The 105,155-nt window shown below is 39.0% G+C and overlaps 9 protein-coding genes and 1 pseudogene across 10 annotated transcripts; 6 read left to right on the forward strand and 4 right to left on the reverse strand.

The window, feature by feature from the left end:
* Positions 1–2,740: 2,740 nt before the first annotated feature.
* LOC148716721 (uncharacterized) lies at positions 2,741–7,859 on the reverse strand. The gene is made up of 9 exons (XM_088744624.1): positions 7,593–7,859; positions 7,246–7,257; positions 6,706–6,739; positions 5,812–5,853; positions 5,670–5,726; positions 4,987–5,024; positions 4,668–4,701; positions 4,305–4,346; positions 2,741–4,185 (listed from the first exon to the last, which is right to left on the reverse strand). The coding sequence occupies exons 1-9, from the start codon at positions 7,857–7,859 to the stop codon at positions 4,082–4,084; spliced, it is 630 nt and encodes a 209-aa protein (XP_088600750.1). The 3' UTR covers positions 2,741–4,081.
* Positions 7,860–15,645: 7,786 nt separating this feature from the next.
* On the reverse strand, positions 15,646–25,289 carry LOC148716722 (uncharacterized). The gene is made up of 5 exons (XM_088745244.1): positions 25,008–25,289; positions 24,511–24,577; positions 23,980–24,080; positions 22,849–22,918; positions 15,646–20,441 (listed from the first exon to the last, which is right to left on the reverse strand). Exons 3-5 carry the CDS (start codon positions 23,989–23,991, stop codon positions 15,703–15,705), a joined length of 4,821 nt encoding a protein of 1,606 aa, XP_088601370.1. The 5' UTR covers positions 23,992–24,080; positions 24,511–24,577; positions 25,008–25,289; the 3' UTR covers positions 15,646–15,702.
* A 2,212-nt stretch (positions 25,290–27,501) lies between these two features.
* LOC148716723 (uncharacterized) lies at positions 27,502–29,477 on the forward strand (annotated as a pseudogene).
* A 2,338-nt stretch (positions 29,478–31,815) lies between these two features.
* Positions 31,816–34,513, reverse strand: LOC148716724 (MICOS complex subunit Mic60-like). Its single transcript, XM_088746120.1, has 4 exons — positions 34,216–34,513; positions 33,642–33,846; positions 33,046–33,167; positions 31,816–32,835 (listed from the first exon to the last, which is right to left on the reverse strand). Exons 2-4 carry the CDS (start codon positions 33,675–33,677, stop codon positions 32,532–32,534), a joined length of 462 nt encoding a protein of 153 aa, XP_088602246.1. The 5' UTR covers positions 33,678–33,846; positions 34,216–34,513; the 3' UTR covers positions 31,816–32,531.
* Positions 34,514–41,402: 6,889 nt separating this feature from the next.
* Positions 41,403–42,895, forward strand: LOC148716725 (solute carrier family 35 member G1-like). The gene has a single exon (XM_088746034.1). The coding sequence runs from the start codon at positions 41,532–41,534 to the stop codon at positions 42,780–42,782; it is 1,251 nt and encodes a 416-aa protein (XP_088602160.1). The 5' UTR covers positions 41,403–41,531; the 3' UTR covers positions 42,783–42,895.
* A 2,893-nt stretch (positions 42,896–45,788) lies between these two features.
* On the forward strand, positions 45,789–47,309 carry LOC111334200 (solute carrier family 35 member G1-like). The gene has a single exon (XM_022939894.2). It carries the CDS (start codon positions 45,934–45,936, stop codon positions 47,164–47,166), a length of 1,233 nt encoding a protein of 410 aa, XP_022795629.2. The 5' UTR covers positions 45,789–45,933; the 3' UTR covers positions 47,167–47,309.
* A 2,716-nt stretch (positions 47,310–50,025) lies between these two features.
* Positions 50,026–51,966, forward strand: LOC111334192 (protein phosphatase 2C-like domain-containing protein 1). Its single transcript, XM_022939884.2, has one exon. It carries the CDS (start codon positions 50,086–50,088, stop codon positions 51,814–51,816), a length of 1,731 nt encoding a protein of 576 aa, XP_022795619.2. The 5' UTR covers positions 50,026–50,085; the 3' UTR covers positions 51,817–51,966.
* A 698-nt stretch (positions 51,967–52,664) lies between these two features.
* Positions 52,665–58,595, reverse strand: LOC111334194 (nucleolar and spindle-associated protein 1-B). The gene is made up of 10 exons (XM_022939887.2): positions 58,360–58,595; positions 57,717–57,778; positions 57,390–57,556; positions 56,567–56,647; positions 56,364–56,403; positions 55,578–55,656; positions 55,422–55,478; positions 54,620–54,954; positions 53,439–53,651; positions 52,665–52,894 (listed from the first exon to the last, which is right to left on the reverse strand). Exons 1-10 carry the CDS (start codon positions 58,453–58,455, stop codon positions 52,810–52,812), a joined length of 1,215 nt encoding a protein of 404 aa, XP_022795622.2. The 5' UTR covers positions 58,456–58,595; the 3' UTR covers positions 52,665–52,809.
* A 129-nt stretch (positions 58,596–58,724) lies between these two features.
* On the forward strand, positions 58,725–61,172 carry LOC111334193 (ribitol 5-phosphate transferase FKRP). Its single transcript, XM_022939885.2, has one exon. The coding sequence runs from the start codon at positions 58,879–58,881 to the stop codon at positions 60,520–60,522; it is 1,644 nt and encodes a 547-aa protein (XP_022795620.2). The 5' UTR covers positions 58,725–58,878; the 3' UTR covers positions 60,523–61,172.
* A 3,265-nt stretch (positions 61,173–64,437) lies between these two features.
* On the forward strand, positions 64,438–102,795 carry LOC111334201 (spectrin beta chain, non-erythrocytic 1). 2 transcript variants are annotated; one of them, XM_022939895.2, is made up of 54 exons: positions 64,438–64,687; positions 70,995–71,124; positions 72,940–73,091; positions 73,377–73,457; positions 73,567–73,659; positions 74,197–74,285; positions 74,388–74,468; positions 74,862–74,977; positions 75,696–75,808; positions 76,658–76,845; positions 77,530–77,647; positions 78,021–78,085; positions 78,240–78,282; positions 78,968–79,093; positions 79,436–79,524; positions 79,654–79,792; positions 80,337–80,499; positions 80,800–81,041; positions 81,432–81,749; positions 82,243–82,358; positions 82,718–82,844; positions 83,704–83,796; positions 83,887–84,005; positions 84,399–84,495; positions 85,145–85,279; positions 85,410–85,460; positions 85,626–85,697; positions 86,047–86,126; positions 86,285–86,378; positions 86,933–87,124; positions 87,332–87,409; positions 87,649–87,821; positions 88,094–88,184; positions 88,416–88,562; positions 88,649–88,912; positions 89,260–89,390; positions 89,903–89,999; positions 90,256–90,345; positions 93,439–93,639; positions 93,974–94,182; positions 94,659–94,863; positions 95,373–95,567; positions 95,923–96,102; positions 96,409–96,653; positions 97,031–97,169; positions 97,629–97,713; positions 98,195–98,286; positions 98,404–98,508; positions 99,418–99,654; positions 100,149–100,264; positions 100,534–100,609; positions 100,748–100,839; positions 101,032–101,074; positions 101,763–102,795. In XM_022939895.2, the coding sequence occupies exons 1-54, from the start codon at positions 64,568–64,570 to the stop codon at positions 101,922–101,924; spliced, it is 7,095 nt and encodes a 2,364-aa protein (XP_022795630.2). In that variant the 5' UTR covers positions 64,438–64,567; the 3' UTR covers positions 101,925–102,795. The 2 variants fall into 2 exon arrangements, with proteins under 2 accessions (XP_022795630.2, XP_022795631.2); XM_022939896.2 differs by lacking the exon at positions 64,438–64,687 and adding an exon at positions 70,632–70,650.
* Positions 102,796–105,155: the final 2,360 nt, after the last annotated feature.

A 105,155-nucleotide genomic window follows, 5' to 3' on the forward strand; every position in this document is an offset into this window, starting at 1 on the left:
TGTTTAGCCATGTTCTACCACGTTCAACCTCATCTACCCTAGGTAACCCATGTTTTACCACTTTTACCCCCATCTACCCTTGTTTAGCCATATTCTACTACGTTCACCCACGTCTACCCTAGTTAACCCATGTTCTACCACGTTTACACCCATCTGCCCTTGATTACCCATGTTCTCCCACGTTCACCCTCGTCTCCCCAAAGTAACCCATGTTCTACCCTGTTTACCCCCATCTACCCTTAATTGTTTAACCATTTTCTACCACGTTCACCCTCGTCTACCCTAGATAACCCATGTTCTACCCCGTTTACCCCCATCTACTCTTGTTTAGCCACATTTTACAACGTTCACCCTTATCTACCCTAAGTAACCCATGTTCTACCACGTTTACCCCCATCTACCCTTGTTTAGCCATGTTCTAACAAGTTGACCCTCATCTACCCTAGGTAACCCATGTTCTACCACGTTTACCCCCATCTACCCTTGTTTAGCCATATTCTACCACGTTCACCCTCATCTCCCCTAGGTAACCCATGTTTTACCCAGTTTACCCCCATCTACCCTTGTTTAGCCATGTTTTTCCACGTTCACCCTCATCTACTTTAGGTAACCCATGTTCTACTCCGTTTATCCCCATCTACCCTTGTTTAGCCATGTTCTACCACGTTCACCCTCGACCGCCATTGTTAACCCATGTTCTACCCCGTTTACCCCTATTTACCCTTGTTCAGCCAAGTTCAACCAAGTTTACCCTCATCTACCCTATGTAACCCATGTTCTACTCCGTTTACCCTCATCTATCCTAGGTTAGCCATGTTCTACCACGTTCACCCTCACCTACCCCAGGTAACCCATGTTCTACCCCGTTTACTCCCATCTACCCTTGGTTAGCCATGTTCTACCACGTTCACCCTCATCTACCCTAGGTAACCCATGTTCTACCATGTTAAACTCCAGGTAACCCATGTTTTTCCTCGTTCACGCTATTTTCCTTAGTTTCAAGCCGTGTTACACCTCGTAGGAATAATAGCTTATTACTTATCGAAGCCCAAAAATTCATGGATTAAGAGGCGTATTGAAGAAGAAGTCTACGGCCTATAAAGGTCACTTGGAATCTAGAACAGGCTGAGGGGATCAGAATTCCTATCGTCGAGAGGAACTCTGCAAATACGTGGAATATGGACACATTTTTATTCGTTGTTTTTTACAAGTGTAATAAAAGTTACAAATCTAACTGATGTTGAGCTATCTGCGGAAAACATATATCTTATTAACCAAGCGTGAGGGCCGCACTTGGAGAATATCGGCCCGATTTCTTGACAGTACGGACCTCGCTGCGCTCGGTCCGCACAAAAAAGACCGAGGGCCGATATTCTTCCAGTGCGGTCCCGAGCAAGCTTGGTTAATAAGATATATTATCATACGACTGAAGTTCGAAGGGACGCAAGTGCGGTATCATTCAGGACTATTCGGGACAATGCCCAGTCCAATACTGAGAGAATATTGACCGGCAATAGAGCATTTTGATTGGTTGATTTTAGTTATTGGCCCTCTGACTGCCCGAGTCTTGTAATAAATTACCTTACTATACACTTTTGTAATTAGTTCAAAAGCGTCATGACAAAAGCCCTTTAATCTTTCATCTGGATAGGCTGCACAGATAGCTGCCAAGTTGGCGTACAAACAAAAAAAAAATTCAGTGGACGCTCGTCTCAATTCGGGCTAACATAATAAGTGCACTGCTCGATTGGTTTTTCCGCTACGATGCCTATATCGCCTGCGTTCGGCTCATTTACAATCTTAAGAATGACCCCCGTCGCACCACTTAAAGAAAATTGGGAAAAGAAGCGTTAACTAGCGCTTCCAAAGTAGATTGAAAATCCCTTTACATTTTCTTTTATTTTCCTCTGAATGGAAGAGAAGATAAAAGCCACGAGCAGCAACCCCTCTAAAGCTGTACTTTATTCATGCTGTTTCCATAGACTTAATGCTATCTTTTTCAACCTGTACATCTTCGTTGCTTCTTTCTCTTCAGCGTAACATCACTCGTTTATCGTTTTATCTTGCAAAAAGTTCTTGAAGTAAAAATTTGCCTTGAGTGTAATAAGTTTCAGGTTTTAAAGGACATTATAAGGGACTAGAAATTCGATTGATTACGCACTTACAAAAGCATTGATTAATTTCTTTTCAGGGGAAAAGATGCCTATCTAAAGTGCATTTCGCAAAAGTTTAGATAAGAAACCTCGGGAATGGTGACGGGGTTCTTAACGATAACAAAACTCCCACTTCGAGCATTTATGCAATTTGTTTACCCAAGAGAGAAACGCCCCTGGTATCACGACTAAGTAAAGTTACAACGTAAAGTAATGCAAGTGTTTATTATTTAAGTTGCTGTTTCTAACTGAAGTCAATGGAAGAAGTCTTGGAGTGATATCTGTTAGGAAAAATCTAATCGCTAAAAGTATGACCTAACACAACAAAACTATTTAACTACGGGTCACTATTAATTGTAAGCCGGCCAGATCTTTTTTTCTTTTTTACAGAGGACATTTCGCCACCAATCAGAACTTTAAACCAGATCGATCATCTCTCAGGCGGTACTGTATGTTCTGGTAAAAGTGTTGTAATTGTTCAAAAAAACCCCATGTATTTACAGGCTTATTGAACAACAAATCGACGGCTTACTAGTACAATATTTTGCGAAACAAAACCAAACGAAACCAGGCGAGATGTAACGAAATTAAAAGAATAATGCAGATATATTTTCTAATAAGTTAAAGGTGACTTTCACGAGGATTTGGAGTAATCTACAATCAATGATAAGGATTTTTATTCATTTTGCAAAGCAGCAAGATAAGAAGAGTTACTATTTTTTGAAATCAACTATTTTCACCCTGCGGAGAAAACGTGACGCCTTTCATGTCACAAAAATACATTTAACCATTTTAAATCAGTATTTGACCGAGGACTTTTGCCTTGGTTGATTTCTTAAATCGTATTTAAGTAAATGCGAAATGGACCATTTTCACCCTTCAATAACAATGTCTTTCTATTCAGGTCGCACAAATACGTTCAAAAGTCACTATAAGAGGGCAAATATTTTAAAGAATATCAAAATTCCAAGGGGCAACTATCAGACCGATAAACACTCTAGTGTCTTTATTGTTCACCACTAAATTTTCTTCCTCGCGCTAGTTGAAAAACAGCGAAAACCCTTTAAATGCAGATCAATCAAATATGTATTCATGCGTACAGCCTGTCACAAATGTCATTAATTCGCAACTGTACATTGGCTAAATAATACGTTATACCTGTCAGAATTGAAAAGTCATTGTTTAACCGATCTGCCTAACTTCTCGGCCGTCAAGTCATTCAAATTTTTTTACTGATTTTCGGCGGACGGGCACTACGGGCCGATAGTGTCTCTCCACGGATTAACTCTATCGCGTCTCGTGATCAATTTAAACAAGTACGAATCGGATAAAATTTAGCTTAGTGGTGAACTTTAATTCCCCTCAGCGGGTAGTAACGATGTTGCTATTCTCGTTTCACACGATAGGTTTTAATTAAACGCAATATCGATTTAAGAAAGATCTCGGCCATCTCCACCTGGATTAACGTTCATTATCTTCATTCCATATCAACAACAACAACAACAACAATCATTACTTCTACTCTTGTATTTGTCAAGTTAAAAAACAATATTGAAAATAAAATAGTATTGGCTATCTGGAATAACCATAGGGACTAGCGGAGCCAGGTACTCAGTAGACAACAATATTGAATGAAAATGAATTACTGATCAGCAACAATATTATAGCATCAAATACATATTATACAAAATAATTTATATCAAGGCCTACAAAGGTCTACAGAATTTAAAAAACAAATAACTAAGAAGATAATTTGGGAAAAGACAGAATTGCAATCTAAGATGATCTAAATACATATCTCTGATAATAATTCAAAACGAGATCGTATTGCACTGATTCCTTAAATTTTGAAAGACTTTTCACTCATAGACTTCCATACTGTAGGACCTTTAAATCTTACATTGAACATGCCATGATTTGTTCTTGCTTCAGGTAAAGTTTTTGTACCTGATAGCAATCTTTTTGCGAACTCTTTTCGCGGGAAGGTCCTCAGCCGGAGTAAGCGCATCTTTTAACTTGTTCTTTCCCCTTCCTGAAGACAGGTTTGTGTCAGAAGGAAAAAAAAGGAAACGGCACATATGATATTTCACAACGTAGGTTTTGAAAGATTATACCGAAGTTCTAAAATCTTTGTTACACGTTTTTGCATACCTTTGTGCTCTTTCGTCTTCGATACTTGCCTTCTATCAGTTGCTGAAGAAAAGAAGAAATATATCATGTAACAAAAAATCTACTTCCTACTTCTCATACAACAGAATCATTAAACAATGATGAAAAAGCAAAACCGACTGGTAGTTGACATGTACGAGTGAAACTTCCAGCAAACGTTCCACGTTTGGACACCCTCTATGCGTGACTAGAGTATATACTCAATGAAAAATGAATCTAGTTATTTTTATCTTTTCGTATACTTTCTGCCTTTCAACCTCCACATTCTAATGGCAAACTATTCTTCAGCAATAAATTATAACATGAGGTTTCCATCCTCCATAGTTAAATATTATGGATTTTTACCTGAAACTTTTGAAGAGATCGGGTTCCCCACTTTCTATAAACAATGGACAAAAACATCATTTGGTCACATCGTTTGTGTAGATATAGACTTTGAGAACAGCGATGATTACGTCACTGTGATCTCACCTCACAGCAAAGTTGTAAAAGAAATGGTTTCTTCCCCTTTTTTCCATGGAATTCGTTTTCCGATTTACAGCAATTTTATAATAACAAAGATGCACTGACGTTTCTTGCAGGATATAAAAATGTATAAAAAAGAGATTAGATCTCCCGGAACAGGACACGTATTTTATGGGTGTACCATAACAAAAAAGAATACCTTTTGTTTCTTTTCAGTATCACTCACAATTATCGCGTCTGAAAAAGATTAAGAGATGTGTAACAGTCAAAAGTAAACATCATCTAGAGATCGTGGAACCAACGATAGGTCTTCGCCAGTTTAATGGAGAACACCTTGCTTTGTGACCGTGTAAACATTATTATTATTGCTTCTATATTTATGTTTAATATGGCTAATTTTAATTGAACAATCCTTCAAATACTAAGGGGAGAAGGAGATCAAGCTCATCAACATTCCTAGGAGTACTTTGCTCAGCATCTGTTGATACATCACCTGAAGGAAAAGGTGACATAGCTAATAAGTGGCATGAGAAAACTGCATCATCTTGAGGTTTATCGCATTACGTCAATCTCTCAGTACTCAATAGCTAGATTTTTCGCTAGCTTTTTTCTGAAGTTTCAACGTGAGGAAGAGCTGATAAAATTTTGTCATATTTAGACGATGCAGGCGAGCATGCTTTACAACGTTTACCATGGGGTTTTTAAGTGAGCTATTCCTAACCCAAAGAATGTATGATTCTAGGGCACCCCGCACTGAATACGAATATTGGAAAAAGCTTGCATAAAATAGGTTCAAAACTTCATCCTGTGATTAAAAAGATATCATACAAGTAACTTAACTGAAGCCAGGGAATACACGTGATGCTGAAAATTGTAACTTACGTTGAATATCACTCGATGAACTCGTCTCGCCTGTATCTGTTCCTGTTGGGGACTCAACTAGAAAAAGAAGCTTCTATAAGTATTCTTTCTTTCTTCAGTTTACTTTTCAAACCCGCATTTTATTTTCAGTTGTGTAACTTGCCTTGAAAATCGCTAGTTGAGCTTGTCTCGCCTTTATCTGTACCTGTTAAGGAATCAATTTTAGAAAAAGGAGCGTTAATGAATTATCTTTCTTCCTCTAGCGAATTTTTAATCCCAGGGTTACATTTCATCTGTTCGTTTAGTCAAAAGCTTCCTTTTGGATAGTTTTTTAAACCAAATAAAACACTGCCCAGGAGACAATAGAAAACTGAACTTTTTGTGAAATTTGTTTATCTGACTTTCACTGATAACAAGTCTGGTTTAGTTGTTTTTATGGTAAAGTACTTGTACTTAGGTCATTAAATTCAATTCATTGCACTTACTAGATGTGGTACTTGTAGTCAGTGATGAAAAAGCTGCAAACAAGAAAATAAAGCAATGATTTGCAAACCATAACTATCACAGAAGCCTTATGTACTTATGTACTTGTTGTGGTGTGTAGTCTTTAATAGTTCGGTCAAAGCAGTTTTATGAACAGATTTTAAAAACATCAAAAAGGCCTTCAAGGTAACAATATTCTCTTAAACCAGCAATAGTCTTCTCAAGAAAAAAAGGTGACAGCCGATATAAACTGGTAGAAAAGGAACAACAGTTGCCGACAAGGGTGTTTCACTTTCAGTTCTTCAGGGTATGGTTCTTTTGATTTGAAACATACCTGCATCGTCTGTCACCCTTTAGATGAAAACAGAAAAGGTATATCTATATATTTTCAAATTGCAACGTTTTTTAAACGTGTGTATCTATTTTTAATTCACAAGAATGTATGACATTTTGGACTCCAGATACTCCCACTTATGCACACCTATATGTACATTTCATTATATCAATTGGTTTAGGCGAGGTCATATTAAAATTCCTTCAAACGAGCAATATCTTTTAAATTGTGTATCTTTACCTTTATCAAGTTCACCCAAAATTTCAGCATCAAGCTAACGCCTACTTATGTGGGCAGATGTCCAGCTTGTTGTTCTGCTCCAAAACTTATTCGACTTCCCCACGCAACCAACAACTTTGGAGGTGATGAAATGCCTTATAGTGGCGTCGGTTATCACTGGGTCGATACCATTTACCCTCATGTGCCTAGCTAAGGAAGGCACATTAAAGGCTACAGCTTCCCCACAGCCACATCGAGAGGGCTTTATTCTATTATTGACAAAGGAAGCCACATGACAAGCAAGCCAAATGATAATTATGGCTGGTCAAATTTTATAATATCCAAAAAGTAATAATAAGAAGAATAATCAATATTTACGTTTTGATCGTTAGAAACAGTAATTGATCCGAAGAAGTTCTTCAACAATTTGTCGATGTCATTACAAACTTGCTTTGGCAACTGAACAGATGTGGCAGTGACATAGGATGCTTCCACGTAACATGGCAGCACAACTTTTTCAATTTTTTACTCTACGAGAATGAATAGCTCTGGTAAGCCTACCTTCTCAAGAATCTGCATTAAATTTAATAGACAACAGATCTTAAGTGAGACATGATTAAATAAAAGTCACGATTTAAACAGGATTAAGACAAGATTTTGTTTTGACCCGTAATTTTCGTTTATCTCTATTTACTAAGATTATGGCTTTAACTTCCTATTCATGCACTTATTAACTTCGACCTGTTTTAAATGGATTAACCTAATCAGTAAATATGAGAACTGAAGTGTCGGCATACAGAACTGCTGTATCCTATCCTAGTGCGGCTCTGGGGCATACTATGAATCTCCATGACGAACAAACATTTATCAACTTTCTTTGTTCCCTAGTTTTACATTAGTAAACTCACCGTTTTGCATAAAAATACCAGGAGAGAGTAGGACATTAAGGCCCTCTGATCTATCACTAACTCTTGATCGTCTGCCATCTCTACCAGAAGATCTTTAAAATGGTCAATGTCGCCATCAGTTGTTGTGGAAAACTTCTGCCTCATGAACGCTGTGACAACTGCCACACGTGCGCTTGCATCGGTCATGGCATTTTCTAAAAGTTGATACCTGCCTCTGTACGTTTTAGACTTGTACAGAGGGTCTAGTGTTTCGAATGGAATTCTCATCACCTAGATAATATCCTACGAGAAAGTACATGTATATATTAATAAAAATTTCTGAAATTTTCCCAGTTTGAAGTTTATATTGGTAGATAAGACATATTTCAGTGTTTCTGCTTGTAAAAGGCAATTGAAAGTGAGAATTCATAATATACTTTAATTACAAATTATAACAAAGTGCGCAGGTTGTTCCCTACTAATTACTGGTGAGCAGCAATGGTTTATATCCATATATAAGTGCTACCGTGCTGAAATAACATGAAACTGAAGTGAGTAACTGCTTTTAGTATAGACCGCAGTTGTTGAATTGAAAGCGAATCAAAAAACTTCTCTATTCTTGTAAAATGTAACCGGAATGTTCAATCTTGCGCTCGTTTCTTAGCAGGTGAATACTACTTGACTTAAAATCTTCGAGCGAGACAATCAGCTCAGAAAGAGAGCTCTATTCTATTGTGTGGCAATGAAGTGTTTATTATGAGCATGAATGTACAACATTCATGAGTGTTTTTCTGTCAACATTTGTTGTCATGATGGGGAATGTTCTAGGAATTTTTCTCCCGTGGTAACTCTTGGTGCCACCCTTGATAAATATTTAATATTATTATTAATAATCGAGCCATTTGATGATACTAACGAATCTACACTTGTCTCAACATTTAAAAAAGAACATATCAAATTTTAATATCCCAAATCAAATATAGAACAAGAAACCACCAAAAATAGGGAAACCCATTGAAATAGCTTGGATACAAATTGAAGACTTACTTGGTTAAAGAGGGCTATTGCAACTTGCTTCATTGTCGCACTTTTTTCACAATCATCCCAACCAAATAGAATAGATGTCTTGCAAACGGCATCCATTATCGCCTTGAAAGTCATTTCTTAAAAAAAAAAGTATTCAATACAGATTAATGGAAAGCACACATCTCCTAACACCTGGTAACGTAAACCTGGAAAACTATCAACTTTAATGTCGTCATTGTCTCAGATGGCACCTGCATATGGGAGACCATAGTACTTTAGATCAAAGATTTAGAATTAAATGTTTGTGATTTTGGTCTGTGGTTTGAATCGATTAAAAAAATTTTTTTCTATGAAACCATATACTACCTAGTAGCAATCAATTCATCTTCCATGCTGACTAGGGAACAGTCCTCTGAGACTCCTCCTTCGGCTATACATTGAAAAAACCTCCCCACTGGGACGAATGCAGTATAAAAGAAAAAAGAGAGCACGACATACCTTGTAAAATATCTGTATTGCCAACAACAGAAAGAGTAGCTTTTAGTGCAGTCGTTTTGGCAGACTGAGGGGCTCCAAATAAGACAGGTAGAGCACATCCACCGAACTTCATGACAACAAGGTCATGATTGGCCCCAATGGCGATACATGCGATGGTCATAAGACCTTCAGGGAAATTATTAGCCAGCAGATTTTTCTCAGCCAAAATAAGATTCTGCAGAGCTTACCCGTCATCAATGGCTACAACATCGCAAGAATTAGAACAAATGCAATTATTTCGTTGCGGTTACTATTTTAAGTGCATGTATATGTTATGTTAAGATTACTACTCATCCTCAGATTTTCTCCATTATCTAGATTTAAGATTTTTCTGGTGGCAATGCATGCATGGGTATAATATTGCGCAGATAGAACAACATATGCCTTTATTTGTGTAAAGAGGTACCTTTGCGTCGATTATGCCTGTAAGTCCGGAGTAACATACTTGTTATTCCGGTCAAAACAGGAAGGGATGTATCATCCAAAAGGATGTAATTCTGTGAATCCCTTGGAATGACACTTCCGGTATCATCAATGTGGATCGACTTGTTCACGACCCAAACATCTGTGGCTTGCTTCCAATCACCTGGAACAATAACATTCCAACATATCAATTGATATATCAAAATGAAAACAATCATAGATATTTCTCTAAATTTGTACCAAGTGTAGAAATTAAGACTGCAATCAAACTGGGTCGACTACCTGTAGAAAGTTGCAATTCATTCACTATAGTTTCTATGTTAATTTTCATATCTGGTTAATGAAAAAAAAAACCTTTGCACGTGGCGAGCATCAGCACCCCTAAGCTAGTCACTGAATAAGATAAATGGGTATCGCAATATACTGGCAATACAAATTACCGAAAACTCGTATCATTTTCCGCCGCTCTTCGCGTGGTTTTTTCATGTAGGCCTTACATAGTCCATACAAGTATTGCGAAAGGAAAGGGTCCTTTGTTTTCTGGATCCATACTGCATCGCTTTTGAATGCATTTATGCTTAACAAGGGTAGATAGGAGTAAACGTGGTAGAACATGGGCTACCTAGGGTAGACGAGGGTGACCGCGGTAGTGCATGGCTAAACAAGGGTAGATGGGGGTAAACGGAGTAGAACATGGGTTACCTTGGGTAGATGAGGGTAAACGTGGTAGAACATGGCTACACAAGGGTACAAATGGGTAAACGTAGTAGAATATAGGTTAACTAGAGTAGATGAGGGTGAACGTGCTAAAACATGGCTAAATAAGGGTAGATGGAGGTAAACGTGGTAGAACATGGGTTACCTAGGGTAGATGAGGATAAACATGCTAGAACATGGCTAAACAAGAGTAGATGGGGGAAATAGTATTAGAATAGAGGTTACGTAGGGCAGATGTGGATGACCGAGATAGAACATGGCTAAACAAGGGTAGATGGGGGTAAACGGAGTAGAATATGGCTTAACTAGCGTAGATAATGGTGAACGTGGTAAAACATGGCTAAATAAGGACAGATGGAGGTAAACGTGGTAGAATATGGGTTATCTAGGGTAGACAAGGATGAACGTGGTAGAACATGGCTAAACAAGGCTAGATCGGGGTAATGGTGGTAGAATAGAGGTTACCCTAAGGAAGATGAGGATGACCGTGATAGAACATGGCTAAACAAGGGTAGATGGGGGTAAGCGGGGTAGAACATGGCTTAGCTAAGGTAGATGAGGATAACCGTTGTCGTACATGGCTAAACAAGGGTAGATAGGGGTAAAAGGAGTAGAACAAATAAATAAATAAATAAATAAATAATGATTTAACAATGGACATCCACTGGGTGGCTATTCTTGTCCACTGTTCCAGATCGAATTGGAATTTGGAATGTTGGTTTTTGCGGAGGGAGGAAAACCCTCGGACCCGGGGAAAAACCCTCGGAGCAAGGACGAGAACCAACAACAAACTCAACCCACATGAGACGCCAGATCCGGGAATCGAACCCGGGCCACAGTGGTGGGAGGCGAGTGCTCTCACCACTGGGCCATCCCTGCTCCCCTATGGGTAGATGAGGATGACCGTGATAGAACATGGCTAAACAAGGGTAGATGGGGGTAAACGTGGTAGAACATGGATTACCTAGGGTAGATGGGGGTGAACGTGGTAGAACATGGTTAAATAAGGGTAGATGGGGGTAAACGGGGTAGAACATTGGTTACCTAGGGTAGGTGAGGGTGAACGTGGTAGAACATGGCTAAACAAGGGTAGATGGGTGTAAGCGTAGTAGAAGATGAGGTAGCTAGGTTAGATGAGGGTGAATATGGTGGAACATGGCTAAACAAGGGTAGATGGGGGTAAACGTGGTAGACCATGGGTTAACTAGGGTAGATGAGGGTGAACGTGGTAGAAGATGGCTAAACAAGGGTAGATGGGGGTAAACGGGGTAGAATATGGGTTACCTAGGGTAGATGTGGGTGAACGTTGTAGAACTTGGCTAATCAAGGGTAGATGGGGGTAAACGTGGTAGACCATGGGTTAGCTAGGATAGATGAGGGTCAACGTGGTAGAACATGGTTAACCAAGGGTAGATGCGGGTAAACGTGGTAAAACATGGGTTACCTAGGGTAGCTGAGGGAAAACGTGGTAGATTATGGGTTTACTAGGGTTGATGGGGATAAATGTGGTAGAACATGGGTTACCTAGGGTAGACGGGGGTAAACGTGGTACAACATGGGTTTCCTTGGGTAGATGATGGTAAACGTGGTAGAACAGGGGTTATCTAGGGTAGATGAGGGTGAATGTGGTAGAACATGGGTTACCTAGGGTAGATGGGGGTATACGTGGTAGAACATGGGTTACCTAGGGTAGATAGGGGTAAACGTGATAGAACATGGATTACCTAGGGTAGATGAGAGTGAACGTGGTAGAACATGGGTTACCTTGGGTAGATGATGGTAAACGTGGTAGAACATGGGTTACCTAGGGTAGATGAGGGTGAACGTTGTAGAGCATGGTTAAAAAAGGGTAGATGGGGGTAAACGCGGTAGAACATGTTTTACCTAGGGTAGAAGGGGGTAAACACGGTAGAACATGGGTTACCTATGGTAGATGGGAGTAAGCGTGGTAGAACATGGGTTAACTAGGGTAGATGAGGGTTAGCGCTGTAGAACATAGTTAATCAAGGGTATATGGGGGTGAACGTAGTAGAACATGGTTAAATTAGGGTAGATGTAGGTTAATGAGGGAAAACAAAGGTAACTGATAGAACAAGGTTACATAGGACATATCGTGTCACATACATGATCGTAATAACACTTAGTATTAATGTGTATTAGTTATTGGGACATGATATGGACCTAACATGAACGTTTTGCCCATTTTTCCACCGCAAAATTACCAGACGACAGCTAACTTGATCTGAGAGGTAAGTTATACTTGAGGTTCAGTTTTCACTCCCAGTTTAAGGTCAAAACGAGTATATTGGTTCATCGTTCCCTCTCATATCTAAAGTTCCGTCGCCTTCGTAAGTTACTTTGCGACGCAGGGATATCAAAGACGTTGTGAGGCCGCCATATTGGCATTACGTTCACTTATTCCCAGTATTTCAGGCAAAACTCGCAACGCAACGCGCAAACTCGCGCGTCAACACGCAAGTACTTCAACTGCGTAGTCTGGGAGTAAATTTTTGAGGTATTGGGTGGATGTTGTGAGGTCCTAATAACTATTAGGCCGAACTTCTTCGAAAAATTTATCCTTTTTATTCTAGAATAGGAGAGAATGAGCGAGTCTTTGCGCGAGTGGAAAGCAGTGGACTTCAAGTGACTGCATCATCATGGTTGGCGATATCAGTCGTCACTCACATCGTTGCCATCAAAGGCTGCTAATTACGTGTTTTAATTGCATGATAAACACGTTAAAATACACCTCTTCTTTTTTCTTTCTAGAATTATGTCAAAGCTGTTTCCTCTCTCCGTGTGCGCCGATAGGTTCGGTTTCAAAGAATTGATCAGTAGGTAACTTCAAGCAATAGCCTTTTTTCCATAATTACAGTTGCAAGTAAAAACGATCGACCTCGGTACATGTTTGGGGAATAAATCACGAAAAATGTCCTTTCAACTAATCAGAGCCTTAAGCAAGGTAACCCGTTTCCCATAGAGTTTTAAAATATCGTAAATGATATAAATTATAACATTCCCTAAACAATGGCCATGGCTGGCATGTACAGATGAAAACAACTTGATGCAAGGAACGGTCAAGGACAGTTTTAAAAAAAACTATTACATCTGTTACCACTGAATAACTTTAACGCTTAAAGACTTTCAGAAAAGGTTGCATATAAGAAGTACAGCGAGAGTGAGAGAAGAAATAAGGCTCGACAACATGACACTTCTCTTTGGAGTAAACTAGTATCTTGTCCAGTCCTAAAGCCACATAAATACTGAGAATTATTTTTTCCCTCTCTCTCTCTTATTAATCCATATATTTATTTTTTGTTTTCGTTTGTTTATGTCACGGTTTTCATTCAAAGGTGCCTTCATGTCAAACTTTTTAAAACAATCGATGACAAACTGCTTAAAACTGAGAATCGATATGCTGAATATGTGAAGCAGCCCCACAAACCCTCGGGAGGAAATAAGACGCACTAGTGTAACAGTAACTGCTTTTATTATTCAGCTACACTTCGTAAAGTACAAATAACGCCACAAACGAGTACAAATATCACACGGTAATTGTACTCTAGAGTACCGGTTAAACAGGTTTTCTCGCATCGCGCAAGCGAAGAATTAAATTGCAGTCACCAAAAAAAATGGCGGACAATTTGAATCATATTTCCGACGACGAGGAGTCAGAGTGGCTGGAAAATATACATCCAAGTTTATTAGATGAATCAAACGAAGAAAAACAGCTAGACGACCTGGAAATTTCTTCATTTAGTGAAGAAAAAAGAAGCAGCAACACGACAACAAGCCAATTCCGTTCCGCTTCGCATACTTCTGTCGCGCACTCCCCATCAATAAATATCCGCGAATTTCGCCCCCACTGAAATAACAGTTTGGCGTGTTAGATAATAAATAACTTATTAGACGTTTTTTTGTGTAGTATCGCTGAGTATTTTTACTCGTTATTTGTATTTTGACTCGCCCTACGGGCTCGTCAAAATACGGCACAACTCGTAAAAATACGCAGGGATACTACACAAAAAAACGTCTAATAAGATATATTTATTATCCAACTACACATCGTAGAGTACAAATAACGCCATAGACGAGTACAAATATCACGCGGTATTTGTACTCCAGAGTACCGGTTAAACAGGTTTTCTCGCATCGCGCAAGCGAAGAACTGAATTTTAGTTACGAAAAAAAAAAATGGCGGACAATTTGAAACATATTTCCGACGACGAAGAGTCAGAATGACTGGCAAATATACATCTAAGTTTATTAGATGAATCGAACAAAGAAAACAGCTGGACAACCTGAAAATTTCTTCATTTATTGAAGAAAAAAGAAGCAGCAACACGACAATGCGCCAATTCCGTTCCGCTTCGCATACTTATGTCACGCACTCCCCGTAAGTAACTATCCGCGAAATTCGCACGCACTGAAGTAACAGTTTGGCATGTTGGATAATAAGTAACTTATTAGACGTTTTGTTGTGTAGTACCGCTGAGTATTTTTACTCGTTAGTTGTATCTTGACTCGCCCTACGGGCTCGTCAAAATACGGCACAAGTCGTAAAAATACTCAGCGATACCACACAACAAAACGTCTAATAAGATATATTTATTAAGTGTCATAAAAGTGATGAGCAATTTCCTTGACTTACTAATGCATTTCTAGAGGAAACAACTTATGCACTAGAAAATTGCCAAATGTCGTCTTGGCTGGTAAAGTCCTTTTTTTTACAATCGCTATTTGAACTTTTGATAAGTAGTTTTTTAGAAAAGCTTTTCAAGATAAAAATTAGTGAGGTCAAAATGTCGTTCAAAATTATTATCATTAATTTTTATCTTGAAAAGCTATTTTAACTAAAACCCTTGTCACCCACGGATATAAAACAAAATTATCCGGAGAATAAATCTCAAGTCAAAAGAATGTTGCCTTATCGGAGCAGATCTAAAAAGGAAACATGAAGACGGCTTGGCACTTTCTAAAAGTTATTGTGATAAACACATTTCCGAATATATACATCACATAATGGAAAGCTTCTTTGAAACAAATTATTTGAAATTTCATTGTTTTGACTACAATTACTATCTTTGCGGAAAAATAACTTGAAATTCGATTTACTTAACCAACCAATCACGGCTTCTAAAAAAATATCATCAGAGCTCAATTCGCTTGACTACATAATTTAACACTTTCGAAAGAAAGGGCTTTTATAATTTGATAATTTCCAAGTTTCCATAAAGAGAACATTAATAAGGTTCCTGTTCCAGGTAGATACAAGGAGCTGTTAGATGAGCTTTTTTAAAAATGTTTAGCTGGATGTACCATTTTTGTCCCTTACAGATAATGTCCTCCCACCACAAGGAAACAATTGATATTTCTAAGCTTTCTAAGTCCATTTTATTCCAATCAAGTGCGTCCACTTTACTTGTGCCTACCAAGGTGTAGTTGACTTTGGCCAATTTTCAAAATCAAATGTCACGTTGTCGCCAATGAGCATAAATGAAGCCCACTGAGATACTTTGTCAAAGCCTTTACTTCTCATCCACTTCCTGGCATGGTGAAGAGATTCACTGGCGCTTTTACCGTGGAACAAATGATCGTAGAAGCAATTCATGAACTCTTCTGTTGCTTCATCCTCCAGTGCCCATCGTGCCGCTAACACCGAGCGAGCACCAGATCCTAAGAACGCTCGGGCGATCCCAATAACTCCCTCTGTTTTGACGTCTCCACGTGCACTGTGACAACAGCTGAGTACAACCAGTTTAGCTCTCACCTGAACTTCTGAAATGTCCTGCATCGTCAAAAGGTAGTCTTTCTCTCGTGGAGGACCGTCAATGGGGCCTTTAGGAGAGAGAACAATCTCTCCTCTATCAGGACTACCATGGGCAGCAAAATGTATCAGGCTTACTGAATTTATCGCTTGAAGTACAGCCTGTTTTGTTGCGCGGTCTCCAATCAAGGGCTTGACGCCAAGACGACTTCCAATCGTCTCTGCTTCCTTTCTTGCACGTGGCAATGGTGTTACTAACGTGAGTCTACCTTGGTACAATACCTCTCTAACCTCGGGGTCACCGACTATCAGCGCACCACTCTTACTGTGGTACTCAGGAGGACTGTCCTGAATAAGCTTCAGAGTAGTCAAGGAGGGAATGATGCGGATCCTGAATGTCTCCGAAAAATATTTGCCCTCTTTATCAGTTAAGGATGCAAATGGCACTTGGTACATGCAAGAATCAGGTACAATTATAATCTCAGGCTCTCTCAGTAAATCGGCCACAGAGGCAATGATTATATTGTGACACAGGTGGAGACTCGTTTTAGTGATGTCTTTTTCAGGTTTCCGGAAGCTTTCTTTTAAAAACTCATCTAAGTCAGGGACTAATCCAGTCTCTTCGTTTTTGTTCAAGCTCTCTTCCTTTTTTGTAAAACGAATAGCTTCTGTTGCTGTAAGAATCCAAAATCGCACATCTGCTTTACCAACCGAGATATAAAGGCATGTACAGTCAGTTTCCTTTGCGATAATGTTCTGAATGCCCCACCAAGATTGCGGATTGCCTGAAAACTGTTCTTTAATAGAGTATTGAGCTGCCATTAAATCGGCTAGGCCTCTTGCCCGTTTCAACTCTTCGACGTAAAGAGCGCCTTGTGGATTCCCGGTGGAGGAAAGCAACCAACTGAGCACCTGGTAGGTATGGGCACCGTGCTCCTCTAAAAGAGATACTTTAATCTGATCGCTGTCTTTAATAAAACCACGCAAAGTATCAAATTTGTCAGTGCAACGATAAAGATACGAAAAGGCCTCTTTAAAATCGAATTGTAATAGCCTTAACGTTGCTAGATGACAAAGGCACTTAAACTCAGTCAGGTTGTGTCCAATATCCTTGCTTGATAAGAGACCCTTCTGAAGGTAATTTTCAGCCACGACATGATTACCAAGGAATACAAAACATACTCCTAACTGTGCGTAATCGATTGCTTCATCTTCTCTGAGACCCAAGTCCAAGTGAATGGCAAGGGCTTTCTTGCAATAGTCTTGAGCCTTGGTATATTCACCACGCTTACAAGAAATAAAGCCAAGGTTACTGTAATCTGCCGCTTCTCCTTCTCTGTCACCGGTTTCCATTCTCATTGCACGTGCTTTCTCTAAATAATCGTCACCCTTTGCAAATTTACCACGCAATAAAAACAAACCTGCTAAGTTTCCATATATATCGGCCTCAATTCTTCTACAGCCAATTCTCTTTGTGATTGATAGCGCTGTGTACAGACATTCGTGAGCTTTGTCATGTTCACCAAGCATTCCAAGCGTTGTTCCGCGGTTTCCGTTCCTTATTGCTTCTCCTTCTCTGTCCCCGATTTCTATACTGATAGCGAGTGCTTTCTCTTGATACTCTAGGGCCTTGTCATATTTACCAAGCGATTCGAACAATGTTCCAAGGTTTCCATAGCTTGCTGCTTGTCCTTCTCTGTCACCGATTTTTATTGTGATAGCGAGTGCTTTCTCTTGATACTCTCGGGCCTTGTCATATTTACCAAGCGATTGGAACAATGTTCCTAGGTTTCTGTAGCTTGATGCTTGTCCTTTTCTGTCGCCAACTTCAATTCTCATAGCGAGTGCTTTCTCTTGATACTCTCGGGCCTTGTCATATTTACCAAGCATTTGGAACAATGTTCCTAGGTTTCCGTAGCTTGCTGGTTGTCCTTCTCTGTCGCCGATTTCTATTCTGATAGCGAGTGCTTTCTCTTGATACTCTTGGGCTTTGTCATATTTACCAAGCGATTGGAACAATGTTCCAAGGTTTCCGTAGCTTGCTGCTTGTCCTTTTCTGTCACCGATTTCTATTGTGATAGCGAGTGCTTTCTCTTGATACTCTAGGGCCTTATCATATTTACCAAGCGATCGGAACAATGTTCCTAGGTTTCCGTAGCTTGCTGCTTGTCCTTCTCTGTCACCGACTTCTATTGTCATAGTGAGTGCTTTCTCTTGATACTCTTGGGCCTTGTCATATTTACCAAGCGATTGGAACAATGTCCCTAGGTTTCTGTAGCTTGATGCTTGTCCTTTTCTGTCGCCAATTTCTATTCTCATAGCGAGTGCTTTCTCTTGATACTCTTGGGCTTTGTCATATTTACTAAGCGATCGGAACAATGTTCCTAGGTTTCCGTAGCTTGCTGCTTGTCCTTCTCTGTTACCGATTTCTATTGTGATAGCGAGTGCTTTCTCTTGATACTCTAGGGCCTTGTCATATTTACCAAGCATTTGGAACAATGTTCCTAGGTTTCCATAGCTTGCTGCTTGTCCTTCTCTGTCGCCGATTTCTATTGTGATAGCGAGTGCTTTCTCTTGATACTCTTGGGCCTTGTCATATTTACCAAGCGATTGGAACAATGTTCCAAGGTTTCCATAGCTTGCTGCTTCTCCTTCTCTGTCGAAGATTTCTATTCTGATAGCGAGTGCTTTCTCTTGATACTCTCGGGCCTTGTCAAGTTTACCAAGCGATTGGAACAATGTTCCTAGGTTTCCGTAGCTTGCTGCTTGTCCTTCTCTGTCGCCGATTTCTATTCTGATAACGAGTGCTTTCTCTTGATACTCTTGGGCCTTGTCATATTTACCAAGCGATTTGAACAATGTTCCTAGGTTTCCGTAGCTTGCTGCTTGTCCTTCTCTGTCACCGATTTCTATTGTGATAGTGAGTGCTTTCTCTTGATACTCTAGGGCCTTGTCATATTTACCAAGCGATTGGAACAATGTTCCTAGGTTTCCGTAGCTTGCTGCTTGTCCTTCTCCGTTACCGATTTCTATTGTGATAGCGAGTGCTTTCTCTTGATACTCTAGGGCCTTGTCATATTTACCAAGCATTTGGAACAATGTTCCTAGGTTTCCGTAGCTTGCTGCTTGTCCTTCTCTGTGGCCGATTTCTATTCTGATAGCGAGTGCTTTCTCTTGATACTCTTGGGCCTTGTCATATTTACCAAGCGATTGGAACAATGTTCCTAGGTTTCCGTAGCTTGCTGCTTGTCCTTCTCTGTCACCGATTTCTATTGTGATAGCGAGTGCTTTCTCTTGATACTCTCGGGCCTTGTCATATTTACCAAGCGATTGGAACAATGTTCCTAGGTTTCCGTAACTTGATGCTTGTCCTTTTCTGTCGCCAACTTCAATTCTCATAGCGAGTGCTTTCTCTTGATACTCTCGGGCCTTGTCATATTTACCAAGCATTTGGAACAATGTTCCTAGGTTTCCGTAGCTTGCTGCTTGTCCTTCTCTGTCGCCGATTTCTATTCTGATAGCGAGTGCCTTCTCTTGATACTCTTGGGCCTTGTCATATTTACCAAGCGATTGGAACAATGTTCCTAGGTTTCCGTAGCTTGCTGCTTGTCCTTCTCTGTCACCGATTTCTATTCTGATAGCGAGTGCTTTCTCTTGATACTCTCGGGCCTTGTCATATTTACCAAGCGATTGGAACAATGTTCCTAGGTTTCCGTAGCTTGATGCTTGTCCTTTTCTGTCGCCAACTTCAATTCTCATAGCGAGTGCTTTCTCTTGATACTCTCGGGCCTTGTCATATTTACCAAGCATTTGGAACAATGTTCCTAGGTTTCCGTAGCTTGCTGCTTGTCCTTCTCTGTCGCTGATTTCTATTCTGATAGCGAGTGCTTTCTCTTGATACTCTTGGGCCTTGTCATATTTACCAAGCGATTGGAACAATGTTCCTAGGTTTCCATAACATGCAGCCTCGCCTTTTGCATCACTATTCTTTTTCATAATGGTCATTGCTGACTCATAAAATCCTTTGGCCTCCGCGAACTTTTTATGATCCTGGAGTATCTTTGCTAGTCTTAACTGTAGCCATCCTTTTCCTAGAGTATCATCAGATTCCTGAAATAAGAGTAGTTGTTCTCTGACGTATTTTTCAGTATTTGTGTAGTTAAATAATGTGGAATACGCCTTTCTTGCTGTGGTAAAGATATCTTGGTAAAGTAATTTAGCCATTGGACTATCCACTCTAATTCCCCGATTGTGTAGGGAAATGAAACATTCACGGCAAATTTCGTTGGCTTGTCGAACACGGCCAGTGTTGAGAAGAAAAATTGCAACAGCTATAGCTATACTGATGATTGACGTGGTTGTAGCGTCCGCTTCTGTGTTGTCCATCATAACCTTGTTCGCTGTTGGTGTCAGAATTAAAAGAAATCAAACATAATACATCCAAGAGGAGGGACTCAGACAACTCTTATTCAATGGCGGTTTTACAATGTAAAATTTTTTGTGCAAGAGGAAAGTAATTGGGTTAATACTAGGAGGGGTGGCGGGGAAGGTTTACGAAGAGGTGAATACTGACAGAAATTTGACGTAAATTTAAGTTTCCGCCGCCTCGGTCGTGTAAGATATATTTGCTTCGATTAAATAAAAATGCCTTCCAGTGCATTTCCACTAATTCATGGCTTTTACCATTTGAGATTGAAAACATGAAAAATCTAATTTAAAATGCGAGTTCTTTTCCCGTTGACTGATGAATTAAAATAAATATGTTTACTGTGGAAAACAAGGAGATTGGCCTCATATTTTATACAAAAATCATGATTTCAGTTCACGGCGGCAGCTATGGATGAAAATAGATGATATTTAGAAGAAAGAAACCTTATTGGTTGGTTGGGGCTCCAAATGATCTTATCTTAAGTTTATGTATCATATAGATTTTTTCTCGCTTTTCATTTAACTTTCTAGCAAAAAACTATGGCAATTCCACATAATTTATAACTCATTTGAAGAGGCGGTATCTTGTCAAAAGAATTCTCTTTTTCTAAAGGTTAAGGGGGATTTCACACCCCCTTGGTTGGCGACACAACCAACTAAAAATAGAGTAGAACTCCTGACGCTCAGAAAAAGCAAAATAGCGCTTCCGGGAAAGTGAAAGGTTTTTAGCCAACTTTCACTCCGTGAGCTTCCGTCGGCATGCACTTTTTAGGTAGTCAGGTAGGTATAAAACCACAAAAAATAACGTTGAGGGCCGGGCAAACCACGAACCCTCATTACTCTCTCAAAGCTATTTTTTTCATCAGGAGATTTAAAAACTTCCGGTTTTCCCCTTTCTGAACGTTTCATGATAAGGAATTGACTTGTTCATTTCCGAAAGCCAGAGGAATCAAACTCGAGTGTCAACAATCAAAGTGACACTATGGTGAAATCACGGATAAACTATGCAAAATACAATTAAAATATAAAGTGATTTTTCTGAAATTAAAGCCAACGATCCTGTGGTTCCAGTATACAGAATAACGTTGGCATCCTAAAAAAGTCCTCCTCAAAGATTTCTCGATAATCCTAAGGCCGTGTTAACGCCACGAATTTGCATATCAAACCCCTTCCTAACCCTTTTTTATTGTATAAATATTATATGGAAGGAAATCGAAATTGCTAAATAGTAGCGTTTCAGGGACACAGGAACAAAGATTGACGAGACTGCTAAGACAGAGGCCGCGAGCGTTTTGAAACGTGGGGAGGGGAGAGGGGAGGCATACGCATACCCCTACTCAAATTTTCCAAAATGCCCCTTGCGTTGTTCGTTAACACAAGCAAACCAATCTGTAATCTTTACAGTTTCGACTGTGACCGTAATCCACTTTTGACCTACTTTTATTTTTCCCGGCCTAGTCTAAATCTTTCAGCTAAGCATTTGATTGGGTTCCCTCAGACAAAATTAACTCGTCTAATTTCCTAGACGTGCTGTCTAGTCTAATGGGGAACTGCCGACAGTTGATAAGCTTCTCGGGCACAGGCTGGAGCTGTTCAAAAAATAGTTTTATGACAGGTCATTTTGCCAAGCACGATGCTGATGAAAGAATTTATAAAAAGATCATAAGATGAAATATCTTGCCAAATTTTATGCCGCGCTAAGGATATTTTTGGCAGCAAAACGTTGGGAGGGGGGCGCTGAGCCCCCCTCAAAAAAAATTTTAGTTAGGGCGGGGGGCAATGCAGCCCTCCGGCCCCCTGCTCCGCCGCTATGTAAGAGCAGTCACAATCAGCAATATAAGAGTATATACATGTTTATCTGAACTTTGAGCGCAAACTTAGGACTTGGAAATTGAGATTAACACAAAGGAAACCTATTGGGCGCTAACGTAAGAGTTAAAAAGAAACGAGATCCACTTCCACATGGTATCGCGCATGTCCACACGTCACGAACTTGTGTAACACAATACGAATTTCACATATTCACAAGTAAAGATATAATTTGAAGTTAGGAAAGCTCTGCGATTCAAATAAGATGAAATGAAATAAAAGCCGAATTACTTGTAACACCACCCGCACAATAAGAATCAGAATAAAGTGGACCACCACATGTCCTTAAGTCCGCTCTTGATCCTAAAACGACAGAGTTTTTTAATGTTTTGGCTTCTTTTTACAGGAAATCCTTGCAAAATTAGATTAGAAATTACAACTCAGATTTCCTCACCAAAAAAAATAAACCAAAAGAGAGAGATCCACCGCGTGGTTTGTCACTCTTACACACAAAGTAAGAAATTAGAGAGCAGTTAGAAAAAGAAACTGAATAATTCAGGATTAACTCACCGTTTGAAGCTAGAAATTTCATGTAAGCAAAAGTACTTGAATGAGATATTCTGATGGAGGTTGATTTTCTCTGGATATCGAAGAAATAAAAGCAATGGTATGCAGATGATAATAAAGATAAAGTCAGGAAATTATCAAAAGTATCAGTGTTTCCATCTTCACCATTTAATTAACCCTTTAACTTCCAAGATGTGATTGTAAATTCTCCCCTCCAGTTGCTACACATTTCCTGAGATTTGGTAATGAATCATGATAACAACTTTGACCCGATAAGTTTGATATTTCTCATACCTATTTACTGGATGATGATTGTATATTATGAGGGGAAGTTACATTTTAATTAATTTTGGAACGATTAAAGTGTTAACAGCCGGACCAAGTCATATCTCTCCGCTATTGAGTTATTCGCCAAATTTTGGATGTATTCCGCAAATATGAAGGACATAAAGTAAAACAAATAATATTATTCCTTCTTTCGCCTCATATATGATAAGTTATCCACTGCACTTTGACAGTGAACGCTTCGATGGCTCAGGAGACAAACTATGATACCATAACATCTTTAAATTTTTTTTTTTAACATATATGACGGCTTTCCCAGCCGCCATTTTTATTATTAGAAATAACAATCCGTTGATTAGTTGCTAAAAGTTCCTATGATTTTCAAGAAACGTTCAACCTGTTCAGGATAAAACGTGAATGCAGAAGTAAGAGTTTAACCTTTGCTATCTTCTTTGAGGTGATGGAGGTTTATTTTTCAATTCGTTTGTTATTTTAAATTTCAGTGTGTTAAATGTACAGCTAATAAACGGAAACAAAAAACAAGTTCCTAATTTTCCCTTGAACTTATCTCGGAATGAATGATTTCCTATTTTCAGTGTTTTTTGTCACATACTTTCGGTCAAAGTTTTCATTTTCCATCAAGTCATCACAACTCGGAAATAAATGCGTTATACATCCATATTAAGGATAGGGGGACTTTTGGTGCATTTCACCCCTCTTTTGTGACACGGCTGTAGCACCCCTCCTTTCTATCTTTTGAAAAAGGATGCTAAATATCTAGAGGCACATAGATAACAGACTGTGCGTTACTGTAACGGTGAGAATATTATCAATGTCTTTACTACTTACAGAACAGATCATTTACTTCTGCCGCATTGAACCATTCTCTCTCAACACGCGGTGTATTAGACTTTGATCGTATCTGCCCTGGAAAGTGAAACTTCTCTGCACTGCAAGAAATCATGACACATGACATCAAATAAGAAAAAGCAATTGCTCAAAATACGAAAAATAAATGGCTCCTCAGAGAAATTTTTGATGAGATGCAGGGAAAACTAAAATATTGACACAAATAAGATGATAGCTTCACGGGTTTAAAGATCATTACTAATTTTCGAGTACAAAAACAACCTCAGCCGTAGAGAATTCTTATCATTATGTAAATGATCGTTCGATATACTGCTCTCAAATTGCGAGTTCTTTGTTTAAGGAAGAAAAGAGATAATGACAACGTAAAAGTAGCGGGAAACACCACTGTGAGTTTTTAGAAGAATATCAAACAGGTACAAGGAACAAAGTACAAGAATCACCACTTTTTTGTAGTCCAAGTTCAATCCTCTCTATCTCTTCCCTCAAAAAAAGATAACTGTTGATAATTACCTGGAAAGGTTTAAGCTGGATCAGTTCACCGTGATGTCACCTGATTCTTATGATCTTTCGTTATATTCTGGAGAAATGAATAAACGGGGTAAGTTTCTAAAGAAATTATGGTGCCGCGTCACTGAGGGAAAGGGGGTACATTTAGAAAACAAGATCATTCCGTTTTATCAACTGATTTAATAATGTAAATTAGCCACCATAAAGAGTTTTTGAAGCTACCATTTCGAGCGTTAGCCCTTCGTTTAGAACGAAAGACGAAACGCTATCACTCAGCACATCATAAGCTCACTACAGTGGCTAATTCACGTTATTCTGGATAAAACCTATAACGGTAGAAGTGGTTGGTACTGACGTCTTATCAGAACGAAAACACCGATCAACGACATCCGTTTTACTTATTTTGTAGCGACTTTGTCTTCGATCGATATCATACAAATCACACCAAGTGAAAAGTGAAGAGTTCACGAAGAGTCAGTCATGACATGTAGATATCTTACCATTTACAGTCAGAAGCTCCGGTTGAACTGTGATCGATCTTGTGATAAAAATCAAAAACAATAATGAATGCCGAGGCCTGACGTCCCCTGCTATACAAGTTAGAAACTGTTTCAGTTTTACAAACTCAAATGGCATCGTCAATAATTAAATTTAGATGTTCAAAACCGAAATACGCGAACAGAGATGGAAAATAAAAGAAAACACCAAGAAAATTGTTATAAATCTCTCCTCACCTTCCTTCTAGCGCAATAAAATGAACAGATGAGTTTCATTTATCTGTCCGTAACATACAATTTCTATTTTTTCTGCTAAGATTCTTTTTTCGGGGAGTTTGCTTGATAATACAACGTTGTGGTGGACTGAAAAGAGGTCGAATTAAAAGGTAGCAAAATAGAAAGGATAGAAAGAAACTGTGGTTCTGCGTTGGTGAGGGAGTAAAGCAAGGTAATTTTGGTTTTCTCAACTGAGTTGATAATGTTAACTAGCCACCGTTAGGAGTTCAAAGCTGACGTTTCGAACGTTAGCCCTTCGTCAAAGCGAATGGAGGAATCGTGGGTTGTTTGTGCGTTTCTATGCAGAAAATAGAGCTACGCTATTGGTGGAACCATGGTAACGAGAAAAACATATTATCGGAATAGGTCACCTAGTGGTCTCCTTCTCGTCATCTTCTTGTTTCACTAATGGACATCTTTTTGCAATAAGCGCAAGTTATGCAACAGATGGCATTGGCAGAGGTGCTCGTGAAGTGATCAGCAATCTCAATGGATCGTTTTGGTCCCGATACTTTCTCAACGTTACGAATGAAAGGACAAGTTTTCCATCGTGGGCGAACCCATTTGAAAGTTCCGGGTTGGTCATTAATTTGTATTTAACTTTTGACCGATATGTAGCCTATGTTTTGTCGCGTTTGAATGAAATAAGTGGAAAGTGCCAAAAGATAGTACCAGTCTCCTGAATCATTTTGAAGTAAAGTTTTAAGAATGGTGGATGTAACTGCGTAGTTGTGATGATTGCTAGTTTCGAAATGCTGAGGGACGCGTATTTCGTGTGCTTTTCATTTATGTTTTATTTTTATCAATTAATCTTTCGTTAGTTAATGATTGTTACCAATAAAAACGTTATTTCTGTCATGCATCAGATATTGCATTTCACTTTTCATCATATTAGTTCGGTTGCTGTTGTTGCTATCAACTTATTATCTGCTGTCGTTAGGGGCTAGACCAAAATAAGTCGTTCTTTATTTTGTATTTACGATATTTCCTTTATTGTTTGTATTAATGCTTATTTCTCGCATTCAGTTATTTTACAATCTCTCTTCATAACCGCCATGATAGATTTGCTGGATCAATGTTACTAAAGGTAGTGTCGGCCGACATGGCGACCGACATGTCGACCGACATGTCGGTCGACGGTCGGTCGACAGTCGGTCGATAGTCGGTCGATAGTCGGCCGATAGTCGGTCGATAGTCGATCGATAGTCGGCCGAGAGTCGGAAAATAGTCGGTCGACATGTCGGTCGATATGTCGATCGATATATGTCGGCCGATATTCGGTCGCCTTATTGGTAGACAGTCGGTCGATATTTGACTGACACTTGGCCGACACTTGGCCGACACTCGGTCGACACTTGGCCGATGCTTCACCGATATTTCACTGACACTTAGGTGATGCTTCAATGGCATTTTACCTATTGTCAGCCGTATGGACGTGTTTTAAGGAAACCTTAACAGGATATAACTTTTGCTGCTGTTCGGGGCATTGACTAAAACTAGAAACAACGAAACGACTTTAACAACCAAAACGACTGAAACTGCCGAAACGAAACGACCGAAACGAAACGTTCAAAACAAAACCACCGAAACAAAGGAAAAAAAACCACCGACTGACAGCCAAAACGAATGGAGCAAATGAAACGAAACCATTGAAACAATCGAAACGAAACTACCAAATCAAACGAAACGTAGCCACCAGAATGAATTATTATAATTTAGGGATGAATCATCTTCAACTGCACTGCTTTCCTAGCAGAGGTATGTTCAAATCTAACATATCGCTCGGGCCGTGTTTACGTGGAGGTGGTTAAACCCTCTTAGGAGGATCAGTTCTCTATGAACAGCTTCATTGTATTTCATTAAACAATAACTTTATTGAGGCAATTCAGTGTTCATGTTTAAAAAATTCATTAAAAATCATTAACCGTTATTATCACAAATCTAATATTATCTTTACTCACGCAACCGGGTAAAGCAACTGAAACATATAAATACAACGAAAATGAAGTCAAGAAGCTGAGGCTTGGTCGAAATCCTGCAATTACATGTCTGATCTACCGTTTTTTGTAATTACCCACTACATTTTGAAATAACCGATTGCTTTCTACAGAACGTCAAAGAAAATAATCCTAGCTAAAAAACACTTCGCCAGAGCCTCGCGAAAATTGCCCCCCATTCTGAAAATGATTTACATTGTATATCAAAAGTTAAGCTTCCCAAAATGTCCAAATTTTTTCGAAAAGTTCTTTGTACCCTTATTTTTGCAAAAAGCAGTAGAAAAAATATCCGCCTTATAAATTGGTTGCAAACGAACAGACTACTGAAAAGAAATGTCAACTGCGGGAATTGTAGGAATGCAATGCGCCTCATTCGCCATCTGCGCAATTGGGACGGATACATTTGGTAAGTAATTTCAATTCCAGTTTCAATTCATCTAACTACAGATTTTCCCTGCCGACCTGACCTAAAATTCGATAGCATTCAACTATTTCAGACCAGTTGGAGTGGACCCGGGATTTGCGATAACGGTTTGTAAACGGTTTTCGCAAACTCTTGAGAAGGACTTCAAATTCAAAAACAACACCCTATTTCAGACCAAAATGGTCAAAATCTAAACCCTTGGAACGGGACATACCTATATAGCTTAAACTTGACTTTTCAACAGGAGATGTCACCGCTGTCGACGCTTTTTGTCAGTGAGAGTACATTCGTATTTCTCTGGAAGCAAAATTTCAATCGCACGGCAGTTGCAGTTTCTCTGGAAATGGGCGTACAAGAGTTCGTTACGAATGATGAAAATTGAAGGAACGGCCTCACAGAAAGTTTTAGTCAAGTTTGCACGAAAGTGTCGGCAAATTGCATGGGAAGCATTATTGCGTCACCCGATCCCACAGTTAGGCGGACCAGGTGTGATTGTGCAGATCGACGAATCAGCGTTTAATTACAAGTCCAAGGTGAGAAAATAGGAAGTACATGCCTTCGAGTAGTCATGAGTTAGGTGGGTTCGGACCCTAGAGGGTGTCCTTCGACGAAAAATGGTATCTGTATTTTTAAAGTAAATTCCAACAAATTATGTTGACATAGATATGTTTAACTTTTTCTGTTGACATCTGGCTGACATCACTTGTCAGTGAATGGTACGAACCAAAACATGAATAGTGGAATACCGAATTTCGAACCATAAACGGAAATTGCAATTTGTTCGAAAAATGGGGAGCTTCGAGAAAGCGGGAGTAAAATTACAATGAAGTAAAGCCAAGGGAAACGAATTTTGCCTCCAAAAAAGGGGATTTTCGGAAAATTGAGTATTCGAGAAATCTGTATTCCACTGTACAACGGTCGTAGTTTCTAAGAGAACGCAAGCGTTGCGAGTACATACAGTACATACAGTACATACAGTACATACAGTACATACAGTACATGAACTCACCACAGGAACCTTTGGCAGAGTGAAGGAAAATGTGAAATGTACGCACTAGCTGACCTCAGCTGTTTCCATCCTCTCATTACAGAACCAAACTAAGGCATTTAATCTGATGCTAAAGATTTTTGGGAGCGCGTCGTATAACCTCCGCCCCCTCCCATCTTTAATGTACCGTATTTCCAATGATGCTTTTCATAATATTTTAATTCATGCAGCTGTAACTGTTATTCCTTTGCAGTTTAACAGGGAGCGTCGGCCTCGAAGAGAGAGATGGGTACTGGGGTTGTTTGACACACAGTATACTCCAGCCCGTCCATACCTACAGCCAGTAAGGCGACGCAATGCGGCGACTCTTTTGCGTATTATTTAACGGAAGGTTCAACCTGGCTCCATAGTGCACACGGACCAGTGGGCGGCTTATCGGCAACTCCAGAGGAGACTTGGTTTACAACATGGGGTGGTGAATCATTCAATCATTTTGTTGATCCAGTAACCGGAGTCCATACACAGAATTCTGAAAGCAACTGGTGTACGGCAAAGGAAAAATTTAAGAAAATGAAGGGAAACACAAACCCTGACTTTCTCTTTGAATACCTACAGGAATTCACGTGGCGAAGGTGGTATGGTGAGCCTCACCCAAATGGATGCTTTCGAAAGCTGGTCGATGACATTGCTGAACAGTATCCCCCTTAAGGGAATCAGTCAAAACCATTGTATTCGTACGGGACCCAACACACAGCAAAAAAAGGTCGTCTCTTTCTGCTTCCATCATCCCCCACCCTCTAGTAGGCTTGGTTCCATACCCCCACACCGGAGTAAATCTATCTGTGTGTTGTTTTACAAGCTTCTTGGACACAAAATAATTTAAATAATCTTTTTTGAGAAAATTTTTGTTGGTTACTTTACTTGTCAGAATAAAGTTTTATTGGTTTAATGTTAACTGTCTCAGAATTTTTGCTATTTGAAGAGATGCAATTCAGCCAGTTCCGGCTGTACCACAGACATGTGTGAACTAAATACTAAAAAGCATGTTACTCGGCTAGAGTTTATTCCCGTGAAGTGACGCCCCTGCGATTCGCATAAGTCATTAGTTATTGTAAAGCTCCCGTTAGACGAGTAGGAAAAAGCTTAAGTCTCAAAAATAAAGGGAAAATATTCGAGAGAAAAGTACAGATTGAAACCATAAAGAGATTAGGTCTTCAGAAAGTTTTATCATAGGCGCTAACTTTTTCTTAAAGTGGGACGGTGACGCTAGCATTTGCGTTTATGAGGATTTTCACTTTCCCGTTATGGTTACTTGCTTAACGGACTTCAATTCGTGAGTGGCTCATGTTGCAGTTAATAAGTCACCCCCAAATTTTTTAAATTCACCACGTCATTCATAAGTCGTTTCTTATCTTAATCATATACCTGAAAGTTTATGCGTTCAAATCAAATTTTCTTCAAATCAAATTTTTCAATACCGACACTGCAACAATACACAACCACACGAGCGGCGTTCAAACTGTATTTACCGATAAAGTTCAGACACTTGACCAATAGACTTCCGACACTCGGCCGATAGACCACTGACACTTGACCGATATTCCACCGAGACGCGACACTCCCTCTGTCGGTCGACATATCGACCGACTATCGACCGACTATCGACCGACTATCGACCGACTCTCGACCAACTGGCGACCGACTGTCGACCGACATATCGACCGATATGTCGGTCGCCATGTCGGTCGCCATGTCGGTCGACACTACCTATAGTAAAATTGATCCGATTTGCTTTCCTCCATCTGTGGACGCCATCTTGAATTTTACACAAGAAGTTTGAAATCGTCTTCGGACTATCAAAAGTTTGCGCATGCGTAAATCGTAGCACTGTCCCATTAATTGACTGATACTGAACGTAAATGATTTACCTTTTCATCTATACTTATTTTACTCCTAAAGTCTCTTTGATAAAGGCGGGTAAACAGGACGTCAATTCTGCTCGCCTATCCGGCTTCATATGAATCCGAGATAATATGAGATAACATTTGTAATATTTCATTTTTAACCATCTGCTGTAGTCCTTTGATTACACTGCTGGCGTATTTTTGAAATATGCAGCCAGACTTAATGGGAGATGAAATTCCAATGATCACCTGTTGATTGGTTTTCGTTTTGGCAAAGAACGATAGGTTTCTTCTACAACAGAATGCGCTCTCATACTGCCTGAGATTGTCTCTGTGTGTATCCATCAACCCTGTAGTGCACAGTGATTTAGCAAACCAGGCCACAACACGCCCCTTGCTGATAGACCAGCTAAACAATGCTTCAGTTGATTCTGGTATGGAGGATTTAGAAACATTGGTGGTTTCCAGCATTATACCATTGTTTCAAGGAACTGGGAGACTAACATAAAATTACTTTTATCTATTTGGTTCAGGTGGCTTTAGCTAATCCCGAAACTTATCTGAAGTCAATTCGAGAGTAATCTGCTTTGACAGGTGGACCTTCAAGTTAATAACTGTGTGAAAATCGACTAAAAAGATGAAATTTCACATCTTGAAAGCTCTTTTCTACCACAATTAACAGTAACGTCGTGATCTCATTTGGTAATTTGCTGTTGTCTAGAAGAGTACAGAGAACGCTGCTCGCGTCAACGTGTCACTCAGCATGTCACGCACTGAAAGAATCGTTTTATTTCACGCCAATATTGTGGTAGAATCAAAACAGCAAAGATTTGGCGTGGCTTTCATTCTTATTGAAAACGGTATTCTTCATCACAGTGGTCATAATTTGCTGCCTATTTTTCCTTGGAGACGTAATCGAAGCGCATGTCTTTTTTTTACTTCTGACTTCTATTGGGTCGAGGACTTTTACTTCGCGCATGTACTCCTGAAATTAGAGTAAATAAATAAATAGAAAAAGAAATCTGAAATTTCCACTCTGGACGCGCGTTTTCTGCTGCGCAAGGACGGTGCAATTTTTGTCAAACAAAGTCAACCAAGTACTTTTGCAGAGGCAGAAGCTCCATCTCCTTAAAACCTTTTCTCAATGTATTGTCGAATTTCCCTCGAAACCAAATTACATATGATGGCTAAGCCATCAGGGTTTTTGTGTAACAGTTTGATGTTACATAATTACGGCTGACAAACATTGTTTAAGGTTTGAGACACTTTAGAACCATTACAATGTTTGGTCAAAGCTTCAATGAAAAGAAACATCATTTCAAATTGAACTCAGTCCACACGTTTATGACAAATTTGTAGCACGGCTTTCTTTTTTCCCTTTTATCCATATTGTTCCACCAATCATGTTAAAAAATAATGCAGTAGAAGATAAAGTACACGACGTGAGTCGAAAATGAAGTTTGAAGGGAATCATCACTTATCAACGACAGCTTACTAGCACTATCTTTCAAAAATAATTGTACTTCTAAGTTCTAATCAATCAGCCCCCGCTGTCCCCAATACAGCAGCATATGCAGTCAACAAGTTAACAGCCTGCCTCGTTTCCAAAAGCAACCTGGCTTCGAGCAACCAATCACGCGCTACATTTTTTGGCTCCCCGCGAAGCTGATTTACCAATCGCGTCGCTAACTCCAGATTTCCACGCCGAAGGTAGTACTCTGCGCGCGCTAGGAGATCAAAACTATCTAAATTGTCTAAATCTACGAGTTCTCCCTGCTTTACGGGATCAAATGAATCGAAAATTAGGAAAGATTGGATGTACGACAGCACGTGAGTCCATGGTGAAGCTCCGTTCTCTCCTGTCATGGCTACTCGTCGACACCATCTCCGGATCTTGTAAAAGCGACGCGTCACATTCTCTTCGTTCAGCACTCCTCTTTACACAACCTCCTCTGGTAAAGAGTTAAGAACTTTTGAGACCAGTGGATCCTCTGCCGCCGCATCGTGAATGGCTGTCAACTGAGGCAGCAGCGGTTTTGGTTGAGTAGTACCTTTGTCGATAGCTGTAGTCAGCGACTGACAAGCTGTCCACAGATTTTGCGCCTGCTTATTTTGTTTCTCAACATCTGCTCTTCCCTCTATCACTGATACCACACCTCGTAACTGAGCAAGAGCCCCAGCTAACTGCACCTTAAAAGCCTCTCTTTCTACGGCCATTTTTTGTTGCAAGTCGTCCTTATACCTGAGAAAACGTCACTGTTGCATTAGATAGGGTAAGTGTAAATGTAGCCCGTAATATGTGTATATAGGAAGTCTAGGGCGGGGGAAGGAGCGGTAGATACAATCCAAGCACTTTAAACTTAACAGCCCATTTAAGGATAAAGGATGAAAAATGAATATTTAAACCGTTGAAAAAAGATGTGCTGAAGAAGCACATTCTTACAAAACCAACCTGTTTTCTAGTTCCGTTGCCTGAACACGGAGAACCTCGTCCAAGTGATCACTGTATGCTGCTGCCTGGCGACGTAATTGCTGTCGGAGGCTCACCTCATGTGTTGCTGAAAGCTCTGCTTCCTAAGAGGAAAAAAAAAGGCTAACAATCTCATTGTCACTTGACTCATTAATTGTATTTTAAGCCCATATCAAATAAAAAGCGCGCCTTCCTCAAGCGTAAACCACCAGATCTCTTTTTTTTTCCACCTCTTTACTGGAGAGGAGATATCGAGAGGGAGTCGTGAAGTAACCATACTAGCCAAGCGAGGAAATGTCATCAATTAAAGAAAATCGATTGTAAAACAAATTCTCTATGTAAGCACCTTACGATAGGTATAAAAACAGTTGGGAGGATATGCATACTGATGTTAGGTTTTGAGGGTTAAACGCCAGAAAACGGGAGAAACCAGGTAGTGAGTTGTTTACACATGTACATGTACTTGAAATTGCTCTTATCCTATCAATACTATCATAATCGACCCCCAACCCCTCCCCCCCCCACAAATAAAAAAAACATTTTACCGGGTTTCAATTTAAAGATCACAATGTGCCTACCTTCTTCTTCGCTGTGGTTTCAAACTCGGATGCCATTCTCTCGGCTTCTTGCTTCAGTTTAAGTTCGGTTACCTTGGCATCCTCTTCACGTTGGATTTTAAGGGAGTTTTCCAGCCTTTTTTGTTCCTCAGTTTGGCAGCTGACTAGCTCCTATGTTAGCTGATCAAGTATTTTTCGAGCATATGCCAAAAGAACCGACTCAGACCTAAAAAGCGAAAATGAAACGACTTTACACTAGGTGGGAGACACTTTAGCCAAAAGAATAGCGCTGGACTCCTTCCCGACAGGGCTGGGTTCGATCCACGCCAGAATTACCGTGATGCATTGCACTTTCACTTTTATTTCTCATTCCGTCTCTTTTCGTTCACAACTGTATGTTTCAACTCGAAAGTCAAGACAACCACGCTTTTGTTCAAGTCTCCTTCATCCTGACAATAGTATACCTTTCCTTCAATGGTATAATAATCATTTCTCTTAAAATCAAAGAAACCTCAACAACTGTCCTTCGTATACGTGAAGACACGAGACCAAAATGTATAATGTAACAATTCGCCCAGTATCATGAATACCCTACCTAACATCTTTCTCTCCAACACCTTCCAAAGCTTCTTCTTTCAGAGCAGCAGGTATTATATCCAGTAGCTCCTCCCTGAACATATCTTTGCTTTTGGCCAAGCCTTTCTGATGTTCCTCCAGCACTGCCGCCTCTACCTTGGCCTGCTGCATATCTAACGCTGCTTTCTGTACACTGTAACTTACCCTCGCTGCCTCTTCTGTTGCAGTGGTTCCTGCTCCTTTAGCCCCAGCAGCTTCAGCTTCCTTGATAATAGATTGAACTTTTTCTACTTCTTCATTTACTTTTACCTGCAAAAGAGAGAAAGACGTGTTTTACTTGATGTAAAACAGGAGTAATCTGTCCATGACCCTATCAATTTTTACATCACTGGGCGAGGGAGAGCAAAGTAAGCACGCGAGAGAAGAATAATTAAATTTGGAGACTTCAAAAGAGCACTGAAAAAAATTGTGCAAATTAAAAGATTTTGTCTGTTTTGATTGATCTAACAATCTTCATAAAGCAGCCAATTGTGTAATTTATAACTTTAAAGGTAACCAAACATGAAGATTTGTGTCAAAGATGGATTCTTTCACTCCCAGGGGTGACCGCTGAGCAATATCTCATCACAATTTCAAGACATCATCATACACAGAGAAAAAATATTTTGATTGAACACGATATTCTCATAGCTGAAATTAAATGAAGGATATGGCAGATGGTAGGGAGAATTTCACATAAGATCTTGAAAAGATTATGGAGGGCAACTGTTTTTATTCTAATCACCTGAGCAATGGAGAAATTTGAGTATTCTGTGGGGTTTCTGTGAACACTCATTAAAAAAAGCTTGAATCATTTTCGCTACCAGCCCGGCTAAAGAGCTGTTGGCGACCCAAGCCTCTCGCTTAAGTTCCTGATCGATTGTGCTTGTAAAAGTAGCATATTATCAGTTTAAGCTCCAATCCAACCCTCTCCTAAAATATTAACTTAATGATATAAATAGACTAAATAGGCTGCTTAGCAAGTGCACGTACAAAGGTATTTACCCGGCGACATTTAGGACAAATTATTTTAAAGTACGAAAGTTGTCGCAAGCAAAAAGTCTCTTGAAATAATACGACTTAAGTTTACGCTTAAAAGAGTCAATAGACTTAGCCTGCTTAACATCATTAGGTATGTTGTTCCACAAAACTTGCTATCCTATTAAAATAGAAGTCCCGAAATGTTGATGTACGATTATTATTAATCTTTAAGTTCAGCTCTGAGCAAGCTTGTTTTATGCTTGTATCACGCTTGTATTGTGCTTGTATTACGGTTTCTGGATTTATTTTCTTGCGTGATACACGTTGTTTGTTGCAAACAAAAAGAAGAGAGTTTCTTCTTTGACTCCTATATAGGCGAGAGTCTGATTGGATGAGTATTCAACCAATTATTAAAGTCCCTGACGATGTGGGAGGGTGTAAGAGGTCCAAATCAAAAGAGAAATTTTCCATATCGGCGAATTCGGTCGGGAGATGCTGGTCCGAAAAATATCTCCACATTTGATATCCCCAGAGGACCAATGGTTGACATCTCTGTATTAAGCTATTAGCAGTGCCCGATTTTTCTCCAATTGTGCTCAAAATTATGCTCGTTTTTGAAAATTTGCTACTTTTTCTGTAGGCTTAAAAATAAAAATTAAAAAAGCAAACTAACCTAAAAAACAAAATTAGATATTTATTGTTAATAAAGCATCATGTTTTCTTTATCTTGAGTTACACACTTGCTCTGATAAAACACTGTATCAAAATGTACGATGTGAGTATCACATTTAATGTGTTCTGATATAGATTAGCGCTTGTTATATTGCAGCATATCACACTTGCTTGTAAGTAATCAAGTAATCCGACATTGCACTCTCTTGCTGAGAGTATGCTAAAAACTCTCTCTGAAGCAGCAGAAGATGGCTGAACCAGGAGCACCTTCTTGACTGTGGAGGACCAGCTGGTTCTGGCCTATCAGGAAGCTTCTCTCCTTCTAAGTTGCTCGACGCCATTTTGTTGCCTGTGAAAGTGGGAACTCAGACTGACGCAGTCGTTACTTCCGATGTGCCCAGTCCTCTAGGTGACCAACGACGCAGTATTGCAAAATGATATACATCGGCGAAACAGGCAGAAGATTAGGTGACCGATTCCGAGAACACCTTCGAGACGTGGAAAGGAATGACAAGGACACATCGAAACCAGTCGCTAGACATTTTAATTTACCTAACCATTCTAAGCAACATATGGCAATCTGCGGTCTTTCCTCACACTTAGGTAACACGGAAAGCCGTAAAAATCTTGAACAAAAGCTCATCTTTCAAACCGGCAGTCTAAATCCCACAGGGATCAGCGAACGCTTTTCATTCCACTAATTTATTCTTGTTTTTCTCGTTGCCATGTTCCCACCAATGACGTAGCTCCATTTTCTGCCTTTAAAGCACACACAACCCACAATTCCTCTATTCGCTCCGACGAAGGGCTAACGCTCGAAACGTCAGCTTTTGTAATCGTTACGGTAGCCAATTTACCATTTCAACTTTGTTGATATATCCAAATTATATAGTATTGCGATAACCTTCTTCAACTTCCCCAGACGAATGAAAATAGACTGAACCATGGACCAGAAACCATATATCAATAGATAAGATATGATAAGACAAGATAAGACTTTTATTTGAACACGGTAATAATCATAGCTAACAGCTTGAGGCGTCGTGTATTCAGTTTATATATTATTAAAATAAGAAGAAGACTAGCTGAATAAGTAAAAGGCTAACACTAACATCTTAATCAAAAGTAGAGAAAGTCATCATTTTTTATGGCGGACAGCTGAAGCTGAAGCAATATTAAATTTAAAATCTCTAAAATAAGGCTTTGTTTTCAAGTTTCGAAACAGCTCATTCGGGTTTTTGAGCAAGATATTACGTTCATTTGAGCTAATAGTGTTGCAAAAGATTGCGCGCGCCTCCATAGGCAAGGGAATCTTTTATAAACCTAGTATTAAATCTTGGGACTGTTAGTGAATCGTCTCCTCTAGCTCAAGGAATAGCCATTGGAACTTTTTGATGTAGATATCCTTGTAGAATTGTGGGAGAGACTCATTATGTGCTTTATAGAAAAGTTTAAAAGTATTCATCTTGTAGAGTGAAAACAGAGTAGACCAGTGGTTATAATTGAGCACGTCACATGATATCATGTCTTTAGGCAGGTTGTAGATAATTCTAGCTGCTCGGCAGTGTAATCGTCCGATGGAGCCTAACAAATCCGAATTACTGCATGCACCCCACAATAATTGACCGTACTGTACGGACGGAAAAATTACTTTAAAAATAAAAATCGCGTAGTACCTTTGTCGGTAAAAATCTAGATCGTTTCAATAAGTCTAACTTAGCTATAAAGTTCTTCTTGGTTTCCAGACCATGTGGTGTCCATGTAAGCTTGTGATCTACCGTCAGGCCAAGTAAATACGTTTTCGAGACCCAACTAAGGTTAAAACTTCCTAAGAACGCAGGAGCAATAGGGCCCATCAGATTTCTCGAGCTGAGCAGCATCACTTCGCTCTTGCCAGGGTGAGGTGTTAGCTGGTTGTTTAGGCACTAAGTATAAACTTCGTGTAAAGCCTTATTTAACTGTGCAATTGCCAAGTCTGCTGAACCTCCGATGTAGAAAACTGTCGTGCCGTCAACGAACATATATAGCGACCCTGATTGAACTATCGATGGCAAGTCATTTGTAAATATGTTAAATAATGTCGGGCCTCATACAGGACCCTAGGGTACGCCAATAGTCACTGACAACAGATCAGACCTAACCCCATTTACTAATCTGAACTGTTGCCTTCCATTTAAATAGTTTCTTAACCAGTCCAGTAGTGTACCCGTAACGCCAAAGTCTCCTCTCAACTTCATTAATAGAGTAGCATGAGGTACACTATCGAAAGTCTTCCTAAAATCAATAAATGCTACGCGGCCATAACTTTTCTAGAGTCCAAGGCTCTTCTCCATGTCTCCGTCAAGTGGACTAATAAGTATCCAGTTGAATAGCCACTACAGTACGCCCACTGTCTATTAGAGCCCAGGTCGTTATCCTTGTAAATGTGCCTTATTAGAGTATCCTTGACCTCTGATTCCAAGATTTTACTGGGAATACTAAGTAAGGAGACCGGTCGATAGTGAGTTTCCACATTCTGTTTCATCATCTTTTTTAAATATGGGCGTGAGCCTTGCCGTCTTTCAAGCAGAGAACACGCTTTTATTTTCACTGCTGAACTGGTAGAGACGCATAAGAGGTGGAACTATGGCGCCGCCAGCTAGTTTCCCAGAGTTTGGCGGAGATGTTATCAGGGTCAGTGGACTTATTGGTTTTCATGGTGTTGACCTTTGTTTGTACTGAGCTTTGAAAAATCCCGAGCTCCAAGCAGAGTGGAGATTTAGTACCCGTATTTGATTCATTTACTATCTGGACATATTTTGAAGCATTTTGTTCCGCAAACTGCAGACATTCAAATGAGCCACTCTAAGATCTTTCGCTGAGCAAGCCTCCAATTGATGTACGATGTCAGACAAGAAGCTTTCGTGCGTCCAGATCTCGTCTTTACCATTAAGCGAACTGGAAAGAATAGCCGGCGTTGATGTACTCGCCTCTGCCATGAACGATTCATCCGAATTAAAGAGACGCATAGGGGAAAAGAGAACAGATTTAGGTCAGAACCGGTTCCTTGCTTAGGATGCTGAGGGCATGGAGAACAGGTCTAGGTAATAGAAACATTCTCTAAGATTTCCTTGAATCGTTTGGGTGTCACTCTTCCACACTTAATGTGATACCTCAAACCACACAAGTTACAGGCCAGCGACCGATGATTGCGAGCGATAGTCCGTATACATGAAAAGCAGCTCTTTTTCTCAGTGTCCGGTCCAGCTAGGATTTAAATTTATGTCCCAGCTAATAAATAGCCAAGTCAATTGAAAAGTTGAGTCCGAATTTTGATAACGACTCAGTTTTTCCCGACAGAATCCCTTGCCCAAGCATGGCACGAAACCAACATGGCTGCCGTTCATCCACACAGAGAGGATAGCACGATTCAGTGAGTCACACAATTTGACCGTTTGCAACTCACTCTTCACAAAATCGTCAGCTGTGTGATCTACTATACATCCTCACAAGGTCGCATGTCGAACCCAGGAGAGCCGATGAATAGAAAGGTTATGAAATGCACTCTCTAGGTAAGACTGTTTCGTTTTAGCTTGATCAAGTCGTAAAGCGAGAGTAGGCCTTTATCGATTGTGCTAGCATAACTTTTGGTATAATTTGGTGTTTCGTTTACTAGGAGTAAATAGGCGTTGCCTCTGATGACAGATATGTTTTAATTACACGACTCGTGATTGACATTAATTCCGTACAATGATTAAACAGTGTTAGATTATCATGTTTTAAACCAGTTTTCAGAAGAATCAATAAGAAAGAGAAGTCGGTTTTCATAATCTGTTCGCTTACCCGAATCTGCTAACCTGAAGAGAGAAATCTGTTTGTACGTCTCTTACATCGAATAATTATTAAAGCTTGGATAATATTATACGGTTTGTGGTGGTTGTCTGAGCTGACCAGTTCCGAGTAAGGAAACATTTGGAAAAACGAGCGTAATTTCTGCACTTTTTCTAAAAGTAGCAGTGCTAGAATAATCGGCATATTTTTTTAGAATTTTGAAGGGAACATTACCATAGTCATGACTTGCTTGGTCTCAAAGATTGATTTTTTTTGGAGTCCTGTGGTTACGCTTTAAATAGTGCGGTAACAATTTTTTTTCGCGAAGGACACCCGCGAAGGTCTACAGTATCCATAAATGCTGTAGTTGTGGGCTTGGTGGCCAAGCCTTTGAACAGGAGTGAGGCTTAGGGTGACCTTGTTATGGTAGAGATGTCGCTGCTTTTCAAATGCAAATTACTTTGTTATCATGCTAACTGGATACAGGTCTCTATCACAACAGGGTCACCCTTAGCCTCACACTTGTTCAAAGGCTTGGCCACCAAGCCCACAACTGTAAAAGGGACTATTTGCATGATCTGATATATCTTACCTTGATAATGGAGTCATGACTACTCCGAAACATTGGATTTTATCATTCGTTTTTACCGTTTTATGTTTAAAGAAGTCTCTTTTACTACGAGTTTATTATTATTATTATTATTATTATTATTATTGCCATAGCATTTGCCAATGCTATGGCAAATATAGATTAGACATTTTTAAATTATTCTTTAAGCTTTTTTAGAATAAGAGAGTCACTTCCCTTCTCATATACTTTTTTAATGTAATTTACTCTTGTAAGAATAATTTCGATGCACGTTTTCTGAAATTCTTTCAATACGAACTAGTAGTTGCTTTCGCGATTTTTATATGTAGGTCGTTTTTGTTATCAAACTTAGTTTGGGTCTGATACGAGTCTGATCCTAGAGAACCGAATTATTATGATTATTATTGTTGTCGGCATGAATTATTATTATTGTTGTCGGCATGAATACTAACAACGCTTGACATTATCGGAGGTGATCAGTTAGTCAGAGGCAAATTCAATGTATCTTTCACTTTGCGCCAGTAAACACCATGATTAGTCTGCAAATGAGGCGAAAAGGCAACCTAAGAGTCAATTTCGTATACAGAGAGTACTTCTCTATTTGCGCACCTTCTCTGGTATCACATCGAGTCACAACACTCTGTCTTTTAAATCTATATTTGCCCTACAAAGAGCCCTTTTGGATAAGAGAAACAACCCCTACGTGCAGTTTGTTCAATAATATTTATATACTTATTTATATGATCGATGAAGGACAAGCTCTAATGTCTCTTGCACTTTAACCAGATGCCTTAGATATTACAAGCGCCAACGATGATGCCAGACGTCAAAAGGAAATGAGGCTGGAAATGAAATTGGGTCACTCCTCCAACTATCTCTTGGCATAATCCTCGACATCCTCAGCATCTGCTGTGCTCATTGCCTTGTTAGTAGCGTAAAAGTGATAACTCGTTCTGATTGCGAGACGTGATCGCGTGACGTGATCGTGTGACGTGATCGCGTGATCTCGTTATGATTGTTGTGATCTGAGCAAGTAACATAGCTGAGTGGGGGATTCTAAAGGGAAAGTGACGTCATGAATGAATGAAGGTTCGGGCACCTATTTTGACTATTTGCACAACGTTTTAGCAACGTTTTTGTGTGATGCAATTAAGGGAAATGATTGTGAAACAGGGTGTACTTAAGACTTCTTAATTCCGCAATCATAGCATAAATTGGTAGGAGCAAAGAAGTACTCACATCGGATGCAACGCTCGACAGACATGGCGGCGAGGATTTTCTCTCCTTTCCAAAACCTTTGGCGGAAGTCTGACAACGAACACTTACTGGAAAACGACGTAATTGCGCTTCAAAACGACGAGTATTCCCTTGAAGTCGACGAGAAATGTTTTGCAGGTAAGGACGCCAACCACAAAATGGGGCAATCACGCGCTAACACAGCCGACAGCGCGGATGATGAGTTCACTACAATAAACCTACGGGAAGATACAAAGCGTCCTTCAGATTCAAACACAGGTGGAGTTTCTGGAACATCAGAAGTTACAGCATCGGTGACGCAAAGGGTCTCTTTCTTGGGGATAACATTGTGCATCATTTCATCTCTGTTCATCTCTTCAACGGCGCTATTTATCAAACTGGCCGAGAGCATTCCAAGCCTGGAGGTCACCTTCATTCGCTTAACATTACAGCTCGTCTTCTCACTTCCGCCGATGATTTTCTTCAAGGACAAGTTCATCCATCCATGGAACAAGAGCAAATTCTTATTGCTTCGAGGGGTCACTGGAGTTACAGGCATGGCTCTGAGTATCTATGCTGTCAAACATATGCCGTTGGCTGACCAGAGGGTGATATTTTACACCTCCCCGGTCTATACAGCTATTCTTGGACGCATCTTTCTCAAAGAATCCGTCAGCAAGTTCGATGCTGTAGCCATTTTATCAACTCTTGGAGGGGTGGTGCTAATAGCAAGGCCCACATTTCTGTTCGGTTCCTCAGGAGAGTCCCCTAAATCCGAAAAGGTCTGGTTTCCAACCCTTCTCGCAGTCGTCTCGGCAATTTGTCACGCCTGCTCCATCATCCTCACCCGCAAGATATCAAAAGAAGTCGGTAGTAGAGTAGTCGTATTCTATGTCGCTGTAGTTGGATCAATCATAAGCCTTGTAGCTTCTTTAATTTCAAATTTTCGGTTCAAATTCCCCGACTGTCGTACTTACGACGCACTGTACGTTCTCGGCGCCGGCGCTCTTGGTTATTCGGGCCAACTATTGGTAACCAAAGCCTTGACTCTGGAGAAAGCTTCAATTATTTCCTTGGTGCGCACAACTGGGATCGCGTTTTCGTTCGTCCTCCAGCTGATTGTCTTTCATGTTGTTCCAGATGGCCTCAGTATTGGTGGAGCTATTCTTGTCCTTCTCTGTAATGTTTCTATTTTCATCAAGAAATTTCTACACAACAAAAAGAGTCACGCAAAGGCTCCAAATAATACTGAACGGTGACTCGCTCAAAGACCGAATAACCTTTATCCTAGCATTTATTTACAGGTAACGTGAAAGTCATAAATCACCTGAAATATATCTAGGTGAGATAGCTAACCTCTGTAGCAGGAAAACGAGGACAGCAGCATATGGTGAGTGAGATGGCTGGTGCGGAAAAACTGGCCAGCGGTCTTATCAAGCGGGCTTCGAAGTGGAATCCGTAAGTAAAGCCGGGAAAGTAAAGCCTGTTAAGAGAAAGGAAGTCGGCTCAGATACCCGTTTCTTGAAATGGACTTTCACAACGCAAACTCATAACGTTTGTGACCGTTAAGGTGAAGTACTCCGTTTCGCACTTTGTGACCCTTCTTACTCGAACAAATTTTAAATTTATTAACATCTTGGGAACATCGATGGAAACAATTTAGATCTAAGAAATACAATCTTTGAACTATGATTGAGGTTTTGTTTTTAAAAGTTACACGAAGGGCATAGTTTAAGCCAAAGCTTCCGAATTTTAACTCATGAATTAGCTCCGAAATATTTTTCACTTAGACTGAGCTGTGCCAACTACTACTTCCTCTCTTGAAAAAAGAGACTTAGAATAACATTCAAAATGCTGGAGATGTGAACTAGATAGAAATCCTTGGAAAACAGGCAACCTTCTTTTAATGCGGGTGGAAAAAAAATCTTGTTCACGTGGAGTTGAAAATTGTAGTCTGCTCGATTTGACCACTTTAGCGCGTGAAAGTTCAGCACTACCGGAAAATGGTAGTCTAAACATGATTCAAGCGGTAAAAGATCGATAATTAAAGAGGAATAATTTGTGTGAATTGTTTTTAAGAAACAAAGTTTTCTAAATAAAAACTTGTTCAATTGATTGAACCAATGTAGTACATTGATTTTAAAAATAAGTTTCATAGATAAAGTTAACTTGGCCCTCAACCTTGTTCCCAGGGCCTTTTCCCTTCGTTGGGGGTACACCCTCAGCTTAGAGAAAAGGCCCTGGGAACGAGGTTGCTTGGCCCTTTAACTCCCATGAGTGACCGAGATAGAAATTCTCTTTACGATATCAATACAATATCAAGTAGACAAGTGATGAGAATAAAGGAAACTATCAACCAAGGGATTATTAGTTGATCCAATTCAAAATTCTCCGAGGAACATCAGGCGAATTCTATAGCAGAGAGAAACGAGAATTTTCAACGAGGTCTTGAGAGTGAAGGATTTAGCCTCTCACTCCCAAGATCCGATTAGGGACCAAAAGAACAATTCTCCTCACCATTTGCCAAACATTTCTCTGATTTTGGATTTGAGAATTGGCTGTTCTGTTGTAGAGTATTCTAAAGGATTGCTATTTCGAGTAGTTTAGGTTCACCTTTTGTTTTGTTAAGTCTCGCCTTTTTGCGTCTACGTATTTTGGTAAATCTATAGTTTTGATCTTTTATTTTTAGTGTGTGCTTGAACTTGGCTCGGTTCGCGGATTTCCTTCTTACCGTGCTAGACTTTTTAATCGCCTGTTATAGTTGAGAATAATTAGTTTCATAGATGGTTATGTTCGGATTGGTAAAACTGACCTTGAGTTTTACCCACACTAAGATCCTGTTTTGTGTGCGTGATTCTCGTGCGCCGCTCTATCATTGGCGTTTAATTGGTTCCTTGGTGCTCGCCAAGTACTTCGGAGCGAGCCACCCGATTTCCCTCTTTGCAAAACAACGAATACACTGTGGAAACTCTCACGGTCAGCTAACCCAAACATGTCTACGATTTTCCTACTTAAAGCATTGGTTCCTCATGCTAGAGCATGATGATGATTATTAGATGCATAGAGCGTTGCTGTAATAAATAAATAAATAAATAAATAAATAATGATTTAACAATGGACATACACTGGGTGGCTATTCTTGTCCACTGTTCCAGATCGAATTGGAATTTGGAATGTTGGTTTTTGCGGAGGGAGGAAAACCGTAGGACCCGGGGAAAAACCCTCGGAGCAAGGACGAGAACCAACAACAAACTCAACCCACATGAGACGCCAGGTCCGGGAATCGAACCCGGGCCACAGTGGTGGGAGGCGAGTGCTCTCACCACTGCGCCATCCCTGCTCCCAGTAGTAGCTTTCCAGAAGAGAATAAAGAAGAAAATTACAGAGTCTTAGTACCTTTCGTTAAGTCGTCCAATCGAGTGGTAAAAACCCCTCAACAGTTCAATCACAGAAAATTAATCTTACTTTCAGTCGTCTTCGGAGCGAATGGTTTATTTTAATAAGTCATCCTTTTTATCATTTTGGTATTCAGGGGTAGTCTAAGAATAAAAAAAAAAAAAAAAAAATGTAAGCGAAGGAAGAAATTTCGACTAGCTTGTAATTCCTTCCCGTCGCTACTTTCCTGGCTAAAGGACAATGGTCAACCTGCGTTATTCTTAGACTGCAAAAACTCTATCCTTGTCTTCTAAAGACTCTGTTCATGAGCACCCACGAATAGCAGAGCCTGCTTTCGTTCCCTTATGCACATTTTAACTCACCTAGTTAAGGATGTTAGCCATGAAACTCTATTCATGTTTGTGAAACCACCTTTGACTCTACTCTCTGTGCACACTCAAAGATCTCGTTTACTTGCGCGCATTTCAACTCCTTTTTGGTGGTGAATATTTCCCAGCACGCTTTACCACGCGATCGCGGAAACTGTGGCCCTGTTCTCCATAGACTCCTCCTACTCAGCCTGCCTCCTACTGAAGAGTCGGGCCTACCTTCCCTCGCTTGAACTCAAATGAGCTCTTTTGAGTGATGAATTTTTGCCGTAAAGGATTTTAGAAGAAAGCAAGTCCATATTCCTCGGTGAGTTGATTATGGAAAAAGATGATTGTATTTTTTTTCTTCTTGTTAACATGAGCACGTTTCAGGGTTTTATTTCAACTCTCTTCGCCCCAGTTTAATCCTTGAGACTCGCAGCGCATAGTGCCATTAATTGTGTGACGTTACAGCAAAAGCCCGGATGGGAAAAAGCACTGTCAACCACAAGGTCACCGATGGTGATACATATATATATATTATGCAACCGGTGAAAGTTGTTGCAAGCTTTGTCACCAAGTTGCCTCGTGAGTTTGTCTTGCTATTGCTCTAAGTCTGTGAAGGAAATAAGCTATATTGTTTTGGATAAATAGCTTTCCGTACGATATGGCAGCGAGAATTTTTGCTCCAATCACGAAGAGATTTCTTTGGAAACGGGTAGGTCGCGAACGCCTGGTGGAAAACGACATTGGCTTGCTTTTGCAAAAAGATTTCCTCCAGGAACCATTCGAACACGATCTCGCTTTATTGGAAGGAACAGAACAAACACTTGAAACGAGCCATGGGAATTCTCTTAGTTCTGAAACGAGGGATAATTATGCTGTACAACATCACGGGGATTCAGCTAATGACAGCTTCAAAATTACTACGAGAGAGAGGGCACCCTCAAAGAAAAGGCTGCGGGCTTTCGTTGGAATTATTTTAGCCGTAACGTCGGCTTTGTTTTTCTCGTCAAGTGCGTTGATGATCAAGCTCGCTTCAAGTATCTCAAGTGTACAGGTTGCATTCATGCGTTTAACCATACAGTTGACATGTATACTCCCAACCATGATTTTCTACAGGGATGACTTCATTTTTCCATGGAGGAAAACCAAATTTTTAGTCATCCGGGGAACTGTCGGAGTCACAGCTATGACAATGAGTATTTACGCAATAAAGCACATGCCTCTTGCAGACGCAAGAGTGATTATTTACACATCACCCGTTCATACAGCTATTCTAGCACGTATCTTCCTTAAAGAGTCAGTTAGTAAGTTTGACCTAGCAGCTATGGTTCTAAGTATAGGAGGGGTTGTGCTGATCGCAAGGCCTACTTTTCTGTTTGGGTCTCATGGAGAACACACCAGCTCTACACAAGCGTGGTTACCTTCTCTTCTCGCTGTTTTGTCTGCAATTGGTGTTAGTGTCACCGCTATTGTTACAAGGAAGATGTCTCAAGAAGTGGGAATCAGAGCAGTGATTTTTTACTTGTTTCTCATTGGGTCAGTCTTGACTCTTACTTTGTCAATGGCTCTAGGGTTTAAATACCCAGACTGTGGATCTTATGATGCCGTTTACATCATTGTGGCTGGATTTCTTGGGTTTTGCGGACAGTTGTGTGCAACAAAGGCTTTATCTATAGAAAAAGCATCAGTTGTTTCATTAGTGCGCACAATAGGAATTGCATACTCATTTATTTTTCAAATCACTATCCTGAATGACGTTCCCAGTGGATTAAGTATTGGTGGGGCTGTTCTTGTCTTGCTTTGCAATGTTTGTATTTTCTTGAAGAAATTTTTGGATGTAAAGAAGACCCATCCGGAAGTTCCTAAACAGGAAGAAAATACTGAACATCAATAATTTTTCCCATCAGGTAATTACTCTTTGGGTTACTTTTCAGGCCCTGGTTGTTCGAAGGTTGGATAATGCTCTCTAGTGGATAAATCTTTATCTGGTACTTAGCAGTATGTTCTGCTACCACTTCTATCCACTGGAGAGTGATTTATAGGTTGGATAGCATTATCTTTCCTTTATACAACTGGGACCAGGGGAACAGCTCAAAGAGATGTGGATATAGGGCTTAAATGAATGGCCAGTCAATGGACAATGGACGATGCTTAGTCAGAATTAGGAATTGAGCAGGCAATTACGTCTTCACATTAATAATTACGAGACGGGTTGTCTGGTCATTTGTGTTTTTTAATAATTATTATCATGTGGAAACTTTTTCACAATCTCAAAAAATATTTTTCTCTGACAACATTCATTTCTGACATGGGAAAGTGACATATTGGTCTCTAACTAGTTAATAGTTAAAGAACAGCTGAGACTTTGGGTTTCAATGAATTTAGTTATAGAGGCAATTAATGCAGCAATAATATTGTCAGCAAATAATTGATCAATAGAATACTCAAGTTTATCAGATAGAAGTTGTTATCATGATCTAAGACCCAATTCTCATAACTACAGAACAAGGAAATGTGTAGCACGTTATAGAGAAAGATTAACAATCAGATGTTGGGAGTTAAAGCATTAGAATAAGGGAAAACAGCTTAAGTTTGAATTCAATGTAGATGGCTCATTGTGTGAGGGCTAGCAGAAGCTTACGTTTATGAGTGTCTCTTAGTTTCTGAAGTATTGCAGGGCTTGACACTAACGGTAGCCCACTAGCCACAGACTAGTAGAAATTCAGTTTTGGTTAGTGGTTTTCAATCTCCACTAGCCAGTTTGGCTAGTAAACAGACTGAAATTGTCGTAATATCTAAAAACATCTAACATGTCACTAGCCACTTTGCTAGTAAGTTGAAAAGTTAGTGTCAAGCCCTGATATGGCAAATAGGGTTGTTCTGCCTGTTAAATTTTCTCTGTGTGGACATGTACTGGTACATGTAGAATAGGACCATGTGGCTAAAACTCAGCTCGAGATAATTTGAATATATCAACAAAGTTGAAATGGTAAATTGGCCACTGTTACGATTATGAAAGCTGATGTTTCGAGCATTAGCCCTTTGTCGGAGCCCTTTCGAGCATTAGCCGTTCGCTCCGATGAAGGGCTCATGCTCGAAACGTCAGCTTTTATAATCGTAACAGTGGCCAATTTACCATTTCAACTTTGTTGATATATTCAAATTATTTCGTTACCCCCACTGACGCAGCCCCAAACAGTTTCTTTACAAACTATCAGCTCAAGATAGCTTATTTTTATATTTTTGTAGTAATATAAAGCAACACTAATACACCTTTCTTTGGAACTGTATCATGCAATTATTTATCTAATTATTTTATCTAAACTTTAAATTTTGCTACAATTCAAATCATTGAGATCTATTTTTTGTACAGTCATTGGGTATATATACACAAGATGAGTTCATGGAAAATTGGTTTTAAAGTTCCCTGCTAACAGAGGCTTCATTTTTGCATGCTGAATGCAAAGAAAAGATGCCTTTCTGCCAGTAGGGAATTCCTAAACTAGAAAAATATTAGGAAAATTTAAATTGCTTATAGTTAGTTTAATTTCTCTTTTATGAGCCTTAAAGGGCTAGGATAGGGATGTGATTGCATGGACATTCTTGTTCCATTCTTTCTTGGAAAAAAAATGGAAGACTGTTAGCAAGAGGATTAAAAAATATTTTTCTTTGAAGAATTTGTGATATAAAAGAATAAAGCCTTCATGAGCATGTTTTATACATTTTATAAACAGTGTTATTTCTAAACGAGAAGAAATTATAATTATGTCATTAGCACCTCACTTTCCAAGGAGGTCTCTGAATTGTAATCTTATTATTGAGGGATTGGTCAAATACACAAAATTTGCCATAGAGTTTTGGCATTTATGAAGATTATCAATAAAGATGATGTTTATTATTGTTTTGCAAAGTTTTATTGTCTATTATAATAGTTGGTATTATGTATTATAAAGTCACTTTGACTTGCACTGTTGACAGCTGGTAGCATTAATGCAAGAAGGATTTTTTTTTTCGATGAAAACCAAACTGCTATGCAATGATAAGAAGTTCATCACTATGGGCTCCTGAAAATTTTCAACATCACAAGAACCCCAAGATGTTTTGTTGAAGTGTCTTGCATTAACCTCTAAGAGCTCGAGGGAGGAGCAACTGGATTTTTTTTAAACATCTATGTATGGTGCTTCAAAATTCTGTTGTGTTATCCCTACTGTTACAGTTCATAAATAATACAGCTGTGAGGCAAAGCTGAGGAAAGGGATGGGTGAGGTCTTAGAGTACATTTGACCCTCTCTCCTATTTGTTTCCTTGAAGAAAAATCAAGTTCCTAAATTCCACCAAATGCTACTTCCTCTAGGTGAGACATCTCACTGGAACATTTTGCCTTCGCCCCAAATCAAGTTGCGTGGGAAAAGTAAGCTTCCACGTAAAGCAAACAGTTTTCGTTGTCATTTGTTCTTACATATATGACAATTTTCATCCGCAGCTTGGCAATTGGTCACGCCACGCACTGTAATGTGTTGCGTGATGGGATTGCAAAACGGTTCCTGTGCTTTTCTTCGCACATGTGAGGATCAAATTTTAAAATTATCGATACCTCTTGTGATTAATTTTTTCGTAGTAAATTTATTGTTATATCCCCTACAGGATTAAAAGAAATTTTCAAATGCGAACAGTTGCGGTGTCGTGTCCATTGCGTTACATTTCTACTTCACTTGTCAAAATTGATGGCTACCATGACAACAATAAGTAACAAGATAATTTTACTGTAGCAAGTTTCCAGTGAGCGGCGGGAATATATGGCCTCTTTGTTGATATGCCCACTGTAAATGAGGGCTTTGATAGGCGCTCTTTTACGATGGACAACCATTTTCATGAAGACAGTGTTAATCTGAGGGGTGCCTCTCAACCTGTCGAAGAATTAAGCTATCTGGACGACAGCGATATCCATATTGACAATTCAGATGTTGATTGCTCGTTGCACTTACCACCGATTGTAAATCATCCAGTTATTCCTGTAAAACCCGAAATATCCATCATCTGTATGAAGTGCGAGGAAGAAATAAAAGTCCGACAGCTTAAAGAACACCAAGCATTTCACAACGCTTTGGAAATGTTCCGATTCAACATGGAACGGAAACCTTCGAGTGTCAAACAATTAGTGAAACGACGCCGAGCAATTATGCGTCGAATCAACGAGACAGCCAACTCTGAAAATCCAGTTTCCATGAAGAAACTCCAGAAATTGAACCTGGCTTATGAGCTCCTCAAGGCTGATATCGAAGGAACAAAAACAACTCTTCGAAATGTGGACGATCTTTTCCAAATCCGGCCAAATGTCGAAGGTCGTGGAACAGTTCTCAACTGTGCCTTGGCGTTCGGTGTTTGTCAGCATGCGAATTCGCGATGGAAAACATCGATGGAGGATCGTTTCGCGTTTAAGGATTTTTTCTGTAACGATCCTCAGAGCGGGTTCTTTGCTGTTTATGATGGTTATTCGGGGAGTATGGCTGCTGAGAAATGCGCTCGGTATTTGGGTGAAATCTTTGAGGAGAAAGTCGAAAGAATTTACAACACAATCATGAAACACAACAACGTCGACGCGGAAATCTCGGCCGCTTTTAACGATACCTACGAGGAGATGGACAAAATTTTGCTTCACGGTGTGGAAGAACAATCAAGAAATCGCTGGAGTGGTTGTTCTGCCCTAACTTGCTTGCTGCGTGGGAACAATTTGTATGTGGCGAACGCTGGGAACATTCGAGCGGTTTTATGCCGGGGGGATGGCTCGATGGAACGGTTATCAAACGATCACAGTCCTTGGAATAAAAAAGAGCGTCATCGTATAAGGAAAGCTAAAGGAGACGTATCTAAAAGCGATAAAACAGCTTTGGTTAATGGCGTGGTGAAAAGTACCCGGGGTCTCGGCAATCATGGAGATCCCAGTCTGAAAACTTGCGTGGTTACAACACCAGTAGTCAATTGCTTCACTTTGGAAGACACCGACCAGTTTCTTATTCTCGCATCTAATGGGGTTTGGCAAGTGTTTAGTGAGGAAGAGGTCATTCTCCTTATAGAGGATCTCGTACCTGATATTGATGTAAGAGCTATGGTTAAGAGAATGCAAGAAAAAGCTTCTGCTCTTGGGGAAGGGCTGCCTGTCCCAAAGGGGGATGAAATTCCCAGACGTAACAAGGGCGTGGTGGATATGGACGAAGACAATGACTTTTCAATGACACAATCTTCTGAACAAAGTTCACTAGAGAACATGATTAGCGACAAAGAAAATGGCAATTCCATGGAGAGGTTCCAAAACATGGAAATAGAAATGGATGACAATAAAGGCACTGATTTGTTGCCTACCCCTTCTATTAGGTTACGGGCATCAAAGGTCTTGGAAGAAGACAAGGCTTCTGCGCTTGCCAGGGCCTTAAGTGAAAGGCTGGTGGAAGGATCTATCCTGGCTGGTAGTCATGACAATATCACTGTTGCAGTTGTTCTTTTTGGTGGATGTCCGCTTCAGATGTTTCTTTTGCCATCACTATGATTGATACAATCAAAATTCTCATACAGGTTTTGACACTGGTCTCTCTAAGTTAGATCTAGAATTTGGTGTTGCACTTAGAGGTAATTCCATCATTTTGTTGACCATTTTTACTATCACCAATCTGTTTGGTAGTATATTGATCTTAGGAAGAAAAATACCATTTAATCTCTGCCTGCTCAGAGTTAGTGGGGGATAGGAGTTACGTAGCATATATTTGTTGTGGAAACAATCTGCCCCGTGTTCCAAACCATTACCTTTTAATGTGACTAAGACTGACAAAACCATTTTCAATAAAAAAACCATGGAAAAATAAAGAGTCAGGGTAAATTATTTAACTCTTAAAACCCAGGAGTAACTAGTATCAAGAGTGCAAGAAATTATTACTTACCAAGATTCCAATACCTGATCTAAAAAGGGCACCCAAAATAAAGGTTGTGTAAAAGAATTGTAAAATTTGCAGGCTCCTCTTAGGGGCTCCTGTGAGTTGAACCCTAATAAATCTGCTCAAAACTGATGAATTTTCTTCCATTTATTTTATCCTTGCAACCACATGTTTTTCTACTTACAACAGTTTTGTTTGTTATCTTGCAAGCCCACTAGGTTTACACAAGTATCGAAATGTTAAAAAACAAGAGCCATTCATTTATAAGATAAACGTCGACTGAGTACAACTGTATACAACCCAACATAGCTTTCCCTCACAAGGAAAGACTTGACACTTAAAAATTAATGGCTCTTTCAAAACTATGTCTAAAATACCACTTTGTACATTCAAGAGTAAACCGCCTGCTAATTGTCTCTCATGTAACGGAGGTAGCATAGCCAGGTCCTCTACAAACTATATACAAGTTGCAAAGTTAAATATTACTGTTGGTGACAGCTGGCAGTGTGACAAAGATGTTTGGCATGGGTGTGTGTTTTAATATATATTTTAACATATGATAATTTTGTGCCATCCCTGAAAAGATGTCTGTGAAGTCTGATGCAGTTTCATTAGGAAGCAAGTCCTCTCCTTCTACTCAAGTTATTTGCTCTTCTGTTTTCTCTGCTCTTGTTATCTTTCTTGCGACGCTCATCCCTACAGAAATCACAAAATATAACTTTTCAAATTTGAACTTCCACATATCACTTTTAATTTCTAGAATTAGACCTTGTAGCTTTCAAAGCTACAACCTTTAAGGCTAGTCCTTTCTACTTCAATCTCCATTAAATTTCAATTGAAGGGAAAGACAAGTTTGTCACTACAACCAACTAATTGGGATTAATTCACTATTAATTACAACTGTTGAAACCACTCATCTATTTTTTAATCCTATCAAATTCCAAAGATCTCATCTGTAATTCTCCTAATACTGTCTGTCCTACGATTCTTATGATGTCAGTCAGAAGAATTTGGTATTAGATCAACTAACAATCCCCCAATTGTTCAATTTCTTTATTCTCATCACTTGGCTGCTTATATGGTAAGGAGAAATGCTGTTGTGATCACTAATGGGAGTTAAAGGTTACACTTTTGAGCACTTATCTGAGGCATACAAGTGATTAACAGAAGTTCTACACCTAGAGCTAAAGAAATAACTTGTAAATGTGTCAGATTGCAACTCTGTAGTTGAACTCCTTACCTTGATGTTACTTTCACACTTTTGACATCCACTTTATGATTCTTCACCTTAGTTTGGCTAATGGTAGGCCTACATTGCTCCTTGTATGAAGAGATAGGTTTTAATTTTCCAGTGTGTGGCTTGTAAGTTAGAGGTTTGGCCAAGCTTGCTTGAAGATCAAATTTTTTTCTTGGGGTTGGTGTTGTGACATCTGGTGCATTAGCTGGCAAAAATCTGAGGACAAAAAAAAAGAGAGAGAGGAAAATTGTTGGTAAAGATTCTAAGTCTTAAATATAGTGGTACAGCCTCCAACACAAGTAGAAATAAAGTTATACTCTTGACAATAATGTCTATAAAAATTTCAAAGTTCTGTGTATACTGTGACCCAAAAGTTTATAAATTTGGGGTTCTCATTACGTGCCGGCAGCCTGCTAAAAAACCGGCTACCTTAAATTTAGAGCCGCCTACTTTTCGGTGACAAGCTTGCCTCCTTATTTTGTATCTACACGTAGATTTCGAAGTTAAAAATCGCATGAATGAAACGAGTAATACTTGAAAGCCGTTTTCAGCAGCAAAACGTATGACACAATGCCAATGCGCGCCTTCTACTTTTATGCCTTAGAAGAAGGCATGAAATGGCGTTCAGTGTGTTAGAAGAAGGCATGAAATCTTAGTATGTAATTAATTATAGAGTACCCATGAGTAAAAGAAAACCCACTTCAAGCCAGCCTGGAATTGATCGATATTTCTGTAAATCTCGAAGAACGGAAAGCCAGGTAGATGAAGGTGAGAAAACTACTGCCCTTTTTGGGGTGTAGTCTGGTCCAATTATTAGGATTCCAAGAAAAGAAAGATGTTCAGTAAAATTTATGGTTGTCTCTAATAAAAAAATTATTTCTTAAAACCAAATTTGTTTGCCAAAAGGCTCAAAATGGCAAATGTAACCTTCTATATTTTGAAGTTTTTCGGAGGGGAGGGGGCATGCTGCCAGACCCCCTTAGAGGCTCATGCCTGTGGTACTCGCTTCTCCCGCCACCTACTTTTATGTTTTAGCCGTCTACATCAAAACTTATTGAGAACCCTGAAATTGGAGTCCCATTTGTTGACCAATTTATTCTATTTGTAAGTTGAAACAAAGTCATGGTTAAATTTCTTAAAGGAAAATAAAACTCTGAAATGTTTGAGGCATAATTAACTCAAACCTGAAGGGTGTTGCAGCAGTTGACTTGCGCGATGGATTTCCAGGTGTTTTTGATTTGTCTTCCTTTATGGCAGCTGCAGGAAGGGATTTTCGTGCTAAAGGAGTCTTAAGCTTTTCGTTGTTGGAGGCAGATCCAGAAAAGATAGGCTTGAAAACTTTGGGCGATTTCAATTTGAGTTTCTCACTTTTGGTGACAGTTTTGTTAGCAGGCTGGAAGAATGGTTTTGGAGCAGGAGAGCCAAAAACAAATGTAGATGACTTGGTGATGGTGGTAACAGTTGGCTTGAAAGTGACCTCAGCTGGTTTGCCTCGACTTTTCCTTTTTGGCCCAGTGGACTGCAAACAAGAAAACAACACAATCAAGTCATATGTTGATAACCAGACAATCTGACTACTGTTAATGTTAACACATTTGTAGTTAACATCTTATCACATTTGAAGTAACATTCTCTGTATTATTTCCTAAACATTTCCTTATTAGGTACTAACAAGGAGTATTTCTTCAACAATCAAGAGCTTTAATTGTTAGTTGTTAACTATATATATATATCATTCTGTTATTCTTGTGACCACATAATGTTTGATTCAGGAAGTGATATTGTACAGAGATTTTGAATGCCAATCACTCTTAGAGGTTAAGGCTGATAATTCAACTCCTGAACTATATAAAGGTTATATTCATTTTAATAACATGTTGTATCAACTCTTGATGGTTCAACATCTATACTTAAATTTGTTGCCAGAAAAATAGCTATCTAACATGCAAACTGCATGTTATTATGTATTGCAAGATTTCCACTAACTTTTCTTGCTAAAGAGTTTCTGTTTTCCTTCTCCTCCTTGCAGCTATCTACCACAATCTAAATAAGAAACAAAGTGAACTTGTTAAAATGTTAGACTGACAAAATACAGAATGAAATAAATTCCTCTATGTGAGGTAAGTTGATGAGTTGCCTCACCTTAGCTCTCTTGACTGACTGATTGAAACCCTCCATTCTTTTCCTTTTTTTCTCCAAATATACGTCAATAGAATCCATCCTGAAAAGTAGAAGAAAAAATTGAATTTATCTATACTTATTAAAAAATATTTTTATTTCTTAGGCTGCATTCACACTTGGTGCTTGAGCACTGTGCCTGAATACAATTCTTGATGGGCACTAATGTGAACACACCTCTTTTTTCAAGTACCCACAACAGAATTCAGGCAGCATCAGGGCTTGACACTAACAGTAGCTAACTAGCCAGACTAGTAGAAATTCAGATTTGGCTGGTGGCTTTTGATTTCCACTACCCAGTTTAGCTGGTAAAAAAAGTGAAATTGTCATAACATCTAAGATGTCATTAATCACTTGGCTAGTAAGTTGAAAAGTTAGTGTCGCGCACTGTACCATGGCTGAGCGCTAGGTCTTGACCTTGTACTTGGGTCCTGAAGCAGGGACTGATTTAATGGGTACCAATTGTGAACACAGCCTTAGTTAAACACTACAGAGTAACTGGCAAAGTCCACCAATGTCTATGAAGGTTCAGTTCCAACAGCTCTCTTGTATCTGGTCTTTACTCCTCCCCCTGGTTTGGTGGGAGGAGTGTAGGCTCGCATTCCTGAACAGTGGCTGATAAATAAATGAAGCCTATAGTCAGCATCTATGTTGCTCTTCTCAACTGACCAAGAACTTGAAACAGCTTAGGTTATTCCTATTACAATTTTCTCATACTAGATCGCTGAACATCTGTTCATGATCACTTACTTTTCAAACTGTTGCTTGTGAATCTTGTTCCATTTGTTTGCTAGCAACATAAAAAAGTATTGGACATATCTTATCAAATTGAATGCTTGCTATATGTCAACTAATTTTAAAAAAAATTACAGTATCACTTAAAACAAATATAGAACAACATCCAGTGAGAAGATGTAAGTTGAAAAAAATGTCTTACAAACAAGGAAATTCACCTGGCGTTTTATTTGTTTCTGCTGCCGATGACTCCTTACCAAGGAACTGAACAAATCGGGGGATTTTACATTCTGCAGGCACTGATATGTCATAGAAAAAGATACACTCGAAACTCAATATATGATAATACTGGTTTAGGATATATAATATAATAATTCATAATAACAAAGATTTAGTAATACATAGACAGGTAAAAATGAGCGATATAATATCCCGACGTTTCGGCAACTTCATGATGTCATTATCAAGGGTAAAAATGAAAATAAAATTAACAACTGCAAGTTCAAGAGTTACAACTAATTTACATAGGGGAGGTAACTACACAAATACTTTAGGACGGATAGAATCCGTTTGCACGTTCAAACTTGGTGTTAATTGTTTGATGTAAAGCATCTCATTGACAAGACAATCGAATTTGTTCATGCACTTCTTGAGAACTTTGAAACGGCTAAGAAGGTCCTCAGGGACAGCACCTGCGTGGTCGTTGTCGTATAATATAGTAATTATAATACAGTAGTGCAATATAATAATTATAATACAAAACAAAAATTGTATGCCATTATTTTAAGTGCAAAGTTGTGAACAGCCAGATACAGTCAAAACTCTCATAACAGCCACTTTTGTAAGCACACAGCTCCCCTTGAGACCAGCTAACCAAAAATTTTCTTCTTGTTCATCAACCAAGATTGTTTTTAGACAGTTTCTTTATGGGAGCCAGCTGCAAGCACTAACATTTAATGATCCTCCTCGCTTTAACCTTTGTGTCTGTTGATTTGGAATCTCAGCTGAAAAGATTGTGAATGTTTTTTGTTATAGCCTTACTTTTTTCCTCGACTTTCTTATCAAGCTGATCCATGAGCTCTCTCTTGTAACTGTCATCATCAGTATCACTTCTACGATTAAAATCTGTTGTTTCTGAATCTTTAACAGCCTTTCCTATCTCGGTGCAGTCAGCTGTGTGAGGTTCTTTTCCTTGCTCAACTGAAGAACTTGGAGGGGGAAAAACATCATCAGTTCAGCCTCTATTCAACTCTTCAAAACGGACAGAGTTTACGAGATTTTTCACTCTTCTTTTCTAAAAAGGATTCATTTCATCACTTTGAGAGCGGGTAAAAAAATTATGAACCGAAGAGCAAAAACTATACTTACTCTTCTGCTGTGCCAGAAATCCTCGATGCATATATCTTTAGTCCTTCGATAAGCTGAGAAGTCTGAAATATTTCGAACGATGTTGATTAATAGGAGTATCAAGATTTGCGAGCAAATTATAGCCTTGAAAATGTTATGAGTTTCTGATTAAGCTTAATTTTAAAATTCACAATATTATAGCGAATGAACATCTTAATTTTTTTCCTATATGGAGCATAGCAAGCATAACAGGCAAGACGAAAATCCAGAACTGAATTATAATTTCATCAATTAACGTAACTCGACGCAAGAAAACAGAAAAAAACTTCTTTGATAATTCGTAAGAGATTTACTGTAATTCAAGTAAACAGGTGTCTCGTCTTGAACGTCGCTTTGATTATCGAGTATGGAATTTGAAACAAAGAAATTTAGTTCATTTCATCTTGGTACAGGTGCGTCTGGAGGAAGAAGCCTCGACAAAGAGTTGTTATTCAACGCATCCGTAAAATCTTTGCGTCGTCGTAGTTGCCCTGCATTGTTGTCAGTGTTATGTCGCATGCTGCAAATTATTTCAAACAGAGAAAAATCATGTGTGTACTAGACGTTTCTCAGCTGTCTTTGTGCTAATTTCCAGAACAGATAAATTGCACGCCTGCACGCTTACCTTGCTGTTGGCTTTAATTCCCACGCTCTTGCAGAGCTTTTGAAGTTCAGCACGCTTCATTCCCTCGAGCTCATTAACGTCAAAAGTTAAAGCCATCGTTGAACACAATATTTATTGCAGGCTTACAAATCAACAAGTAGTCCTGATTATATTTCTTTTTTAAATAGCTGCGAGCTGTTTCTGCTCAAAATAAACTGCTTTCTGCGTCGAATGGCGGCAGTAACACTTCGTCGAACGTTTGATCCATCCACAGCTGAAATTTGAAATGGACCGCTTACTCTTGATTGGCCAATTGCACTGAACGAGGGCGACTAAGAGAAAGTACTCAGAATTATAGTATTCAGTCCCCACGCGCCAATGAGCAACGCCTCGAAGATTTCAAGCTTGTGGTCGCCTGCGGCTGGGAAGGCACCCAAAATATTGTTTATGTTCGGATAATTTTAATCTAATCAATATTTACACAGAAGCCGACAATACAATACTTGAGATATTCATGTTTACAAAGGAAGTAAGGTTCTTATGCGTGACATTGGCTCTAATTCTCAGAGACAGAAACTCACAAAGATTCGAGCAATCGAACGTTCCATGCCACGGATCAACAAATGCCAAGTGCTATTGGTATGTGCAATAGCTTGCAATTGTGTCATCTTATTCTACATTTCTCATGTACAAAACACAAACGGGGAGTGGTTACAACAAAGCAGATTAAAAGCAATTAGGGAGAAAATTTCTTTTCGGGGAAACAAAGCTGCGCAATTTGAAAATGAAGTGACCATCGTCTTGTTGGAGTTTGAAGACTTCGAGAATGACATTAGTCGAACAATTCGTTCCATACTGGAGTACTTTTCAAACGTTCATATTGTGCTGATATCACATAAACGACCTTATCCGCCGTTAGATATTCCGAATGGCAAAATTCAACTGGTTGTGCAAGATTTGTCCCCTGATCAGAAGCAATCGGCTGGAAGACCTGAGAACTACATCACAACGCCTTACGTCATGTTCATTCCAGATAGTGTCCGACTCAGCTCTACAAGCTTACCAGTTATGATGCTTGAAGAACTTAAAGCTTTAGCTCGTATGAAACCTCAATATAAAATTGTTACAGCTCCAGTGAAATCAAGAGAAACTATACAATGCAACAAACTTTCATTCGACCTTAAACGATGGACACTAGAGTACTCAATTTCTGAAGATGAAGCACAGAGCTATTACAGAACTTGTGAATCTGTTGGCCCTAGCCAAGTGGTTTTGGTAAAAGCTGCATTCCTTCACAGCCTTAGTGCACCATACCTACGGCCTTTTCCTGAAAGTCTTTTCATTCAAGCTTCGTTGCACCATATAAAAACAAAACTTCTTCACAAGCTTTCTTTCTCACAAGGATCCATGCTCTTTTCAAATGCTCACACAAAATGGAAATATGAGAATAATGTAAAAACAAGAAGAATTGACATGTTCAGAAAACTTGGAATCAAGAAGGTAGTTCTTCCATCAGGAGAGGTGGAATGGTATGGCTGTGGCAAGAACACAGGGCGGTGCTTTGGCACGGTTTATGATGACATGCCTGAATATCTGTACATGTCGAGATGGACACCACCCTGTTGTTTGGAAAATCTGCGTCAGACCGCTCGTTATCTTTTTAACATCCTAAATGAAGCAGGGATAAGTTATTGGTTGGAAGGTGGTAGTTTGTTAGGTGCTGCTCGATATGGTGACATCATTCCATGGGATTATGATGTAGATATTGGTATTTATCAGCATGAAATCAGCAAGTGCTCATATCTGGTGGAAACAGAAAAGCTTTCAAATTCTGGTAAACCATATATTGACCATGACGGTTATACTTGGGAAAAAGCAACTGAAGGAGAATTTTTTCGAATCCAGTATAGTCAGTATAATCACTTACATGTAGACATTTTCCCATTCTATGAAAAAGATGGCATTATGACCAAGAAAACCTGGTTTGAAACTCACAGACAAGACAGAGAATTTCCTGCACACTATTTGAAACCTCTTGAAACAATCGATTTTATTGGAATGAAGGCATCTGCTCCGAACAATGCCAGAGAATTTCTGGAATTCAAGTTTGGTAAAGGTGTTATTGAAAATCCTCAGTATCCAAATCCATCAAAACTAAAAAAAAAGTCAAGGATTAAAAGTTAATCCCAGATTTTGAGTAATAAGTATATTTTTATGAATGAAATCACGTTATTTTTGCTAGTTAAGCTACTAAGTTTTTTCAGTTTCTCACTCTGTGTGGGGGAAAGCGCAAACAGACTTCAAGTGGCTAGGAGATGCCTAAGATGTTTGTGGCTTCGAAATTCATATTTTGGGGATATTTTTGTGGGGAAAGGTGAATGTCGCACAGTATTTTCTATAGACTGTTCATAATCTTTAATGTAAACCCATGGGATGATACAACGAATGATCGAATGCTAAAATTTTGAGTCAAGCGCCGATGAGTGTTGAGTTATCTCACGTTCCATTCCCTTGCCGTCTTCTCAGACAACCTTGTGATTCATTTGTGATCATCAATAGTGCCCTTCCTTGTCAGTTTAATACAGAGAAAAAATAATTAAAAGTAAATGTTTTTTTTCCTTTTGATAATTAAATAGAGTATTACTCTTTGGCAGTATGTGCTCTTCTGGTTTGCAGCCTTTCAATGTTGACAATTTTCTGAAGAGAAGTATAAATCTCTAACTGTATTTAATATGTGGTATTTTTTTCTAAGAGTAACATCTACACTATAACCCATTGGAAAAGATGTAAATATCAACAAAGAATAAATGGTAAATCTACCATTCCAGTTTGAATATGACAATGGATTTACATTCTAACCTAAAACTCCTTCATTGGCAAATTTTTGATGGCCTAGGCAATCTTTTTAATCAGAAATGGACAGAATTCTCCAATTACTTTACACTCTTCTCTTGCCAATTAATTTTTTTCATGAAAACTCTGAGAAGTAGAGACAAATTCTTGAAGGGAGCTGTGTCATGATTCTCTGCACCAATATTTATTCTTGGAAGTCTTTGAGCTGGCCTAGCTCATCTATGGCAACCTCATTCCCAGGTTTTCTCATCTTCCTGCCCCCTCGCTCCAGGGGGCAGGAAGATGAGAGGCCCTGGGAACAAGTTTGCTTCAGTGAGAGTATTTTTCACCAATGCTGGAAAGTAAGAGTCTCTTTGCAATGTGAGCTGGGGATTGCAAGAGGTCTGGCACCCAGTACCAGTGCCAGATCTTCTGAAAACCTCTCTGTGCTCAAGTATTCCATGGATGGAGAAATGTGTGTCCTGAAGCTCCGATAATGAGGGCCTGTGCTAGGGCTATACAGCTAGTAAAACTTCAACTTGAAGAAGTCCATGAAATATCAGGCTATGTTTAATGAGGAAAGAAAAATTTAAGAGGAAATAATAACCCAAGAGGGTTTGAAGGTAGCTAGGAATGAATGATGTTGAAGTAGATTGAAAACAATGGATTGACTTGAAAGGTGAATGCTGAAAATTCTTAAAATGCAAAAATCCAGACTCAGCTCCTTTGCAGTGTTAGTTACGATATGTTATTTTTGATTTGTACCATATTGAAATGTTGAAATAACATTAAAAACACCTTGGATTGAACTTTGGTGGTTGTAATTGGCTGTACAGAGCCACTCTATTAAGAAAATGTGTGTTGGTAATTGTTGTGCAAGAATTCTTGGTTGGAGAATAAAAAATCCTTGTCAATTGTGTTTTTTACGTTAGCTGGTTCAAGTCTGCCATCAGCTTAACCCTTTACAAGACTGTGCTCTAAGAAAAACTAAAGGGAGTCCAGTGCCCAGTGTATGGTTTTTATGAAAAAACTAAGATTCCTGAGTCGCCCAAGAGCAAAAGTAAGGTGCCAGGGGCCACCGGGCACTGCTAGACCACAGCCCTGCTTTACCTCCAAGAACTGATCAACATGTAATTTCTCTTTCCAAAGTTCATACATTTCTAGCAAAAGATGAGAGTTTATATAATAAACTTATCAAATAGTTGCCATCTTGAGCTAATACCAAATTCTTGTAACTAATTTACAAGGAAATGTGTAGCTGCTAGAGGGGAGAATTATCAATCAGATCTTGTTTAATAAAGGGTGAATGGCACTTCCAAGCAGAGCTTATCCTGGTTTCCATGACATGAAATGATTCAAAGCACTAAGAACACCACCAATCATTGAATTAAAGTATAAATATACTGCAGAAGCAGGTGGGTGATCCAAAAAAAAAATATTCTTAATTTTCCCTTAATAATTAATGAACTATATCTTATAATTAGAGGTCATCCACTAGATTAACCTTTGCTATTTGGATGATCGTAACTAGCTACCTACTCTATTGCTAAATTTTTTTCTCCTTATTCCTTTGCTGTACTGGGTTTAGTTGCTATGTAATTTTAACCTATATATCTTGTAAAACCGAGTTGAGTTTAATGAATCATCATCATCACACCCAGACCCCACTGTGTTTCAGTAACTAAACCACTTAGCTGTGGAAGGTCTGGGTAAGAGAATAGGAGGGGGTTAGTTAGGGGTGCAGGGTGTGGCAAGGATTTCTTAAAGAGGGGAGTGGGTCACCCTACATAAACCGCCTCCCGGTTAGCTCAATTGGTTAGAGTGCCGGACTGTTGTGTGGGAGGTCGAGGTTGATGGTTCGAGCCCCGGCCGGACCAACACTCAAGGTCTTAAAATAACTGTGGAGAATGCGCTACCTTTCTATAATATCAAGAAATGGATAGACATTCTAGTCTTCTCGGATAAGGACGAATAAACCGTAGGTCCCATCTCCTGCATCTATTCATTAGTTAATTTGGTTAGGCAGGGGACGTTAAAGAACCCAGTCACGAGATTACTGTGATGTGGTCTGGCCTGTTTACTGGGAATTTGGGGGGAGGGGGCATCTTCAATTAGGTTTCCTTCATGATTGTTTGTAAACTGCTGATGCAGTCCAGCCAAAGTCCCCCGAAAAGTGTTGTGATGCGCATTTGATCATATCTACATGTTAATTTGTGCAAAATAAATATTGAATTATTATTATTATTATTATTATTATTATTACATCAAGAAGGAGGTTTTCTCTGGATTGTCATGTCGACCTCCATGATGTGTATCACTAAGAGTGACAAAAAAAGCTAACAAAGGAGGAGTCATGGGCACCCCAGGTCTCCCCAGCTATGCCCTTGAGGTCCTTGGTTGCAAGTAACCCTGCTTTTGAGAGTTGATTTTTTTTTCATTTTAATAGCAAACAAACTCCAAACTCAAGTGGCTAAAAAAGCTTGAATCCAAAGATTCTACAGAAGATAAATCACAACTGCCATTAAAAAGTATGGATATGACATTTTGGCAGACTGAATTTTAAGGTTCCATAAGGTAAACGAATCCTGGATAGACTATCTTCAAATATGATAAGAATCAGTTTATTGACTGCTATTAAAAAAAAAAAAAAAAAAAAAAAAAAAAAAAAAAAAAAAAGAAAGGGGGTACCTGGCTATAAACCCAATGAAAACCCATGTGGCTCTCTTCACTTACAGCTATTACTCTGTTTTTCATTGAAAAAATAAATAAATAAAGAATTAAGAATGACAATTGGATTCACAATTATGTCAGTCACCAAGAAATGAAAATACAAGGTCGTGTTTGTTACGGCAAATTGTAGAGGAAGGTTATAAATTGTCCTGTTCATATTAGAATTTCATCTCCTGGTCAAAGTGTCAATGGTAGTGTCAAAATTTCAACAAAACTTTTCCGTAACGTAGATGAAAATCTCATGGTTTATAGAGCATGCTTCTTCTTCTTCGATAATTGTAATCATTATCGAGAAGGGGAAAAAATTATATTAGTATTATGTTCAATCAGAAAACCCCCCTCATTTTTTCCATGTCGAAGAAAAACTATTTTCTATTCCGCGTTTTGGGATTCTAGCGTGTGATTGGTAGCGAACGAGTGAATGTTCTGGACGACTGATCAGCTTTTTTAACGTGACCATTGCCGATCGCTGATTGGTCCTTAGAGAATTTATAATGAGTTTTATAATGCATTCACGAATATTGAATATCAAGCGAGCGAGTCCGGCCCAGTTTTTAGGGCGTCTCACACTGCTATTGATAATAGACTCGATTCTTTCCTTGCTTGTTTCGCCCGCTTATTCGTGAAACTTCAGTGAATTGTGCGGTCGATCGAAGGCGTTTGAATCATGTCTGTCGATGTGAAACATCCGCTTGATGCGGCAAGCACCGATCTGCTCGAAGTAAGCCGTCATCGGCTCGAACCACTTTCGACAAAGATGGAAGAGCGAGATGCAGACGTTATGAAGGTGAGGGTAGAGAATATATTTTTTCATGGATCGAACCGTTTTAAAACCACATCACAGACACCGAGGTATTCTTTTGCCCAAGGGCTGTATGTATTCGGCTTCAATCGATATGGGTTTCTGATCTAGGGAAGCTTCAAATGTTTGAAATGTCACTAGTAATCGTGCGTGACGAGAAGACCCAAGGGGAGCTTTATTGAGAACGTGGATGGGAAATCGAACGATCACTTTATTCGAATACTACACGTTTGGGTAAAGTAAAATCTGTTGAATGACAATCGATAAGAAACCCGAATCCTAGGTAAGAAGTGATTTTTTTAGTCGAGAAAATGGAGATCTGAATTAGTGTAAAGTCAATGTTGCATCTAGCTGCCTGGCGGCTTGCTCGAGTATATGTCTGGCATGGGTTTTCAATTTGAAAGAATGCTTATGTCAGCGAACGTTCGATTCCACAGATTTCTGTAAATTCCTTCTATTTTCACCTTATTTGAACCCCACTTTATCGGTGTGTTCTACTGAGACCTCGATTGCAGTCGATCGTAGTAATCTAGACAAAGAAAGCTCAAACAACGGAGATCGGGGGAGACCTAGAAAGCTCTACCAAAAGCATATGTTGCTGTACATGTTGGTATTCCGAGAATCTTTGTTAAACGAACTTTGTTCTTCGGAAATGGGTGTTTCAGAAAGTCGCGCATTTCATAGACTGCTTACATGTGCTGTGTGGTATTTTTGAAGAGCAAGGCTATTTACAAACAATTTGGCAGAAGAGAGACGCGAAAGCCCCTCGTATATAAAACACGCTCTTTGTCAGGTTTGACCACGTTACTATGATCGCGACCACTGAACAATTTTTTTGCACACTTGTAAAGCACGTTCCACACTCCTACAAAGCTGTGGCATGTAAATTTTTATCACTTCGATCGATTTCTGCTGGAAAATTATCAATACAAACACTGATGATGCAAATTTCTACGCTCACCCGCCCATTCATTGCTTTCTGTGGTATGTTTCATTGTTGCAGACTTCTGACAACCCCGATTCAACAGTCACTGCATGTACATTTATCTATCAGGTTTCTGTTGATTCGAAGTAACGTGCTTCGAAGCTTTGATTTTGATTTCTGTTTCTACCGTAGAAAAATGTGTGTTGTGTGTTCTCTATGAAATCAAGGTTCAATACCGTTGGCGACGCATGCGGCTGAATACATGAATATGATTTCTGTCGATAAAAGACACGAACAAGAGACATTTTGTCGGGTTTCATGGGTTTCTCCTTTGCGCTAGCAAACTATTTTAACGGAGCTTGCAGCAGTGTCTTTGATGGTGTGATTCTTAAAGGAGTATAGTTTATGAATATTGTTTCCAGCGGGTGAACGTGGCGGATATTTTGTCTCATGCAGTTTAAAATTCACTGGATTTTTGGAGGTTACTCCTTGTCTTTTAATTTATTTACAACAGCTAGTCGATGAGCCATTTTGGAGTCTCCCCTATATTATTATTAACTGAAATCCAGCAAAGAAGTTCATTAAAAGAGATCAATGACTATCCCCAATAAATTTCACAAAGTTCCTAAGGTGGGATCAAATTTGTCACACTTTGTAGTAGTCAATGTTAATTTCCAACTAGCAACTTGCAAGACATAAGTTTTCAATATTGAGCATGGAAAACAACATATCCCATATATTGAGCATCTACTTCATTGATGTTGCCATGAAGTTGACCTTAAATTTACCCAACTAAACTCATGGTATACACCTTCGAAAATAAGCAAATTCAATAATATAGAATAATCTGTATTTTCAGTATGTAAAAGTTAAAAAAAAGTGAACTTTCCTTCTATCTGCTTCTATCAAATATTATTTTTCATAACATAGTTATTCATCAAAAACAATTCACAAAGGGTCAAAGGCTTCCTTTTTACTGACAAGATTAACCAATTTAAAAGGATCATCCTTATTTATACCATTTATATCAATTGGCTGCTGACAAGACAGGTTACTTGAAGTAGTCACTGTCTCAACTGAGAAAAAAAATGAAAGTTAACTCTAAAGATTTAAATTAAATCCAGTTTTTCATCTAGAGTCCTGGAAATACCTCCTATTTTCATTAGGTATTTTTGTATTCATTAATAACTTATTAAATTTTGTTTTATGGCTTACCAGAACATATTTTTTACCTCAATTCGTCTCAGAATGGCTTGGTATACTTTGAAATTATAATTTAGTTTGAGTGAGTCAAAGTTTTTGTGTTAGCAAGATTTGTTAAAGAATTGAAAGCCTCTTTATCTATGATCATTTCTTTTATTCTCACAACCATAATATATCATTGAAAAGAGAAATTAGATGCTGGTCACTGTCTTAGGGGTTAAGAAATAATGGCTGACTGTTCTTTGAACTGCTATCAAGAATTAATGATGAAATTCAAAATTCCATGCTGGACTTGATTACTTGATTAACCAAAAATTGTGCCGTATTATGGAAATCAAACAAACTGATTTGATAAAATATTTTTATCAAGAGTTGAATTAAAGGAAATTGTCAGCAGAGCTTGAAATAAGCCCCACAGTCATTTAAGACAGAGGAGCTATTTCAGTTGCACAATAAAAATAGGAAAACCTTAAAGAAAAAGCAATGAAAATTAAAAATTTCACTTTGAAATGTATAAAGAGGACTTGACAGGGTAGTCTAGCTTTTCATCAGTCACCTAGCTAGTATGTTATGTTGATGATCATTCAGACTTTGGCAAAACCATTTCAAATCATTGCTGAGGGTACAATTAGAAGACAAAGAATTAAAAAAATTTTGTACAAAGGTTGCCACTGAAATATCAAATGATAAAATGAAATCAACTGCAGTTGAGGAAAGAGGGGGACTTTATACATCTTTGAGACAATGGCAAAAATGATGGAGTTTTCACCTAAGTGCAAAGTGATAAAGGCTATCCTGCAAATGTTAAAATATATCCCATTGCAGAAATGTGAGAGGACTGGGACAAGTTTTTTATATTGATTACATTGAAAATCTAAACATTTCAGCTGAGATGTTACTGAATGAAAAGCTACCCAGTCAAGTTTGAGAGTTTTCAGGGGAAAAGTGTCCAAATTGGAGCCTTGCAAAAGTTTCAAGAATTCCATACAAACCCTTAAAATTTTTTGGCCTGTCTATCCAATCCGTACAAACTCTATATTTTAGGTGATATTTGAAGAGCTGTCATTTTGCCATTTTCCTCCACTAAATAGTTCTATTCTTGCTTAAGACTCTCAAATTTATTTGACCTTTCATTTGAATATCTTAGTTTTTCACACAAAGGAAAAACAACCACACTCTCCCAGTCCTCTCATGTTTCTGTAATGGGCTATGTGGAGGAAATAGATTTTATTTCTGGTTGCCCTTGTCATCACAAAATAATCGGGGTCCAGTTGCTTAAAAGGGTGTATCACCCTATCCAAAGGACAAATCGGAATCCAGGGATAAGTGTCAATAAACCGTACTGCTCTAGCCATCAAGCAGATGATGTTATCCATCCTTCAGTTCAAACAACATTGACCTGATGTTTAGTATATTATTATTGTAATAAACCTGGAAATGTTTTTTTTGCATTGATCAATTGGTCCAAATAATTTGCACCCAACCAGAAGCTGGCTACATTTGATTACCCCTGGTTCTTAGTTGTTTCTTGTCCTTTTTACCTTTGTATATATTGTCAGATTAGTCTGATTTTATGAGAGTTGATTTTTAAAGTGTGCTCAGTACAAACCGTGGGCTTCAGTTACAATTCACATCTTCTCTTTGTGCTTCAGTGTCATTCAAAAAGATAATATTTTTTTAATAATAATTTATGTAAAGTCGATAATGTAGGAAGTGGTTGCCCAACCTTCCGAGCCAGTGGCTCATGTTACAAACACTCAACAAATAAAGTTTAGAAAAATATACTATATAGATATATTTAACAATTCTTCCACAAGCATGCGTTGAATATGATAAGATAGATAACCAACAAGGCGCGTAGCGCCAAGTTGGCTATAATCATTTCATATCCAACAAGCATAAGTGGAATGATTGTTTTTATTAAAAATGTTAAATTAAGGTATTAAATTTTATTAAATTTTTTAGCTTCTTATAATTTTAAGCTGACGCGTACACTTACGATATTTATAGATTATGGTATATTGGCTCATATATCATAATGGCTAAGCCAATAAAAAGTCTTGAATTGCATTATCCAATGATCCAGTTTTTAATAAATATATATATATGTATATATAGAAAGTTTAAAAATTGTGAGGATGGACAACTTCTGACATCAAAAATATAAAAAATTTTAACAAAAAACGTTTCGGTCCAAGACCTTCAGTTATTTACAACTTTTAAAATAAAAAAAAGAGAGCATTAAATAAGATCGAAGTGCTAATAATTACGTAATTACAAATAACGACTAATGAACTGGTGCTAATTAAAAGATAACAAAAAACCTAATTACAAAGAAAGCAATGGACAAGATACAAGACACAAACCCTAAAAAAGAGTTAAGAATACTAAATATGTTAAAATGAGTGACGTAACCAATTGCAAAGAAGCAATGCGACAAGCAAAAAAAAAGGGAGGCCCACTTTTAACTACAACTGTAAATCGTAACAAAATCCCAAAACAAGGCCTTTGGAGCCTGAAAGGGCAAACTAGCAACAAAATCCCTGGAGGGGCCCTTAAATGATACTAATCATTATAATATATATATATATATATATTATATATTATATTGCAGTTATTTATATATATATATATATATATACATAAATACGCATCCATTCTCTGTGACTCTGAGTTTTGCAGGTAAGCGCTTGTCAGAAAGTTCTGTCTGATGAGCGCTTAGGCACGAAACTCAAGAGTCAGAGAATCGACGCAACGTCTTCTTTAATACTTTAACTTATGTATATAAGCATATCTATATACATTATAGAACTATTTACCCAAAAATCTAGAAATTAAAAAGTTTGATTATTAAAAAAAAAAACCCAATCATGAAGTATAGGAGTGGCATGCACAACCCTTATATGCTAAACTTTGCAACGTATTTAACATCAACATGTACAAATGGAAAGTCTTATTGATTGTAGCGATTCGCAGTAACAACAACGCTTCGGTGACAACATTTAGGTGAAGAGAATAGGGCTTACTTAAGTTTTTTCAAACAAAAATAATCCCTGTTCAATAGTTAAAGTAAATGTTGTTGCCCAAATTTAAAATGATCAAATCTGTATACGTGGCTGCATTTCAAAGGTCAAATGATAACTGAAGGTTGTTTCCCATATCGGTTCGATCAAACCAAACAAACTTGGAATTTTTGTATTTCCTTTTTTTAGGCCAAATATGTAATTTAATTAAGTAATGCATCAATAATTGCAGCTTCTTTATCTATGGCAGCATTAAGTGAATCTAAACATGAGGAAATATGCTTTGCAAACAATGCTCTATAGGACGCTAACCAAGATAATTTTTGGAGGTTAGGAGGTCATTTACGGTCTGTTTTTAGACCCATTCAAGCCATTTAGGCGAATAATAGCCGCATCTAATGCCTTTCGTGTGGATTTTCATAGTTTTTTAAAAGCTATTGCTCTCACCAATGTTTCTGTTATTGCAAAGAGATTGTTATTTTCGTGTGAATTTTCAATCTTGGCTGCCAGGACTTGTATTTCCCGGGCATAATCTATTCGTGCGAGATGAGCCCGTGACTCACGAGCTATAAAAAGCAACTCGATTGGCCAGTGCATTTATTAGCCGTTTTCTGATTGGTTCTAGCTTGTTCGGACAGGGCGGGGAGCGTGAAAAAAGTGTCGCGTGGAATTCCGTTGTGCACATTACAAGTTTGTAGTTTTCAAAATTCGCTGGTAGTTTCCATCGATACATTTTTGGGCGATGTAAAAGCATCTTCTGGATTTCATACAACTAATCTGCTTCGGATTTTGAGGAGGTATTCCTATTTGCTGCCAAGCCCGATCGGAGAGGACGTAGAATTATTTCGTATACTTGCTTATGTGGGCTATTTCCTTTCATAACTGGGACTTGAACCACAGTGGTAGAAATGAGTTAATTTAACAACTGGATCACAGGGGAAGATCAAAATCTTACGACAGGAACAGGCAGTGTAGATTCTCTCTTTAAGTATTTAATGTTTAGCGTGAGGAGGGAGAGTGTTTACATCGATCACAAAGTTCAATGACTTCTGCATGTTCAGATAAACCTGACACATTTTACTACATCTTCTCCGTTCACGAGAAATCGAAGCACTGATCACTTGTTCTTTTTAAATTTCAGGCCTTTATCCAATCGATGGGAACGATGGGAGAGGTATCAGCTGACTATCGTGACTCCGAGGAAGATCAATGGATGGAACAACAAAGCTCCGCACGGCTGTTCGAACGATCGCGAATCAAAGTTCTAGCAGGTTCGTTCACATGAATTGAGTTCTTTTGTTGTCTGCCAGGCATGCCAAATTATTGAAGCACTTCAAAATTGAACGCACATTTACTCTTGATAAGCATATGTACCTGCATGTGAACTGAATCTTATATTCAACCACAACCAACCTTGCACTGTAAATAATTTATAATCCTCGCGTTACGAATGACAATGATCATTTTGCAAATGTGTTTTTTTGCTCGATTGTCAACATATAATTATGCACCTAAACCTTTCACTTGAATATCAGTAATGCCATGAACTTATATTTCGATGAGTAAAAGTAAGATGTGATTACACAAAGGTGTGTTTGTGAATTTTATTTAGTCTTGGTGTCTTGCCTCGATCAATCGAATGCTCACCGCCGTTTGCATTGAAGACGAAGAGTCAATTGCGGCAACACCATTAATTCCCATTTCTCGCGGATCAATTTGTTCCTAATCGCATATCAGACGTTTTACTTTTACCCAGTCGGAACCTAAACCGATCGAAATAGATACCTGATCGAAAAAGGAGTAGTAAAATTACGTCGTGAATATTTTGACTAGGATTTGAATAGACTTGAGAGGCGTGGTGTAGGCGAGGTGATTGCGTGATTTTAGATCAAGCAAATTGGTATTTCAATAACGTTTGAAAAATAGGGATAATATGACAATAGTGCGATTGTCTTCCAGTAGTTTGTACACAAGCCCTTCGTTTCTATGCTACTTGACAAGCATTGTTTGGTACGGGAAATACTTGTGATCGCCATCGTCGTGAAAGGAACATAAACATAGAAGAGTAGTATCGTCTTGATATTTCCGTGAATTATTAATTCTGATACAATATTTGAAAACGCCAAATAAGATCGCCACGGCCTTCCTGTGACTGTTCGTTTAGTCCATTTAATTTGTTTCGTTGTCATTGTTGTTTTTCACTAATGTGAGCTTGCATTTGAATTTGGAGAATGCATCGTCTTTGTGTGACCAATTTCATATCAAAGATGTTTGTGAGATAATTACCTAACTTGTTGATTTCCAAAGCTGTTTTATCAAAATGAAACCTACATGATTAGGGTCAAGGAAGAATGAGAATACAAAATATCAACATCACATCAGTGTTTGAACCTTTGCCAAAAAAAATGTCTTATTATCAGAATTCAGCTGGCAGCAAATCCGATTATTTCAAAGAGAGGTTAAGGATGACTTGAATTTTAATTGTTAGTGACACTGTGTGGTCTGTGTGCTCAAAGTTTATGCTTTTACATATCGTAAACAATGCTCTAAATTTTTAATTAGTTTTAATGACTTTTGAGGTCTGTATAACTCATATTCGTTTTTAATTGATGCTTACTGGTGTTTGCCATGAAGAAATCATAGATTCTCTCTTTATTTTATTGTATTTTATTTTATTTTTTTCAACATTTTGAGAACAACTTGAGCTTGTTTATGCAAATAATCCTGAGACACTTGTGTTAGATGGGATCTTTGGGATAGAACTAACACAGTTGAATTTTCAAATTAATTTTGTTAATAAATTACTCACTCTTAGAAGTCATTAATTAATAACTTCTAACCTTTCCTAACAATCTTATTGAATCATGAAGAGGAAAGAAGATGGAAAAGACAACTTTTCAGTTCAAGGGTCTCTCTTGGACAAATGTAACATCAAAGTCATTTGACTAATTTGGAAAGAAATTTAGGGGGGATTACGATTTCTAAGTAAAACCTCTAAATAAAGATAAGTTGAAAAGCATCCATACTGGTTGTCGATCATGATAACAGCGTTGTTTAATTTTTGAATTGACACTTTTTATTTGCAGACGAAAGAGAAAAGGTTCAGAAGAAGACATTCACAAAATGGGTAAACTCACATCTTCAGCGAGTTGGTGCCAGGGTCAATGATCTTTATCATGACCTAAAGGAAGGAAGGAAATTAATTCTACTTCTCGAGATCCTTTCTGGAGAAAAGTTGGTAAGGACTGGTATGGAGAGAAGGAAACAAGGAAATGAAGTCTGATAGATACTATGTAAAATGACTAAATCAAAATTTTTAGAAGTGAGAATGGCTACTTACTAGCCATGTTGCAGAGACCTGAATTTTTTATTTTTTTAATAACTCACTTTCAGAATATTTTTTTCTTCCTGCCTCCTCACCCAAAGTTTTGGAAAATGGTTCTTTCAATTATAGATCCCTCAGTGTGAAGTATCAGAAGTTACCGGTCTAGACTAATGACATGTAAATTTTTCTTACCCTCAGCCTAAACCATCCAAGGGAAGAATGCGTATCCATATGCTTGAAAATGTTGACAAGGCTTTAACATTCTTGAAACAACAGAGGGTAAGATGGTGTTTTCGATTAGTCCATGACCTGGATGATTGAAGTTTGACAGAATTAAGTATTTACTGGAGTAAACCCTTCTAATGATGGTGACAATTTCTCCTTTTAGGTCCATTTGGAAAATATTGGTGCACATGACATTGTCGATGGAAACAACAAGATTACCTTGGGTCTGATATGGACAATTATTCTCAGATTTCAGGTGTGAAGATGCTCTTTGCAGTATTTCTCTATATACTCCCTGATCTTTTGCAAATAAGCCAATTTACATTTAATGAACTTGGTTGCCAAACCTTGTGAAGAGGAGTAAGGTCAGAGTTGCCATGCAAACCTGGCTGTTTTTCCGTTAATCATCACTTTACTGACAACCTGATAATTTTCCTGTTTCTATAAATCATTTCAAGGTCACATCTTTGTTTCTTCGTTTAAAAAGGCTTGGTTGTATTTTGATTTATAACATATCGGAAATGGTATATTTAATCTATTGAACAAAATTTAATACATGTACTTCTAATTCTTAAGGGGAACTCTGTCCCAGTTGCAGATGAATTTTGATTTGCAACAATATGGTTATCAACAAGGTTTATGTCCATAATGTTTTCTTAATAAAAGATATATCAAGGTGGCAAACAGCCAAAAACGTTTGGTTTAACCATTTTAATAATATTTCTTAATCTTTCAGCCTTGTATATATAATAACAAGGTTTATAATGACAGTGATGATGGATTTTATCTTTAGATTCAAGATATTACCATTGAAGGTGAAACAAAGGAAAAGAGATCAGCTAAAGATGCTCTGTTGTTATGGTGCCAGTCCAAGACAGTTGGGTTAGTTTGTTGCAGTATTCACACTTCATTAGCTTCAATTCCCTTCTAAAAGTAAAAGGGTTTTGTTTTTAGTTCTAATTAAAGATACATTTTCATGTACAGGTATCGCAATGTCACTGTGTCCAACTTCACCACAAGCTGGCGAGATGGATTGGCTTTTAATGCTCTTATCCACAGACACAGGTAAGGAGAAAAAGCATTTTTTTTCCTTCTGAAAAGCAGATATATGTTGAAGGTGAAGTGTACATTCTTGATGTTTTCACAAGAACCAAAGCAGAAACTTCCAGTAACATAGAGCTTAAAATTTAACTTCAAGGTCTTTAATTTGTAGCTTAATTTTTTGTCTTCTTAAATGAGACTTCTTGTTGGTACCTTTGTTTGAAATCTGAGTTGGCCTTGATAAGATATGTGGCAGTGTATACTGCAACTCTCATTAAAAAGGTATTTCTTGGCCAGGAATGTCCATGGATGCTATTTGGGGCAAAAAAGCATGAAAGAGTTGAAGTGTAGATGAAGCTTTCATCCCAACTTTTCAAGATATAATAACTCATAGAATTTCCATACTTTTGTTATTAGGCCTGACCTCATTGAATATGAAAAACTCACTAAGAGTGAACCAGAGAAAAATTTGAACCTGGCTTTTGAAGTGGCAGAGACACAGCTTGAAATACCACAGCTGTTAGAAGCAGAGGGTTTGTTGAAATTTTGATTTTTTTTTTTTTATCTTTATGATGCCCAAGTTTGATAACACTATGATTTTTTGGAAATGTGCTTTTTTCTCTCTTCAAAACAAGAGACAATTATAATCGTGGCTAATTATTTGTTTGTACTTGCATCTGGACATGAAATGGGCAATTGAACAACAAGGCCAAAAAAAGAAGCAAATGAGCAAATAAATAAAAAAAAAAATAAAGATTGGACAACATAGATATATATATATATAATTTTAGTGTAATTTCAGAGCTGAGCAAAGAGTTTCCAGCAATCTGATTGGTCGAGCGGTTCCTTATATGACACTATATAAACCACTCCACGCGGTTTATATAAAATGTTTAAATGAAATGTTAATAAATGTTACTAAAATGTTATGATTTTAGAAATTTCTCTGTTGTTCAGCTCTGAAATTCTACTAAAACAATTATTCGCCTCAGGTTCGGTGAATATTGTTGAATAATCCCCTCGACTTCTTCTCGGGGATTATTCGACGATATTCAACTCGCCTTCGGCAAATAATTGTTAAATATATCAAAGAAAAGAGGCACAAGCACATACACACAAATAATTTTTAGGAAGCATGAAAGTGAAGAAGCAAACAGAGTGGCCAAGTTGCACAAGTATTATATATTTTTTAAAATTCTTTAGCACAATGTGACAGCATGACACTTATCTTGCATACATTGCTCTTTTCAGATGTCAATGTTGATTTCCCTGATGAGAAGTCAGTCATTACTTATGTAGCTGCTTACTATCATTATTTTGCTAAGATGAAGACAGTGGAAGTTAGTGGTAGCCGAATCGGCAAGGTAAATCATATAATCCCTTTGAAATGTACCTCCAGTTTGCAAAGAAAACTATAAATATCTGTGATAATTACTGAATACTTGATGTGTTCAGCATTCATGAGATGGAAACTTGAGTTTAAGCTTACCAGGCCGTGATCTTGCTTGGTTTTGTGGGATTAATTGCCCAACTTGTGAAGATGATTGTGACAATTTTAAAAAGTAATGATCATCATCTTCATCATCATCATCATCATAAAACTTTATTTCATCTCAAATTTTAGAGTAGCTTGTTGGAGCTAATATCTTCGAGAAAACATAAAGTGGAGATTATCTATATATATTCATACATAATATATCTGTACACGAGCTAAAATACTAACTATACTAAAATATACTAATTAAAAATACAGTATTTAGAAATATAATTATGTCACATATCAGGAAAAATTAATGAACAGATGCTTTTAATGTGTGTGGCTTACAGCATCTCTTCATTAACAATTTATTGCTACTTGATTAGTAGGGTCTACATATGTGATAATTTGGATATATCAACAAAGTTGAAGTGATAAATTGGCCACTGTAACAATTACAAAAGCTGACGTTTCAAGCGTTAGCCCTTCGTCGGAGTGAATTCGCTCCGATGAAGGGCTAATGCTCGAAACGTCAGCGTTTGTAATTGTTATGGTGTCCAATTTACCACTTCAACCTTGTTGATATATCCAAATTATTTCGTTACTCCCACGGATGCAGCTCCAAACAGTTTCTTTTGAAACTATCAGCCTTTATTCATGTGTGACTTACCCTTCTGGTATTGAAGGGGATGATGTATGTAATGTAAATAACCACTCTTTTTAAATCGCACCTCAGGTAATTGAGCGCATTAAGGAAAACCACGAATTGATCATTGAATATGAGAAGCTGGCAACAGATCTTCTTGAGTGGATCCAGATTACAATTGTGAAGCTCTCTGGCAGGAACTTTGCCAACACTCTTGTTGGGGTGCAGCAACAGATGTTAGAGTTTAATCAGTACAGAACTCAGGAGAAACCTCCCAGGTGAGAGAGAGCATTGTATAATTGATTTAAGCGTTTCATTTAGCAGTATTCTTTGTTCAACTGGCTGAGGATACTGCATCTAAGAGATCCTTTTACCCCCCTTCTCATTAAAAGCCCCCCCCCCCTGTTTTGGGCTTCAGACGTGCTGCCCCCTTCTCCCCCTTCTTGTTGACTCCCAAAGAAAACTCTTACTCTTTGATTTTGAAAACGCGTCAATTATTGACAAAGGCACTTTTAGAACCAGAAAAACATTAGAAGCATGGCATACCAGAGTGACATCTAACGCAGATAACAATTCTTTTCCGTTACCTGGACAATACAACATTCTTTTTAACAAATATTCATAATCATTTACATTCTCATTATTTTGCAGTTCGTGTCTTTTTTTAAATTTCAAAACTCTTACAGTACAAAATGCTGGGCATTTGGGCTTAGTAACTTTGAAGTCCAGATTACACCAATACTTGTATCTGATCAGATCTTGGGAGTTAAAATGTAATCATAGTAAGCTGGACAGCACAATTTGGCTCTTAGTCAGTTTATATATTTAGTTCGTTGTTGTCTTAAGATTTCTTAAGATGAGTGACCCCGAGTTGAGAACTTGTTTTGCAATGTAAATCAAATTCTTATTATCCTATATTTTCACTCCTAAATTGTTTTGAATAATTCTGTTGAAACCATCAGGTTTGTTGAAAAAGGAAATCTTGAAGTGCAGTTGTTTATTCTTACGAGCAAACTGCGCGCTAATCATCAAAAGATGTACACTCCTCCCGAGAACAAAGCACTCAGTGATATCAACAAGGTACATATTTTTTGCTTCCTTATGTATGATAAGACCAAACAATGGCTGCAAAGGAATAAGTTTTGTCCATGCCTTTGAAAGAAACTCGCAACACTTTTGAATTGTTTCTTGAGCCAAAAATTTCCTTCAAACACAACAGAGGCTCAGAAATGGACACAAAAGGGTAAAGTTATTTTAAACGAAACAAATGAGAGGGGTTAGTTGAAATGGAGCAAATTTTCACAAAATTTGAACATTAAGCATAAAGATTTATGCTAATTTTTTTTTAAGATACAAAAACCGTGAGGTAGCTCCAGCAAGGTGACTAAAACATAAACAAGCGAGAAAAGCAATAATGAAAATCATCTGATTCATTTCAATTGCCTTTCTTCAGGCGTGGGAAGCGCTTGAAAGAGCTGAACACGAACGGGAACTTGCCCTGAGAGAAGAACTTATGAGGTATGCATTGTCAGAGCTAAAACCAAACGCAAGTTCTTTGAAATGGCCTTGCACAAGATTGATGTATTTCTCTATTTATTACACATTTTCATATACATTTACATTTATGTGTAGATATGATATTTGATACGTTTTTGCTAACCTTTTTTCACAGGCAAGAAAGACTAGAGATGCTTGCTGCCAAGTTTGACAGAAAGGCGAGTATCATTACTTCTTCCTTGAAATCAGCGCTTAAAATAATTTCCGGAGGGTCTCTGGACACAATGACCGAGTAAAGTCATTTTTAATTAGCTCAGTTACGTATCTTTCTGGCCGGTCAAATTTATAAGATATTAAATAACTCTTAAAACTAGGGCCCATGAACCAAAACTGGCGTCATATATTTCCGAAGAAGTCGTTTCTTGAAGCTTATAGCAGTTTAAGGCATTGATTGTCGACAATAAAAATATACTACAGCGGCGAAATGAAAATAAGCTTATGTGTGTATTATTAGGTACACTTTCTGTAAGACTAATCCGTCATTATCGAGCACATTAGATTTATCCAACGCCTCCAAGTATAATGATTTCTGGTGTAAAATGTACAGTACACAGCGACTCGCTTCATGTTGATAATAACTGAAATAACTGAACAGCATGGAAAATATAATTTATTTCATTTTCAATACGATCGAGTGAAACCGATCAACATGACCGGCGAGACGAAAGGTTGACCGTTGAAATCCCCAATCAGTCCAGACATTGTCCATTGACCAACCGTTATTTCGAGCTTTAAAGTATCAAATCCCCATATATGAAAAATTTAGAGGTGGGCATCTCCTGCAAAGCTTAACGTGTTGGCAAGGTTACTTATCATTTTGTCTCATCGTGTAACGATTTCTAGGCCGCCATGAGAGAGACTTGGTTGAATGAGAACCAGCGGCTAGTGTCGCTAGACAACTTTGGAAATGACATAGCGGCTGTAGAAGCTGCTACAAAGAAACATGAGGCCATTGAAACTGATATCATGGTGAGTTCGTTTGTCTGGCTAAAAGTGCATTCTTTATTTGGCCCACTTCTCCATCATGCTCAAATCCTTTGTGTTGAGTTTGGGTCAAAAGCTGTATATTTGGAAAAACATGATGAGAAGAATGGACAACTTTCTCGACCACAGAGCGCTCTTGTGATACTCTGTCAAATTCGCCATACTCTTTTACAACGACTTGTATAGAAGCTGGAATTGAGACCTATGGATAAGATCTTGATGGATATGACATTTAGGAAAGCACCTAAAATAATTTTATCAATTCACACTTCATGCTTGATTCTGGTTAAGTTCAGTAGGACATGACAGTCTTTTGTTTTCCTCTAGGCATATGAAGAACGTATTAAAGCCATTGTTCAAGTGGCAGATGAACTGCATAGGGAAAACTACCACGAATCTGAGAGAATCCAAGAAAGGTTTGTCTTCCAACAATTTCATTTCTTTTCTATCTTTTCACTTCTTAGATTGTATGGAATGCAAGCTTCTTACCTCTTTCTTTTTGTAGTCTATTTTTTATTCTAAGATTAAATGCTGATCCTTTTCAGGAAAGATCTGATTTTAAAGCTTTGGGAGCAATTACTGGAATTGCTGAGGCGTCGACGATCTCGGTTGGAGAAGTCTATGAAACTGCAACGCTGCTTCCAAGAGATGATTAACACAATTGATTGGATGGATGAAATCAAGGTATCTCCAGTTTTTTTTGAGAGCGTTCTTCGATTGAGTGTTGTAAACCAAAATTATCACAATGACCAATCAGAAGAAAGATACATACCCTTTAAACCAATGAGAACTCAAGTTAAACCAACGAAACCACCTAAAGCGCGCGAAAACGAGGGTGACGAAGTCGTGAGTCGTTTTACTTTTGAATCTGATTGGTGTAACGAGTGGCGTGAGTTTTTTTCGGACCAATTACAGAGCGAAGTAAAGCAAAACCGTTGCAATCTCGGATTTCTTTCAGCACTCAACCGAAAATGGTACTATTCTTTTGTGCGGTTTACACATGTAATGACTATTAAGGTAGTCATGAATCCTACAATTGCTTTCCAGGCCTTTCTCGGTCTGTTTTAGAAATTGGTGGAATATTGTAAGTTCAAGAAAGTCTAGACCCTCAATTTTGTTACATAACGAATTTACGTGAAACACTTAGTTTGAGTAGAGGATTGAATTATGTTGAGTTGTCATTATCCATAAACAAGTGTTACTTATTTGTTGTGCTGTATAATTGCAGATGGGTCTTTTGTCTGAAGACTATGGCAAACACTTGCTTGGTGTGGAAGATCTTTTACAAAAACACAGTCTGGTAGAAGCAGATATCGCAGCACAAGCCGACCGGGTGAAGTCTGTGAACGAACAAGCTGAAGTGTTCCTACACTTAGACAATGAAGAGGATGGTATGTAATATACTGACAATTGTTGGTATTGATTACAAACATCCTTTTTTGGATGGGTTAAGAAAAAATCAAAATGTTTGAAATCGTCTGGGACTATTTGCAAAGTTTTATTGGTTTGATCTGATTCTGCGGCAAACTTGCATCGCTTTTTCTCTTTCACTGATTTTATTTGACTCGCTCAACGAAAATCACCAAAAAGGAGGGACAGCTTGTTTTGTGGTGCACAAATTCAATGCTAAATGAGGAAACTTAAGAGAACTTGAAGCCATAGTAAGGGTTCTGTGCATTTTCTCATTACAGGTTTCAAACCAGACGAAAACCAGATCAGGGATCATCAAGCTGAACTGGAAGGTGCATACAATGAGCTCTTACAGCTTGCAGCAGCAAGACGCGCCAGACTAGATGAGTCTCACAAGCTGCAGACCTTTTACCGGGATGCCGAAGAGGAAGAGATGTGGGTATCAGAAAAGGCTCATTCCTTGCAGTCCACAGACTATGGACATGATCTGAACAGTGCTATGGTCCTGTTGAACAAACACGAGGTATGAGAATGTAAAAACCCTTTACGTCCTGTATGGAAAGTGTCTTGGATGATATGCGAGTTTCTTGGTTACAGACGGGTTGGAAATGCCGCTGTGGACTGACAGGGTTGATTGACCAGTTACTTGGTATTTATGGGTATTTATAAAGTTTTCAGAATATACGTTATAAGAAATGTGTATAGACTGCAAGGAGAAGGATTTATTTTAAAATCTTGGGAATGAAAGAGATAAAGGTAAAATTTGGAGCCGTGGAAAAATCAATCTGAGCCTGGAAAAGTCCTTGAAATTTGTTTCTGAAAAATGGTACGAACCTTGATATGCTATTTAAAAAGTGCTTATTTAAAGAGCCTTCATTTAAACTTACGTTCAGATATTTCGTTGGTTTTTCAGGCGGTTGAGCGTGAACTCGCCAAGCGTGACACTCACACACAGGCGGTGATGAAGAGTGGCCAAGATCTGCTGGAGTCTGGACACTACTCCTCAGACACGATCCAGTCGCGAATGATCAGCATTCAGAACAAGTGGACAAACTTACAGGACGTGGCTGGCTATCGTAAGAAGAAGATCGAAGAAAATCAGAAGTTGCAGCAGTTTATCGCTGAGTATAATGACATCATGTCGTGGCTGGATATGATGGAGAGGATTGTCGCCAACGATGACCTCGGATATGATGAAGCAAGCAGCGACACATTGTTGAAGAAACATAAGGTGAGGTTTTCATCTTAATGTTAATTATTGTTTTAGGAGCACATCTTTGCCCTGGATTTTTTCCGGGTCTTTTCTGTAATTTCATTCTCGACAATTCAAATCTCTTTGTCAATGTGATACACTTCAGATTTGTCGTTACGCTGTGTTTTGAGCCAAATTCCGTGTCGTTTTAACTCTAATTTGCAGTGGACATGATTTACACGTTGTGTGTGCAATAAATTTTGGCGATTTCAGTTTTTTCATATTCTCCGGTGTCTTGAACTTCCCATGGTTTCATTTGATTGTTAGAGTTCACTACCAGGTGTTAACTTTGATTTAAAAAGCAAAACAAAGCATATAAGGGAGAACTTTGACAGCAAGGATTGAATTTGAAGCTGACGTTAGAAGGTATTCTTGGAAGTGCCTAAGTTAAGCTGGGAAGTTAAAGTAAGTACACTTGAAAGACGCATGCTCTAGCAATTTAACCTCATAACGTTCCCTACCTGTTATTCAGATCATCGAGGAAGACATCGAGAATTATGCTTCAGTGATCAAAGGCCTTCATGATGAAGTTGATGAACTTGGTGACGAGGACAAGACTTCCCCTGAAGTTGTCGACAGATGCAGGAAGTAAATACAGAATTTCTTGTAAACCTCACAATTCTTCTCTATAATTTGGCAAGATTGTTAAATTTCTGATATATCTACAGCTGAGGACTTACAAACATTTTTACCATGGAACGACTTCTTCTCTTACATGTTGAGGAATATAACTTGTAGCGAAACCATTTTAACTAGTTTTACTTGCGAAAAGAAACAACGAGAAGAAGCGTGAAGAAAGGTGGATCAGTATCAAGACTTAACTACGAAGTACTTAAGCATTTGTACTTAAAATGATATAGTTTGGATATTTTTGTAGGAAAGTCTTAATTATTTTACCAGATTAATTTAACACATTTTTTTTTCTTTTTTTTTTTACTTCCTTGCAGTGTGGACACTCGATACGAAAACTTACGGCTGCAAGCTGCTAACCGCAGACACAAACTCTTGGATGCTCTTTCTCTTCATCAGCTCAACAGGGATGCTTACATCGTGGATAGCTGGATTAACGAGAAGGTTGGGTTTTGAAGCCGATACGTTTTAACTTGATTGGGAATCATTCAAGTCATTGTTGAAGTTATGCCTGACTTGTTTTTTTTTTTGCAGTGTACGTCGTAGGCTTCGGCTTTTTTTTTTTTTAAACAAACAAACAAACAAAACAAAGCAAAAAATATGTATGCAGTGGAACCTCGATTTAACGAACCTCTATACAACGAAGTCCTTGGTATAACGAACATACTTCAGTTTCAGCCCGGCTAAAGTTACAGTAAAATGTATGCCTCAGAACTTCGATACAACGAAGTGCTTGGTATAACGAACATACTTCAGTTTCAGCCCGGCTAAAGTTACAGTAAAATGTATGCCTCAGAACCTCTATACAACGAAGTCCTTGGTATAACGAACATACTTCAGTTTCAGCCCGGCTAAAGTTACAGTAAAATGTATGCCTCAGAACTTCGATACAACGAACCCACGATATAACGAACCAATTTTCCCAGTCCTTTGGCACTTCGTTAAATCGAGGTCCCACTGTATATTTATGTAAGAAGGGAATAAAGTACATTTTGAAAATTAATCACATTTATACCCAGTATTTTAATTGTGCTGTAGTGGGCTGCTAGAAATTTCCCATGACATGCTAGTTCTGGATTGTCATTTCCCTTTGTACAACCCAAGGAAGACCCCGTCGCCAAAACTTGATATTGGTGTGAAGGAGAATGTAGATGGTTCAAAATTCCTGAAAAATATGATTGATTCAAATTGTCTGGAATTGCTATACTAGCCTTAATTGAATATTTCCCAAATTTTCCCTTCGCCATTTGCATTTTAAGCGCTTTTTAACAAACCAATTATATTTTTGCTCAAACTTTTGTAGGAGGACAGGCTTGAAGCAGCTCTAACTGTTGAGAAGAGTATGGATCTGGAAGAATGCCAGATCATTGAACAACGCTTTGAGGGATTCCAGCAGGTTTGTATGAGATGTTGAGTTGGTTTAAAGCCTCTTTCGAGTTTTCTTGAATAATTGGGTACGAAACGAATATGCTTTTATTCCTTGCAGGAGTTGAATGCAAACGAGAAGCGTGTTGGAGTTGTGAACGATCTTGGAGGCCAACTGATTGAGAAAGGACACATTAACTCTGATGAAATCAAAGACACTATTGACGGCCTCAACACAAAGTAAGTCCTCTGTGATCTAAATTATAACATGTCTGTGTATTGAAGGTAAATAACAAACCTTTTGTTGAATTTATCGCGGTGAGGTGTGTTTTGAAACAGACCATTTGCTTCTTCAAATTCGCGTTAAGTGAGAGACTTGCCACCATTCCCCCTCGTCTTTTGACGTCGTACAGGAACAAAATGAGACAGATAGAAAGCCATGATTTTTTGGGGGAAGTGGGACCAGATTCGTATAGAGGGGGGTGAGGGGGTGAAACTTGTAAAAGTTGTCGGGACAATTTGTTTATGCTTTTGTACTTGTAAAGTTTTAGAAGACTAGGAACATAACAAATTGTTGTGATGGATGGTGACAGACTGCGTTGTTGATCAGGTGTTCTACCTTTCCATTGACAGGTGGGCAAATCTTCGAAATGCTGCCGACATCAAGAAGGCCAAACTAGACAAAGCCCTCAAACTCCAGCAATACCATGCTGATGTTCACGAAACCAAGGTAATGTAACTGAGTTTTTAAGTCATTCTCTAAAACAGGGGACTTAAAAAAACCGAATAGAGAGACTTGGAAAAGATTCAAACTCGAGCCACGACCTATTTTCCGTGTGAATTCTCTCCTGCTTAGCTACAGTACACCTGCTGGCGAACCAGACAATTACTAGGTTCACAGGTCACAGGTCACAGGCTTCCTGTAAACTGCTTGAACCAGCAATATCAGCAGTGTCGTACTTGTGAATCATTGTGAGTTGAGCACATTCCCGTAAAATATTGTGATCTTTATTGTGTCCTTGAAATTAATATATATATCTTATTAATCAAGTGCGAGGGCCGTACTGGGAGAATATCGGCCTGAGGTCTTAACAGTACGGACCGAGCGCAGCGAGGTCCGTACAAAAAAGACTGAGGGCCGATATTCTTCCAGTACGGTCCCGAGCAAGCTTGGTTAATAAGAGATTTATTATACGACTGAAGTTCAAAGAGACACAAGTGCGGTATCATTCGGGACCATTCGGGACAGTGCCCGGTCCAATACTGAGAGAATATTGACCGGCAATAGAGCATTTTGATTGGTTGATTTTAGTTATTGGCCCTCTGACTGCCCGAGTCGTGTAATATATATATATTGGAATCTATTTTTGTATCTGTAGTTGTGGATTACCGAGAAATCCAGTCTCCTGCTGAGTGTGGAGGAAGTCACCAACATGAAGGACCTTGCTACAGTCATGATCCTGCAGCGACGTCTCAACAGCATCCAGCGAGATCTGGGGCCTTTAGAAGACAAGGTAAACTTTCTGTTGTAGACTCGCCTTTTCCTAGACAGTGTCTTACTTTGATTTTTCCTTTAATCGTCCGTTAAAGCGTGAGACCTATTCAATACAATAGATTAAGTTTTGACGAAAATCTTCCTCATAGGTCACAAAGTTGGAAAATGACTCTGAAGTTCTTTGCTCTGAATACCAAGGGGTGAGTACTAAAACCACACAAACTCTTCTTTAACTGTTGATTTTAAGCTTTTCAACATTTGTTGTCTTTATGATTGTGTTTTGTTCCTTTCGCTTCCTATTTACATGTGAGTGATTCTCCTATTTTTGTTTTTGTTTTTGTTGTTGTTTTTGTTTGTTTCTCCAGGAACCTGAAGAACCAATCATAAGGGATAAAATTACTGTCGTCAGCAGTGCCTGGGTCGATCTTAAGGACAACGTGAGTTAATTTTTGTCACACTTAAAGTTTAAGGAAAAACTTGTACCTCTAACAGGTGTGACGTTGTTGTTATTTATACGGAAGGATACCACATAATAACGGTTTGTTAAGAAAGAAAAGCACGAAGCTGAAAGAAGTCAACGTTATAAGACCTGGGAGGGTTCAGGTTGGAAAGGATTCGTGAGAATTGCAAATTATAGTTTTGAGAAATTTAAACTAAAGATAAGACTTTCATGATTGAGAAACCGTTGGGTAGCTCCTTATGCCGCTAGTTGGAAACGAACTTATGTAAGCCGATTGATATGACACCCTGACCTACTCGCGGCATTCATTTCCATGTTTTCAACAGGTGAAGCAGCGAGATGATGCTTTGGCAGAATCAGGAGAATTGCAGCGCTTCGTTATCGATCTTGACAACTTCCAAATTTGGTAAATATGACATACACTTCATGTCTTCATCAAGATACTTTCCGAGACTTGGGAGTGACACAACGAAAACTTGTTGGTTTTTTTTTTTTTTTTTTTTTTTTTTTTCAGTTAAATCGAGAAGGGCTTTACTAACTAAAGACCTTTTCATTTTCTGTTAGGTTGAACAACACTCAGAATGAAGTTGCCTCTGAAGAAATGCCTGTATCGCTTATCGACGCAGAGAAGATGTTGAAAGAACTTGAAGACTTAAAGGTGCTGTTGCTGAATTGCTATGGAGAAGACTGTTAAAATTGAAACGTTTTGACAAAACTCCTTTCGTGTAGTTTTATTTTAAAAAAGGACAGCCGACCTGTTGACCCAAGAAGAGTTATTAGCAATACCATTTAGCCTTGCATGAAGTAATATCCTTAGCAACAGTCATTTGACTTTTCGCGCAAAAGGGAGTGTGTCGCATGTCTGTGAAGGAAAGCGGAGGAAAGCGCGCGTGATCTCCGACTAATGAGAGCCTCCCTGTTTACGCTTCGCCGCTTATATTACAGATCTATAATATTTTCGCCACTGCAAGTAATGTCGCGAGAACAATAGGCATTCTGCCCAATGGATTCCTTGGGTTTTAACATAATGCTTAGAGAAAAAAAACTACCTGTCGAGGGGGCCGAGATTTTTGGTAGTCGGTTACTGCCATTGCAATGCACTTTACCTAGGATTATCTTAAGACTGGACAAAATTGAAGGTTATCATAGCGATGAAGCTCTCTTATGTACAAAGCGTGCCTTGGTCTAATGTTTACTGCATTACTCTTGTAGGACGAGATTGACAGCCGAGAACCTGACTTCAAGCAGTTGATGCTGAGTGGTCCAAAGTGGATCCAGGACGAGTCAGATCTCCAGCAGCAATCGTTGAAAGAACAGCTAGACAACTTGGAGACTGGATGGAATGATGTGCACATCCTGTGGGATAACAGGAAGAAAATGCTCATTCAGGCTTTGAACCATCAGGTACGGTGAAACGCCAGCGAAAATAACTCATAGACGGAAGAATGTGAACGCTCGCACGCACAGACCTACAGTCAAGTAAACACACGCACGCACAGACTGACAATCAAGTGAACACACCTCCTTTTAGCTGTTAGAGATAATAATTAGAAATTTAACGATTTCGTCAACGTCTTAACTCATTGTTATTCCTGTCTGTCTTTTTCTTAGCTGTTTATTCGAGACTCCAAACAGTGTGAAGCTATTCTCGGCCAGCAAGAGTTGTTCCTGTCCAAGGAGGAAAGCGGAGTAAGTGACGAATAGAAGTTCGTGTTTTGATAATTACGCTAGGTGAAAACCTTAGTTTTAAACTTAAATGGTAACCACGGCGTTGTAACCATATTGGAGTATTACTGAACTATACCAGGCTTTCGTCAAGGAGAGGTATGGACTTTTGTAACTTTACTTATGGACCTCTTTCGATTATGTTGTTGCAAAGCTTTCTCTTTGATTGGTTTTACTGACATGTATACACTTCTGTTTGACAGGCTACTGTGGAAGCCGTGAAGGAACTGATTAAGAAGCATGAGGAATTCGACAAGCGAATGCAAACAAATGATGACAAGATCAACCAAATGATGCAGTTTGCTGAGCGTCTCAATGATGAAAATCACTATGCATCTGACAAGATCACTGAGAAAGCCCGAAGCATAGATGAAAGGCAAGAATAATTGTCTTTTTTTTTTTTTTTTACTTTTTTCCTTCCTTTCTCCCTTCTTTCTTCCTTCCTCGCTTACTCACTTACTTGCTTGCTTTCCTCTTCTCTCTCTCTTTTTCTTGCTGTCTCACCTATTCTCTCACTCCAGTCTCTCCCGTCCACCCACCCCTGCGCTTCCATCCTTTCTCTTTGCATCCTCTGTCTTCCTCCCTTCCGTCCCTCTCCACCCTCCCCACCCCTCGTCCGTCCTAACATAAAGTTTACCGTTTTCGCAGGAGGAACGCAAATCACGAAAAGATGGCGGCAACATTGAAGAGGTTAAGAGATGCTTTGGAGCTTCAACAATTCATCCAAGACGCCGAGGATGTAAGTTATTGTTATGAACTCCGCATGGCATCATAATGATTTAGAGATTCAAAATTTCAAGGGGAATTTATCCGTTAGGGAGGTTTTTTCTACCGAAAAATAGTCCAAAGGAAGATTGTAAAAATTGTAAAACTTAATTTTTTTAATGAAAAAGCAGTTAAAATGAGTGGTCAGCCGTTTTATTCCAGCTTTAAGATTTCAATGTGAGAACTCCTTCTTTTAACTCCATAGATGTATGACTGGCTGAATGAGCGGTTGTTGATCGCTTCGGAAGAGACCTACAGAGACTTAAGTAACATCCAGGGTAAAGTCATGAAACACAGGACCTTTGAGGCTGAAATCCAAGCTAATAAAGAGCGCCTCGACAACATCTGTGAGGTGAGTGAGACTTAACAAGAGATACCATTTTTCAAGATCAAAATGCATTCAGGAAAATCTCACCTTCTTGTTTTTCCCGTTCGCAGTCTGGAAACAACATCGCGGAAGAAAAACCACAAAACAGACCAGAAATTGAAGACCGTCTTGAAAAACTGAACGTCAAATGGCAAGAACTGTCAGATGCGTCCAAACAGAAGGGAACCAAGTTAGGAGATGCACAGAAACAAGAAGAATTCAACACCGGCGTTCAAAACATTCAACAGTGGTTCACGGAGATCGAACAAACTGTTGTCACCCATGAGAAGGCGACTGATTTGACGACAGCCACAAGGCTCTACCAGAAACACAAGGTGCGTTTAATGGAAAGTTTCACGATCTTTTCAAGTTAACAGTTACCTACAAATCGTCGAAGCCGTCAGACTGTCTGTTTGTTACTGCTGAAAAAGACTAAAAAGGTAGTAATCTGTACTGATGGAACGATAATGGTAAACTGAGAAGACTTGAGAAAAGTACCATTGACAAGACACTTCTCTTCAAGCTCTGAACACTGGAGACTGAGAATAAGGCTAAGCGCTGAATATTTTAACATGCGAGATCGAGGAGTTACTCGAGAAGAATGCCTACTCAACTCCTAGACATCTTATCTTTTATTGAACTTTCTAAATGTTACAAGAATGTTGATTTTTCTTGTCTTTAGATGATGGAGAAAGAAATATTGGCAAGGCGACAGCGTATGCAAGAACTGAACAGCCAAGCTCAAGATCTTGTCGATGCAGGCCACTTTGATCCTAATGCAGTTGAAGAAACTCGCATTGTTATGGAAGAAAGGTTCGTTGGAAATTTTTTTTTTTTTAATGTTTTTTATATGTTAGTGTCGTCTTAAATGTTTTTTTGTTTTTTTTAGTTGAATGGTTTGTTTGTTTGTTTTTGTCCAGTTGGCATGCGAGGAATCTTTTTGCTCAGGAAGAAGTCGCCTTGTACAGAAATCGGACTATTCAGTTATATCGGTAGTTGTAATAACAGTCCTCTTTGTCAACGCTTTAACTCCCCCGAAGTGATTGACTTGTAACATCTCCCCATGACAACCACACATTATCCAACAAGTAGGTAATGAAAATACTAAACCTCATCAGGTACAAGTTATCTCGATCTCAAGCCACTTTCCTGTTACTAATTTACAAGAGAATGTGTAGCAGCTAGTGGGGTGAATAAACAATCAGATTTTGGGAAGTAAACGGTGGTACAAGAAATGTGGACACGGTGAAAGGTATAAATTTATTATAAAGGTGGTCAAAGTAACATTTTTATGCTGAATTGTTCACTATTGCTTTATTTCGCAGGGTTGACGCTATGGCTGCTCCATTATCCGAAAAAGGTGTAGAACTTGAACGTACCCTCGGCTATTTCCAGTTCAACAGAGATGTCGACGATGAGGAGGTAAGGAGATTGGACACTAGTCTTGCATGATATGTTGCTCGAGGAGACACATCGTAAAAAATGATCATTTAATTATCCCAGTGAGATCTCTTGAGCCTTGCAACGTTCGGGATGCTGCGCAAAAAAACGTCCATAAATTTTATTTTGGTCTGGTGTGGTTTTTCGGTAAATTGAACAGTAAGAGTTTGGATAGACGCAGTCATCGATCAGTATTGTCATGTCTGTTTCAGTATAAATATTATTTGGTTGTTTTCAGGCTTGGATTAAAGAAAAGGAGCCTTTGCTTCAATCTACCAACTACGGCAACAACCTGTTTGAAGTGCAGACATTGCAAAAGAAACATAAGGTACGAGTCTGGAATGTATGCGTACAGAAATATTTAAGTTACTTTTGATAGAGAAAGATGTTTCTCAGCAAATCATAGACAAATCAGAAAAAGGTATAAGTTTTTCAAAAAAATTAGTGTCTTCTAGGATTTAAGGTCCGTGGAAATTTCATTGAAGGCTGAAGGAAAACGAAGCAACGCCAGGAGGGACTTGGGAAAATAATAATAGTTATTAAATGCGAATTCCTTTTCTTTTCCGTAAGCTCTTGGCGGTACAAAGCACCTGAACATTGTTTATTTTTACTTTATTTATACACGTAACACCAAGGAACTCCTGATAACGTGCACGTGTGTACCCATCCTCCCACCCTGGGGAGGACATCCACCACACGGTAATCTCGTGCGTGGAAAATTAACGTTTTCTACCCCTAACGAGACGGGACCTACTGTTTTATTTGTCCTTATCCGAGAAGACTAGAATATCTATCCATTTCTTGATATTATAGAAAGGTAGCAAATTCTCCTCAGTGATTTTGAAGACCATGAGTATTGGTCCGGCTGGGGCTTGAACCCTCGACCTCTCGCACAACACAATCCGGCGCTCTAACCAATTGAGCTAAGTAGGAGGCAGTTAATTCTGGTTCATGCAGTAAAGTGATCGGCTGTTTTTCCAACACTTGTAAACTGACTTTCCTGGCTCACCACAGAGTTCTCTGTGCCTTTCAACCCATCCCATTTGTCGCATATCCAATACACAGACATTCACGGGAAGCTACAAGATAATTATAATGTGACACGTCCTGGGCCTAATCTCTCTATGACGAAACGCGGTACACGGTGGAGTTACGATAAAATGCTAGATAATCTCAATCTTTCGTATTTTTGGTACGACATTCCCTGGAAAAATCATTCGACAAGTGACACGCATCGCTTTTTTTTTTCTTCCACCTATTCATCTTTTCAACCCCGTACTACCTCATCGCCAAAAGATTGGTTCTGCCTCAAAACTTACTTTTCCTCTCTGCCGTTCCTGCGTCCAACAAGAATCTGTCAAGCCCATGGGAGAACGATACTACGTATGCCCCCACACGGATGACGAACGGACGCTAACCGGTACGTGGTGCACGCCTGAAATCCAAAAAGCCATCGAGATGGGGTACCAACTCATCAAGATTCATGAGGTGTGGCATTTCGGAAAAAGACGACGTGGACTCTTTGCTCCTTACGTCGACGCCTGGTTACAAATCAAGCAAGAAAGTAGCGGTTACCCCGCCTGGTGCCAGACGGAGGAGGAAAAAGCCCACTACGTCTAACAATATAAACCGCGTGAAGGGATCGACCTGGACCCTACCATGATTGTCAAAAACCCTGGGAGGAAAGCCACAGCTAAACTCATGCTGAATTCCTTCTGGGGGAAGTTTGGCCAAAATTGCAACAAGTCCAAGGTTCATCAAATCACACATCCCGCGTCTCTACTAAACCTTATTGATGACCCCTTGGAGCAGATCCAGGATATCCGTGACCTTTCCCCCGAGCTAGTGGAAGTAGTAGCTAAACGCGACGATCAAGACCCAGAGAAAGGTCGTGCCACCAATGTTTTTATCGCCGCGTTACCACCTGCCAGGCCCGCCTTAAATTGTACTAGTCGCTGGAAATTTGGAAAGATCGAGTCCTGTACTACGATACCGACTCTGTGGTATACAAATGGAAACCGGGTGAATCAGAAATTGCGTTGGGGGATTATTTGGGGGACATGACAAATGAGTTGGACAAAGGAGACCACATCGCAGAGTTTATCTCAGCTGGTGCAAAGAATTATGGCTATGTCACTGCGCAAGGGAAATCATGCGTGAAAGTAAAGGGGTTCTCCTTAAACGTGCGTGGAATGGCCCAGTTAAACTACGGAATCATGAAAAATAACATCCTAGAGGAAATAAGTCACCCCCTAGATGAGTCAAGAAAGACGGAAATTATCAACCCTGTACATTTTGTCCGCGACCCAGTTAAAAAGAAAATAGGAACAGAAACCCAGATTAAAGCATATAGATTAGTGTTCGACAAGCGTGTGATGGACAATGGAACATTTAGATCGTTGCCGTATGGTTATATTAGATTAGATGATGAAGACATAGAACTAGCCAACCTTTTAGCGTTTTAAACATTGGTTTTTTATTTTTTTTTTTTCCAATAAAAAAAAATTAACGAGACCGTGTTTTTATTTTTGTACACTTTAAAAAGCGATGCGTGTCACTTGTCGAATGATTTTTCAAGGGATTGTAGTACCAATAACACGAAAGATTGAGATTATCTAGCGTTCTATTGTAACTCCACCTTGTACCGCGTTTCGTCATAGAGGGATTAGGCCCAGGACGTGTCACACTATTATTATCTTGTAGCTTCCCGTGAAAGTCTGTGTATTGGATATGCGATTTTTCCGTCCACCCAGCCCTTTTGCAGAGTTGTCTGGGTAACTCGAATTATACGTAATCACGGATGCGTGAATCTCTTACATGGGTCGGATCTATGCGTTCACCGGACACTGGGACGGTACCTTTCTCTCGATCGCAATGCACGTCGAATATCGTGCAGTGTGAACAAATAAATCATATGCAAAAAACCAAATGTTGTACTTAATTTCTCCGCCATATTGGATTCTTTTGTTACCTTTGTACCGTTACTTTTTAAACCTGAAATTCTACATACGAACCGACGTGAAATTTAACCCTAACCCTCTACAACCCTAATCCCAAAACCCTAAACTCTAAAAACCCCTCGTACACCTACGCGAAATTTAACCCTAACCCCCTAATACCCCTAAACCCTAAACCCTAGAAACCCTCGTACACCTACGCGAAATTTAACCCTAACCCTTAAAACCCCTCGTACACCTACGCGTTATGAATAACTACTTTGACCTCACTCGAACCCTGACCCCTCGGTTTTACCCAGTCAGGCGCCCTAGGCTACTCTTGTAATAGAGCATCGAAGCTCGGAGTCTGAAGGTTTGGCTTTCATTGCTCGTAGATGAATCAGATGATTTCTTGTCCGCTCTTTCTTGACAAAGAGAACGTCTTTCGTAACGGACTAACTAGGATTTTTTTCTTGTTTTAAAAGACCTTGTGTGCCGAGATTGCTATTCATGAAGCTCACAAAGACGCCATTTGCAAACGAGGACAAGAACTCGTGGACTCCGAACATCCCGAAGCTGAGCAAGTGGCCGTTAGGACCCAGGACCTGCAAGAGAAATACGACAATCTTAAAAAATTGTCAGATGCGTACAAAGGTCAACTGGACTTGTCACTTCAAGCTAAACAGGTTTGTTTAGTTCTGGCTAGCTTTGACGATCCAAAGATTCATAAAAAGTCAAACTCGCGCGCAAAAGATAGGGTTACACAATTTGGAATGTGTTTGTTTGTTTGACATCTCTGACTTAACCCATGCTATCAAAATCATCTTTTACGCCCCCAAAAATTGTTTCTATAGTTTCTGTTGGGGTATGTGTAATGTTGGATCCTCAAAACAATTTTTCTTTACTTGCTGTTATAGTAGTTCTTTATTATGAATCGTAGTAACGGATGTTCCATATTTAAGAAATGTGCCGCGACATGAAGGAGACGTGATGAAAAACTGGTCTTTTATCTTCTTGCAGTACTACTACGATGCAGCAGAAGCTGAATCGTGGATGAGCGAACAAGAATTGAACATGATGGGTGATGAGCGTGGAAAAGATGAAGCGAGCGCCAATGCTATGCTCAAGAAACACGAGACTTTGGAGGCCGCCATCGCTGACTATTCCGAGACCGTCAACGAACTTGGCGACACAGCTAATGCTCTTGTGGAGAGCGAGCATCCCGAGAGGTAATGAAAACATGTTACTTTCTTTCGAATTTATCACTTTTTAGTGCGTTGTGTTTCAAAGTTGCTACAGGTTCTAACGGTGGGAAGAAAAAAAAAGAAAAAAAAACAATAACCTAAGGCTGTCTCTCCTTTGTGTCGATTTATCCCGCAAGAGGGAGAGCTATTCAAGCTCAGTTCCCAAGATTTACAAAACGTTAGAATGCACAACTAAGTGGACTAATATTCCAAGTTGTCAAGAAAGCGGTGAACCCACAAATTTTCGAGCGTGTCATTTTAAAATTTACAAAAGAACGAACAAAAAAAAAAAGGAACGAAAAAGAATAAAGGAGGATAATTCACAATAACTTCATTTTAAATGATCAAAAATGATCACTGTATTTTCATTGGAGTACTTTTAGTTGTATGTTGCGGTTTTGTTTGAGATGTCCCCTTTTAAATTTCCTCTTAAAACGCCTCGGTGTTAACGTTCATCTTAGTGAGCCAGTCAAGAAACGTCAAGCTCAGATCGAAAAATTGTACGAGGGACTGAAGGACTTGGCAGAAGAACGCCGAGGCAAACTGGACGAGACTCTTAAACTGTATCAGTTGCAGGGAGAAATCGATGATCTGGAACACTGGATCGCGCAGAAGGAAGTGGTGGCCGGATCACAGGACATTGGACAGGATCTTGCTCAAGTAGAGGTAAAATTCATTCTTTCCTTCATTCACATGTTATGTTTGTTTCCATTTTTTTTTTAAAGGAAGCTTGCGTTTTGACACCATAGATACAAGATTTTAGGGTTTATTTTAGTTGAAGGCCTATCGAAGTGACCCTGTAGAGGTTCTTAATTGATCGATTTAATAAGTACAATGATACTAAAATTGCCAAGCAGTCAAAAGTCATTTTAGGGGGTTAATAACAGAGAGAAATAGTAGGAGTTGTTATTGGTTTTAAGCACTATACAAGAAACCTCGTGCAATATGAAATCTCATATATTTCGAACAGGGTCTGCTAAATACAATACAAACCACAGTAGCTTTCTTTAGGTAGAACCCTTTGAATTTTATCATCTGTTGGTGCACGTTTCTCTTCACTTGACTTGGTGTCCTTATTCATGGAATCGGCTCCAAGCTCTGCGCTTTATTTTGTAGCTTTTGTTGTAAAACCTCTCGTAGTTAATTCCCTTTGTCGATTCTTTATCTGTCAACAGTTGCTTATCGAGAAATTCCGCGAGTTCGCGCGTGATACTACTAACACTGGCACTGAGCGCGTGGCTGCCACGAATGCTGTATGCGATCAGCTGATTGGAACAGGCCACTCTGACGCTGCCACGATAGCGGAGTGGAAAGACCAGATCAACGAGTCATGGGCTGTTCTCTTGGAACTTATTGAAACAAGAACTAAGGTAGGAGAAAAATTTCTGTTATTGTGGTCATTTGAGAGTTTCTCGATTGAATATTTAATTCATCAGAATCTGAAAAAAAGACACATTTGACCGTTTCTTAGTGTAGGAAACTGCTTGTGACTTTTAAATCGAGATTGACTGAGTTTTTACATTTTCTTGGTTAAGAGGTTTTTCTTATCTTTACTGAAGTAGAACCAATAAAATTCAGGATTATTTTAAACCACACTTGGAAATTTCTCAACTTTTTTTGTTACTATTCTGTGGATGTTTGCTTGTTTTTGTTGTACTCTATTTGATATAACGGTTATTGCGTTGCGTATCTAACAAAGTTGCTTTGGTTGCTAAATTTTCTCAGATGTTAGAAGCTGCCCGCGAACTGCACAAGTTCTTTTACGAGGCCAAAGAAGTATTGGCCATGATTCATGAGAAAGAAAACCTTCTCACAGACGACCTTGGCCGAGACCTGAACAGCTTACATCAACTGCAAGTTGTGCACCAAGGATTCGAAGCAGATTTGGCGCCACTCGGCAATCAGGTATGACTCTCCAGCTCTTTTGCTGAAAGGGCTTGTACCATTTGCACGACAAAGCCGATTTTTCGGGTTTGAAAGCAAAGGGAGATTTTTGTAAGAGAGATTTTGTTAAGGTGGCGATAGGCCTTCCTGCATTCCTTGCGAATGTCAAATTGTACTTTCAAATCCGCTCAGACTTCCTTATTTAGATAATCATATCGCAATTGTGGTTGCAGTAATTTCTCCGCCGTTTTTTTTCCCGGAAACGCGGATAGTCAGCTCATTCCAGCCATTTGATGAACAAGGTCCAATTCTTGTTTTCATAACCAGGTCGTCGCGGTCCAGGAGGAAGCTAGTCGTCTCCAGGGCTCTTATGCCGGCGACAAAGCTAAAGAAATCCAAGCCAAAGAGGATGAAGTTGTAGACGCGTGGAAGCGTCTCAACTGGAGAGTAAAACAACGAACCGAGCGCCTCCATGATGCTGATGACTTGTACCGATTTCTATTGGCTGTTCAAGACCAGATGCTGTGGATGAATGACATGCTGAAACAAATTTTAACCTATGAGAAAGCGAAGTGAGTACACCCATAAAAAGAGTGAAATCACGCTGACATAGTCGTGTTATAAATGGGAGCAGTAATTCACAATATTATCATAAAAATCGCCTCCAGATACAATGAAATGAAACTTTTTTGGGGAAATGGAGCCAAACACCAAAAAAGTAAGATATGGAACAAAGGAAGTGAGAGTGCAAAATTTAGAGAGGGTTGCAAATAACGAACTTAAAAAAAGGTGTGACACAGATATCAATGTAACTTAAAATTTCTGACTACAACTCGGCCCCAAAAATAAAAAATAAAAAAACTAAAGAACACTGAAAGAGCTCTGTTGACCCCCATAGCATTCCCGGAACCAAAGTAGCCATTATATATTTTATCTTGTGTTACTTCAGGGATGTACCTGGAGTCGAGGTGTTGATGGAGCAACATCAAACCAGAAAAGTTGAAATTGATGCGCGCGAAGACAGTTTCCAAGATGTGGTGAAGATGGGAAAAGTCTTGATCGACCGAAACCACTACGCCACTCCTGAGGTAAAAAAGAATGTCTAAGTTTCAGTTTCTATCTCAATCCTTTCAGTTAATATGACTAAGTATAAAAGATAATGCAATAAGTTAGGGAAGATCGTGATTGCCACAGCTCAGGAGAAAGGCAGGCAACAAAAAGTGTCTTCAAGGTTAGGGGAACGCCAGGGAATTTCACTACGAGTCAAGGAAAATTAAGATCTTTGATAGAGGTCTAGGAAAAGTATAATTTCTAGTAAATATGAGGTCATTCATCTTGTCTCGGCCCTCTTCATGATAAAAGATGACGACACTTTCCTTTTTGTGATGTCGATGTCGATGTTAGTCGTGTATATTGTTTGGTACAGCTGACAAATTCGTGGCCAGCATTATTATAATTGAGGTGTCCTTTACACAGCGCGTTACAAAATTGTTACACTTGTATTTGACCTTACGGAAATGTAAGATTTTTATTTCTCCATCTTCCAGATCAACGAGAAGCTAGACATGTTGAACAGACACAAAGATGAATTGTCACTTGAGTGGGACAAGAGATGGGAACATCTGCAATTAGGTAATGGCGCGTCCGCTTCCATCTTTCCTCCTTTTTCCCACTTTCTCCTTTTTTTGTTTTCATGAATTTTGATTAAGCCATTTTCAATTTAGTGTCGAAAGTAATCCGTGATTGCGTTGGATTTGCTTTACTTCATTCTGTGATTGGTCCAGAAAACTCGTGCCACTCTCTCAACCTATCAGATGCCAAACTAAAACCATTCACGACATGTCCGTCCGCGTTTTTCCGCGCTTTAGCCAGTTTGGTTGTGTACACTTGGAGTTCTCATTGGCTCTTAAAGTTTTTTCCTTTCTTCTGATTGGTCGTCGTGATTACTTATGTTTCGGTTTTGGTTTCTCGCTTTTCAATTAAAAAGCGCTCCATGGATTTTAATTTTCTTCGTGTTAAAAAAGTTAAAGAAAACAGACAAACAAGCAGAGCAACGAAGAAGGAATTTCCGCGAAGCCATAACCCTAACAGGTTATTCATTTTTGATTGACAGTCCTCGAAGTCATGCAGTTTGCACGTGATGCTCACATGGCGGAGGGATGGATGATCGCTCAGGAAGCCTATCTGAAAAACGAGAACCTTGGGGTAGGTATTCTCTCTCCGACCGTAAGTTTACGGAAATAACGAGTAAGTTACGAAAGGTCTTTCATATTTCCGAATAAATTTTGTAACTCTTGATCTTTCTCCATGTTCGTTTTTTAGAGCGATCTCAACGAAGTCGAACAGCTGCTGGAGAAACACAGCAACTTCGAGAAACTCGTCAATACTCAAGAAGAAAGATTCCAGGCGCTTGAGCGCCTAACGACGGTAAGATTTTAGACCTTTATATGTTTACAGCATATGTTTACTTACCGTGTCAGAGACGTCCAATTTGTTTTGTATGACTAGGGGCTTGATGAACTTCTCCCATACACGGCAGCCTGCTGGCCCAACAGACGGGGGCAACCGTTTTTTTTTTTTTTTTTTTTTTTTTTTTTTTTTAATTGAAATCCCCGCATCAATTCCTTGTTCCCCAGCTTCTTGAGATCCAGATGTATAATCTTGTAATTTTCAGGCTTGGGTGATGGAGCAATTTTGGTGGGGCGAAAAAATTTGATGAAACAATAGATTCATTTGCATGAGTCGGGGCTGAAATTGTAATTAAGTAGTCGCCAGTGTGACTGTAAAAGTAACTGTTGGCGGGCAGAATTTTTAGTGCCTTTCGCCAGCTGGTGACTTTACTAGAATCATATTAATGTTCTTTATGTAACTAGTGCACGAGAAACAAGACCTCCGTAATTTTTGCGTAGCGCGTTTATACATTTAATCTTGGCTTGTGTATCAGAAAAGTGTCTTGAAAAATGACCAAACGGTCGTTTGGCGTCCTCATTGATCCCTCTTGCTTGACGCTTAAGTAAAATAGTTTCTTTCGAATCTTGACTAATTGGAGTTGAGATTGGTAATGGTCACCTCGGCGCCTTGCTGGCGATTTGCATGTCATTTCGCTCACGCGCTCACGAAACAAGGGATGTATAGTTATCTTGTGCCAGACAACACTCATATTATGCCTCTTTTTCTGAGCCTATACTCAAATGAACGCTTCTGCCTGGTCTTAAGGATCAATGCACAGTGGTCGGGCTGAAATTCTCATTTCTTTAACCGAGAACAACTTTCCTTCCGGTCGAGTTCCCTGGAACGTAACAACTTAACTAAATGTGTGCTATGTTCTTATATCAGTACGAGCTTCGTGAAGGAAAGCGCCGCAAAATGGAACAAGAACGCCGTGAACGAGAAGAAAGAGAAAGAAAAGAGAGAGAGGAACGAGAAAGGCAGGAACAACTGGAACGAATCCGAAGACAGGAGGAAGAAGAGCTCCGACGGCGAGAGGAGGAAGAAGCTCGTAGAAGAAGCGAGCAAAGGGAAGCTGAACAAAGAGCAAAGGATGAAGCTGTTGTTGTCGCTGAAGCTGAAGGGGTAAGTTAGCAGAGGCAATCTTCGTCCACGCTGTTTCCTGCAAAGGGGGTTGCTCTATTGATTATAGATTATCACGAAAAGAGATTGTAAATGAGAAAGGTAACACGGTCGACGAGTTGAGTGAACGAGGTGCGGACCGCGTTTTCTCTACAACCCCCTAGTTTAAGCTTGGGTTGACCTCCTTTAATTTCCCCCCTCCTATTTTCTGTTTCCTGTTTCCTGTTTCCTGTTTCTCCCAAAACGGGAGTGTGTTTGCCGTCTATCTTCGCCGTCACATCATCCTTAGTGATTGAACGCTATTCCTTACGGTTCGATCAGCGAAGAGCATTACAAAATCGCTGCATGCCTTAGAGCTCAGGCCGGGTAGTTGGGGTTTACGTCTGTTACTTTGTTTACTCACTTAATTGCCTCAACCACCATTGTTAGATGAAAGATATATATCAGAAAAAAAAATTTTTTTTTTTTTCAACTTGACCTTTTATTGATCTTTCAAGGTCGAAGGCGCACCAGATGAAAGAGACACAGATGAAAGCGTTACAGAAGGTAAAATGGAAGGTTATCTGTATCGTAAACCAACAATGGATGCACCCAACAGAAGGGCACCAATCAGGTAAGTATACCCAAATATTTTCCGATAACTACCGATAATTGTGTGAAATTGATTGACGCGTTATCTTGTACTGTTTAACTGCACGAGGAGTAGCATCCATTTTCGCACTGTTATGCTCAGAAAATAAAAAAAAAGAAAACAGCAATTTTTTAAAACCTTTTTTCTGCAAAATTTATAAGAAATTTAGTTCTTTTCCTTTTAAAACTAATTTAAAGGGAAATGCAGGAATCCTGGTATTTAATTTTTTCGGTTTATATCCACTCCCCCAGGCAATGGAAGCAGTTCTATGTTGTCCTACATGATATGTCTCTTCATTTCTACAAAGATCAGAAAACGGCACGAGTGGTGAGTACTTACATTGGGTTGATTACGTTTAAGGAAAAAAAATAAGACGTGTGGACGTGTTGAGCTTTCCTCAAATTATTAACGCATAAATATTAACCTGTTCACGCAATAACACTTCACGTTTACTTTACTTTTCAGGAACACGAGGCGGCTCATTCGCTGCCGTCAGCGGAGGGTTTCGTGGAAAAAGCCACTGATTACACTAAGAGAAAGAACGTGTTCAGATTCAGGTACATTTTCTTAATATGAATACAACGGCGTTCTATTAGTCGCTCTCAGACCAAAGAGTTCTTACTTATTAGAACCCTAGAATATATATATTTTTTAATAGTATAACATCTTACAGTCACTGTTCGACGACAAATGTGAACCTATTTTACTATTGACTTCTCATTAACACGCCTCTTTGTTTCATTTTACAGAACCAGCGCTGGTCAAGAGTTCCTTTTCCAAGCTAAAGATGAGGTAAGGAACTTAAGAAATGTCTTTGGCTCTGTCGATAATCAGTGAAGATGAAGTATCGAAACGATTTTAGCTTAAGTTAAAAGCGGTGTCGTATTTTATTTGATAAACGCATCAATGAGTTCAAAATGATAACCTGTAGAGTAGTTTCCTTTATTTTTTTTTCGTTTGATTTTTGTCAGAGCGCATCTGAAAGAGTGACATTTTCCATCGTTTTACAGTTGCTGTCCGCGTCTCGAAAATGTCTGCTTATCCCTTGCAAGTCAGAGCGCATTTGAAAGAGTGACATTTTCCATCGTTTTACAGCTGCCGTCCGCGTCTCGAAAATGTCTGCTTATCCCTTGCAAGTCAGAGCGCATCTGAAAGAGTGACATTTTCCATCGTTTTACAGTTGCCGTCCGCGTCTCGAAAATGTCTGCCTATCCCTTGCAACCCGAACATCAGTATGCGTATTCTCCACACAGTTCCGTCTACATTTTATATGGTTCTAACAAGGAGAATTTGTTAAACAATCGAGAGCTAGTTAAAGTGGCTTTCGTTTCCTATATTCGCATGACATTCGCGTTTCATTCATGGGTGAAACTGTGGGTAGAAATTAGACGCCAGTCACCCTTGTGTAGTATAGTATAGCTCTTTTTGTGCAATCTCTAACGCAGATATACATTCTCTCTCCTTACCCTACCCCTCTTAGGAGGACATGAAACTGTGGATTAAACACATTCAGGAGAGTATCCACGAAGAGGCTGCCGGGAAAGACGCATCACCCGGCAAGAAAACTGACAAGGGTAAAGGAGGAAGCGGTATTTTTGGCAAACGAAGGAGCAAAAACTTGGAGAAAGAGGAAAAGAAATAGAAGAGGATGAAACAGAAAATTTACGAATATCTGTGAAACAGTTAATCGCTTTGTTTAGAGATTTCATTTTGTAATGGAGCATTTTCAAACGAATTATTCATTGGCTCCCTGGTAAGGAATGTTGTTTAAACCGCATAGACTTGTTTGTAAAGTTTACTGTGTGTAAGTGTTTTCTTGCTCAGCAAAAACGAATTCAAGAGTGAACTGAGACGGTTTTGGTTTTCAAAAGAATTTTGCGCCTCTTAGAACAATGAAGAAATAAGATTTATGTGCGAATTTCGGTGGGCAGCGTTAGATGTAAAGATGGGCATTCAGACCTTTGCGTGACAAGGGAGGTGATTAAAATCACTCGAGTGAACACAAGAATTGTGAAATCACTAGAATGGAAAGGTTTTATTTTGTTGTAAGTTTGGAAACCAACATTCATTAGTTCAACATACATATCTGTAGGTGCTTTATTTTGGAAAAATTCCTTTGAAAGACAGAGGGAAATTTTAAGACGTATATAGTTTTTCTTTCATGTTGTTCTTTATTTTTTCTGAATTATGATTAACTTTCATTTTGTTAAGTCATCGAACAAGAGTTTAAGGAGTGGGTTTAGTTGAGAAACTTCGACCTTTTTTGCTTAATTTCTTTCACTGTTATTTTCTTGCGAGAAACTTTGCGCTAAAACGTGGAATGTAGACGATAAAGCTAAATTGGTTCACAGCAAGGAATTATCAACGAAATTATAATCGCGATAACATGACAGGTAATTAGATAATATAGTGTGAACATTTCTTAACATTTTCTTCTCTTAATTCACCTTGAATTATGTAGTACAATAATGCGAACAGCGCTCAGCTGGTCAATAAAGTTAAATAATGCTAAATGATGTCTCTTGCTGTTAGTAAAAAAGCACACTGAACTTGGGTAGTATCTGATCAGCTAGTGAAAGGTAGCCACTTTGTGGGGACGAGCTAAGAAACGAATAGGTGCTTTGCACGTTACATCATAGCCGCCATGTTGGTAGACGTAAACAATGGATGCTCATTAGCTTCTTTTGTTCGTCCACCAGCATTTGTTCCTTTCACCATTGTTACCTGTGTCTCTAGAGATTGGTTGCAAACCACCTATTGGGGAAGAAATCTGCCTGATTTTCCACTGCCTTCTCATTCGTCTCTTCTAACCTTATTCGATGGTTAAACACATTATTCGAGAGTCCATTTGCTCATTCCACGTACTTTTCTGAGTCCCGTATAATTTTATTTACTCGTATTTTGGCTTCTGGTTATCAAAATACTTCCTTCGGCCTGGAAAGAGCATTGAACAAGGAGTGGGAAAAAAGACGAAAACAGAACAAATGAAACCATTAAATGTGCTTATAAATTAGTTGCTTGAATAGACAAGCCTAAAAAACTAGAACAAAAATTAAAGTTTGGATGGCGCACTGAGGCCATCAGGCTTCTCCCTTTTCTTTTCGTACTAGTGCCTTTAGCTAGGATACTAAAACTCGAGAAGGAAGGAGCGGAACTGTACTGTTTCAATTCACCCCTTTCTGACCCTACGGAGGCAGGGGTAACATTTCATTATTAGCTAAATAAATATAAACGGGTAAATATATGGTAGTCAGTCTTCAAGGCAGCGTGGGGGGAATATAGAGAGAGGAGGATCGATTAACCCCGCTACCCCTAGGAACGACTGAGATCAAATTTCTCACCACATGACCACTGTCGAATCAAACATTAAGGTTAGGAGAATAGAGAAAATGATCGCAAACTAAAGAAGCTCGCAGTTGTCAGATACTAATGGAAATGTTAAAAGAGAAGCATGGAAAATATACATTTTGATTCGAAGATGTGAAGTGTTCAACGGAGAAGAGAGATAACAGTCACGTCATCTCATGTTGGAGTGTGGGGAGCGACTCTTCTTAATCTTATAAAAGAAAATAAGATCAAATAAAATCTACTGGAAAGGAAATTGTGAGTCAGAATGAGAGACCACCCTTTCCACACTGAATCATGCCAAGTGAGAAGGGGCAGGAACTGTGGTGCTGCACTGGGGGTGGGGGGGGAGGAGAGGGGATTTTATGGTAATTTGGTTTTATCAACTGAGTTGATAATAAACAATTATTGGATTCGGTTTTTGTGATAACTGGAATAATCAAGGTCTAGGTAATAAGAGACCACCCTTTCCACACTGAATCATGCCAAGTGAGAAGAGGTAGGAACTGTGGTGCTGCACTGGGAAGGGGGGGAGGAGGATTTTATGGTAATTTGATTTTATCCACTGAGTTGATAATTTGGTTTTATTAACTGAGTTGATTATAAACAATAAACAAGATTCAAGGTCGAGGTAATAAGAGACCACCCTTTCCACACTGAATCATACCAAGTGAGAAGGGGTAGGAACTGTGGTGCTGCACTGGGGGGGGGGGGGGGGGAGGATTTTATGGTAATTTGATTTTATCAACTGAGTTTGGTTTTATCAACTGAGTTGATTATAAACAATAAACAAGATTCAAGGTCGAGGTAATAAGAGACCACCCTTTTCACACTGAATCATACCAAGTGAGAAGGGGTAGGAACTGTGGTGCTGCACTGGGGGGGGGGGAGGGGAGGGGATTTTATGATAATTTGGTTTTATCAACTGAGTTGATAATAAACAATTATTGGATTCGGTTTTTGTGATATCTGGAATAATCAAGGTCGAGGTAAGTGTTATCAGCCTCAGCCTTCGGTTTCGGCTGATAACACTAACCGAGACCTTGATTATTCCGGATATCACAAAAACCAAATCCAATAATTGTTTTATTATACACTGTTTTTAAAGAAAATAACGCCAAACGCATTATCGCAGCGAACACTTAAAAATGTACAACTGTGTGGTAAACAAATTTTCCCCGTTTTTATAAAACAATCAAGTGTAGAAGAGTTAAATGCATTTCTACAGAAAGTATCATTGAAGAAAACTGTCGATCTTTTAGTATTTTTCAATCTTTATCTTCAAGTAATTTCTCAATTTCTCGCTGGATCGATGAAGCGAATCGAGAAGCCATCCTGACTTCGCTGTCCGTGAACTTGACATTGCTCTACCGGAAATCATGCATTGCGCGCAAAACCTAAAGATTATTCACTAATCTGTAGGTACAGATTAGTGAATAATCTGTAGGTTGCGCTGTTTCCCAGAATTAACTGTGGGCGTTTAGCCAATGAGAAGACAGATGGTGACTACAATGTATAACAATGTAAA

This window comes from Stylophora pistillata, chromosome 14 (genome assembly GCF_964205215.1).
Source record: "Stylophora pistillata chromosome 14, jaStyPist1.2, whole genome shotgun sequence".
Classification (NCBI taxonomy): domain Eukaryota; kingdom Metazoa; phylum Cnidaria; class Anthozoa; order Scleractinia; family Pocilloporidae; genus Stylophora; species Stylophora pistillata.

What these genes read in the sequence shown, in the direction of transcription:
- LOC111334194 (XM_022939887.2), bottom strand. Translation starts at nt 58,455, where the DNA reads ATGGCTTTAACTTTTGACGTTAATGAGCTCGAGGGAATGAAGCGTGCT. An exon ending in AGTCAGTCAAGAGAGCTAAG is followed by an intron (nt 55,479 to 55,577) that starts GTGAGGCAACTC and finishes TTTCTTATTTAG; the next exon opens with ATTGTGGTAGATAGCTGCAA. An exon ending in AGTGTGAAAGTAACATCAAG is followed by an intron (nt 52,895 to 53,438) that starts GTAAGGAGTTCA and finishes TGATTTCTGTAG; the next exon opens with GGATGAGCGTCGCAAGAAAG.
- LOC148716725 (XM_088746034.1), top strand. Translation starts at nt 41,532, where the DNA reads ATGCAACGCTCGACAGACATGGCGGCGAGGATTTTCTCTCCTTTCCAA.
- LOC148716724 (XM_088746120.1), bottom strand. Translation starts at nt 33,677, where the DNA reads ATGGCATCCGAGTTTGAAACCACAGCGAAGAAGAAG. An exon ending in AAACCACAGCGAAGAAGAAG is followed by an intron (nt 33,168 to 33,641) that starts GTAGGCACATTG and finishes TTTTCCTCTTAG; the next exon opens with GAAGCAGAGCTTTCAGCAAC. An exon ending in GCAACGGAACTAGAAAACAG is followed by an intron (nt 32,836 to 33,045) that starts GTTGGTTTTGTA and finishes ACGTTTTCTCAG; the next exon opens with GTATAAGGACGACTTGCAAC.
- LOC111334201 (XM_022939895.2), top strand. Translation starts at nt 64,568, where the DNA reads ATGTCTGTCGATGTGAAACATCCGCTTGATGCGGCAAGCACCGATCTG. An exon ending in ATTGGATGGATGAAATCAAG is followed by an intron (nt 79,793 to 80,336) that starts GTATCTCCAGTT and finishes GTATAATTGCAG; the next exon opens with ATGGGTCTTTTGTCTGAAGA. An exon ending in CTTGACAACTTCCAAATTTG is followed by an intron (nt 86,127 to 86,284) that starts GTAAATATGACA and finishes ATTTTCTGTTAG; the next exon opens with GTTGAACAACACTCAGAATG.
- LOC111334193 (XM_022939885.2), top strand. Translation starts at nt 58,879, where the DNA reads ATGCGTGACATTGGCTCTAATTCTCAGAGACAGAAACTCACAAAGATT.
- LOC111334192 (XM_022939884.2), top strand. Translation starts at nt 50,086, where the DNA reads ATGCCCACTGTAAATGAGGGCTTTGATAGGCGCTCTTTTACGATGGAC.
- LOC148716721 (XM_088744624.1), bottom strand. Translation starts at nt 7,859, where the DNA reads ATGAGAATTCCATTCGAAACACTAGACCCTCTGTACAAGTCTAAAACG. An exon ending in CTCAACTAGCGATTTTCAAG is followed by an intron (nt 5,727 to 5,811) that starts GCAAGTTACACA and finishes TTCTTTTTCTAG; the next exon opens with TTGAGTCCCCAACAGGAACA. An exon ending in ATACTGAAAAGAAACAAAAG is followed by an intron (nt 4,702 to 4,986) that starts GTATTCTTTTTT and finishes CATTGTTTATAG; the next exon opens with AAAGTGGGGAACCCGATCTC.
- LOC111334200 (XM_022939894.2), top strand. Translation starts at nt 45,934, where the DNA reads ATGGCAGCGAGAATTTTTGCTCCAATCACGAAGAGATTTCTTTGGAAA.
- LOC148716722 (XM_088745244.1), bottom strand. An exon ending in GAAATTTCTAGCTTCAAACG is followed by an intron (nt 20,442 to 22,848) that starts GTGAGTTAATCC and finishes TGACACCAACAG; the next exon opens with CGAACAAGGTTATGATGGAC.